General features: G+C 48.0%; 2 protein-coding genes across 2 annotated transcripts; one reads left to right on the forward strand and one right to left on the reverse strand.

The window, feature by feature from the left end:
- Positions 1-31,160: 31,160 nt before the first annotated feature.
- Positions 31,161-74,136, reverse strand: LOC144805785 (uncharacterized). The gene is made up of 2 exons (XM_078672270.1): positions 74,020-74,136; positions 31,161-34,055 (listed from the first exon to the last, which is right to left on the reverse strand). The coding sequence occupies exon 2, from the start codon at positions 33,648-33,650 to the stop codon at positions 31,989-31,991; it is 1,662 nt and encodes a 553-aa protein (XP_078528396.1). The 5' UTR covers positions 33,651-34,055; positions 74,020-74,136; the 3' UTR covers positions 31,161-31,988.
- Positions 74,137-74,671: 535 nt separating this feature from the next.
- LOC144805779 (uncharacterized) lies at positions 74,672-116,115 on the forward strand. Its single transcript, XM_078672266.1, has 5 exons — positions 74,672-74,838; positions 83,824-83,958; positions 101,202-101,256; positions 111,881-112,049; positions 112,144-116,115. The coding sequence occupies exon 5, from the start codon at positions 113,131-113,133 to the stop codon at positions 114,895-114,897; it is 1,767 nt and encodes a 588-aa protein (XP_078528392.1). The 5' UTR covers positions 74,672-74,838; positions 83,824-83,958; positions 101,202-101,256; positions 111,881-112,049; positions 112,144-113,130; the 3' UTR covers positions 114,898-116,115.
- Positions 116,116-144,179: the final 28,064 nt, after the last annotated feature.

Raw genomic sequence — 144,179 nt, forward strand, 5'->3', positions numbered from 1 at the left:
AAGGGGCTAGCTGCATACGGTGTAGTTCCCCAACTAACAATGCGCGCCATCTTAGAGTGTGCAAACCGATATCTTGTCCATACCTCGAGTCATATCTACTCCTGATTGTAGTGTTTGTCGACTATAATTCTTAAAGTTGGTAAATATATATGCGCATCGTGTAAGGAAGTAGAAAAACAGGCACCCACCGAAGATTCCCATCACCAGGTGTCACTTCCTTAATTCTCATTACTGACATTCTTGACAATACATGTTTTCACAGAATTTGTTATAAATACATATAGCGTTCCTAGTTTAAACAATGGTTATCAACCTGAGCAATTTGAGACAGAACGTGCCATGCGATCCTAGCATATGGTAATCAATATTGTCTCGGAGCTCATATTTTACCAAGTCAAGTTACTGTCATGAATATACATCGCATTCATATTTCAAAAGCCATGGTTATCAACCTTATATATAGATTTCACTGGATTATTTGCTAAAATAGCAAAACAATATAAGGACAGTATCATTTTCCATGGGTATACTTAAAAACAGTGTTACCCGATCACAACATGATGAAAATTGCAAAACATGATTGGAAACATGCTTGTCAAAAGATCGTGTACACTCTAAGATTCAACATATAGACACAATAACTGTTCTTTGGATCATTAATTCCAAATAAATCATATTCAAGTAATGTACATACATTGGCATTCAGAATCCTCCATCCGGAGTGTGTCATCAGTTAATTCCCCAAAAAGAATTGAAGCTCGTCATCAAAGTTAAGACCCCTCTCTACCGCATGAACCTGCATTATCCATCTGGCCTCGAGTTGTCTAAGTCTGAGCTCCCTATCCCCTCCCCTCACATCTTGGGGCATTGTTTCAATTCCATGAAATGACATAGCTAGATGTTCACTCTGTGATCCGCACTCCATAGCATGTGCTGTCAGGGGATGTCTCATATCTTTATTCTTTAGTGCTCTAAAGTGTTCTGCCATGCGGTCCTTAAGTCTGCGTATGGTACTGCCAATATATACTCGGTCACATTTACAAGTTATCGCATATACCACATAGGTGGTGTTGCAGTCAATGTGTGATTTTATGTGATAGATCTTAGATCCATTGTATGTAAAATGTAATGTTCCATGCCGTGACATCCTACACATACTGCAGTCAGTATTTGGTAAACCTTAGATGACCAGGGATTATAGTTAGTTATCAATCTCACCTTATCTTTGTTTCTGTTACTATCATGGGATTTGGCACTCAGGGTTTCTTGTCTATTTAGTCTGAGAACTCTATTCTTTGCTCTACGTAGGACGTCTGGTCCGTAACCTCTCCTAAGGAATCTCCCTTCAATATCTGTTACACACTCTAGAAATTCGCCATCCTCGCTACAATTGCGTCGAGCCCTATATAGTTCTCCATAGGGGATTGAGGTAACCGTAGATCTTGGGTGTGCACTGTCATTGTGTAGAACCGCATTGCAAGATGTAGATTTTCTAAAAAGCTTACTACACAGTTTGTTATCTTTTACATATAGGGTTAGGTCCAAAAAATTGATTCGCTCTTTGGAGTGTTCAATGGTGAAGGTCATGTTGTACACATTATCGTTCATGTAGGCAAAAAAGTCCAAGAGTTCAACCTCACTTCCAGTCCATATAAGTATGAGGTCGTCTATATATCTTCCATAATAATTAATATGGGAGTGCCTCCCATATTAACTAACTATAATCCCTGGTCATCTAAGGTTTACCAAATACTGAATAAGTACTGGTTCCTACTGAGTTCTGATCAAACCTTAAAAGATTATATTAACTCACGACCCTCTATATCATATCGTCGTGGTATGACGATCAAAAATATGATTAGTCCCAGTTACCCCAAACTAGCAGAGAAGACTCCGAACTGGTTACACCTACTTGCACAGGGTTCGTTCCGATGCGGTGACTGCAGTATGTGTAGGATGTCACGGCATGGAACATTACATTTTACATACAATGGATCTAAGATCTATCACATAAAATCACACATTGACTGCAACACCACCTATGTGGTATATGCGATAACTTGTAAATGTGACAGAGTATATATTGGCAGTACCATACGCAGACTTAAGGACCGCATGGCAGAACACTTTAGAGCACTAAAGAATAAAGATATGAGACATCCCCTGACAGCACATGCTATGGAGTGCGGATCACAGAGTGAACATCTAGCTATGTCATTTCATGGAATTGAAACAATGCCCCAAGATGTGAGGGGAGGGGATAGGGAGCTCAGACTTAGACAACTCGAGGCCAGATGGATAATGCAGGTTCATGCGGTAGAGAGGGGTCTTAACTTTGATGACGAGCTTCAATTCTTTTTGGGGAATTAACTGATGACACACTCCGGATGGAGGATTCTGAATGCCAATGTATGTACATTACTTGAATATGATTTATTTGGAATTAATGATCCAAAGAACAGTTATTGTGTCTATATGTTGAATCTTAGAGTGTACACGATCTTTTGACAAGCATGTTTCCAATCATGTTTTGCAATTTTCATCATGTTGTGATCGGGTAACACTGTTTTTAAGTATACCCATGGAAAATGATACTGTCCTTATATTGTTTTGCTATTTTAGCAAATAATCCAGTGAAATCTATATATAAGGTTGATAACCATGGCTTTTGAAATATGAATGCGATGTATATTCATGACAGTAACTTGACTTGGTAAAATATGAGCTCCGAGACAATATTGATTACCATATGCTAGGATCGCATGGCACGTTCTGTCTCAAATTGCTCAGGTTGATAACCATTGTTTAAACTAGGAACGCTATATGTATTTATAACAAATTCTGTGAAAACATGTATTGTCAAGAATGTCAGTAATGAGAATTAAGGAAGTGACACCTGGTGATGGGAATCTTTGGTGGGTGCCTGTTTTTCTACTTCCTTACACGATGCGCATATATATTTACCAACTTTAATAATTATAGTTGACAAACACTACAATCAGGAGTAGATATGACTCGAGGTATGGACAAGATATCGGTTTGCACACTCTAAGATGGCGCGCATTTCTAGTTGGGGAACTACACCGTATGCGGCTAGCCCCTTTTCTATGTCCGATACCGGACGCGGGGATTTGAAGAAACTCTGACATGGCGCGGGTGCTGAACGCCAGGAATTGCTTCACAGAAGACGAGATATCGTCACAGGTGAGACTTCTCACACATACAGATCCTTCTCGTGGCGGTGTTAACTTGCCAAGCATGAGTTGCTGCGCTTTATGAATGGGTATGGGTCGTGTAGCGCGCAATCATAGTGATTAGAAATTGACGTTAGCCTAGTGGGTTAACTTTTGGAACTACTATATTTTAATATGCTTTAAGTGTGGGTCATTTAAAGAGTGATCCTAGTTCGCAAATGAGTATGTCTCTAATGATGATGGAAATGACTATTTCCTAACCGGTAGGATCCCATCTGTTTCAATTTAACTATAGGAGGAAAATACCCGAATAATACAGTATGGAGAGAGACTGATTTTAACCGCTATCTACGGGCCAAAATAACGTGAAAAATAGAGTGAGTACTCAATACAATTAGATTAATGTTGGCTTTTAAACGTGCATACAAATAGACGGTATCTAAGTTCTAAATTGCGGTTTTTTATCGATAGCTAAGAGGATAATTGAACCCCAACGACGTTGTGGCAGGGGTGTTGAACAAGAAACTAGAGGTCGAATTTAATTAATCAAGGTACCCATGACCTGTTTACATTTCTGGTTTGAGCACGATATTTTGATGTGGGGCTATCTCTCTCTAGCCATAGCAACCAGTTTATATCTACATATTTTTCACTAGACTTATAAATACTGAATCTTCAACAGTGTGTTGGTGTGAACTGCACACAGGATAAAGCACATGGTGGTGGGATTCTTCTTTATTACCATTAATATACACTTTGTTTTGTTGGCGGTTACTATTCACAAAAATTCTCTTCAAAGCACCTTGGGTTGTTTTTTTGGTGATATCGCACTAGTTCCTTGATGCTGATAACTTGCAACACTCTATAAATGGGACTCTTTAGAATCTGAGTTCTTGAAAAATAGGGGGTTTTGGAAATAAACAAACATATTTAAAGGTTTTAAAACTATAAAATTACATTGTTCTAGCCTTGAAGAAGTCTGTGGATTAACACCATTTCAGACGAAACTCGTGTCGGCTAGGAGGTTTTATGAACAATCAACGCATGAAATAAAAGAAAGAAAAGAAGAAAACAAACAGCGACTTGTGATTTGTTCGTTGGTTGCAAAGTGGATTTTTTGTGTTAGCTCAGGATAAATGTTGTGTTGTGTATTAGGGCATTGACTGGTTCATGCCTGTTGTGTTTAGATTGGTGGCCTAAACCTTATCCTTGGAGCTTCTTCATTTGTTCTTATCCTTATTATTATCACTGTGACCCAGCGCAACTGTAACCCAGCCATCAATTTCTTCACTTGTGATGACTATGCACCTCTTGCACTTCTGAGGAGGTTTGCCCCCCCCCCCCCCAGTGAAGCATTTTTGCAGAGGTGGACGTTTCCTTCCCAGGCAACATCCCAGGTGCTTGCCCCTTTGCAGGAAAGTGTTGCAACACTGTCGTCCCACGTTTACAAGGGCATTGGTATACTGGGAGACAAGGGGCTGGGCCTAGTGGGGTGACCTCCCTCGGTCTACACACGCAAGACCGGCAAACGTGACTTGGGGCACCTGTAAGGTTTCAGCCGTTTGACTCAAGTCTTCAATAAGAGTGCGAACACATTTAAAGGATGCACCCTACCGGGAGGAGGAAACTCTCAGGATAATGAGTGAGGACTTCACAACGGATCTTGACCCCGAGGAGGGGTCCCCCGAGTTGGGGAGGGTGACATTGAGGACGACAAAGCCTCCTCTGATGAGGCCCAAGACTCACGCAGATTCTGGCACCCGCATTCCACAAGTTCAGAATCACTAGAGGGGGACTCTACCCATAGCGACATGTTTGACCCGAGGGAATTTACCATCCACGCTTCGCAGAATGGATCCCAGAGAAGAAAGTGTCGGACTACATGGCGAGTAAAAGCCGCCAACCCCTCTGTTGGGCTTGGCCCTTCTGGCAAGTTCACCCCTGAACTTTTTGTTACATCATTATAGTGATTTCTGGTCTTTGCGCACTTTGACAGTGTCCCAGTGTAAAGTGCGTGCGCTCTCTGAGTGCGTGTGTGAGATTGGCCTGCCCTTCCATAGGAATGCATGGGGGATATGTGTGTCCATGGTGGTTCCTGATGTGTGGGGAGTGCAGGGTCGAGTTTGGTATGTGCAAACTTGTGTGATTAAATGCTGCCCGATGATGTGCGTGGAATGATTGTGTCTAGTGTGGAAGTGCCACTTCTAGAAGTTCGCCTGTCTGTGCAGTGAATGTGAATTGGCTGTCAGGCTTGTGATTGGCTGGAGCTGGCTGGTGTGCCTGGCTCCAGGAGTCAGGATGGGTCTGCCCCGGTGGTGAATGGAGAGATCTGCATGTTGATGTGAGGGAGGGGTGCACCTGGGACCTGAATAGGGCTGGGCCTTCCCCACACAATGCTGGCTCCGCCCCCTGTGGTGTGACTGATGTCTCTAGCCTGTCCTGTGAATAGGGAGAGGGGCTGAGCACAACAAAGTGCTCCAGAACCAGCTGCAAATGGTTCTCCCTCTACCCTGCAGCCTGAGACATTTATGAAGAATTTATGTGTATAAAAAGGGGCTGTGACCCCCATGGAAAAGGTTCTCTTGTTCCTAACCAGAAAGGGGGCCTGCTGCTGCTGGGCGCCAGGAGGATACCACCACTGGGTGCTGCCTCCCTGTTGGAGGGCCCTGTGAGCTGGCCCCTGGGCCCAGCCTTTGCCCCTCTGCTTCCTAAAAAGACTTTCTTTGGAATTTTGGATTTCTGTCTGCCTGCCAGTGCCAGGGAAGCACTGGCCTTCCCCTTGATGAATAGCGCGTTGTGTCGCTGGAGCGGCGATCCGCTTTCTCGAGGGATTCCCCGGCATGGGGATCCCCCTTTTCCTCATTTTCGGCGGGGGTGCCCACCCTGCTTATCTGCCGTTTTATCCCCCGAGCGGGAACCTGCCCTGCGTACTTACACTTTTCTAACCCCTGACAGGTGCCAACCCCGCCAGGGACTTGTGCATTTTAACGGGTGCCTACCCCGTGTTGCAGGCAGCCTGCCCGGAGTACGTTGAGGGCCGCCGCGCTGCCTCCGGTGACCCGGAAGTGCAGGCGTTACAACTGGAGGCGGACGGGAGACCAACCCGCACTGCTGTGACCCGGAAGAAGATTGCCGCGTCATCCCCCTGGGCTCCTGAGAGCGAGGGAGAGCCACGGACTACCCGCTGTTGCCCCGCGAGGAGAAGAGAGCGGCTGAAGGTGCAGGCGGGGCTCCGGTGTTGGAAGAGAGCCCCGCGCTGCCCAAAGGAGGAAGAGAACCGGCAGACAAGTGACCAGACCGTAGACCAAAGAGCAGCAAGAGGAGTCCTGCAAAGCCGGTGAGTGGTGCCCCTGTGTTCAGTGTTGTGGAGGGGGGCGTCGGGGCACATCGCCGGTGCCCGCCCCTCCCCTCCTGCCGCTGCTGTGTCTAGAGCCTGAGAGGCTCCACCGGTGCGGGGGCATTTCTGGTGGTAGAGTGGCCCCGGTTTGCAGCGGGCCGCTCCCACAGCGTTTGGCAGCATTTCCAGGCGATTTAGAGCCCACGTGGCTCCCACACACTCGGGGCATTATTGAAGTTCGAGCCCACGAGGCTCCAACGTTTGCGGGGGCATTCTATATCTAGAGCCCGAGAGGTTCCAATGTTGTGTGGCCACATACTTGTTCTCGAGCCCACAAGGCTCCCACGTGTTTGGGGCACAGTTGTTTCAGAGCCCACAAGGCTCCCACGTTGTTTTGGGCCCTATTGTTTATTTGAGAGCCCCAGAGGAGAGCCAGGAGGCACGCTGGTGCCAGGCTCCGTTCCCCAGCTGCCCAGCACTTAGTGGGAAGCTGCATCGTTTAGGCCTGTGGCGCATTCTTCTTTGGCTGCCTGCGCAGCCAGCCCAGACATTCTGGACATTGGGCCTGTGAGCCCCTGAGAGGCCAAGTTGGCCTGGGGTCAGTTAATTGATTTTTGGCGCAAATGTGATTACTTGCCTAATGTGATTTATGCATAAGATACAATCCTTTTTGCCTATACCTCTAAATGTGTTTATGCTTAGGAGGGTGTTTTTCCTAGTATAGTTATGCTAGTGAGTTCCTGGTTCCCTGCGTGATATTTGCCTAAGGTGGTTAGGGTTGCGTAGAGTGTACCTACCTGTTACCAGTGGTTACTGGTTGTGTTCTACAAGTGTTATTTTGTGCTACAACTAATCTATGTTCTAAGTGCTATTTCTACAAAGTGCTGATTCGGACAGTGGCCCACGTGTCTCTGTCCTGGTGTAAATAATCCCCTGTAAATACTGCCCAGTGCCAGTTGGCACAGTGTAATTATGTGATTATGATCTAATGTGTTTGGTATAATACAAAGGCTATTTTTATATATAACCTTGTGTGGAGTTCCTTTTGTGTGGGGCCTGGGAGGTTGTTGCGGGTGGGTGCGTGAGCAAATGCTTTACACATTGCCTCCGGGATCAGCCTTACTGCTCTTGTCACGTTGCCAAGGGGGTGAGCAGTGGTTATCTTTGGAGTGTAACTTCTTTGCCCTAACTAGAGTGGTGGTTTCTGCCTGACTTTGGCGCAAGCCTCAGCCAACAAGAAATCCCATTTCTAACACCCTCAGTAAACACGATAGAGTGCGCCTACGGGTGGAATGTCCTAGACCGTCCCTTGACAATAGGGTGACAGCAACCTCAGAGATCGACCCAAAATTATGTACTTTCTTCTCAAAGTAAATGAAAGATCCAACAAAGGGAATAGACAGGTCATGGCCAGTATGTCTGGATAAGCTCCTGGACATGGTAGGCCCCCTGACTAAGATTATCAAGTGAGAGGAGCAGGCCAGAGAGTCAGGAAACTCCCTCCCCACGGACGACCTCGCAGGCTGGGTGCAAAGGGCAATCTACCTCCTTGGCAATGCCAACTGCGCCCTCTTGGAGGAATGTCCACCTCTCCTTTAGAATTAGGTAGGATGGGAGCGCTTTCCAGCACCACAAAACTGCACTGAAAGGCCTTCCATGCATAGCCCCATTTTGCAAAGTTCTAGAGTGCTAGAGCCCTTGGATGGCGCTCTGGCGAGAAACCACACAAAGGACAGGGAATTGTTCCCCCCCTGTCCAGGTCCTCACTAGAAAGGTGCCCAGGGCTCCTCCAGGTGGTCCCTTGATTCTGCCTTGTTGAATCTTGGCCCCTGGGATCCTCTGACTGGCTAGGACCGCTGAGTAGCACCCTTGACCCCCTGTGATAGGTGGATCAACAGGTAAGAGGTTCTTCCCCTTTTTATGGTTACTTATCAGCTCCCCTGAGGGGGGGTCCTTAGATGTGTCCAGACAAACATCTTTTAGATCCAACTGCCTGTTTTCTGAAGACTTTCCATAGACTCTTCTGTTAGTGGACTCTGGAACTCTGCTGTTCTTGAAGCCAGGACTTATGACACGACTGCTCAAGTGGGAAGATTCCTGCTGCATCTTTGTCCCAGTGCTTTTTCAAGTTCTGCAACTCTGTGGCCGTGCGTCCTCTGAGTCACCAAGGATGCAGCCTGCATCCAAGCTAAAAGGAATCTCCATTGAAATGAAGGAGTCGCTTCCCTGCATCTGCAGGCACCTCTTTGACAATGACCGGTTTGCTGATCCTATTGTCCCTTGGATTTTGCCCAGCTCTGTCACACAACTGGTGGCTTGTTGGCTCTCCAGAGGCCTGACCAGTTTTCCCTTCAAGTGGGGTGGCTGTCCAGCTAATGTGAACAGCCTCCCTGTGCACTGTGTCTGTCTGTCGTTGCCAAGGCTTGTTGGCTCCCTTTACGGATGATCTTCGAGCTAAAAAAAAAAGCCACAGCTCCAAGAACAATGTCCTGCCTGCATCCTCTGTATCCTGGGCCTTCATCTCCTGTGTGCTGCTGAGGCTTCCTTGCGACTCCTTGTACCTGCTGGCAGAGGGTCATCGAAGGAGCTCCGACGATTCCTGCCTACTCTCCTGCGTGCTGAGGGCAATCCCTGAATTACTCTTACTGGGTTAGTCCAACAGGCCTTGCTGGTCTAAACACAGTATCCTCTCCAATGAACCGGTGCTTACATTTGCCAAGGCTTGTTGGTGATTCTGCCGGACACTGACATTCCTTCACTTGTCAACCAGCGTGGGACAGATCGTTGATGGCTCCAATGCGGCTCTGATGCTCCAGCATCGTTGCCTGGGCTCCACAACTGCTGCGTCATCCACACCGTGCTACGTCACAACCCCCTAGAAGGGCTCATATTGTGCTCCTGATCACCTCCGGGGAGGGGGTGTTTAGACTCTGTCCCCTCTGGTTTCAGGTTCTGCTTACCTGGAACCCATGTCCTAGTTCCACCAGCCTGGTCCACGGGACTCTGTAGCTGCTGATCTTCCACGACCCTCCATTGGCATCTACGGGAGGTTCCGACACCACTTTATCCATATGCACCTGGGCTCCCTGGTGTAGTCAGCCTGGTTCCAGGGGTATCACGGGTGGGGTGGCTCTCCAACCTTCCTTGACCCAAGTGGGTCCTTCCGGGTCCTTTGGGAAGGTTCCTAGAACAGTGAAATCCCAAACGCGACTTACCCTGTGTTATCCAATGGACGCTTGACCTGGTGTAACCAGTCTGTACCCGAGCGCCTTGGGGTCCCTGGCTACTTACTGTGAGTGGTTCCGTGGTTACCCTGGGGTACTCAAACCTTGGGTACTAGTCCCGTTTTGATACTCACCTCACATTCCACTATTTTAGTACATGGTTTGGCCCCCCTTTGGTCCCTATGTGTTTTCCTATGCTATTTGATAATTCCTCTTGTATTTATTGTGTGTAATTGATACCCCCGAGTAGGAGATATACCAAGTTAGTGTCCAGTGTTTAGTAATAAATATAAAGTATTTTCATACTCACCGGTGTGGTTCTATCTTGTGTGAAAGGCTTACGACTGACTACAGTGGTAAATGTAAATGCTTTACACCCTCATGGATAAGCCTCCGCTGCTTTCCGCAGCTGCCCCTCGAGAGCTCTGGTTTTCGTGGACCTAAACACTATCGCTAAGGGTTGCCTGGAATCTGTGCACAGCCCCTCACCACAGGTGGACACCATATACTGAGCCAGCCTCCTACATTGGCGGTGCAGCGGTTGAGATAAAGACTTGCATTTGCTTTACCACGTTGTCACAAGCAAGGTTTCCACAAGAAACCACTACTACTTTGGTAATTGCAAAATACTTGTAAGGAAAGACATTTCTAAAACCTTTAGATTAGGTTCCTCCAAACTTTGTTGTTGTAAGTATAGATTGTTGTAAGTATAGATTGCTAGTGTAGGGTACACTATACTCTGCTAGCACGATGTCCACTAATGGGGAATCTAGCCAGACTCAGGAGTCTAGGTACTATACCCTTCCGGTCCAGGTGCAAAGGACTTAGAGCAGATGGTAACCGCATTAGGTCTTTTCTGTTGGGATTACTCCTCCAAGATAACGTCTAGAGAATCCTTCACGGTCACTGGAGGAGGAAGGCCTGGGTGAGGGGGATGACCTGGACGCGCAGGAGGTATGCAGTACCACTGGCTCGGTCAACGGGCATGGCCAGGAGGTACCTGAGGAGGTTCCTCTGGTGGACCCTACACCTGTAGAAGAAGGTACTGATGCTACTGAAGGAGGTCATGTCAGTATGACCCTTCTCACCCACTGTTGGTTCACAGGGTTTCTAGGAGGAGCCGCACTTCCTCATCCTCATCCTCCCTTTCCTCAGCATCGGTCGCTGGGTCCACTTACTCTAATTTAGGTGAGGCCATCCTGGATAGGGGGTACAATCTGCTCCCGCTTGAGAAGGCAAATGCACGCTGAAGAGGGAGGAGTTGGCCCTTAAAATGGAAGTCATAGAAGTGGAGAAGGAGAGGAAGAAATGTGGGACTAGACCCCCAGTGACGGCTGCAATGAAGAGTCCAGAGTCAGGGAGGAACACTTTGAGTCTAGGAATCCTAGCAGGATAATGCTCCTTTTTAAAACTGGATTAATGCTCTAGAGAGGGCTTCCTACGCCCATAAGGTCCCCCGGATGCAGTGGGCAGCTCTTCTGTGGTTCTCCTTTGCAGGTAAATGGCAGACAAACTCTTGGCAGTTATGGAAGAGGATGCAAACAACTATAAGGTTTTGAAAGAGGCACGTATTGAAGGATGAGGACTTACTTGTGAAGAGTACAGGGTTACATTTAGGGATGCCCAGACGGCCTCTTCACAAGACTGGGTTGTTTTTAGACTGCAGTGTAGGCTCTGGAGGGCTGGTTAAATGGTAGTAATGTACATGACTATAATGACCTGCATAATTTGATCATGAGAGAGCACATCCTCAAAAACTGTGTTTCTGAGAAACTGCACCAATACGTGTTGTGGTCGGATCTGTAGGAAAGAAGGCAGACAACTGGCTTCTTGCCAGGGTGAGCGATAAGTATCATGGTGGGGGTGACCAGAAAATGAAAGATAAATCTAGGACCAAGAGAAAGATGGGGAGAAATCTAAAACTAACATGAAAAAATCTTCTTCATGTCCGCAAAAATCTCCTTCTGAGAGTGGGTCACAATCCTCCTCTTTCACTAGTAATAAACCTCCTTGGTGCTTTGTTTGTAAACAAAAGGCCATATGACAGATGGTCCAATGTGTCCTAGAAAGGCACCAAGACTGCTACTACTCACCCTAGTGCCCCTAGCAGTAGCACTAGTAGTTGAAAAACTTTTGCTGTGATATCCAGAGCTCTGACATCCGGAACTCGCTTACATGATGTGAGGCATAGGACGATGGCTAGCTTAGCTGACAGCTCCTTGTGGGACAGATATTGGTTATCCTGCCAACCCAGAAGAAGTCTCAGCACTCGATTAACATCCCACAAGCCTGAATATCTATAGGCCTAGACAGTCGGAGCCTTGCATCAACTTATAAACCCAGGGATGCTCCCTGGCCGGCCCAGCCTCAACCCTCTCATTCTCTTGTGCATGCTTGGTCTGCCGATCCTTAACCCTCACATTCTCTTGGGCATGCTTGGTCTGCCCAGCCTCAACCGTCACATTCTCTTGTGCATATTGGTCTGCCCATCATCAACCCTCACATTCTCTTGTGTGTGCTTGGTCTGCCCAGCATTAACCCTCACATTCTCTTGTGCATGCTTGGTCTGCCCAGCCTTATGCCTCACATTCTCTTGTGCATGCGTGGTCTGCCCAGCCTTTACCCTCACATTCTCTTTTGCCTGCTTGGTCTGCCCAGCCTCAACCCTCACCTTCTCTTGTGCATGCTTGTTGTGCCCAGACTTAACCCTCACATTCTCTTGTGCATGCTTGGTCTGCCCAGCCTTATACCTCACATTCTCTTGTGCATGCGTGGTCTGCCCAGCCTTAACCCTCACATTATCTTTTGCCTGCTTGGTCTGCCCAGCCTCAACCCTCACCTTCTCTTGTGTATGCTTGTTGTGCCCAGACTTAACCCTCACTTTCTCTTGTGCAAGTGTAGTGTACCCAGCCTCAACCCTCACATTCTCTTATGCATGCTTGGTGTGCCCACACTTAACCCTCACATTCTCCTCTGCATGCGTAGTCTGCCCATCCTCAACCCTCACATTCTCTTGTGCATGCGTGGTCTGCCCTTCCTCAACCCTCACATCCTCTTGTGCATGCGTGGTCTGCCCAGTCTCAACCCTCACATTCTCTTGTGCATGCATGGTATGCCCATTCTTAACTCTCACATTCTCCTGTGCATGCTTGGTCTGCCCTTCCTCAACCCTCACATCCTCTTGTGCATGCGTGGTCTGCCCAGTCTCAACCCTCACATTCTCTTGTGCATGCATGGTATGCCCATTCTTAACCCTCACATTCTCCTGTGCATGCTTGGTCTGCCCATCATCAACCCTCACATTCTCTTGTGCATGCTTGTTCTGCCCGTCCTTAACCCTCACGGTCTCTTGAATGTTATGATTCTTACAGATGAAATGGCAGGAAGCAGTTCAGAATGTCGGTGCCTGAGGGGGAGGTCTGTTTACTTAGAGCAGTTCTGGTGGTAGATCAAAGGGGCAGGTGTATTGATGGAGAAATCAATGGCCAACCCACTTCATTTCTGATTGATGCAGGGCCTACCCGTTCTAGTTTGTTCTGTGGAAGTTCCAAACCTACCCCTCTCAGGCAGAGAAGTCCAAGTTGTAGGGATCAGTAATAGTAAATTGTTAATCACTTCAGGTTTCAGCAAATTTCCAATTAAAATGGGACCAATGGAAAATACAAACCAGTTTACTTTGTTTGATACAAGCCCGGTGAACTTGCTTGAAAGGGATCTTTTTTACAAGGGGACTGTGTTTTTTATTGCACACCAGATAATGTTGCAGTAGAAACACAGGATGAGGATTCAGTTTTAAAATTAGACTCCGAGGACACCAGAGTAGAAATGTACCCAGTTTTGACAAGAGAAAATGTACCTCCAGATTTGATACATTCAGTTAGAGTTGAGGTATGGGATTTCACTGGAAAATAAATTGGGTTGATCAAAACAGCAGAACCAGTCAAAATTAAAGGTAAAGCAGATGCCATTTCCCCCTACACTAGACAATAGACTAACAAAAGAGGCTGAAGAGGGAATGAAACTAGTATTCGAGAAAATTACTGAACAGGGAATCCTTATAGGAGTGCTTGGTAGGCCTTGGAATTCTCCGGAGAGGAGAATTAAAATGCTGAAGGGCAAAAGGAGGATCCTACAAGACCTCTGGAAAAGAAGTAAAATTGTGGTACCGTATCTAGCAGTAATACTGTTCTAGATTTCAACAGAGGAAGAATGGTATACAGTCAATGACTTGTGCCAAGCGTTCTTTTCAATACCATTACTTGAGGATTCTCGGATCCTTTTTGCATTTACATTTTTAATAAAGTTCTTGTGTGGTGTAGGATCCCACAAGGGTATCCAGAAAGTCCATTGATTTTCTCACAAATACTCAAAAAGGAATTGGAAAATTCTAAATTGCCATGTAACTCAACTCTAATGCAGTATATCAACAATCTCTTAATAGTTTCTAAGACAAAATAAGATTGTAAGCTTGATACCATTGCATTGTTTGAATCATTTGGACGAGAATGGAAATTAAGTCTCCCCAGCAAAAATGTAATTTTGTGAAAAAGAGGTTATTTATCTCAGACATAATATTGAAGACGGTGTGCGAAAGGTTTCAAAAGAACATGATTGTGCAGAGTAGATATCTATCCGAAGATGCAATGGTTTGAATCTGGCAACACTGCTTCTGATTTCAGACAAATGCATATAGGGATAGTGGATTTGATAATGAAATGGAGCTCGATTGTAGCGATGTGACCACATTATGCACAAAACCAAGACCAGACATAAAAGAAGTCCCATAAGAGTTGTCAAATTTGACATGCTTTTTGATGGTTCTTGTTTGAGAGACTAATATGTAGGATTGACAGCTGCTTATGCAGTATGATGTATTACAGAGACCATAGAAGAATCCTCTTTACCTGATGGGACCTCAACTAAGTAGCAGAGTTGATTTCTTTAACTAGAGCTTGCTGCTTGTCAGAAAATGTGGATGTAACGATCTATACAGATAGCCCATATGGTTTTGGTGTTGTGAGATGATTCAGGATATCCTTGGGTGCTTAAGAACAGTGTGCATATTGGTTCTGTTAAATGCAATTCAAAAACAAAAGGCAGTTGTAAAGTGTCAGGCCCATAAGGCTGGCAACGATTTGGTCACCTAAGGAAACGCACATACTGACCGAATGGTGAGGTATTGTGCGCTGCAGGAAGAGAGAGTTGCTCAAGAAAGTGGAAATGTAAAACTTTCAAGTGTACAAGGCTCTAGTAAAGTAAACTGTTTCTAACTGGATTGAAATCAGACTTCTTTGAGTGAGTTAAGAAATTTACAGGAAGATGCTTGTGAAAAAGAAATGGGAAATATTTGGTTATAAAAAGAATTATCAAGATCTGTATGTAAATGTGAAGCACAATATATATTTACCAGACTTGGTGTTGTACCCTGGGTGTCAATATTTGCAAAATTAAACTAATGCCCATTTATGAGATTGCAGGCAGACTCTCTTGAGATGCCACAATGCAGTAGCTTGAAGTACATCATGGCAGTGGTCTACTGATTCTTAAAATGGGTTTAGGCATTTCGGACTGGGAGAGCAAATAACCTTACAGTTGCCAAATTGTTGTTAATGGAATTAATTCCAAGATTTGATCTTCCAGCTTCTATTGAGATGGAGCGTGGCACTCACTTCGGAAAGGAAGTGCAATAATTTGCACAGTTTTTAAGATCAAGTGGGGGTGGTGGAGTGAACCAATTGCACTCTCAAGAATAAACTGGCAAACGGTCGTGTTTCAACAGGATTAAATGGACAGATGCATTCCCCCTTGTGCTAATGAATATGAGAAGTACTCCGAGAAAGACAGGACTGTTGCCTCATAAAGCAGAGTAATGAGACTTGCACAGCTGCATTTGTTTTAATAACTCATTACATTTTACAGTATTATTGTAATGGTTGTGCTGATGTGCCTGAAATCTGTCTCTTATCGGGTGAATGCAGTTACAGAAGACTACAAAAACGCACCCTGCCATGGTCTAAACGGCAGTGGTTGGGTGTTCATTCGCACGCATGTCAGAAGAAGTTGTCTCGGTGAACGTTGGAGTGGTCCTTTCCAGTTGACCCGACCATCAATTAAATATGCAGGGTGCCTCAGTGGATCAATGCTGGTCACACAAAGAGAGTGATAGTAGCTGAAACAGTGGATGAGGTGAGATCAGATGATGAAAATGCACAGTCTGCTAAACAAAAACACAGTCACACTCTAATTTGCAGCGCGTATCCAGAGGAAAGGGGGTGAAGATTTGTCTAACTGTAAGATCAAACAAAAGTCATGAAGATCAAGCAGAAAGTCAAAGAAAACAGTTTCAAGCGAAAGTTGAAATGAAGACCCTGAAACTTGTGAAGTCCAGTTACAGAGTGGTCAGAGTGAAGGGCTGATGTGATGCAAATGCATGAGTGGCAGCAAGAAGAGAAAGTCACTGACCAAAGCAGAATCAAGTTGGAATTGGGAATCAGAGTTGAAAAGACCTCTTCCCAGAAAAGAAAGTTTGCTGTGAGAAAAAACGAGAGAAGCTGAGTCAAGTTCAAATTTGATCAATGTCTTGAGGAAGAAAGAGGCCGAAAGACTACTGCTGCAGAATTACCCAAAAAAAAGATTGCCAAAGAAAATATTGTGAATCAGAAAAAGATCTAAAGAAACATTTGAGCTGGGAAAATGAGGGGTGAATAGCCTACTGCTAAACAACCACTTAGAGAGTTCCTAAGCGGAACTATTCTTCAGCTGAGTGGGTGTACCTAGTAACAGTGTAGGAGGAAGATACTGACGAAGATGACTTTTCAAAGGAATAAGTGCCGCCATGTTTTAGAAAAAGGTTTAACTCATGGCGGTGAAGAAGAGTCATCATAAGCAATAACGTAGCTTGACCTTTTGCCACTCGGGCGGTCCCTGTGTTTCCCGACCATTGACGGCCGGAGGAAGTAAGAGCAGATGGAGGTTTGCTGGTGATAGATTGAGAAGCAGGGGATGAGGGAGTGCTAGTGACAGATGACAATGAGCAGCTGAGTGCTGAGGACAGACAATGAGGGAGAATAATACATATAACAATTTTAAAAACAGGAAATCTTACCTTGTGCCCGTTGCCCCCAAAAACAGTGACGCCACTGACCAAGAGGGGGAAATAGACACTTTTGAAATACTGAATTTTGATGAAAATCACGATTTTGAGACAGGAGAATGGTACCTAAAGACTGAAATAACTAGAGAAAGAAAAAAACCAGATAATGATAATACAGAGACTGATGAGGCTGATTTTTAATCTTTATGTGTCCTCTTTAAAAGGACTGGGAATTGAAAACTAATTTTATTATAGTCCGAAAGAAGGAATTAATAAAGAAATTAATTGTAGGAATGATGTTCTTGATAATGATATTATTCGTAGTAGTTGGCCTGTGGGAATGCTTACCGATACCTGTGGATAATGTTTCAGATCAAATAACAAGTGAAATTGAAAGTAGGCAAGTCATAAAGAGATTAAGCAAGTAGTATCTTTATATGAAAAACATTTAGATATTTCTTTTTTAAAATGTATTTGTTTATACACAGTACCACACAATATGCTGACCACTTCAGCGTGCAGTAAGCATCCAAAATAACATAGGATAACGAGATGTACCAATGCCATTACCACAGCACCCATCTTTAGCACACCACCATCTATCCTTCTATTCGGTAAGTATCTCTCATTGGTACGGAGCTCCTCCCTTCTTTGGCTTCATGAATTCTCCCATTCGTTATTCACTTTCTGCCCTCTACCAGCAGGTTAAGCTCCGTGTGGACTCCATATACCCCACAGGCTTCTTCCCTTGGGCTGCAGCCTTAAGTATGTTTCTGAGTCCTCATTACAGGATGCCAGGTTTGTGAACCACTTATCAAAGTTAATGGTTCTAAAGAAAATGTGTATACTAAAATGATTAAAGAATATATCAAAAGTATTAAAGTTGGCAGTTGCTATGTATGCATTTTCCTTTCTACTTTAGCTAGTGAAGAGGCCACCTATTTCGAAGTGGAACTTTCTGATTCTCCTGTAGTGCTTTTCTACTGATCTTTAATTATAAGGAGTTTCTTTCCCCATAGACGGAGTATCATGAGACTTTTGAGAATGTATTCATTAGCGTAAAAAGGAACTTAAGTATGGCGAGCATTTGAAATAGATTGCACATACCAGAGTCATTACTAACATGACATGATTCAATAATGAATATAACGGAAAAGGTATAAAGGTGGTGTGAAATTTGGAAGATCAAAACATTGCATTAGATGAAATTAGGGAGGAAGAAAAATGTAGGTTCTCGGGGTTACATCCAAGGTTGAAGATGGAGCAAGATAGAAAAGGTGTTTGGTAAGGCATAGTTCCATAGGAGAGTCAGGTTTGTTGGTGAAAGTATATTTGATAAAAAGTATGTACTGGAGATTTTTTTTGATTGGAGAAGAACGTGTTATGAGAGATTTTTATTATGTTTGTGAAAAGGCTGCTCATTTCAATATATCAAAGAACTGAGGGCCCGATGTAGGTGGCCCATTACCGGTCGGTAAACCCGAAATTCGGTAAATTTCAGGTTTACCGACCGGTATTGCGCCATTTGCTATGATGGGGAGATTCGGTAAATACCGAAACATCATTTACCGATTCGGTATTTACCGAATCAGTAAATGACATGTAGGAAGCACTTTGAAGAGTGCTTCTGTGCTTTAAGGATTAGTTATTTACCACCAACTATTAGTTGGTGGTAAATAACGAATACCTCTGAAAATGCAAATCTGTGCATTTTCACCAGTGCCATGTGGCAGACATACATGCCCTTAGGGAATTTATGTGTGCCGCCAGCACTATTCAGGGGTGCAACAGGGTGTCAATGTGACACCCTGCCATGCTTGACTCGTTCCGTATTTTACAGAATCGGTATTTACCGATTCGGTAATTCACATTCATTCCTATGGGCCAATTAATGGGAAATACCGATTTGGTAAATACGGAATTGTAAATGTCCCTCACCTACATATGGTCCCGAGTGCGTTCATGTAAATGTAATGTAAATGTAAATGTGTTGGACTTGTAAAGCGCACAGCTGCCCGTGAGCGTCCCGGCGCTGAAGACCGATGGGGAACCCGTCCTGGCTTTCCCTGTGAGATGGTCCCTTCTGGGTATCTCCAAGGTGAAACCAGGCATCCCCGGCGTATGTGGGGGGCCGTTGTAGAGATGAGGCAAGCTTAATGCCCAGAGTTGCCGAGTGTGATCCCTGGTTAGAGTAGGCACCGAGGCGAGAATTGTCAAGTCCGCTGACCTTGGTCCACGACCCTGCCGCGTCGGGAATTGAAGCCTGGCCCCGGGCCGTTCTCTGTTTCCGGGTCTGCCGCCTCTAACCAGTGAGCCACACCTTTCCACTAGCCACACCTCTCCACCATGTCATCTTGGTTTAGTTTTCCCTAGAATATATCATGAAGAGGGGGTAATAAAGGAACATGTATTGAGGAGAGTGAAAAGAGAATTTGGTATGTAGTTATGGAGTTTTTAGGGGCTATTATTCCTTCTAAGGAAATACCTATGAATGATGTGAAGATTTGGAAATGAGCTAGGTTCATAGATAGATTTGCAGTAGATACTGCAGGATCCTTAAAATTTGTGAATAAAGAAATGTTGGCAATGAGATCAATAGTGATGCAGAACCGGCTCGGTTTAAATATATGCTTGGCGAAGGAAGCCGTGTCTGTAAAGTAATTAACGTGAAGAAGTGCTGCACTTACATACTGGATTATAGTGGAGTGATTGACTCTTACATTACTTACATAACAAATTTGACTCATGAGATTAGGTCATTAGAAGAACAAGGTTTGTGGGCAGTTGTAGGATCTTGGGTAAAGAAAATAGAAAGTGGATTTGGAAAGGTAGGTAAATGGCTAAGTAGTTTTGGTGGAGGAGTTTTATAAGCAGAGTTAACACCAATCACAATAATATTGATTTGTGTAATTGCTCTATCTTACTTATTAAAATTAATAGAACGTATGGTTAGATGGTATACTAAAATTAGTAGGAGTAGTGAACATAATTCTTCAAGGAAGAGATCCAAAGACTTAAAATGAGAAGATTACTGGGAGAAAGTGTTCCAACAGGTTAGGCAGATGGAGTAGAATGTCCTACTAATCAAGAAGATGAATATGTCAAGGCCAATAGCCAACTTGGAAAGTCATGAAAGGTGTTACAAGTCCCCAAATTGGAATATATGATGATACTTTGCAAACTAAAAGAACGCATACCCTACCCCCAGTCCGCTCCCTAAACTGAACTACCCTGCACGACCCCTCCCGACACTACCCTAAAACACTACACTAACACCATAACACTACCGTAAACCCTAAAACACTACCTCCAGCACAACTCTACCCCTACCCTCAACCCGTCCCCTACACCGAAACACTACCATACACGACCCCCCCAACACTACCCTACACAAACACTACAACACTACCCTGAAACACTACCCCAAGCACGACCCTGCCCCTACCCCCAGTCCGCTCCCTACACTGAAACACTACCCAAAAACACTACCCTACACTACAACACTATCCTAAACCGTAAAACACTACACCAAGCACGACCCTGCCCCTATCCGCTCCATACACTGAAACACTACCCTACACCACAACACTACCATAATCCCTAAAACACTAACCCCTGCACAACCCTCCCCAATCCCCCACTCCTGTCCCTACACACAAACACTACCCTGCACGACCCGCAACACTACCCTAAAGCCAAAAACACTACTCCTCAAACACAAACCCTTTACAAATGCTTAGCCCTCTTACCTCTCTCTCTCCTCTGTGCAAGTCCCTTGTCTGAGCACCGGCGCCTCTCCCCTACGCCGCTCAGGGCCCCACAGCTCATCAATCCATACCCTGACTTTACAAAGAGGCCTCCTCCGCCCCACTGCCATCATCGCTTCCTCCTCGGGTGAAGTCTCCACTGGCCTCCGCCCCACTGCAGTCATCCCTGCCTCCTCGGGTGAAGTCTCCACTGGCCTCCGCCCCAGCCAAACATGCATTACAACGCATGCGTTGTAACAGCGAATGCGAAGTAATAACATGCGTGGTAAAGGCTAGTCATTGTTACAGCGCATGCGTTGTTACGCTTGCGTTGTAATGGTATGCGAACTAAAAGTCACGTACTAATGGCTGTTTATCCCCAAATTCAACTAAAAGTTTCATCAAGAGGCTCACCATCCCAAGAGGATCTGCCCTCTCAAACAGCTTTCCATTTCCCCATTCATTAGGCTCAATGGCCACACTAGTGATCAGCAGCCCTAATTTCAAGCTCCCCAGGTCGTACTAGAAGTAATTTGCTCCAGAAACTTCCAAATACCCTCTAATGACACCTACCAGCTAATTTGTGAGGTTGAGGAGCTCCCCTTCCTGATGCCCACAGCCCCCTTCAGGAACCTCACCAGCTTTTCTTCTATACAGACATTAAATCGCTCTGAGGCCAACACTTGCCTCACTCTAAAGAGACCAAGCAAGTGCTTCAGCGTCCGACATAGGAGTAGTAGCCTCTACATGAATGCTGCAATACAATACAATAGCCTATTTCACATGACTCAATAATAAACTTCAATAGGCCAACAGCCCCCTGTGAAAGGCCACAACAGTCTTTGAGGAGAATAGAGCTCTCTCAAGAGCAGCGAGCTCCAACCTTTTCTGTACAGAGCTACTCATGTTCAATGAAACGCATTGAGAGAAACTAATATTATTAGTGTTGTATAACCCCAATTTTTTTTATGTACATTAATTCAACGAGGCAAAATCATTTCACTGTATTAATATGGCCTGCACACAGGTGCACTACTCAGGGGTAGCTGGAGACATACAGTAGCTCATAAGCTACTGGTTGGAGACCGTTGCTCAAGAGGCATACCATCCACAAGAGGCTCTGCCACCCCAGAGGCTTTTCAGCCCTTTCTACGACAGGTGCAACGGCCCACACTTGGTCCAACAGTCCCTCACTTAAAAACAAGCATTTGCAATGCATTAGGTCTCGCATTAGGAAAGTTTGAGCTATTGGTATTGTAAATGACACATATTTTTTTATTTATGTGTTGGTTTTGAAAATAGCCAAATTAATAGCTTTGCCATTTACAATGCCAATAGTTTTAACTTTCGCAAATGTGACACCTATACCATTTGTAATGCAATATGTGTTGTATTTACGTGACTTAGATGTATTGATATTACAAATAACAATGGCTTTAATAATTAATACTTAAATAAAAGTTATTGTAATTTATAATGGCAATAGCTTAAACTTTTGTAAATAACGTTTGTGAAGATGATGTCCATTGTATTTTATTGTGACGAAAATCAAAGAACAGAAGTGAAATATTAACATCTTTTTGTTTCATTTGTAATAAAGCTTGAAACATTGAGAGAACATATTTGAACCAGTTGTTGTTGAAAGGTTGCACAGATTGATGCTGTGGTGATGCGATAGATAGAGGGAGGGCGATAGAGTGAGGGCGAAAGAGTGAGAGTGAGGGCGATAGATCAGGATGAAACACAGAAGGAGGGACGGCATGTGGGAGGCAACACAGAGGGTGGATGGTAGGCAACACAGAGTGAGGGAGGGCGGTCAGTAGGCAACTCGGAAGAAGGGCAGAGGCAGCACAGAGGGAGGGTAGACAGGATGCAATACAGAGGGAGGGCAGTCGACGGTAACGGATGTAGGAAGAGCGTTTGGAACGAAACACATTTCGGCAACAGGGAAGGAGCGAGGGTGGATGGGAGGCAACAGGGAGGGATGATGGGTCGGAGCCAACAGTGAGAGATAGGCATCAGTGATGGAGGGTGGGTGGTTAGACAACAGGGAGGCAACACAGAGGGATGGTGGGCGGGATGCAACACGGATTGCGACACAGTGGGTGAGTGGGTGGGCTGCAACACAGAGGGTGGATGGGTGTAATGCTACACAGAGGGTGGGTATGGCAACACGGAGGGTTAGGCAACACGGGGGTTAGGCAACACGGGGGGTTAGGCAACGCGGGGGGTTAGGCAACGCGGGGGGTTAGGCAAAGCGGGGGGTTAGGCAAAGCGGGGGGTTAGGCAACGCGGGGGTTAGGCAACGTGGGGGGTTAGGCAACGCGGGGGGTTAGGCAACACGGAGGGTTAGGCAACATGTAGGATGGGTGGGCCAGCGGTGAGCCCCACGAAGGGTGGGTGGGCGATCGGCAACACGAAGGGTGGGAGGTAACACGGAGAATGGGTGGGCGGCAGGCAACACTGACGGTGGTTGGGGGTTCGCTAGGCAACACGGAGGGTAGGTCGTAGGTAACACAGAGGGTGGGTGGGTGGTAGGCAACACTGGGTGGGTGGGCAATAGGCAACACATTGAGCGAGAGGCAACACATTGGGCGAGAGGCAACACACTGGGCGAGAGGCAACACATTGGGCGAGAGGCAACACGGAGGGTGGCTGGGTGAGAGGCAGCACAGAGGGTGGCTGGGTGGGAGAGAGGCAGCACGGAGGGTGGGTGGGCGAGAGGCAGCACGGAGGGTGGGTGGGCGAGAGGCAGCACAGAGGGTGGGTGGGTGTCGGGCGGTTGTGAGGCAACACTGTTTAAGCGGGAGGCAACACAGAGGGAGGGTGGGCGGGAGGCAACACAGAGGGAGGGTGGGTGGGTCGGCAACACGGTTTAGGCAGGAGGCAACAAAGAGGGAGGGTGTGCAGGCGGGAGGCAACATGGACAGGCAACATGGAGGGAGGGTGGACATTCGTGTGAAAATAACTAAGTGTCAGTAATGTTCGCGGTGTATGTAGCAGCCTTGAGTTATTGAAATAAGATTAACAAAATAACCAACAGTATCAAGGTTATCAAAAGTTATAACAACTCAGATGTCGTATGTATAATGTAGCAACAATGCGCAGTTATTCTATTCACACTTTGTCTTGACCGCCAGTTGCTCTGCCATGAGCATAATTGTCTGCTAGTAGTTTTGGAACAGGGGTTAATTGTGCGGACCTTGGTAGATTAAAAGATCTGAACCAGCTGGAGAATCTGTTACTTTATTTGCCCGATACAAATCTTTTCTCGTCTGTTGGTATAGTGCAGTACTACTTAAAGCCTCAACCAAGTACATAAGCAAGTAGGAAGAAAACTTACTTTTACGAGTCTTCCAACGCATTGTTGCTCTGTGCACTGTGTCTTTTCCCAGCGAATAGAAGAAAGGTAACAAGAGTGCCAGATGCAGAGGTGCAAAAGGCGAATCGTGAATAACAAAAGGCACAAAGGACCAACTAACATGATACATCAACAGGGCACTGAGTCACTCTGACTTACGAGTTTTATTTTGACAGAATGCATAGAATTTTTCAAATGTTTAAGAAATGCACCATTATCAAATTATTTTGGCTTTTATTGTACTGTTATCTAGTTAAACCAAAACACTAAGGTGGAGTATTTGCAATGTGTAAACGCTTTCAAAACAAAACACTCGGAGTCTGAATGCCAGTCAGGAGAGAGAGAGAGAGAGAGAGAGACAGACAGACAGACACACAATATCTGAGAGGGTGAAAGGGGCTGGTATTTCAAAATTTAGAATCGAAAACATCAGTAATCACAAACAACACCCTTATTTGCCAACTTAATTGTGTGAACCTCCGGATGATGAAAGGCTAAGTCCGCTCAGGTAGTATGCAGAACTGTAACTTACAGATTCGTACAGATCTGTTCATGGAGTGTGCGCCCCGCTGAGATTTCTCACTAGAATCCTATTGTTAAAGGTATTCTGTGTTGAAGCTTCTCGGTGATAACAAGAAAAGCCTGGGAGTGAACTGAAACCAGTATGAATAGAAAGCGGATTTGAATCACGGCTTCCTCTGTTATTCAATGTGAGCGTCAGCAAAGAGATTTATCTCCATCACAGGACAAAATCGGAAGTGGTTAGAATAGAAACACACGGACTGACACCCGATAATAAGCCACGCTGTGGAGTCGGTTATTCTTTAAAGTCTGTGAGCACCAAGAAGCAATGCAGTTTGCAGTTTTGCGCTATATACATGTATCATCCTCATGAATTCAACAAAAGTTAAAGAGATCGGCAGACTTACATTTGGGAGTTAGGAGATGGACTCTCGTCTCTTTCTCTGTAGCGCCTCCTTGTCCAGCCTCTGAGGGGTGGGCGGAGGTCTGTGCAGCCCCAGCCGCTCCATGATGCCTCTCTTCACCGCCTCCAGCTGTATCCGCTTCTCCTGCTCCCCCAGGGGCCACAGCTCCACCGCAGTCAGGAGGACGAGGAGGGCTAGGCAGGCCTTGGAGTAGTGCCTGGTGCCCTGGGCTGAGCGCCGCATAGCGCTGCGATACAGGACTCCCCGAGCGCGGGGTACACACAGAACACGCTGTAAACAGCCCTGCTATATGAGTTATGGCCCTGAATGTGGGACAGGTGATGTGCACGGCGCCGGGCTGGGCGTGCGCACCCACGAGGTAAAATCGCCGAGGGAAAGCGCGTGCACATCCCCTGTCCACCTGTAGGAGGGGGATCAAGAAGACTTGCAGTCGGTCCTGAGGGAGGGACCTTTCAACTGATATCCCGCCATTTGGGTACTTCGCTGTGCAGGTCCCGTGTATGTCCTCCAGGCGCAAACTACAAGCTGGCCGTGATACTGCGCACCTGACTGGGCCCTCGGGCCCAATTTCCGATGACTCTGGAGGTGTTTGGCTGCCCCCCTGCGGGGCATCGGATCTAGTGGACAGCGGTGAGATGACCAGAACCGATAGGAGAACGCTCAGGCCTACGAGGCTGCAGCCACCATTTTAGCGCCCGCAGCTGAAGGAGCCCATGACCGAGTGAGCATCACGGTCAAGCCTACACTCTCCACCTTGAATCAGCAGCGACTTGCAGTGGGAGCTGTGAGGGAAGTGTGGGGCTGAGAGGCCTTGCGGTCGGACCCTGGGGAGGGAACTCTCTACTGACATCCCATTTGGCCACCATTTTGGAACTCAAAAGAGCCGGTTCTGGCCGGGGCCCAAGCCAGCGGGAACGGAGACCTGGCGAGGACATCCACAGCTGACTGGGCCCCCGAACCTTGTTGCTGATGGTCCCAGAGGTGCTGGGCTGTCCTTTGGGGGGCCCCTGACCTAGCGGGCAGCAGCGGGAGCGGCACTGGCAGGAGAGCGCGACGACACACATACACACAGCCGCCATTTTGGGGTCTCCAGCCACCGGCACCCCGGAGGGAACAGACACCGCAAAAAGCTAGTATCCTCTGCCCGGGACCCGACAGCTGCACCCAGCAAGACCTGAGGTGGAGGTACGGGGGCTGAGAGACTCCGGAGGGTCTCCTCGCGCCTTGCCACCATATTTAGACTCCCCTGTGCCTACCATGCGCTGGGTCCAGCCGGAGATATCCTCAGACCGGCCAGGATGTCCCGTGCCTGACCGGGCCTTTCAGACCACACTGCTGACGTATCCTAAGGTGTTGGAATGGCCCCTAAGAAGTCCCCGCTCAAGGAGCCCCATTCAGCCTGCTGACCGTCTTTGATCCCTGCTGCCCTGCGCCTCGGCCACCCGGCGGAGTCCTGATCTTCCTAGTTACTACTCCCTGCGGCGTGGAGCACCGTGCGGCGTCACCTGATTGGGCCTAAGTTGTGGGCTGGAAGTTCGGGTGCGTTAAGACAGTCGGCCCAGAGAAGCAGTACTGACGTGGGGCAGAAGTGGCGGCGGCCGCAAATGTGGTGAGTGGGGGGGCGTTCCCTGTGGCTCGTGCGTGAGTGGGGGGGGGGCGATGCCTGCAGCTCGGCTCGTTCACAGACCTGAGTCAGCTCGTGCCCAGGCCCGGAGCGGCTCGTGCCCAGCTCTGTCTCCCTTGGGAGAGGGCAAGGCGACAATAAGTCTCGTTGCGCTGCAACGCCAACAAGACCTAATGACAGTGGCTACCACAAGCTTCTCTGGTCTATTAAGAGGTCCACAGCACCTTCAAAAACATCAAAATCCCATTACTCACAAGCCAAGATAAGTGGTTCAGCAGCTCCACTTAAAGGGGCTGCAATACCCCTCCAGAGGCTTCCATTGGGAGGTCAACAGCATCTATAAGAAGTTCACTTGCCCTTAGGAGATGCAGCAACCTCTCTTAAGAGGAAAACAGTTCCTTCAAGAGGTGTATCTCCCCATCTCAAAAGGCCAACAGCCCCATGACACTCATTAGCTTTGCTAACTTCCTTCCAATCTGGCTCTTGAGCAGTGGAGAAGGATATATCACAGAAACAGTGATGTTTAAAAGCCTAGAGAACACTCATCGCATGCTTGATGAAGGGGGGGTCGGCCTGCGGGTCCTGTTAGACTAAGTTCATCATGATATACTTCTGAATACATTGGAAGCAAGAACTGGCTTCAGTGGTGTAGTAAACTGGTTCAGATTCTTACTTCTGGGACGCTCTCAACTGCTCAATCTGTTGACCTTTACGTCACAAGCAGAACAAGTATATTGTGGCATCCTGCCAGGCTTCACCATCCTGCTTGTACTGTTCAATGTGTACATTGAGCCTGTAGGACTCACCATAGAAGACCCAGGCCTAAAGCTCCACGGACAACACTCCACCTTCCTTAATACGGTCTTCAGCCCATGACTTACACACATTCCAGGGGGTATGACGAAATTATACAACTGCAGCCAGCAGCTAGAAATGTAATCCAGAGAAGACAGACCGTTTACTAATCTCCTGTAAGGCCAATATTAAAATTGTTCCTTATATGAGTGAATAATTAATAGAACTTGGCAACTGTCAAATCAATAAAGTTCTTGATTGACACTTTATTATCAATTCGTCAGCGCGGGAATAAATGAGCTTATTCTTCAACTATCATCTTAACAAATTTAAAAAAACTATTTTTTTGCAGCAACCAGATCAAAGCTGTATGCATGAATCATCTTAAGGATCGAGGCGGGCAATGCCACCTTGGCAAGCCTGCGGTGACCACCCTGCCCCCCTCAAAGCTATCCACATTCCACAGCCCACTTAATTACAAAAATCAATCATATGCTATTGTTCCACTTCTGAAGGATCTTCATTGGCTGCCTTCTGCAGTGCAGGTAAAGTCTGCTTCTCACATTAAAATTTCTACATGCGGTCAGGTCGAGCATATCCACATGTATTTAGATATCCCAGGTCTGATCTATCCACATGCATTTAGATCTCCCAGGAGCAAGAACCTGCTACGTTTGGAAACACCAATTTTTCCAAACCTCCTATGCCTTAAAGTAATCTTGCTCTGGTGCTGCCACGACCACCTAGAGCTCCCCACAATTACACCTGAAATTAGCCCTAAACACCCTGTCATCCAAATTAGGTCGAAAGACTCACTTTTCCTAGATGTACCCGTAAAATACACAGTGACCAGGGAAATTGTCTGAAAATAGTAACTGCAGGTTACAATTCAGTCTGGATACTTCCTTGACAGACTGATCATGGGTTCTTTCCTCTCCGTCTCTTACACCTTGCATTTTCATGTTTCAAATGTAATTTTCCGTACCTGACTCTCCATCCTCCACTACGTATCATCTAATCAACAGATTGTTCTCTTCCTAACTTTTTCCGAGATATTACCACGATCTCAGATTGCCATCAACTTGAAAAGGATTTTTTTTCCAACAATTTTATTTAGATTTTTTTAACAAATACAGTTACAAAAATTGTCGCAAATCTCTACAAAGGTAGGAAATCATATAAATAACATTAATAAATCAATAATTGTATTATTAGGCAATTAGGTAGATAAATGTGATAGAAATATCCATCATATTTTAAGCTACTAAGAAACATACAAAAGTAATTGGGTAAAAACTGAAAGAAGGAAAGAAAAAAAATATTAAAGAGGTAGGACAAGGGGAGGAGGTGATACTACTGTAAGGAAATAACATATATGTACAATATATTCAATGAACAGGTTATTGTGTCCATTATAAACTGACCATTATAAAACTTAAAGATGTTAGATGCTTATATATGAAACGGCTTGGCAACACATTCTCAGACACCACAGGGGCACATACATACACCACAGGGGCACATACATACACCCCAGGGGCACTCACATACGCCCAAGGGACACTCACATACGCCCCAACGGGCACTCACATACGTTCCAAGGGGCACTCAAATGTACCCCAAGGGGCACTCACATACACCCCATGGGCACTCACATACACCCCAAGGACAATCACATACAGATACTCAAAAATATGTTCCCCGTCCATAACTATCTTTATCTTGTCCAAAGGGTTCGGGGAGCGGACCTGTCTAGCGTACTTGTGTATGCTTAGACCTTTTACTCGTGAACAGGGGGAGGCCGAGGCCCCATAATCCTAATGTTTCTGATTCACAGCAGTTCTAGCCAGACAACTTGGAAACCCAGCATGGTCTAGTCGGAAGAGGAGAGGTTTTTTTTTTGTTTTTTTAATGTTCCTTTATCTTTGTTTTACTTGGCATGCAAAGCTTTCTAACACACTCAGCGATACTGTGCTGAAAGGCCTCTATCTCTTGTCCCCCATAGGCAGCTGGCCCAATTTGGGTTGCAGGCGACATGCTGTGTATTAACATGCCCACTTTGTGATTGCTACTTTGCTGTATTTGGCTCTGCTCCTCGGTATGCATCTGAACTTAGCGGCTGGCCTGTAATGGGTTGTAGGCGGTTTGCTGTGTATGTGATATGCCTAATTGTCTGCCAATAAAAAGATTTGATCCTAAATAACATGAACAAATGAGTGATGTGAGTTTCGCTTGACTGACAAACATCTCTTGCGCCACTTCGTGCCCAATTTAAATGTTGGCGGAGAGAGATCTCCGTCGCAATGATGACGGAATTCTCTTCTCACCAATATTATGGCCGGACCGCCTGATTTAGATTCAGGCTGATTTGACAACAGTTGGTCAAGCCTCTCCAATGGCCCTTTGCACGTTGGAGGTCTAGCCGTATGTCCGCCCACCTAATTTAGATGGATGGACATACAGCCACTTTTCAACACCCGCTACCGCCAGGGAAAACATATTGGTAAGCCGGATTGAAATGTGCGAAAGAGAGAGGGTTTTTGCATTGCAGATAACAAACACGGTTTAAACAAGAGTTGCATTTCATGGCTACATTTCATGGCAGCATTTTGGGGCTTCAGAGCATCCTGTTCTTATAAGATTACACTTTGCAATGACCACTAGCCCATTCTCAAGTGCTAACTCGCCAAGGCTCATCACCGGCACCTACACAGTTGTTACTGATGGTCATCGGTGCACCCACGGTGTTATAGATTGGAGTACACACCATCACTGCTCGTTGCTACATGCTAACTGCCCACTTTTGGATAATTTCCCGGATTAATTTCAGTTTCTCCAAGAAACTCCGTGGGACTTCAAGCTATTCTTGAAATACATTTCCATCCGGCCTAATATGCATTTATTCCCCATGCTGTCCACCTCAGCTTGTAGACATGGGAGTCAAGTGCAAGCCTCAAAAGAATCCAGCAAAAAAAATCACATGGATTTGAAGTGCATGACATAAACAGAATCCGTTATCTGGGTGTGATGTACATACCTGAACAGAATCCAACAAAAACATATTACATTTTTGCCTAAATGACAAGCAAAACTATAAAAGAAATGTGGTCCTCAGCATGAACCTTGCAGGCATCTGATCCATGTGTTCCTTGTTCTACATTGTCACCTACAGCTCATTCAAACACATATTCCAAAAAATGAAACTGTGTGGTCCAAATACCAGTTCTACAAAAAACCTTACAAGCATCAAGCCTAAGTCCTATCCCACTAAGATTGGAGCCCACATTTTTCCTCAAGTGCTACCCTCGATGTGGAACAAAACGAGGGTGCATCACCCAGCACTAAGCATGCCCCATTGCAAGCACACATCCTGCCTCAACCCATCCACAAAGCGCCTATTCCAACACAAGTTTTTCACTATGGCAGAAGTTGTAACACTAAAATAAAAATGAAACCAGCAAATGAGACACCTGTTTATGCCTGAAAGCTTGTGGTATCTTAGCCTATGAAGGTCTCACTTCAGCCCTTGTGCAAGTACATAAAGAAATATTTATACCACAACATTACTGACTTACCACTACTAAGGCCACCTACATTTTCTGGTAAAAGGCTCTTTCAGATGCCCCCAAATATCTTGTTTACTCCTTCCACAATTTTCCCATGTTTAGCTACTTTTTCCCCCCACTCGTTCTTTGTTGCCCTGCTCTAACTACATAGATTGTAGTTTTGTCACAACTGAACTTTTCTCAGACTGCTAAAGAGAGGCCAAAAATAGGGCCTATAATGGACTGGCAGCCCAGCGTGGTTTTATAATTTTAGAAAGTTGAGTACAGCATATATACAGAAAATAACTTCATTTCTTATTTCGCTCAACACCACAGTTTTATACTTTAAGTACTGTAAATAGCAGGTATAATACTTTTCAATTTCTGGGCATCTTGCCCATCACCTATATCTACAGGAAATGCTGCTTGGCGTTAGGTCCAGTTATCTGAGCTCCTAAACTCGCACAGTGCCTTGTTTTCCAAACCAGGGTTGTGTTAAGTGGTCCTGGTGACCATGCTGGTCAGGGCCGGACTGAGAACCAACATGGCCCTGGCTAAGTGCTCAGCCGCCCCCCTGGGGGTTTGGGAGTGCGACCGAGCTCTTTGCCAGGGCCCCTTTTCAGCCGATTTTGTTACAGGGCCAGCCCCCCAGGGGCCCAAAAACAGCCCCACCCTTGCAGCCCACCGGGGGGTTGCCCGGTGCCCGCAACGGCGAGTCCGGGCCTGATGCTGGTGCGAGCTGTCATTTTCTGCAGTATTCTTTCATTTGTGCACTCGTTTTGAGACTGATGTTGTTCTCATGTTCCATGAAGGTTAGTGAGTCCAAGATGAACACATGCACCCCCTGGTGGTGACTCAAACTAATGACAGATTAAACTCTTCCTACATTTACTATATGAAGATTGATTCTCGCTGATATGTATTTGCTGGTGAATGAATAACGTTTTTACCCTGGGAAATTTCTACCCACCCTCAGGACTTTTATCTGCTTCTTTTTATCCCCCTGGATGTATTCTTTCATGCGCATGCATGGATGAGGAGTCATTAGATCTCTTTCTACAGTCACTACTTGTGCCGAGTTTCTCACTGGAGTTATTGTCTCCTTTTTGGTGTATTTATTTTTTATTCAGGTAGATTTAAGTTACTGCTGACATCAGTCCCGTGCCCAGTGCGCGGATGTGGCTTATTTACTGTGTGTACCTTTTGGTGCATCTTTAAACGATCGATTCTGCCATATGATTTCCCACAATCTGTGCATGCGTATTGTTTCCCTATGTGTATGTCAAGATGCCTCTTTAGTGTTGATGAGGCAGTAAAACTCTTCTCACACTCTGTACATGGGTATCGTTTCCCACTGGGTTTTTCACGTCGTCTCTGGATGGAGGATAAGCCACTGACGCTTTTTTCACTTTCAGTGGGTTCGATGTTTGTGTCCTGGTGTGGGTCGAGGAGTGGAGATCTAGTGACATTTGTGTCATTATTGCTAGTTGGGGGTGGCTTGTCTTCTTCAACTGTCTTTTCCTGCTGATGTATTTGCAATGATTGTGGGATATTTAAAATATTTTCTTTTTCAATAGCGTGAGATAATTTCTCTTTTATTTCTATTTTCTGATCTGTGGCTGGAAATCTTTTTAAATATTTCCCCAATTCATTAAACATTGCTGAATTATCTCCAATATATGTCCGTTGGTATTTGTGTACCTTTTGGTGCATCTTTAAACTAGAGATTCTGCCATATGATTTCCCGCAATCTGTGCATGTGTATCGTTTCCCGATGTGTTTGTCAAGATGCCTCTTTAGTGTTGATGAGGCAGTGAAGCTCTTCTCACACTCCGTACATGGGTATCGTTTCCCGCTGGGTTTTTCAGGTCGTCTCTTGATGGAGGATAAGCCACTGATGCTTTTATCACTTTCAGTGGGTTCGATGTTTGTGTCCTGGTGTGGGACGAGGAGTGGACATCTAGTGACATTTGTGTCATTATTGCTAGTTGGGGGTGGCTTCTCTTCTTCAACTGTCGGTTCCTGCTGAATTATTTGCAATGATGGTTGGATATTTAAAATATTTTCTTTTTCAATAGCGGGAGATAATTTCTCTTTTATTTCTATTTTCTGATCTGTGGCGGGAAACCTTTTAAAATATTTCCCCAATTCATTAAACATTGCTGAATTATCTCCAATATATGTCCGTTGGTATTTGAGTAGCTCTGTTGGTCTGCAAAAACTTTTCCCATATTTAGCACAAATATATTCCATGGACTTCTTTTTATCTCTCGCTTTCTTCAGCTTTGGCCTAGTGTTGGCACACTGTCCACTTTCAGTTGATTTATCTTGTGTGTTTGCAGCAGATATTGGCTCGTTTTGCCTTTTGTCCAATTGTTCTGGGTCAAGAGATGGCACAGTTGTATTTTCATTGTTTTCTGAGAAAGGCACTTCTGTTTTGAGTACTTCAGGGGAGCCGCCGGGCTTCTTTGGTTTCTGTTCAGTATATTCCTCCTGTGAGTTGTGAGTTTCATCCTCTAAGCTCATCCAGTTACTGTGCCTATCCTTCTGATGTTCTTGTAAACAGACTGGTGTCTCAACATTACCATTGGCTTTAACTGTTCCCACTTGGTGCTTTAGAAAGTTTGGTAGAAGATCGTCTTTCTTAATCTTGACACACTGAGTGGTTGCATCAGAACACTCTTCAGTGGCAGGTACAGCGCTGATGCTGCTGCAGGTACAGGGGTTCCAAACAACCCCACTCTCACCTCTACGAATACGAGCTGCTAACCAGAGTCGTTTCATCCTTTTCGATCCACAGGTAACGCTCAAAGGCCAAGAGACTCAATTATTTGTCAATTCACTGTAATCTCAGGACGTATCCTTCTCAATCTTCATAATCGAATACATGGAAGAGAGTCTGTTATTGATAACCGCATTATACAAGTACCAAGTAACAGGTTGATGTTGGCCACCAGATTGTCTGTGAGTTTATTTTGTGTAGGCCAGCGACTAAAGAGCAGTCTTTCGCTCAAATTTTCACTTACAGTGGATCACACTTGTCGGCTTGTTGTGATCTTTTTTCTCCTTCTAGACTCATCTGTTTCTGAAAATGAAATGCTTTTCTCTCTTCTCATGGAAATATGAAGGTTCCAGTTTTTCAAATTCTTCTCTGCTTATCATCTTGTTGTATTTGCATGGGTCTGCGCTCTGTTGGGTATAACGACATTCGCAATTCACCATTAGTTAAGGTTTAATGCAAAACACTTTGCTAAAACAACTTCTCACATAATTCAATTATCATTCCACTTTTAAGCCTTGAAAATTGGCAGAAAAATATTTTATGCAAAACGTCTACTCCTTGTAGTGATAATTAAAAATAAACAAACAGTTCAAAGTAATCAAACAATTAAATATTACTGACACGTGAAGCATCACAATCATGTCAAACTTGCATTACGGACATCTCAAATATGTGGCCAACTGATCTTTCCTGCCACCAAAGTAATGCCCTGTATCTTATAACATGGGGATCCCCAGCCCTAGCCCTGTGTGGATATTATAATGTGCCCTGACTCATCAGGTATAACCCACACGTGTGATGTAATATACTACAGTTCTTCGATTTAAAGCCCACACTGGGTGGTATAATGTACCTTGGCTCCTCGGGTAAAGCTGACGCTGGGTGGTGCAATGCAACCCGACTCCTCGGGTAAAGCCCATGTGGGGTGGTGTAATGCACCCCGACTCCTCAGGTAAAGCCCATGCTGAGTGGTGCAATGCAACCCGACTCCTCAGGTAAAGCCGACGCTGGGTGGTGCAATCCAACCCGACTCTACTGGTAAATCCCAGGCTGGGTGGTGCCATGCACCCCGACTCATTGGGTAAAGCCCACGCTGGGTAGTGCCATGCAGCCCAACTCCTCGGGTAAAGCCCATGCTAGGTGGTGCAATGCAGCCCGACTCCTCGGGTAAAGCCCAAGCTGGGTGGTATAATGCGCCCCGACACCACTGGTAAAGACCACGCGGGGTGGTGTAATGCACCCTGACTCCTCAGGTAAAACCCACGCAGGGTGGTGTAATGCACCCCGACCCCTCAGGTAAAGCCCATGCGGTTGGTATAATGCACCCCGACTCCTCAGGTAAAGCCCATGCGGGGTGGTATAATCCACCCCGACTCCTCAGGTAAAGCCCATGCGGGGTGGTATAATGCACCCCGACTCCTCAGGTAAAGCCCATGCGGGGTGGTATAATGCACCCCGACTCCTCAGGTAAAGCCCATGCGGGGTGGTATAATGCACCCCGACTCCTCAGGTAAAGCCCATGCGGTGTGGTATAATGCACCCCGACTCCTCAGGTAAAGCCCATGCGGGTGGTATAATGCACCCCGACTCCTCAGGTAAAGCCCATGCGGTGTGGTATAATGCACCCAGACTCCTCAGGTAAAGCCCATGCGGGGTGGTATAATGCACCCCGACTCCTCAGGTAAAGCCCATGCGGTGTGGTATAATGCACCCCGACTCCTCAGGTAAAGCCCAGGTGGGGTGGTATAATGCACCCCGACTCCTCAGGTAAAGCCCATGCGGGGTGGTATAATCCACCCGACTCCTCAGGAAAACCCACGCTGGGTGGTGTAATGCACCCTGACTCCTCAGGTAAAGCCCATGCGGGGTGGTATTATGCACCTGACTCCTCAAGTAAAACCCATGCGGGGTGGTATAATGCACCCCAACTCCTCAGGTAAAACCCACGCTGGGTGGTGCCGTGCAGCCCAACTCCTCGGGTAAAGCCCATGCTGGGCGGTGCAATGCAGCCCGACTCCTTGGGTAAAGCTCATGCTGGGTGGTATAATGTGCCCCAACACCACTGGTAAAGACCACGCGGGGTGGTGTAATGCACCCTGACTCCTCAGGTAAAACCCACGCAGGGTGGTGTAATGCACCCGACTCCTCAGGTAAAGCCCATGCGGGGTGGTATAATGCACCCCGACTCCTCAGGTAAAACCCACGCAGGGTGATGTAATGCACCCTGACTCCTCAGGTAAAGCCCATGCGGGGTGGTATAATGCACCCCGACTCCTCAAGTAAAACCCACGCAGGGTGATGTAATGCACCCTGACTCCTCAGGTAAAGCCCATGCGGGGTGGTATAATGCACCCCGACTCCTCAAGTAAAACCCATGCAGGGTGGTATAATGCACCCCGACTCCTCAAGTAAAACCCACGCGGGGTGGTATAATGCACCCCGACTCCTCAGGTAAAACCCACGCAGGGTGATGTAATGCACCATGACTCCTCAGGTAAAGCCCATGCGGGGTGGTATAATGCACCCCGACTCCTCAAGTAAAACCCACGCAGGGTGATGTAATGCACCCTGACTCCTCAGGTAAAGCCCATGCGGGGTGGTATTATGCACCCGACTCCTCAAGTAAAACCCATGCGGGGTGGTATAATGCACCCCGACTCCTCAGGTAAAACCCACGCTGGGTGGTGCCGTGCACCCCGACTCCTCAGGTAAAGCCCATGCGGGGTGGTATATTGCACCCCGACTCCTCAGGTAAAACCCACGCAGGGTGATGTAATGCACCCTGACTCCTCAGGTAAAGCCCATGCGGAGTGGTATAATGCACCCCGACTACTCAAGTAAAACCCATGCGGGGTGGTATAATGCACCCGACTCCTCAAGTAAAACCCACGCGGGGTGGTATAATTAACACTGGGCATAATACTAAGCTACTCTAACGGAGCATGCAAAGATTGTGCTAATTCGCACTTCACAAATTGCATGTAGTACAGTACAAAAAAGGTGTTTAATCACGAAGCGTAGCAACTAAATCAACAACATCCTCAGATGCTTTGAAAAAGCTATTTTACATGCTTAAAAACATATAACCTATTCACAAAAGTGAACTTTAACAATGAAAACATTAGGCAATGACAGAGCGGATTAATTTTGCCCCCCCCCCCAACCTAGGGGGAGGACCAAGCGGATGCCTTGAACTCAAAGAGCATAAACAAAAAGCACATTTTGTTGAACTTCAGTGGTGATCCAATCCTCTTAGGACCACCCCAAGCGTAGTTATTGTCAAAAAACAATCCCAACCAAAGGCCCTGCAAAGCATTATGGGACGAGATTAGCAGTGGGAAGTGAATATTATAGCATCCAATATCAAAATAATTCTATAAAGAGATGCAGTTCACCTAGTCGTTACTAGATGTCCCTCACGAGTCAAATGCAAAGCATTGAAATTATTCTTACATTAAGCTGCAGTTCCACTAGTCGTTACTAGATGTCAGTCACGAGCCAAATGCAAAACCATTGAAACCCTTTCATCAAGCATTTGCCTCGTGAGGGACATCTAGTAACCACCAGTTGAACTGCAGCTCTTTGTGAAATTATTTTGATATTGGATACTATATAATATTCACTGCCCACTGCTAATCTCATCCCATAATGCTTTGCAGGGCCTGTGGTTGGGAATGTTTTTTTGCTAAATAACTGTACTTGGGGTGGTCCTAAGAGGATGGGACCACGACCAAATCGTTCAATAAGATGTGCTTTTTTGTTTTCAAGGCATCTGTTAGGTACTCCCTAGGTTAGGGAGGATCCCAAAATCATCACCTCTCTCACTGCTTGCTAATTTTTCAGTTTCCCTTTTGTGAAAGTACTATATGCACTTTAGCATACAAAGCTAGAGATTCTTGTTTTATCATAAAAGGCACTGTGCAGGATGCCATTTGCAATGCAGACAAGTACACAGTGTCATCAGCTACGCTACGCAGACTATGTGTACTACGTGAAGTTCAAAGTATACCATGTGAAGCTACATGTAGTGCTGCTACGCAAACTACGCCAACTACGCCCAGGCCTAGGTATAATCCATCCCGACTCCTCAGGTAAAACCCACACTGGGTGGTGTAATGCACCCCAACTCCTCAGGTAAATTCCATGCTGGGTGGTATAATCCCCCCTTGACTCCTCGGGTAAAGCCCACACTGGGTGGTATTATCCACCCTGACTCCTCAGGAAAAGCCTATGCGGGGTGGTATAATGCAACACGACTCCTCAGGAAAAGCCCATACGAGGTGGTATAATGCACCCTGACTCCTCAGGTAAAACCCACGCTGGGTGGTGTAATGCACCCCGACTCCTCAGGTAAAACCCACGCGGGTGGTATAATCCACCCCGACTCCTCAGGTAAAACCCATGCGGGGGGGTATAATGCACCCCGACTCCTCAGGTAAAACCCACACGGGTGGTATAATCCACCCCGACTCCTCAGGTAAAACCCACACGGGTGGTATAATCCACCCCGACTCCTCAGGTAAAACCCATGCTAGGTGGTGTAATGCACCAAGACTCCTCAGGTAAAACCCACGCTGGGTGGTGTAATGCACCAGACTCCTCAGGTAAAGCCCATGCTGGGTGGTATAATCCACCCCAATTCCTCTGGGTAGAGCCCACGCTGGGTGGTATAATCCACACCGACTCCTCGGGTAAAGCCCACGCTGATTGGTGTAATGCACCCCGACTCCTCGTGTAAAGCCTACGCTGGGTGGTGTAATGCACCCCGACTCCTCGGGTAAAGCCCAGGGTGGGTGGTGTAATGCACCCTGACTCCTCAGGTAAAACCCACGCGGGTGGTGTAATGCACCCCGACTCCTCGGGTAAAGCCCATGCTGGGTGGTGTAATGCACCCCGACTCCTCAGGTAAAGCCCACGCTGGGTGGTGTAATGCACCCCGACTCCTCAGGTAAAGCCCACGCTGGGTGGTGTAATGCACCCTGACTCCTCGGGTAAAGCGCACGCTGGGTGGTGTAATGCACCCCGACTCCTCAGGTAAAGCCCACGCTGGGTGGTGTAATGCACCCTGACTCCTCAGGTAAAGCCCACGCTGGGTTGTGTTAATATACTCCAGGTCTTCAGGCTAGGCTCACTGAATGATGATTCAGTGTCTTCCAGGGCCTCAGTCACGGGTGGTACAATGTGCAGACCTGCCAAGTATCAGGCGAGACTCTAACGCATGTCAGTGTGGTGTTCCGCATCACCGCACTGAAATGCATTGTTATGCATTTTAATTCCACTGACTCAACACTCTGTGCCAGCGCTGAAACTGGCCACACCAGGCTGCTTGCACGCTGGCGTCCGTGACACCTCTGTGCGCTTGCTCTGCTGCTCCCCGGCAGGCTCAGTAAATAGTAAATGAGCTTGTCTGCAGTGGCTGAGTGCTACAATGTTACATTTTAGCCCTGCCAGCCTGGTTGCATTGGAATTCCCACGCACAGCTGTCTGTCACGGAGTCACTGCTCAATTATCCCGAGGTAGGGCCTACCCTATGCAGTGGTTGCGTCCTGGCTGGCGCATGACCTCAGAACCTGGAAGGAAGTGAGGTCGGAGACTCAAGTGGAGTCGACTGGAGTGCTCTGAATGCTGTCCCGTCTGGAGATTAAAGAAGTATGAGTTTAAACATTCCAAAAATGAATTGCCTACTCGAAATGTTAAGACACGACTCCTATAAGCACATTAAGAGCAATTCATGCTATTAAGCCTTTCGAGGGTGTGGAGTTGTTAACTACGCAGGTCCCGGACAATGAAGCTCAAGCGACGGGTCAAATCTTAGGAGGGTTTAAGAACAGCTTGGTGCAATGCCTTGGAGTTGGAGTGAAGTAGGCACTTTACCTGGTTGAAGCCATGTCATTTGTATAGCGCATCAGGCCACCGTAAGGCCGGAATGTAGGTTGCAGTACTGTTAAGCAGCGGCTGCTCATGGCTGCGGTACACTGTGAGAGCTGTAACGCCCCTCCTGTGGGGCCAAGACAGCCTCTCCCTAAAGCGGCTAACCAGCAGCATTGACTGAGGTCAATAAATATGTGAAGAACTGGACTGATGCCTGACTTGCGGCTGGTCGACTTGTAGCTGCCCACGCTGTGCCCCAATTCACAGAGAAATAGCCTCTGCCCCTGCCTACATCATGACAGACGTCAGCACCATTTAATGGAAACAAGCAGCGGTCCAGCGCTCTGACCCCTCCAGCATGCCCCACTCTTAAGTAGGGTTGCCGCAATTTCAAAAGAAATGCCTGCCATTTGTTTATATAGTTTTAAGGCTCGAGCGTGCCATGGAAAGTTATTAAAAAGTAGTTGTTATAGAGTTTATTCCTTTTTATGATGACCTTTCTGTCTTTCTTTACTCTAATTAGCCACTTATCATTAACTTGCTAACTCCAAACCATACTACTATCTGCTTATTGTTGATTTTAACGTATGTACTGATTAGGAGGAAAAATACTGGCTTTATGTGCTTTTTACAATTTTTGTATTGACCAGATCAAGTAAAATACTGGTGACATCAGAAAAATAACAGCCAGGCAACCGTCAAGGTAAGTAGCCAGTACGAGAGGACATATCTGGGAACTGATGCAGTAAAAACAAAGACAATTATCAAAGTGGGAGGAGTGTGAATCTGCAGACTGAGCAGCATCTTGGGCAGGCCTGGCTGGAGCTTGTGTGTGTGGTGGTGGGGGAGACTGGAAGTTATAAATGAGAGGACATTGGGTTTAGAGGGCGGCTCACAGGGTCACCTCAATGACACCACGGACTGCGGTATCCAGCCCTCAGCTGCGGCCCCTTGTGAACTGTAACTGGAGCGTGTGTGTGTGGAGACTGGAGGTTATGAGTGATCGGGCATTAGTGTTAGAGGGCGGCTGTCAGTGTCGTCTTACATGACACCAGGCGGCTCACAGAGTCACCTCAATGACATCACGGACTGCAGTGTCCAGCCCTCAGCTGCGGCCCCTTGTGAACTGGAACTGGAGCTTGTGTGTGGAGACTTGAGGTTATGAGTGATCGGACATTAGTGTTCGAGGGCGGCTCACAGTCACCTCAATGACATCACGGACTGCAGTGTCCAGCCCTCAGCAGCGGCCCCTTGTGAACTGTAACTGGATTTAGCCTTTTGAACTCTAAACGAATTGCATGCTGGGAATAGTAGTTTTCTCTTTTATGCATACAACTCCCTGCATTCAAAGCTCACCCAGCTGTAGAAACAAAGCAGCCTTGTGCTCGATGTGGCCTCTCACTTGAGGGCTCTGCAGCAGCTTCAAGGTGCTTTAAAGCTCCTCGTGATCGCTCAATCGGATGTGACGCCTCACACCTCCGCCTTGGTTAGTTTAATTGGTGAGACGGTGTCACTCTGAGTGTCACTCATTGGGCGCTGAATGTCACTCGTAAGTACACTGAGGCCATGAGTGTCACGCATGAGCCATCCGTAGCTTTGGCGGCTGTGACGAGCTGCGGCCCCTCGGATGTGCACTGTCTGCTACCTCATGTATTTTGTTTGCTCACAATTGTCAGTTTTACCTCATGTAACTTAACGCTCTGCTTTTGTAATCTGTTCCCGTGTAATTGTGTTCTCTTGTATCAGTTCTGTTGGTATTGTGAAGCCTCTGAAACCTTCGGGTAAAGTCCGCGCGAGAGAAAAACGCATTAAAAAAATAAATAAATAAAAATAAACGAGGAGGATGAGTGGCCCCGCAGTTACAACCCCCCTCCCTGGTACTCGTATAAAGCACTCACACGCCGGAGGGCGGATACCGCGTCAGTCGAGGGGGGGGCAGCACCGGCGGGAATGGGGAATAACTCACAGTGCGGAGGCGCGGCTCCTTTGTCCCGTCCGTGCCGGTGTACTATCGATAGAGCCACCCCATCTGTCTTTACACCCCCCGCGTTTCCACGCATGCGCATAATTATGCGCATGCGTGGAAACCCCATGTCTTGGCTGCCTATATTTTTAAGCTCCCACTCTCCTGGCCGTTTAGTGCGCATGCGTGTGATTGCACGCATGCGCTCTTCAGATCCAGCGGCGAACACTCCTCCTGCTCGAGCAGCGTTAACCCCATCGCTGCCAGCCAAGGGCTGCAGCTGAAAACAGAGCAGAAGGAGCCAGAAAGCGGCTGCACAGCTCTCAGACACAGGAAACTAAAGACAGCTCAGAACGAATGAAGCATCCATTGTATTTATGAATGGCAGCCACAGCAGGTCAGCTGCACCGGGCTCAGGGAGAGCTCTGTCAATATCATACAATCCTGCTGACTTTCAAAGGCTCTGCTCCATTAGGACCGGAGGATCACGGGTCAACTGGTGGCAATGGAATATTGATACAGCTTCTATAGCTGCCACCCGAGCACTCAGCATGGTTTGCAGTGACTGCAAGGAGTCAGTGAGCTTACAGAGAGCCCCCTTTTCGGTCACAGGCTGCTCTGAAGACAGGCAGTATCACTAAAACACTCTACTGTGTGTCACTACACTGTCCGAACACCGTTATCTTACTGGGACATGAGGTATGGTAACAGTTATATATCACACTGGTGGCCCAAGGAGCTAATGTGCCTACTCCAAGGATCTGTGTTTGCTCTCCTATACTCACATGTTCACTTGTTTCATTCCACATGAGTTTACATAGCTTTTCATCCTTCTAAGGTCGATAAAATGAGTACCATGGCCAAAGGAGCTAATGTGCCTACTCCAAGGATCTGTGTTTGCTCTCCTATACTCACATGTTCACTTGTTTCATTCCGCATGAGTTTACATAGCTTTTCATCCTTCTAGGGTCGATAAAATGAGTACCATTGAACAGAGGATCTTTGACCATTCAATAGCACAGCTAAACTCTGGGGGTTGTACTTGCAGTCTACTAATATAGGTGCTATGTTAGTAGGTAATAGAAATGAAAACTCTCGGAAATGTCCATCTACAAACAGTGGTGCTGTGTTCTGCTAAACAGGCAGAGCACAGCAAAAGACAGGACCACAGGGACAGCACGGCTATACAAATATCCAATCCACCACTGGCCTGAAACCCCCATCGCATGGCCATGCAGTCCATAATAACTGCTGACTGGCACCACTGGCGGACTCAGCAGCTATCACCTGCCTCCTGGAAGCAGGCATGGCGACCAGCTGACAAACTGCACCCCTGCATTTAAGTTGGCCTCATTTCTAACACTGTGGAGTGGGTCAGGTATAAAAACACATTGCATCCACTTAAAAGATCCCCTCTCCCAGAAACCTCTGAAGGCAACATTGTAGATGATAGATCATTGCAGGATTCCTGTATCCCGGCACCTTTGGAGAAGGCATGTAAGGTGGCAGGGCTGTACTTTTAGAAGACCAGGTGGTGGAGTACAGAATGAGATAGATAGAGTGAGGGCGATAGAGAGATAGATAGATAGATAGAGTGAGGGCGATAGAGTGAAGGCGATTATCTATCTATCTATCTATCGCCCTCACTCTATCTATCTATCTATCTGAGTGAGGGCGATAGATAGATAGATAGATAGATAGATAGATAGATAGATAGATAGATAGATAGATAGATAGATAGATAGATAGATAGATAGATAGATAGATAGATAGATAGATAGATAGATAGAATGAGGGCGATAGATAGATAGATAGAGTGAGGGAGATAGATAGATAGATAGAGTGAGGGCGATATGACCGATAGACAGAGTGAGGGCGATAGATAGATAGAATGAGGGTGATAGATAGAGTGAGGGCGATAGATAGACAGATAGATAGATAGAGTGAGGCACATAGATAGATAGAATGAGTGCGATAGATAGATAGATAGATAGAATGAGGGCGATAGATAGATAGATAGAGTGAGGGCGATAGATAGATAGATAGAGTGAGGGCGATATGACCGATAGATAGAGTGAGGGCGATAGATAGATAGAATGAGGGTGATAGATAGAGTGAGGGCGATAGATAGACAGATAGATAGATAGAGTGAGGCACATAGATAGATAGATAGAATGAGGGCGATAGATAGATAGAATGAGGGTGATAGATAGAGTGAGGCACATAGATAGATAGATAGAATGAGGGCGATAGATAGAGTGAGGGCGATATGACCGATAGACAGAGTGAGGGCGATAGATAGATAGATAGAGTGAGGGCGATATGACCGATAGATAGAGTGAGGGCGATAGATAGATAGAATGAGGGTGATAGATAGAGTGAGGGCGATAGATAGACAGATAGATAGATAGAGTGAGGGCGATAGATAGATAGATAGAGTGAGGGCGATATGACCGATAGATAGAGTGAGGGCGATAGATAGATAGAGTGAGGGCGATATGACCGATAGATAGAGTGAGGGCGATAGATAGATAGAATGAGGGTGATAGATAGAGTGAGGGCGATAGATAGACAGAGAGACAGATAGATAGATAGATAGAGTGAGGCACATAGATAGATAGAATGAGTGCGATAGATAGATAGATAGATAGAGTGAGGGCGATAGATAGATAGATAGAGTGAGGGCGATATGACCGATAGACAGAGTGAGGGCGATAGATAGATAGAATGAGGGTGATAGATAGAGTGAGGGCGATAGATAGACAGATAGATAGATAGAGTGAGGCACATAGATAGATAGATAGAATGAGTGCGATAGATAGATAGATAGATAGAGTGAGGGCGATAGATAGATAGATAGAGTGAGGGCGATATGACCGATAGATAGAGTGAGGGCAATAGATAGATAGAATGAGGGTGATAGATAGAGTGAGGGCGATAGATAGACAGATAGATAGATAGAGTGAGGCACATAGATAGATAGATAGAATGAGTGTGATAGATAGATAGATAGATAGATAGATAGATAGAGTGAGGGCGATAGATAGATAGATAGATAGAGTGAGGGCGATATGACCGATAGATAGAGTGAGGGCGATAGATAGATAGAATGAGGGTGATAGATAGAGTGAGGGCGATAGATAGACAGATAGATAGATAGAGTGATGCAGATAGATAGATAGATTGATAGATAGAGAGTGAGGGCCATCGATAGATAGAGTGAGGGCGATAGATAGAGTGAGGGCGACAGATAGATAGAGTGAGGGCGATAGATAGATAGAGTGAGGGCGACAGATAGAGTGAGGGCGACAGACAGAGTGAGTGCGACAGATAGATAGAGTGAGGGCGACAGATAGATAGAGTTAGGGCGATAGATAGAGTGAGGGCGATTGAAAGATGTGTGTGGTTGTGTGTGTGTGTGTTGTGTGTGTGGTTGTGCGTGTGGTTGAATGTGTGTGTAGTTGTATGTGTGTGTGGTTGTATGTGTGGTTGTGTGTGTGGTTGTGTGTGTGGTTGTGTGTGGTTGTGTGTGCGATTGTGTGTGTGGTGTGGTTGTGTGTGTTCGTGCGGTTGTGTGTGTGTGTGTAGTTGTATGTATGTGCGCGCGCGTGGTTGTATGTATGTGTGTGCGCGCGCGTGGTTGTATGTATGTGTGTGCGCGGTTAGAGAAGGATGCATGTGGAAGAGAGCAGCAGATCAGCACAGCAGAAGAGAACAGGGAGTTAAAGAAGGAGGCGGGTGGAAGAGAGCAGCAGATCAGCACAGGAGAAGAGAACAGGGAGTTAGAGAAAGAGGTGGGTGAAAGAGAGCAGCAGATCAACACGGGAGAAGAAAACAGGGAGTTAGAGAAGGAGGCGGTGGAAAGGAACAGCAGATCAGCACGGGAGAAGAGACCAGGGAGGTGGAGAAGGAGGTGGGGTGGAAGAGAACAGCAGATCAGCAAGAGAGAAGAGAACAGGTAGTTAAAGAAGGAGGTGGGTGGATGAGAGCAGCAGATCAGCACATGAGAAGAGAACAGGGAGTTGAAGAAGGAGGTGGGGTGGAAGAGAGCAGCAGATTAGCAAAGGAGAAGAGAACAGGGAGTTAAAGAAGGAGGTGGGGTGGAAGAAAGCAGCAGAATAGCATGGGAGAAGAGAACAGGGAGGTAGAGAAGGAGGCGGGTTGAAGAGAGCAGCAGATCAGCTCTGGAGAAGAGAAGTGAACAGGGAGTTAGAGAAGGAGGTGGGTGGAAGAGAGGAACAGATTAGCACAGCATAAGAGAACAGGGAGTTAAAGAAGGAGGTGGGGTGGAAAAGAGCAGCAGATCAGCAGAAGTTAACAGGGATGTAGAGAAGGAGGCGGGTTGAAGAGAGTAGCAGATCAGCTCTGGAGAAGAGAAGTGAACAGGGAGTTAGAGAAGGAGGTGGGTGGAAGAGAGGAACAGATCAGCAGAAGTTAACAGGGAGTTAAAGAAGGAGGCGGGGTGGAAGAGAGCAACAGATCAGCAGAAGTTAACAGGGAGTTAAAGAAGGAGGCTGGTGGAAGAGAGCAACAGATCAGCACAGGATAAGAGAAGAGAACAGGGAGTTAGAGAAGGAAGTGAGGTGGAAGAGAGCAGTAGATTAGCACAGCAGAAGAGAACAGGGAGTTAAAGAAGGAGGTGGGATGGAAGAGAGCAGCAGAACAGCACGGGAGAAGAGTACAGGGAGGTAGAGAAGGAGGTGGGGTGGAAGAGAACAGCAGATCAGCACGAGAGAAGAGAACAGGTAGTTAAAGAAGGAGGTGGGTGGATGAGAGCTGCAGACCAGCACAGGAGAAGAGAACAGGGAGTTAAAGATGTAGGCGGGGCGGAAGAGAACAGCAGATCGTCACAGGAGAAGAGAACCGGGAGTCACTTTTCATCTCTTATCTTTATCAACCCCCTTCCCCATTTATACCCCCATTAAGCCTGATACACAGATAGTCCACACTCACGTGCGTGCGTTACCAGGAGCGCCCATAACCGGCGCATTTATCGGATATGATGTCGAAGTCCTTCATTTCTGTCTAACGGTAACCGGTCGCAGCGTCGCACGCCCAGCATAACAATGGCTTCTTGGGTGGTAGACGAGCGGCCGCGCTCCCCATGCTAAGATGGCGGCCGGGGAGGCAGGCGTCACACAAAAAGATGGCCGCTGAAAGGTTGGTCTTCTCACCGAAATAACAGGCCGCATCCCTCACAAAGATGGATGCCAAAGTAGTCTCTGCTCTTGCACACCGCGTAAGGGCTAGAGTATCGCGTCCTTCACAACAAGGCTAAAACGGTTATTGGGATCCACGTGACAGTAGCCACGCATACGTTTGTCTCACAAACGTGCCGGTTTTCCGTGGTTCCCTGCTCCCCGTCTGTATGCGCTCCCCCCTCGTGTGTGCGCATGCGCACTATCCTACGCAACCGCACAATGTACTTTTGGCTTCATACAGGTATTTTTAAGCTCCCCGGTGTTCTGCCGTTTTAGTGCGCATGCGTGTCCTTGCACGCATGCGCACTATATAATATGTTCTTTGATTTGAAACTCCCCACGGCAGCGGTTGAAGTCCCAGGAACAGCTGGGGGCCACCCCCTCCCCATCCACAGCCTGACCTCCCAAAACACAAGCCACGTGCAAACGGCAAATGCTGGTCGTGCACTAAACACAACCACACGCTGTGCAACGCCCATTGGGCTCAAAGTGCTTCAGCCCCTTCCCCCACGAGTAACTTCTACAACCAAATGTCTGACACTTGGAGCTTTTCTCTCGTTTAAGGACGCCTGGGTAGGGGATGTGATACCTGGGCAGGTGGGCGGGGAGCTGAATAGGTGGATGTATGTGATTCTATGCGTGGTGGATGGAAAGGTGGTTGTGTGGATGAAAGGATGAGTGAAATGGTGGTGGATGAATGGGTGGATGTCTATCTGGCTTGACAACTAGGAGGATCTGAATGGAGAGGCAGGCGGTGAAAGGGCGGGTTGCAGAGATCTGGCGTTCAGGGTTTTAAAATATCATTGACATCACTAATCTATAGCGTGAAATCACATCCGGTGGAGAAGAGGATAACTACACTTTCAGGGGAGAGACTGGCCCTCACCTGTGGGACTCCCACTCATACATCTCTATGGTGCCCAGGGAGGTGACCTTATATTCCTAAGTCACAGGGAAACGAGGATTTAATTTGTAAGCATTCACTTCAACAATAAATACATTCTGAGGCAAGAGTCTTGGTTTACTTCCAATAAACCGACTAAATGCCAAATACAGAAAAAACAGCACCTTCAGTGGCAATGGGTCACCTTGTTGCAAACACACAGAGGCCACAAGCCAGCGTGAATGGCGAATACGCCGCACTTCAGGCCTTGGGGCCCGTTAGGCCTCTGGCCTCACAGATTCTTCAGTTACCCATCCAGCGGTGCACAAACACGCCTCCCCACGAATTCATCCATCAATTCACGCTCCAAGCACCCACAGTCAACCATCCATCCATGCATTCATCCATCCACCCCTCACACATCTATCCGTCTCAGTCCCATCAAGCTTCATTCTCATGGGTCGCTCAGCCCCATCAAGCTTCCTTCTCTTGTGTCTCAGTCCCATCAAGCTTCCTTCTCAAGTGTCTCTCAGCCCCATCAAGCTTCCTTCTCTTGTGTCTCAGTCCCATCAAGCTTCATTCTCAAGTGTCTCAGTCCCATCAAGCTTCCTTCTCATGTGTCTCTCAGCCCCAGCAAGCTTCCTTCTCAAGTGTCTCAGCCTCATCAAGCTTCCTTCTCAAGTGTCTCTCAGTCCCATCAAGCTTCCTTCTCAAGTGTCTCTCAGCCCCATCAAGCTTCCTTCTCAAGTGTCTCAGCCCCATCAAGCTTACTTCTCAAGTGTCTCTCAGCCCCATCAAGCTTCCTTCTCTTGTGTCTCTCAGCCCCATCAAGCTTCCTTCTCAAGTGTCTCTCAGCCCCATCAAGCTTCCTTCTCCTGTGTCTCTCAGCCCCATCAAGCGTCCTTCTCTTGTGTCTCTCAGCCCCATCAAGCTTCCATCTCATGGGTCTCTCAGCCCCATCAAGCTTCCTTCTCTTGTGTCTCAGTCCCATCAAGCTTCATTCTCAAGTGTCTCTCAGCCCCATCAAGCTTCCTTCTCAAGTGTCTCCCAGCCCCATCAAGCTTCCTTCTCAAGTGTCTCAGCCCCATCAAGCTTCCTTCTCTTGTGTCTCTCAGCCCCATCAAGCTTCCTTCTCAAGTGTCTCTCAGCCCCATCAAGCTTCTTTCTCATGGGTCTCTCAGCCCCATCAAGCTTCCTTCTCATGTCTCTCAGCCCCATCAAGCTTCCTTCTCATGTGTCTCAGCCCCATCAATCTTCCTTCTAAAGTGTCTCTCAGCCCCATCAAGCTTCCTTCTCAAGTGTCTCTCAGCCCCATCAAGCTTCCTTCTCACGTGTCTCTCAGCCCCATCAAGCTTCCTTCTCAAGTGTCTCTCAGCCCCATCAAGCTTCCTTCTCAAGTGTCTCTCAGCCCCATCAAGCTTCCTTCTCAAGTGTCTCTCAACCCCATCAAGCTTCCTTCTCAAGTGTCTCAGCCCCATCAAGCTTCCTTCTCAAGTGTCTCTCAGCCCCATCAAGCTTCCTTCTCAAGTGTCTCTCAGCCCCATCAAGCTTCCTTCTCTTGCGTCTCAGTCCCATCAAGCTTCCTTCTCAAGTGTCTCTCAGCCCCATCAAGCTTCCTTCTCATGGGTCTCTCAGCCCCATCAAGCTTCCTTCTCTAGTGTCTCTCAGCCCCATCAAGCTTCCTTCTCAAGTGTCTCAGCCCCATCAAGCTTCCTTCTCAAGTGTCTCAGCCCCATCAAGCTTCCTTCTCAAGTGTCTCAGCCCCATCAAGCTTCCTTCTCGAGTGTCTCTCAGCCCCATCAAGCTTCCTTCTCTAGTGTCTCTCAGCCCCATCAAGCTTCCTTCTCAAGTGTCTCTCAGCCCCATCAAGCTTCCTTCTCATGGGTCTCTCAGCCCCATCAAGCTTCCTTCTCATGTGTCTCTCAGCCCCATCAAGCTTCCTTCTCAAGTGTCTCTCAGCCCCATCAGGCTGCCTTCTCAAGTGTCTCTCAGCCCCACCAAGCTTCCTTCTCAAGTGTCTCTCAGCCCCATCAAGCTTCATTCTCAAGTGTCTCTCAGCCCCATCAAGCTTCCTTCTCTTGTGTCTCTCAGTCCCATCAAGCTTCCTTCTCAAGTGTCTCTCAGCCCCATCAAGCTTCCTTCTCATGGGTCTCTCAGCCCCATCAAGCTTCCTTCTCATGGGTCTCTCAGCCCCATCAAGCTTCCTTCTCAAGTGTCTCTCAGCCCCATCAAGCTTCCTTCTCAAGTGTCTCTCAGCCCCATCAAGCTTCCTTCTCTTGTGTCTCAGCCCCATCAAGCTTCCTTCTCTTGTGTCTCGCAGTCCCATCAAGCTTCCTTCTCAAGTGTCTCAGCCCCATCAAGCTTCCTTCTCAAGTGTCTCTCAGCCCCATCAAGCTTCCTTCTCTTGTGTCTCAGCCCCATCAAGCTTCCTTCTCAAGTGTCTCTCAGCCCCATCAAGCTTCCTTCTCATGGGTCTCTCAGCCCCATCAAGCTTCATTCTCAAGTGTCTCTCAGCCCCATCAAGCTTCCTTCTCAAGTGTCTCTCAGCCCCATCAAGCTTCCTTCTCTTGTGTCTCAGCCCCATCAAGCTTCCTTCTCATGGGTCTCTCAGCCCCATCAAGCTTCCTTCTCATGGGTCTCTCAGCCCCATCAAGCTTCCTTCTCAAGTGTCTCAGCCCCATCAAGCTTCCTTCTCTTGTGTCTCTCAGCCCCATCAAGCTTCATTCTCAAGTGTCTCAGCCCCATCAAGCTTCCTTCTCAAGTGTCTCTCAGCCCCATCAAGCTTCATTCTCAAGTGTCTCTCAGCCCCATCAAGCTTCCTTCTCAAGTGTCTCGGCCCCATCAAGCTTCCTTCTCAAGTGTCTCTCAGCCCCATCAAGCTTCATTCTCAAGTGTCTCTCAGCCCCATCAAGCTTCCTTCTCTTGTGTCTCTCAGTCCCATCAAGCTTCCTTCTCAAGTGTCTCTCAGCCCCATCAAGCTTCCTTCTCTTGTGTCTCTCAGCCCCAGCAAGCTTCCTTCTCATGGGTCTCTCAGCCCCATCAAGCTTCCTTCTCAAGTGTCTCAGCCCCATCAAGCTTCCTTCTCAAGTGTCTCTCAGCCCCATCAAGCTTCCTTCTCTTGTGTCTCAGCCCCATCAAGCTTCCTTCTCAAGTGTCTCTCAGCCCCATCAAGCTTCCTTCTCATGGGTCTCTCAGCCCCATCAAGCTTCATTCTCAAGTGTCTCTCAGCCCCATCAACCTTCCTTCTCAAGTGTCTCTCAGCCCCATCAAGCTTCCTTCTCTTGTGTCTCAGCCCCATCAAGCTTCCTTCTCATGGGTCTCTCAGCCCCATCAAGCTTCCTTCTCATGGGTCTCTCAGCCCCATCAAGCTTCCTTCTCAAGTGTCTCAGCCCCATCAAGCTTCCTTCTCTTGTGTCTCTCAGCCCCATCAAGCTTCATTCTCAAGTGTCTCAGCCCCATCAAGCTTCCTTCTCAAGTGTCTCTCAGCCCCATCAAGCTTCATTCTCAAGTGTCTCTCAGCCCATCAAGCTTCCTTCTCAAGTGTCTCAGCCCCATCAAGCTTCCTTCTCAAGTGTCTCTCAGCCCCATCAAGCTTCATTCTCAAGTGTCTCTCAGCCCCATCAAGCTTCCTTCTCTTGTGTCTCTCAGTCCCATCAAGCTTCCTTCTCAAGTGTCTCTCAGCCCCATCAAGCTTCCTTCTCTTGTGTCTCTCAGCCCCATCAAGCTTCCTTCTCTTGTGTCTCTCAGCCCCATCAAGCTTCCTTCTCAAGTGTCTCTCAGCCCCATCAAGCTTCATTCTCAAGTGTCTCTCAGCCCCATCAAGCTTCCTTCTCATGGGTCTCTCAGCCCCATCAAGCTTCCTTCTCAAGTGTCTCTCAGCCCCATCAAGCTTCCTTCTCTTGTGTCTCTCAGTCCCATCAAGCTTCCTTCTCATGGGTCTCTCAGCCCCATCAAGCTTCCTTCTTATGGGTCTCTCAGCCCCATCAAGCTTCCTTCTCATGTGTCTCTCAGCCCCATCAAGCTTCCTTCTCATGTGTCTCTCAGCCCCATCAAGCTTCCTTCTCAAGTGTCTCTCCGCCCCATCAAGCTTCCTTCTTATGGTTCTCTCAGCCCCATCAAGCAAGGGGGTGGTGAGGAATAATAATAGGGCACTATCATGTTCCAGAATGCTGCCAGCCTCCCGCCTTCCACCTCAAGTACAGAGCCCTATTGCTAATATACGTGACTTTTATCATATACATGCCCTAGGATGCTACGCGTTCTCCGTGGTAATATACTCTAGACATGTAATTATGGGCGTTATCCGTGATAATGCACACTACCCAGTGTGAATATACACCCCCAATAATGGATATTGTTATAAATAAACACAGTCTCTATGGCGATATACGTTCTAAGTGCTAATAGGCGGTCCCAAAAGCCATATACGTACATGTCCCTGTTGGGAATATACATACTCCTTTTTTTCCTGTAGGGTACTGTTGTATCTTGAGTCTTCCTGTTGCTCAGCTAGTATACATGAGATGTGGAATGTTGATGAATGGAATGTGAATGTGTTGTGAATGTCAGTTGGGTGAGGGCTGAGCAGCAGGACAGCTGCTCCTGATGGGGTTTAATCATCATCATAATAAAGTAACCTAAATAATCTATTTGGAGTATCCATCTTCTTTTGATTACATCAGGTACCTTTTGATTGAAACCAGCTGAAAGCTCCTCTAGCAAAATGCAGGGCATCTCTGAAAGCGCGAGCATGTGCAGGGAGCTCAGCCTACCGTTTTGAAAAGTGCTTTCCACCCAAAGTATCTGTGTTGTTTTTGTCTACCTGTGAGTATTTCTTTTAATGAAGCCCTAGTGTATAACCTCAAATCCAAGTTTACCTTTTGAGAGTTCTATACCTGACATTTCTATCAATGAACATGTTGAGTGTTAAACAAAAAGTTGTATCTTCCAGGGCTGCAGCCCCCCTTCCCTCTCTCCCCCTTCGACCCCTCTGCTTCTCTTGCCTCAGTCCTACCCCTCCCTAACCGCCTGTCCAACCCCAGTCCCCGCACCGGTCACCAGCACCCTTCTCCCTCTATCTCTCTTCAGCACCTTCTCTGCAACCCGTTCCCTCACCACTGATTTCGCTTATCCTCCCTCCCTCGCCTTCTGTGCGATCTACACTGGTCCTTTCCTCTCACCAGTTCCACGTCCCTGTCTCCCGCCTGCCCTACTCTTCACCACAAGCCGTATCTTAGTCCACTTTTTCTTCCCCTATCTTCTCCAGGATACAAGAGACCATCTACCCCAGTGGTTCCCAAACTTTTTTGACCCGTGGCTCCCTTGACCTAATTGGCAGTTGGCCGTGGCTCCCCACCATGTTTTTACCCGCGCACCGGGGTGCCGCGGCGCACCCTTTGGGAACCACTGGTCTACATGAAGAATCAAGCCTAGACGTGATGAAGGATTCAGAGGGTAGCCATCACTGTCATAAAACCTTATTTGCAATCACAAAGATCTTATAAAGTACATCTCAATGCATACAACACCATCATAGAGTAGCTTAAAGCACTCCCACTAAAAGTAACCAGGCTAGAGAAAGGCTCAAGGAGCTCTGTGGCGTTACAAGAAGTTTCCGTGAGGTGAGCTCTGATCATGGGTATCCGCAGAAATGTTTACATTTTTAACTTCATCACCATCCCCCTTGCACCCTTTCCCCCTCTGCCTTACACCCTTCTCCCCTCCACCTTGCACCCTTCTCCCCCTTCCCCTTGTACCCTACTTCACTCAGCCTTGCACCCTTTTCTACCTTGCACCCTTCTCCCCTCTGCCTTGCACCCTTCTCCCCTCTGCCTTGCACCCTTCTCCCCTCCACCTTGCACCCTTCTCCCCCTTCCCCTTGTACCCTACTTCACTCTGCCTTGCACCCTTTTCTACCTTGCAACCTTCTCCCCTCTGCCTTGCACCCTTCTCCCCTCTGCCTTGCACCCTTCTCCTCTCTGGCTGGCACCCTTCTCCCCTCTGCCTTGCACCTTTCTGCCCTCTGCCTTGTCCCCTTCTCCCCTCTGCCTTGCACCGTTCTCCCCACTGCCGTGTACCCTTCTCCTCTCTGCCTTGCACCCTACTCTGCCTTGCACCCTTCTCCCCTGTCTTGCACCCTTCTCCCCTCCCCGTTGCACCCTTCTCACCTCTGCCGTGCACCCTTCTCCCCTCCTCCTTGCACCCTTCTCTACCTTGCACCCTTCTCCCCTCTGCCTTGCACCCTTCTCCCCTCTGCCTTGCACCCTTCTCCACTCACACACTCCAACATGCAGCAGTCACGAGTGACGACCCCTCAACGAGGAGTGAGGCAAAGACAGAAGCTGGCAGAGTGCGGCTGCATCAAGGCATAAGGCGCCCACCCAACGCTCTCCACCAGGCCTCTCACCCTGCACACACCCAACGCTCTCCACCAGGCCTCTCACCCTGCACACACCCAATGCTCTCCACCAGGCCCCTGAACCTGCACCCACCCAACGCTCTCCAGCAGGCCCCTGACCCCGCACCCACCCACCCACCCAATGCTCTCCACCAGGCCCCTGAACCTGCACCCACCCTACACTCTCCACCAAGCCCCCCACCCTGCACCCACCCACTGAACGCTCTCCACCAGGCCCCTGAACCTGCACCCACCCTACACTCTCCACCAAGCTCCCCACCCTGCACCCACCCTGCACCCACCCACCGAACGCTCTCCACCAGGCCCCTGACCCCGCACCCACCCACCCAACGCTCTCCACCAGGCCCCACACTCTGCACCCACCCAACGCTCTCCACCAGGCCCCCCACCCTGCACCCACCCACCCAACGCTCTCTACCTGTCCCCTGACCCCGCACCCACCCACCCAACGCTCTCCACCAACGCTCTCCACCAGGCCCCCCACCCTGCACCCACCCACCCAACGCACCCCACCAGGCCTCTCACCCTGCACCCACCCACCCAACGCCCCAACGCTCTCCACCAGGCCCCTGACTCACCCACCCAATGCTCTCCACAAGGACCTGACCCTGCACCCACACAACCAACGCTCTCCACCATGCCCCTGACCCTGCACCCACCCACCCAATGGAGGTTAAAGACAGTCATTTTATGCGTATCTGTGCTCCCAGAGAGAACACTGGGATACCGCAACAGGTTTATTCACGGCGCACCAGGGTGCCGCGGCGCACAGTTTGGGAACCACAGATGTATGACATAGATATTAAGAGTGTACTCCTGACAGGTCCTGAGCATGGGTAGAGGAGGGGAGAAGATGGAGCTTGAGGTCAGAGCTACCCACTTTGGAACTGAGGAATCAGGTTTGATTCTGGTTTTGGCTCAAAATCCTGTGATCCTGGGCAAATCACTTAATCTCTCCGTATCTAAAAAAGGAACATGTCCTTATGAAATGTCATTGGTGCTCATGTAAAGCACTCCAATATGTTTGGGTTGGGTTTGCTCTACATAAAAATTGAGGGGGAAAAAATGAAAAAATTAGTTTCATTTACTCTTTCAATGCTATTTGCATCTAAATAACCAAAGGTGCTCGTGACTCCACAAGCAGCATGACCCCCTCCTATGCTGCAACACCTTCCTTTGTGCCACTGACCATCATCTCTTTCACAGCTCATCAGCACCCGAGTTGACTGCCTTTTTAAATGGTTGCGCTGTTTGTGCACCCCCCTGCACTTTCCCCAGTTAACTCTCCCCTCCAGATGCCTCTCCTCTCTGCCCCTGCGTTGTGTCCTGCCTTTCCTCTCTGCCCCTACGTTGTCACCTGCCTCTCCTCTCAGTCCCTGCGTTGTGTCCTGCCTCTCCTCTCTGCCCCTGCGTTGTGTCTTGCCTCTCAACTATGCCTCTCCATTGTCTTTCCTCTCCTCTCTGCCCCTGCGTTGTCCTGCCTCTCCTCTCTGCCCCTGCGTTGTCCTGACTCTCCTTTCTGCCCCTGCATTGTCCTGCATCTCCTCTCTGCCCCTGCGTTGTGTCCTGCCTTTCCTCTCTGCCCCTGCGTTGTGTCTTGCCTCTTCTGTCTGCCCCTGTGTTGTGTCTTGCCTCTCCTGTCTGCCCCTGCGTTATCCTGCCTCTCCACTCTGCCTCTGCATTGTGTCCTGCCTCTCCTCTCTGCCCCTGCGTTGTCCTGCATCTCCTCTCTGCCCCTACGTTGTCCTGCATCTCCTCTCTGCCCCTGCGTTGTGTCCTGCCTCTCCTCTCTGCCCCTGCGTTGTGTCCTGCCTCTCCTGTCTGCCCCTGCGTTGTGTCCTGCTTCTCCTCTCTGCCCCTGCGTTGTGTCCTGCCTCTCCTCTCTGCCCCTGCGTTGTCACCTGCCTCTCCTCTCTGGCCCTGTGTTGTGTCCTGCCTCTCCTCTTCGCCGCTGTGTTGTGTCCTGCCTCTCCTCTCTGGCCCTGTGTTGTCACCTGCCTCTCCTCTTCGCCGCTGTGTTGTGTCCTGCCTCTCCTCTCTGCCCCTGCGTTGTCACTTGCCTCTCCTCTCTGCCCTTGCATTGTGACCTGCCTCTCCACTCTGCCCTTGCGCTGTCCTGCCTCTTCTCTCTGCCCCTGCGTTGTAGAAGACCTGGCACATGTTACTTGAGGCACACTGGTGTTGTGGTGTTAAAGACAGGGGCACTGCTTTCGGAGTCTTTGGCTCCTAAGGGGGACCCCAAACACCTGCCAGCTCTTTCACAGGAGTGCAACATTTCCATGCTCCCCCATCTGATCAAAGATTCCATTCCAGACGGCAGACCCCGGTGTCTCACAGAGGATCACACAACACCACACAGACACACACCACACAGACACACACCACACACACCCCACACAGACACAAACACACAACACACACCACCACACACATAACACTACATACATAAGACCACACACAACACACCACACACGTCACACCACACACACACACAACACACAACACCACACACACACTCATTACCACACACTCACCACCACACACTCACCAGGCACACACTCACCAGGCGCACACACACACACACACACCACCAGCCGTCGGTGCACACTTTCAACAGGCACACACAACACCAGCTGTCACTGCACACTTTCACCATGAACACACACACACCACCACCCATCACTGCACGCTTTCACCAGGAACACACACACACCACCAGCCGTCAGTGCATGCTTTCACCAAGCACATACAACACCAGCCGTCATTGCACGCTTTCACCAGGCACACACACCACCAGCCGTCAGTGAGTGAGAGTGACTGCAGAGTGAGAGTGACAGCAGAGTGAGAGTGACTGTAGAGTGAGAGTGACTGCAGAGTGAGAGTGACTGCAGAGTGAAAGGGACTCTGCAGAGTGAGAGGGACTCTGCAGAGTGAGAGGGACTCTGCAGAGTGAGTGTTCCAGAGAGAGCAGGGTATGCGTGTGCGCTTACACGGTGCACTGACACACAGGAGCTAAAACAAAGAACAGGGGAACACGTGTCTTGAGAGCTTCATAGAAGCAGCCGGCCCTCTGTGAGGGGAGCAGCAAGGAGGGCACGCCCCAACTTATAAAGCCCAACTACTCACAACCTACTGCACGATTACAACACAGGCCAAAGGGCAGAGCTAGGTCTTTTCGCATCACGTAGGGTGAGCAGTGTGTGAGTGTGTAGGGTGAGCAGTGTGTGAGTGTGCAGGGTGAGCAGTGTGTGAGTGTGCAGGGTGAGCAGTGTGTGAGTATGCAGGGTTAACAGTGTGCAAGCGTGCGGGGTGAACATTGTGTGAGTGTGTAGGGTGAGCAGTGTGTGAGTGTGTAGGTGCAGTGTTTGAGTGTGCAGGGTACAAAAACTGGAACTAAGTCGACCACACACACACATAAGAAGACACACACACACCACACACACACAGACACCACCACACACACAACCACACACACCACCAGCCGTCAGTGCACGCTTCCACCAGGCACACACACCACCAGCCATCAGTGCACAATTTCTACAGGCACACACACCACCAGCCATCAGTGCACACATCAATTGTTAACACATCCACAATTAACTATTGTAGCAATCACAATATGGTGCACTTTACTTTTACACTTTTTCATCTAAAGCGCAGCATGCCACCATTGCTACAACTCAAATCCAACCCACATAATTCCACTGCACACCACATGCATACACTCCATAACACATGGATAAAAGACAGCCATTTACAATGCCATTAGCTCTAACTCAAATAAATCCGAGACCTATTGCATTTCCAATGCTTGTTAAATGTTAGCTGTATCTGGGTCCATGTTGTAATTGTGTGTGCTGTGTGCAAAACAAGTACTGACAAAACTAACAGTAGTGGCATAATTAAAAATGCCAACCTGGTCACGCAGAAAGGGTCTTGGAAAACCTTCACAGATTACAGCCAGATTTATTGGCATTGGCTTTTTGCAATGCTGGTTTTTAAGGTGCACAAAAGGATCCATGAGGCTGGCCAGACACAGTCACATTAGGGCCTGGATACAGCTAAAGGCTTGCCTTACTAACTAAGCCAAGGTAACAACTCTATGCCACCATATGACCTCTAGGGGTTTGTAGCCATAAAAGGCGCCCCAAAAAGCTGCCTTTAAAGCTACTAAGGGTTTGTTTCCTTATCAATTTAAGAATAAAATTGGGTTGGACGCGATGGTGTTAAGAGTATGTTCAGCTGAGCAAAATAGCCGGTGTACCTCAAGTAGTAGTTACAGATTCTGGATATTCTTATATACTCCTACACTAAAAAACTCAACATGACCTCCTGTGACGAAGAACTAAATGTTTGATTCGGCATAAGATGCTCGTCATCATGGATGCTGCGTTTTTGTAATGCTGTAAATAACCGGTGTTGCCTTTACACCCCCAGTGGCACGCTATCACCTCAGACTGAGGACCACCAGATATGTGGAGCCGGTGACCTCTAAGTAGCACACAGATGTCTGCAGAGGGTTTAACCCCTATGTCGACCACCCTCCGCATTTCATCATCCCACATTAGGCTAAAACCAGTTCAATTCACCTGCAGCCACATACATGCATGCAATAGGGGCAGCTGACTGAGGTGCCAACAAACACTAGATTTCTCCTGCAACCAGAACATCGTGCACCTGACATATCTGCCAATATTTGAGAAGAGGAAAGTTTTGTAGAACATACGGGGGAATTTATTTATTCCACTGACTTCCATTGTAGTGAAGGCAATTTCAGGTGTGAAGCATCAAAAAGGCTCTTATTTCCTGCTGTAAGAATAGGGAGTCTCCCGCCTAACTCGGGAGCGTTATCACATATAAGATATTTGAGGAGAGAGAGTGGTGTCCAAATGTCACTCCACCTGTGGCGGCAAGAAGTCACAGCCTGGGACCTGTCATCACCTAGGAATCTGTACAATCGAAGGCGCGGCGGCCTCTGGGCTGGGAGGGGTCCTGTCTGATGTGGAGAGCCGCTCACTTTCCCCTTCGAAAACAGACTTCATCAGAGCCACGAGATGTAGAAATAAAATACTGCACACAAACTCGATGTGTAAGCGGTTTTAGACCAACCGCATGTGAGGATCAGACGATTCTACGGAATCCTGTCACGACCATGAATGTAAAGAGCAGAAAAGAGCCCTCCAGCTCCCCCCCACCCCAAAGTACTAGTCATCCTGGTTTACAGTTGTTGAAACAAGAGAGCACCTTTGTAGGTGCCACCTTCACACGCCATCTCTTTATGGCCCTGAATTACTTGCTTTGCACTCTCACTGCGGGTCAGCTCTGCTCAGCTTGGCCATTGTTCACTTAATGATGACAACCCCTGCTTGCAAGGCTAGGCTCTCAATTGCAGTCTTCATGTGACAACCATATTACACAGTTATTATTTCCCAACAATGCTTTTATTTCACAATACCTCAAGATCTTGGAGGAAATTAAAATGACTGTGCTTCTTGTCCTGAGTTTTGGGCAAGCGGTGACGTAATTCCCACAGGAAGATGTCCTCACAAAGTTCAATTGTTAATTATAAAAACAGAGAGAAAGTTTAGTCCTCAAGGTTGACAACCAAACGTCAGGTTTGTGATATAAAAGTATAGTTTGTGGCAGGCGCTTTTTTTCTGCAGTTTTCCACAGCCCCCCCCTGCAAGCTGTCCACGTCTCTCCCACCCTCTCACCCTGTTCCTCGCCACTTCATCCCACCCAAGCCCCAGGGCTCCTGCAGCCCTCCCCCCCCTCCTCACCCACAGGATGCAGTAACAGCACCTCTCTTCTCTGGTACAACTCCCAGGAGAAAGAGGGCCCTGTGACCGACGCCTGTGCTTCAATAACCCACCGTATCTCCCAGCCGAACTCCAAAGATGAAATGTATGAGTTAGCAGACCCCCACACTGGGGTCTGCTGGTCCAGCTCCTTCCCTGCCTCCATTCCCTATCACTACCTACCCCCCTCCCCTAGGGAAGGGGGGGCTGAACTAAGGGGCATCTTAAAGCACAGTGTGTACAGGTGCAGCCCGCGCTGCTGCAGAGGCCGGTTTCCACCTCCTCAGCAGCGGCGCTGCCTTTGCATGGTGCCCTCCTGGCTTCCAAGTGCCCGTGGGAGTAGTGGGCATGTTCACGCATGCGCAAGGAGAGGGTAAACAACCAGATGGGAGAGCGCGAATATACAGGCAGAACCTGCATGTATCCGCACCCCTCTGACGTAGGGGGTGTACAAAACGACGGGGGTGGAAATTTAGTTAGAACACCGGCGCTCCGCTGCGGGAGGCAGTGTCTGTTTTCCGCGCATGCGCAGTTACACGGCGCGTGAGACTCACTATTCTAAGCCTGGCTACAATAATCCCTGTTTCTAAACTGCATTGGTGTACTACCCTTGAGCGCATGCGCAGTTGTTAATCCCAGGCGCGTGGGGGCGGGGCCTGTGGTGTGAATGCTCCTCCTCTACCAGGGGCGGGGCCTGTGGGAGTGTGGCCTGTGGGGGCGGAGACAGTGGATGTGGGGTTGGGTGGGCGGGGTCTAGGGGGGGTGCGGGGGTCTGGAAAAGTTGGGGCGGGGTCAGTGGATGTGGGGCCTGTGGGGGTGAGGGCGGGGTCAGTGAATGTGAGGGCGGGGTCAAAACAGCAAACATGCCCAGCCTGGGGGCGGTGCATTATATAGGGAGCGGGCGCCATATGTTTCTGAGTTTGATTTCCTGCGTGCACCGACGCCTGTGCGACCAGAATTTGGATCTCGCCCCCTCCATACCTCCGCACCGCCACCTCTTTCCGCAACTTCCAAAAGGACCTTAACCCCTCCGTTGCTCATGGCGAGCGGAGCTCGTTATGCCCGTTGGAACGCTCGCACGCTGGGCTGATTCCCCTGCTGTGCTGAGCGTTCCATTAAACGGGTGCGACCGGAGCGCCGTGGCTCATGGCGAGCTGAGCTCGTCATGAGCACCAGGGGGGTTAAGGTCCTTTTGGAAGATGCGGAAAGAGGTGGCAGTGCGGAGGTATGGAGGAAGCGAGTTCCAAATTCAGGTCGCACAGGCAAAACAGCCCCGCAGTGAAGGGGTTAAAACTCTTCTCTTTCAAAGACACAGCTTCCAATAACTCTGTTTCATGTTCCACATTGGAGAACTAGTTTGTCCTTACTCTTCAACTGTGGAATATGTACTTTTGGAACCCTAATAGCTACAACTTTAGTTTTCATTGTGTAATTTTTAGCGAATTTATACTCTGTAAATATGTTACCATAATATCTAAACCTATATACTACACTCTATTGTAAAGCGCTCTGACACCTCTGGGTAAAGTATGCGCTATAAAAAAAATTCTAAATAAATGCAATGCCCTGCGACCAGGCTGTTGGAGACTCTTCGTCACCTCTGGCCTGGACTCACTGGGTCTGTAGACTAAAGACTGTTAATAATTTAATTTTAGCAGCCAGGAACTCAGAACTGTCCAATTCCTCAGGCTCTGGCAGGCTGCTTTTGGAGGCTTCATACGATACAAGACAACAATAACTCAAAATGTAACACTAGGGGAGTCAGATATACTGGTATGTAAAATGCATTACAAGGAAGGAAAAAACGGGAGACTCGCGTAAAATTTGTGTTTGGAGTATTCAGTTATGATTCTGAATGCCGCCGTGGTTGGCGTATCTGAAGTTGCACATTCTTACCTTTCTCCTGGGGCACCGCAACCACAGACTTTACCCATTGCTGCCCACATCTATAAATGATGTTTTTGACACAAGAGTGTCCACTAGAGCATCTTTTAATTTGGCTGATCTGGGACTTGCAGCAAATATTTTTTTAAAGCCATGCTCTTGTATTTACAATCAACAGAAGCTGGTGCAGTGAGGGCTGGTGCTGTTCCTGACCTCCCATTCGGTTTGTGGAAGTACCATTTGTGGATACAGATCACGCCTACTCTCTTATCGTGCTTCAGTGCATAGGCCCGATGTAGCTGACTTCACAGTTTTATCCCACACACACGCTTCTACTTGCACACCATGCAGCCCTTTACAATCACTTCTTCTCAAGCACCAAAAGACAGATATGTTTACCGTCTCTTTCGCTAACTCTTGTTTTAAAAGGAAAAATTCTGGCCTTCTCTACTTGGTGCTTCTGAATTCATACAATGCTAAAAATATAAGATCAAAATTTGAATGGTTAGGCAATTTTTGATTTTCTTTGTTTTTGGGATTGTGTGATATAGTGCGGTACCTACCTGTAACGAGGAGTGGTGGAAACCCGGAACTGACCACGTGATGCCTCCTTCATTGCAGACGGACCCCTGGGAACCAGAACAGGACGAACTTGAGGAAGAGGAACACGGCGCCTTTAATTGGACGTTCACTGAGGAGGAGAACCCTCCTTCTGTAAACGTCAGCAACGCCGGATTGGATAAACCCCAGGAAGTGTTGTTTGTGGCGTGTGACATCACCCCGGTGGAGAAGGCGAGGAGCGACATTGGAGAGCGGGTTGGAGATTGCAGTACAGGAATACGAAGGTTTCCCGAAGAACATCCAGAAGGAAATGGAGAAGAGTCCCACGGAGAGCCAGGAGGCCAACGACCCCGTGAGCCGCCGTGCCACACTCCCGGGGGAGGAGTGTGGCTTTCCCAGGTACGGCGGCGTATGGCGGCTTGGGTGGGAAGCAAGCGTGTGTGAATAGTGTAAATAGCCCCCTGATCGTTCTCCCTCGTCTTTCCCTTCCTCCCGTTTCCCGTTTCCCTTACCCCACGTTTGTTCCCTCACTGTCAGTAGTCCCGACTCACCACACCGACTTCTGCTAGATGCACGTTGTCACCGTTGATCCCCAGTCTCACTACACCCGGCCCCGAGGTGCAAACCCCCAGACGACATTGGAACTAACGGCTCCCTCTCTGTTGGTCTTCTTTTGCATGGGAAACCGGAGTCGGGGAAGTCGCCTTACAGACCAGACCTTGAAGCGCAGACCTACACCCAGAAAACCAAGCCGGAAACAAACAGAACGCCAAAAAGGATTCAAGTCAGTTTGCCAAGGAAAGACTAACATTCAGAACCAGGAGGACTTTGATGTTAAAGTCAAAACGTGTAATTCCAATAAAACCAGCATTACCTCAACAACCTGGCGTTTCTCTCATCCCTGATCCACAAGCCCGGTCCACACTACCGTATGATGCAAGTAAATAAATTACATTGCTAATATACAATAAGGATGTGGGGTGAGTGTTATTAGGGGCAAAGCCTTGCTGATTGCGCGTCGGTGCTGCGGGCACCATAAGTAGGCTTTTGCTTAACTACTAGAGCGCTGACCTGCCCCTCGCTCCCCACGAAGGCGAGTCCTCTCAGCTGTGCTCACTGGTCCTGCCCCGCCCAACTCCCGTTCTACTGTTCGACGTAAATAAGTCAGGCTTCCCCACAGTGAGTGAGCATTCAATTCAATTTCAGTTTAAAAAAAAACATTTGTTTCAAAAAGCTTTACATTTCAAATGTGATTGTCTTAGAAGCGTTCAGAGAGCTTTAAAAGCGATACATTCAATCATTCAAAATACTCTGGCTTAAAAAGACTGTGCAAACAAGCAAGTTCTCAGTTAGTACTCTCTGGTACCGTGTGTCTGACCTGTGTCAGTTTCTCTGATTCTTCCTGTTTCTCTTAAGCCATGGCAGCTTCTTGAGCTGTGCAGGGTGTGAGCATCTTGAAGGGTAGCCCCAGCTCTACCCCTCCCACTCCTTCCAATGGACGCGCTATGGCTTAGCAAGAGAAACAGGAAGAATCTGATCTGAGCCTCTTGTCACCATACATTGGGAATAAACAGACTCGCTGAATAAATGTTGCAAAAATGTAACAGACTCGCTCAGTAACCAAGAATGACTCAGCGAGCCTGTCTGCTATGACACTTCTGGAAAGTTAGGGAAGGATTGGCAGAATGAGCAGCTTTTACTCCCATGGGACCACCGAGAGCAAAGGAGATACAGCGACCCCGGCTCAACACGACCCCTTTTTGAAGAACATGGAAATACACATGTAGCTGGGGTGGTTGCCAGGAGGATCTAGATCAGTGATACTCAAAGTACGGCCTGGGGGCCGCATAAAGCCCTCCAGGTCTTTACATGCAGACACCCTGGGCAGCAGCAGCACTGGGCTGCCGATTACTTGACTAAGAACTAACATGAAAAAGCAACGGACATATACAGCAAACACTTATTTAAAGGTTAATTGCAGTTAGGAAAAGGAAGTAACTAGGCCCTTAACTTTAGGAACACCTTCATTCTTAAAGGCAGCCACTAGATATACTTGCTTTGTTTCCCTACCCCGACTTTACACCCCGCTGGCATCAGGGTGGCCCTCGGTCACACCATAGAGCAAACTTTGCGGCCCTCGAGAAAATGTTTGTGAGTACCCATGACCTAGATCAACAAAAGGCGGAAGCAGTTAGACACGAGGACGAAACAGAAGCATGCATCTCTAAAAGGCACGAACAGGAACCAATGAAAACAAGCATTGGCATAGCCAATAGGTCACGCCTTTGGGACCTTATAAGTGTTTAGCCATGCAACAGTTGATGTTGTTGCACCAAGGATATTGTGCTGGATAACTAAACACGTATAAGGTCCCAGAGGCGAGACCTACTGGCGATGCCAATGCTTGTTTACCTGATGGGCATTGGCTGCCGCTGCCTGGTCACTGAGGCCCTAGTGAGGTTGAGTCATATTTGGGGGAGTTTTAGCCTCATCAGATGATGCTGTGCAGGCCCAGGCCCAGGTACAATGAGGTGTAGTCGGTGCTGCCTGGGAGTGCGTTGCCAATGCTTGTTTACCTGATGGGCATCGGCTGACCGCTGCCTGGTCACTGAGGCCCTAGTGAGGTTGAGTCATATTTGGGGGAGTTTTAGCCTCATCAGATGATGCTGTGCAGGCCCAGGCCCAGGTACAATGAGGTGCATTCGGTGCTGCCTGGGAGTGCGTTGCCAATGCTTGTTTACCTGATGGGCATCGGCTGACCGCTGCCTGGTCACTGAGGCCCTAGTGAGGTTGAGTCATATTTGGGGGAGTTTTAGCCTCATCAGATGATGCTGTGCAGGCCCAGGTGCAATGAGGCGCAGTCGGTGCTGGCTGTGAGTGTGTTCTTTCACTTTCGATTGGCGGGGCTGCCCCCCTTCACTCTGCCAGGTGCAATGAGGCGCAGTCGGTGCTGGCTGGGAGTGCGTTCTTTCACTTTCGATTGGCGGGGCGGTCCCCCTTCACTCTCCCAGGTGCAATGAGGCTCAGTCAGTGCTGGCTGGGAGTGCGTTCTTTCACTTTCGATTGGCGGGGCGGTCCCCCTTCACTCTCCCAGGTGCAATGAGGCGCAGTCGGTGCTGGCTCGGAGTGCGTTCTTTCACTTTCGATTGATGGGGCTGCCCCCCCTTCACTCTGGTGAAAGCCACAAACGGGATTCAAGTCGATCTTCTCATCACACAGACTTGTCCCCGTTTGCTGAGGCCTTCAAAAGAGCGACCCAACTGTAAAGATGGTGTGACACCGTAACTAATGTGGAAAGTAGATTTATTGCAGCACAGCAGATAAACGCCTCTTCTCTCTTCCCTCAGCTCTCCAGCTGCTTTACACTCTTTACACTCTAGAACATTACCACAGCGGAAGTTGGAGCGAGGGCAAGAGCGAGACGAAGCACGAGACAATAAATAAATAAATACATAACACCAACTGCACCAATGATGGTCAATGAGCCTTGTTGATACAAAATAATCATGTCTAAGTATCGATGCAGACAACAACAACAACAAACATGAATCCCGGGCAGCAGGCTCGAGACCCTCCAGCTCCAGACAATCTTTGTATCTCTTGACCTCACCTGGGGTTTCATGCGGTTCCTCTGGGCCCTGCTTGGGTCGGGTTGAGCTTTCTGAGGCCTTTGTATAACCCCAGGACGATGAGCGTGGGTGAATGAGGACCGTAGATGAACAACTGCGCATGCGCGGAGCGCGAGCTAAGGAAGGCCTTGAATTAACTGCGCATGCGCTGAGGACAGACCCTGCCTCTCGTGCGAGCTAAGGAAGGCCTTCAATGAACTGCGCATGCGCTGGGGACAGACACCGCTGTTTCTACAATCCCACTCCAGAAATCGATGCAAGAAAGATTCACGGCCCAGGCTCCGGCAGCACGGAGCGCAGAAAAGGGCGACAGCTCAGGGCCAGGACATGGGGGACGGGGTCCTCTCAGGGGAAACAATGACGGTGTCCGCGCGGGGAGACAATGAATGAGAAGCAACAGCTGCCTCCCGCCGCGGAGCACGAGGCGCCTCGCGCCACAGCACCCGCGGAGATGTGTTTCAGTGCAAAGCTCCTCGGTTCGGCTCCTCTATAGGGAGGGGGGGAGTGTCTTTCCTCTGCGCAGGCGCAGTGAGGCTGAGCGTTCTCGGTCAAGGACGGTTCACAGGCTGCACTCCCAACTCGGCGATAAAAAGTAGTCTCTTCGCTCCGCACATGCGCAGCTGTGACGCGAGGTCCTGCGCCTGCGCAGCCGTGAGACGCCATGTTTCTTTTCGTGAGCGATGGTGGCTCGTGCAGCGGCGTGAGATTGCGCGTCACTGTAGGGCCAATAACACACCGGGACACACTACTCACAGGCAGCTGGCCCCCCGGCGTGCCCCCACCTCTCCCCCAGGCCGTGCAGCCTCCACTGAGTGGTGCACAAGGAGAGGTGAGACACTCTAATCTCAGTTTCCAAACTCCATTGGTACTATACTCTTTGCGCATGCGCAGTTGTTACTCTTAGACCCGCGCTCCGCTGCGGGAGGCAGTGTCTGTTTTCCGCGTATGCGTACTTACACGGCACGTGAGACTTCTAAACCTGGCTGCATACAGTAATCCCCGTCTCTAAACTGCATTGGTGTACTACCCTTGAGCGCATGCGCAGTTGTTAATCCCAGGCGCGTGGGGGCGGGGCGTGTGGTGTGAATGCTCCTCCTCTACCAGGCGCGGGGCCTGTGGGAGTGGGGCCTGTGGGGGTGGAGACTGTAGATGTTGGGTGGGCGGGGTCTGGGAAAGTTGGGGCGGGGTCAGTGGATGTGGGGCCTGTGGAGGTGAGGGCGGAGTCAGTGAATGTGAGGGCGGGGTCAAAACAGCAAACATGCCCAGACTGGGGGCCGTGCATTACATAGGGAGCGGGCGCCATATGTTTCTGAGTTTGATTTCCTGCGTGCACCGACGCATGTGCGACCAGAATTTGGAACTCGCTCCCTCTGTACCTCCGCACCGCCACCTCTTTCCGCATCTTCCAAAAGGACCATAAACCCTCATGTGCTCATGACGAGCTGAGCTCGTCATGAGCCACGGCGCTCCGTGGCTCATGACGAGCTGAGCTCGTTATGCCCGTTGGAACGCTCGCACGCTGGCCTGATTCCCCTGCTGTGCTGAGCGTTCCATTAAACGGGTGCGACCGGAGCGCCGTGGCTCATGCCGAGCTGAGCTCGTCATGAGCACAGGAGGGGTTAAGGTCTTTTTGGAAGATGCGGAAAGAGGTGGCAGTGCTGAGGTACGGAGGAAGCGAGTTCCAAATTCAGGTCGCACAGGCGAAACAGCCCCGCAGTGAAGGGGTTAAAACTCTTCTCTTTCAAAGACACGGCTCCCAATAACTCTGTTTCATGTTCCACACTGGAGAACTAGTTTGTCCTTACTCTTCAACTGTGGAATATGTACTTTTGGAACCCTAATCGCTCCAACTTTAGTTTACAGGGTGTAATTTTTAGCGAATTTATACTCTGTAAATATGTTACCATAATATCTAATCCTATATACTACACTCTATTCTAAAGCGCTCTGACACCTCTGGGTAAAGTATGCGCTATAAAAAAAATTCTAAATAAATGCAATGCCCTGCGACCAGGCTGTTGGAGACTCCTCGTCGCCGCGGGCCTGGACTCACTGGGTCTGTAGACTAAAGACTGTTAATAATTTAATTTTAGCAGCCAGGAACTCAGAACTGTTCGATTCCTCAGGCTCCGGCGGGCTGCTTTTGGAGGCTTCATATGATAAAAAACAACAATATCTCAAAATGTAACACTAGGGGAGTCAGATATACTGGTATGTAAAATGCATTACAAGGAAGGAAAAAACGGGAGACTCGCGTAAAATTTGTGTTTGGAGTATTCAGTTATGATTCTGAATGCCGTCGTAGTCGGCGTATCTCAAGTTGCACATTCTTACCTTTCTCCTGGGGCACCACAACCACAGATTTTACCCATTGCTGCCCACATCTATAAATGATGTTTTTGACACAAGAGTGTCCACTAGAGCATCTTTTAATTTGGTTGATCTGGGACTTGCAGCAAATATTTTTTTAAAGCCATGCTCTTGTATTTACAATCAACAGAAGCTGGTGCAGTGAGGGCTGGTGCTGTTCCTGACCTCCCATTCGGTTTGTGGAAGTACCATTTGTGGATACAGATCACGCCTACTCTCTTATCGTGCTTCAGTGCATAGGTCCGATGTAGCTGACTTCACAGTTTTATCCCACACACACGCTTCTACTTGCACACCATGCAGCCCTTTACAATCACTTCTTCTCAAGCACCAAAAGACAGATATGTTTACCGTCTCTTTCGCTAACTCTTGTTTTAAAAGGAAAAATTCTGACCTTCTCTACTTGGTGCTTCTGAATTCATACAATGCTAAAAATATAAGATCAAAATTTGAATGGTTAGGCAATTTTTGATTTTCTTTGTTTTTGGGATTGTGTGATATAGTGCGGTACCTACCTGTAACGAGGAGTGGTGGAAACCCGGAACTGACCACGTGATGCCTCCTTCATTGCAGACGGACCCCTGGGAACCAGAACAGGACGAACTTGAGGAAGAGGAACACGGCGCCTTTAATTGGACGTTCACTGAGGAGGAGAACCCTCCTTCTGTAAACGTCAGCAACGCCGGATTGGATAAACCCCAGGAAGTGTTGTTTGTGGCGTGTGACATCACCACGGTGGAGAAGGCGAGGAGCGACGTTGGAGAGCGGGTTGGAGATTGCAGTACAGGAATACGAAGGTTTCCCGAAGAACATCCAGAAGGAAACGGAGAAGAGTCCCACGGAGAGCCAGGAGGCCAACGACCCCGTGAGCCGCCGTGCCACACTCCCGGGGGAGGAGTGTGGCTTTCCCAGGTACGGCGGCGTATGGCGGCTTGGGTGGGAAGCAAGCGTGTGTGAATAGTGTAAATAGCCCCCTGATCGTTCTCCCTCGTCTTTCCCTTCCTCCCGTTTCCCTTACCCCACGTTTGTTCCCTCACTGTCAGTAGTCCCGACTCAATACTGAAACGTGAGGCCAGAGGGTCTCTGGTCTCATCCCTTAGTTGGCACACAAATTGTTGTCCCTCCTTGAAAACAAGAAAGTGACTTCCATTCAATGTTCATTGCAGTTCACATTTATTCCATATTAAAGTTCTTTTTTGCAAAACTCATTGATAGTTTTAAATAATCATTTGCAGCGTTAAACTCTTAAGCACTGTCTTTCAAGGCGTGTCCAATGCATTTCGGGCATTCCGTTGTTTGTTTCTTCAGGAAACAAACATCGGACCTAAGCACATTGACGCATCCGCTCAGTGTCAATTCCCTGATGAAGGGCATAGCAAAAATGCCCGAAATGCATTGGACACGCCTTGAAAGACAGTGCTTAAGAGTTTAACGCTGCAAATGATTATTTAAAACTATCAATGAGTTTTGCAAAAAAGAACTTTAATATGGAATAAATGTGAACTGCAATGAACATTGAATGGAAGTCACTTTCTTGTTTTCAAGGAGGGACAACAATTTGTGTGCCAACTAAGGGATGAGACCAGAGACCCTCTGGCCTCACGTTTCAGTATTTAGTCTGACGTCGTTGGGCCCTCGACGCCACCTTGTTGAGCACCTATAAAGCAACAAGAGACTTTTGATCCTCATTTCAACTTTCTTAACCAACATCGTTGTGCATCTATCCGCTAAATAGCTAGTAGTCCCGACTCACCACACCGACTTCTGCTAGATGCACATTGTCACCGGTGATCCCCAGTCTCACTACACCCGGTCCCGAGGTGCAAACCCCCAGACGACATTGGAACTAACGGCTCCCTCTCTGTTGGTCTTCTTTTGCATGGGAAACCGGAGTCCGGGAAGTCGCCTTACAGACCAGACCTTGAAGCGCAGACCTACACCCAGAAAACCAAGCCGGAAACAAACAGAACGCCAAAACGGATTCAAGTCAGTTTGCCAAGGAAAGACTAACATTCAGAACCAGGAGGACTTTGATGTTAAAGTCAAAACGTGTAATTCCAATAAAACCAGCATTACCTCAACAACCTGGCGTTTCTCTCATCCCTGATCCACAAGCCCGGTCCACACTACCGTATGATGTAAGTAAATAAATTACATTGCTAATATACAATAAGGATGTGGGCTGAGTGTTATTAGGGGCAAAGCCTTGCTGATTGCGCGTCGGTGCTGCGGGCACCATAAGTAGGCTTTTGCTTAACTACTAGAGCGCTGACCTGCCCCTCGCTCCCCACGAGGGCGAGTCCTCTCAGCTGTACTCACTGGTCCTGCCCCGCCCAACTCCCGTTCTACTGTTCGACGTAAATAAGTCAGGCTTCCCCACAGTGAGTGAGCATTCAATTCAATTTCAGTTTTAAAAAAACATTTGTTTCAAAAAGCTTTACATGTCTTAGAAGCGTTCAGAGAGCTTTAAAGGCAATACATTCAATCATTCAAAATAGTCTGCCTTAAAAAGACTGTGCAAACAAGCAAGTTGTCAGTTAGTACTCTCTGGTACCGTGTGTCTGACCTGTGTCAGTTTCTCTGATTCTTCCTGTTTCTCTTGTTAAGCCATGGCAGCTTCTTGAGCTGTGCAGGGTGTGAGCATCTTGAAGGACAGCCCCAGCTCTACCCCTCCCACTCCCTCCAATGGACGCGCTATGGCTTAGCAAGAGAAACAGGAAGAGTCTGATCTGAGCCTCTTGTCACCATACATTGGGAATAAACAGACTCGCTGAAGAAAGGTTGCAAAAATGTAACTGACTCGCTCAGTAACCAAGAATGACTCAGCGAGCCTGTCTGCTCTGACACTTCTGGAAAGTTAGGGAAGGATTGGCAGAATGAGCAGCTTTTACTCCCATGGGACCACCGAGAGCAAAGGAGATACAGCGACCCCGGCTCAACACGACCCCATTTTGAAGAACATGGAAATACACATGGAAATACACATGTAGCTGGGGCGGTTGCCAGGAGGATCTAGATCAGTGATACTCAAAGTACGGCCTGGGGGCCGCATAAAGCCCTCCAGGTCTTTACATGCAGACACCCTGGGCAGCAGCAGCACTGGGCTGCCGATTACTTGACTTAGAACTAACATGAAAAAGCAACGGACATATACAGCAAACACTTATTTAAAGGTTAATTGCAGTTAGGAAAAGGAAGTAACTAGGCCCTTAACTTTAGGAACACCTTCATTCTTAAAGGCAGCCACTAGATATACTTGCTTTGTTTCCCTACCCCGACTTTACACCCCGCTGGCATCAGGGCGGCCCTCGGTCACACCACAGACCAAACTTTGCGGCCCCCGGGAAAATGTTGTGAGTACCCATGACCTAGATCAACAAAAGGCGGAAGCAGTTAGACACGAGGACGAAACAGAAGCATGCATCTCTAAAAGGCACGAACAGGAACCAATGAAAACAAGCATTGGCATAGCCAATAGGTCTCGCCTTTGGGACCTTATAAGTGTTTAGTGTTATATATAAAGGGTCCCAGACCAGAACACAGTTCTTGATTTTGAACACACACTATTTAAATGAATTTTTGAAACACACACTAAATGAAGGTGACCAGTGTTTTTAATTCACTGTACCAAGTAAACAATGAATGTTGAAAAATCAGACATTAAATATACATGATTCAATGCGCCCACAAAAGGAAGGGGAGAGGGGAGGTGCAGGAAGGGGGATGTATTTCACTAGATTTTACATCACTAGTTAACATTCAAGAACAACAACATAATACATAGTTCAAAGCATAATTCCACATACATGAAAGGCATGGAACATGACATATATCATAGCAAAAAGTGCATGGGGAGATACTCCTATAATGATCAGTATATCAAACTGGGGTTAGGAGTTCCTTATTGTAAGGTGTAGATGTCTACGTTTCGACCCCGATGGTGTAGGACAGTGGATCCTTACTGCGTGGGTCTTCGTCAGGACGTGATAGGTGAAGGGGAAAGAAGGGGCGTTTAACTCTCGTTGTAAGCACCGTTGTAAGCACCACGTGTTAAATCAGGGATCAAAATGACTACCGGCCGCATCAGTGTGGGTTGTACACCGTGCCGAGCCGGCTCTTTATCCACAAATTAATTAACACACGTTGTCAAGCTTGGCTCCGCATTACTGCACCGCATTAGCGTTTGAAGGGCCAACTAGCCTTATTCCAAAAAGAGACCTTTTTTCAATTGGGGCGCGTTGTCACAAAAGCGTCTGCAGAAAACAAATCCGCAATATTGTGGAAGAAGGCAAACCGGGATATTTTATCTCCGACCAAATCAGGGAAAGCCTCGATGATATTTAAAAGCCGCGTGTCACCATCCGCGCTGCTGACGGAAAATTCCGATAGTGGTGCCTGCGCGCCGCGTCTCCTGGAAACAGTTGCTGTTTGCCTTCTTCCACAATATTGCGGATTTGTTTTCTGCAGACGCTTTTGTGACAACGCGCCCCAATTGAAAAAAGGTCTCTTTTTGGAATAAGGCTAGTTGGCCCTTCAAACGCTAATGCGGTGCAGTAATGCGGAGCCAAGCTTGACAACGTGTGTTAATTAATTTGTGGATAAAGAGCCGGCTCGGCACGGTGTACAACCCACACTGATGCGGCCGGTAGTCATTTTGATCCCTGATTTAACACGTGGTGCTTACAACGGTGCTTACAACGAGAGTTAAACGCCCCTTCTTTCCCCTTCACCTATCACGTCCTGACGAAGACCCACGCAGTAAGGATCCACTGTCCTACACCATCGGGGTCGAAACGTAGACATCTACACCTTACAATAAGGAACTCCTAACCCCAGTTTGATATACTGATCATTATAGGAGTATCTCCCCATGCACTTTTTGCTATGATATATGTCATGTTCCATGCCTTTCATGTATGTGGAATTATGCTTTGAACTATGTATTATGTTGTTGTTCTTGAATGTTAACTAGTGATGTAAAATCTAGTGAAATACATCCCCCTTCCTGCACCTCCCCTCTCCCCTTCCTTTTGTGGGCGCATTGAATCATGTATATTTAATGTCTGATTTTTCAACATTCATTGTTTACTTGGTACAGTGAATTAAAAACACTGGTCACCTTCATTTAGTGTGTGTTTCAAAAATTCATTTAAATAGTGTGTGTTCAAAATCAAGAACTGTGTTCTGGTCTGGGACCCTTTATATATAACACTATTGATCACCCAGGTCCCACTGACCACATGGGTACAACCCCCCCTTGTATAACATACTTATAAGTGTTTAGCCATGCAACAGATGATGTTGTTGCACCAAGGCTATTGTGCTGGATAACTAAACACGTATAAGGTCCCAGAGGCGAGACCCACCGGCGATGCCAATGCTCGTTTACCTGATGGGCATTGGCTGACCGCTGCCTGGTTACTGAGGGCCTAGTGAGGTTGAGACATATTTGGGGGAGTTTTAGCCTCATCAGATGATGCTGTGCAGGCCCAGGTACAATGAGGCGCATCGGTGCTGGCTGGGAGTGCGTTCTTTCACTTTCGATTGACGGGGCTGCCCCCCTTCACTCTGGGGAAAGCCACAAACGGAATTCAAGTCGATCTTCTCATCACACAGACAAAATGTCACCGTTTGCTGAGGCCTTGAAAAGAGTGACCCAACTCAGGGTCAATGAGCATTGTGGATACAAAATAATCATCGACCGATGCAACAACAACAACAACAAACATGAACCCCGGGCAGCAGGCTCGAGACCCTCCAGCTCCAGACAGTCTTTGTATCTCTTGGCCTCACCTGGGGTTTCATGTGGGGCCTGGGCTCCCTGCTGGGGTCGAGCTGAGCTTTCTGAGGCCTTTGTGTAACCCCAGGACGATGAGCGTGGGTGAAAGAGGACCATAGATGGACAACTGCGCATGCGCGGAGGGCAGACACTGCCTCCCGCTGCGGCGCGCGAGCTAAGGAAGGCCTTGAATGAACTGCGCATGCGCTGGGGACAGACACCGCTGTTTCTACAATCCCACTCCAGAAATCGATGCAAGAAAGATTCACGGCCCAGGCTCCCGCAGCACGGAGCGCAGTGAAGGGCTCCAGCTCAGGGCCAGGACACGGGGGACGGGGTCCTCGCAGGGGAAACAATGACGGTGTCCGCGCGGTGACACAATGAATAAGATACAACATCTGTCTCCCGTTACGGAACACGAGGCGCCTCGAGCCACAACACAGGGTGAGATGTGTTTCAGTGCAAAGCTCCTAGGTTCGGCTCCTCTTTCGGGAGGGGGGAAGTGTCTTTCCTCTGCGCAGGCGCAGTGAGGCTGAGCCTCCTCTGTCCAGGGCAGTTCACAGGCTTCAGTCCCAACTCGGCGTTAGGAAGTTATGTCTTCGCTCCGCACATGCGCAGCAGTGACGAGCGGTCCTGCGCGTGCGCAGCGGTGAGACGCCATGTTTTGTTCACGCGCTTGTGGCTCGGCGTGAGCGTGTGCGTCACTCCGGGGGCAATAACACACCGGGACACACTCCTTACAGGCAGCCGGGCCCCCGGTGCCGGACTCGACGGGGCTGCCCCCAGCTCTCCCCCAGGCCCTGCAGCCCCCACTGAGCGGTGCACAAGGAGAGGTGAGGCACTCTAATCCCAGTTTCCAAGCTCCATTGGTACTGTACTCTTTGCGCGTGCTGAAGACAGTGTCTGTTTTCCGCGCATGCGCAGTTGCACGGCGTGTCAGACTGTCTATTTTAAGCCTGGCTGCAGCATCCCCGTTTCTAAGGCGCATTGTTTGTAACTGGGACATTTCAACAGCCGCTGGGGCTGGGAGAAGCGTGGAGCTGCTGGCTGAGGGCTGCCAGCGCCCCCAGTGTGGTCATGGGACGGGCGGGGGGTCGGGAGCATTGAAGTGTTGAAGAAGCGGAGTCAGTCACCGGTCACTCCTTGTACAGACCCTCCCAGGGATCATAAGAGGGTCAGTCACCGGTCACTCCTTGTACAGACCCTCCCAGGGATCATAAGAGGGTCAGTCATCGGTCACTCCTTGTACAGACCCCCCGAGGGATCATAAGAGGGTCAGTCATCGGTCACTCCTTGTACACACCCTCCGAGGGATCATAAGAGGGTCAGTCACCGGTCACTGCTTGTACAGACCCTCCGAGGGATCATAAGAGGGTCAGTCATCGGTCACTCCTTGTACAGACCCCCCGAGGGATCATAAGAGGGTCAGTCATCGGTCACTCCTTGTACAGACCCTCCGAGGGATCATAAGAGGGTCAGTCACCGGTCACTCCTTGTACAGACCCTCCGAGGGATCATAAGAGGGTCAGTCACCGGTCACTCCTTGTACAGACCCTCCGAGGGATCATAAGAGGGTCAGTCATCGGTCACTCCTTGTACAGACCCCCCCGAGGGATCATAAGAGGGTCAGTCATCGGTCACTCCTTGTACAGACCCTCCGAGGGATCATAAGAGGGTCAGTCATCGGTCACTCCTTGTACAGACCCCCCGAGGGATCATAAGAGGGTCAGTCATCGGTCACTCCTTGTACAGACCCTCCGAGGGATCATAAGAGGGTCAGTCACCGGTCACTCCTTGTACAGACCCTCCGAGGGATCATAAGAGGGTCAGTCACCGGTCACTCCTTGTACAGACCCTCCGAGGGATCATAAGAGTGTCAGTCACCGGTCACTCCTTGTACAGACCCTCCGAGGGATCACAAGAGTGGCAGGAATTTGATGCTTTTGCAGATTATGTTTTCTGAGAAAACCGAAGCCCCCTGCAAGATGCCACATTTGTCAGACACCAGATGCTCCTGCAGTGCAATTAGGATGATGATAGCAAGATATGGGCTGGATCTGAGCCTACACCTGCGTAAAATGAGTGTCATTTAAGCAATACATATTCGGAGGGCACGAATGTGTGTTTGTCGACACGGCCGAACATACTATTCAGTGGACTAATATGTATTGAGTTACTCTTTCTCTTAACTATAATACACTTGTGTAGTATCCTGTTTTAGCCCTTTAAGTGTCTCGCTGTAATATCCCTTTAAGTGTCTCGCTGTAATATCCCTTTAAGTGTCTCGCTGTAATATCCCTTTAAGTGTCTCGCTCTTACATGCTTGCATCCCTCTTGTATCTTTTGAATACCGGTGCTCCATGTTCTACAGGACACTGTTATGATTCTATTATGTACCACTGTGTTCATTCCATTATATGCCACTGAAGTACTTGGATGTGCTCTTTCTTTATGGAATAAATCTTCAACTTAATTCTTCTTCTGCTTGTCATCTTTGCAAGGAAATACTACAATAAATTGGCGACGTTTGGGATATTTTAAAAGAACCAACCTTTTGAAATTTTTACTATATTTTTCTTCTTCGTGGATTTATGATACCAGCCATCAGTGGATTTCTTCACTTGCTATTCATGCTTTCTTCTTCTTCATGAACATTTTTATGGTTTAAACTACAATTGCTGCCAACCCATTTTCTTTTTTTTATTGAACTTCTTTTACTTAAAAAAAAACAACTATTGAACTATTTCTGGATTTCTGGATTAATACGTGAATACATTTAAAACATGTTTTTATCTCTCTTCTCACTTTCGTGACATTTAATAGTAAACTGGTGTTTACCTTCAATTTCATTTGGTTGCTGTTGTGAGTTGACACGTGCAGACTTAACACTCGCGCCTACTCGCATTGATGTTTGTTAATCTTCAATTTCATTCCGTTGCTGTTGACGCGCGCAAAGCCAACACTCGCGCTTCTCATTCGTGACTTCAATGCAACAAACGTGCATCGTCATACGTTTGCATCGTCATTCGTTGTTCGTCATTGCATCGTCTCCTAGCAACGCCCATAATAATCAGCAACCTAGAACATGGAGCACCGGTATTCAAAAGATACACGAGGGATGCAAGCATGTAAGAGCGAGACACTTAAAGGGATATTACAGCGAGACACTTAAAGGGATAAAACAGGATACTACAACTTGCACCGATTATATGGGGCCCCGGACTGAAAGCTGGGTATTTCTGGTTATCATACCAGATTTGGGCACACATACTCATCCAATATGGCTGAGTTTACTAAACCGTCGAATCGGGCGAAACGGTCTAGCTATTGCACGGTTGGCACTCTTTTACAGTGCTTCTGGCATCCGGCTCTGAACTCTCGACCATACTGAGTTGCCGGGTGACGAGTGAGGATCACGGAGGATGCCGCATACAGGTTACAAGTGACGCCGGTTAGAGTTAACTCGCACCACGCACCCTTTTTAGGTCTCGCCTCTCAATGCGCATGCGCATTGAGCGAGACTATAGGCGCTTAAACAAGGTTTACCCAAGGTTTGCCTAGACTGGCGATTTGGTGCTGTGCCCGTGCGCTTTTAGGTCAATGCGCAAGCGCATTGACCTAAAATGCGCGTGCACAGCATCAAATCGCCATCTGTTCCCCAGCAGCACTCCTCCCACTCCTTTGACGTGAAGCTTAGCTTCACTTCAAAGGCCCCTGCCGCTCTCCCCGCTCCGCCCCCTGCTGCGGCCGTGTCGCACTTCTCCTCCCCCCTCCCCACATTAATGCCCTCCGTCTTGTTTGTTGCAGTCTGTCTTCCTTTTGTCTCTCCCTATCCCTCTTACTTCACCTTTTTTTCTCTCCCCGTCCCTCTGCTTCGCCATCTCTTCTTTCCCTCTCGATTCCCCGTTTGTTCCCATTTCAAGTATCTGTGAGGATATAATGTTTATGAAAAAGCATCTCTCAGGCACTTTTCTCGCTCTGACAGGAGCAGCGGCAGCCATTCCTTGTCATACGCATTTTCCTAATTTGTTTTGCTTCCGTTTTATACCTCTATTAGTTTTGTTCTCTTGCCTTAATTAATTATCTTGTTTCCTTTCATGGACCATGGAAAATGCAGCTTTTGATGTCCGTGTTCGACGCAAGTTTGCGCCACTGAGTGCTAAAGCAAGAGAAAAATGTTCCGATTTTCGTAACTGTTTCAGTCATACACAAAAGCCTTTTTCATGCGTTCACATTCATAGCACGCCCAGTGCACTTATTCTGAGTGTGCGGATTGTGCTTGGATTGTAGAGCCGGGTTAATTGACTGGGCGTGCAGGAATTGTTTTGCGCCTCATCCCTAGTAAATACTTTAGTTTTGCCTTGCGCACAAAGCTTAGAGTACCATAGGCTACCCGTAAAAAAACTTTTGTAGTAATGTCAATCCCAACTTCAGCAACCACTACATCCTAGGTCTTGCTTGGCCATAAAATTCAGCTCTCCTCCTACGTCCCTGAGTATGACTCAAGCAAAGCAGGATTACCACACGCAGTTCTGCTCCGTCTTATCATAGATAAGCCTTGTTCCTGCAGCTGATGTTGGAACTCCAGACACAATTTAGCCAGGTGGTAATTCAGCCAGGTAAAATCGCATGAAGTTTTTTTTTTATTATACTGCAGCAGCTCCCATGGCTGGTCACCTGATTTGTTTGTCTTTACTGCTCCCCTCCCGTCAGACCTCATCGGCCCCTTCACGCCCCACTCCCACACCCCCTTCCTCCACCCCTACTGCACAAAGAGGCCCCCCGCAGCTCACTCTTTATTACACACCCCATTACCAGAGGCTTGTGAGGGACAGAGAAAACCGAAAAAGGCAATGACCATCCTATCACCTTCTTTTGATGAAACACAAGTGGCAAAAGAAATAAACCTAAGTATGCACACTTTACACCACTAATATCTCAAAACAATATAGAGGACGGGAACAAACACAATGATAAGTAATCATGCAGTTACACACAACCAGATACAGAGCCAACTAACCAACAGTAATGGCAAATTAATGCCAGATCAACAGCAAAGAGTTTGCACAGAGCACAAAACGAGTCATCTTTACACTGAACCTCACGAGTATTTTCAGACACATGCCTAGTAGAGTATCCAAAGAAATATGATTTTAATCCTTCTGTGTACATTGTAAACTGCACAAGAGGTAGTTGACACCCCTCGCATTTAGAGCACCCTGTCTAGTAGGTTTAGGCTGTCGTACATGTGCCTTCACTGCTAATGCTCGTATACCACTGTTACAGGGGGCATTAAGTGGGCCGGTTCCTGCTGGTGCTCAGCACCTTCACTTATAAAGCAGGTGCTAAGGTCATATCGAGCTCTCCGTTTATGCCCTCACCCTCTGGGTGGGAATAAAAATCTTAACTCTGCAGGAGTTGACGGTTTTAAATGTAACTTGTTTTTTTTAATTCTATACTGCGCAAACTTTACCAGAATATATTGGAGCGTTTACACCAGTTAAATTACACAAAGACAACAATCATGTTATTTTTAGTAGGCACTTGGATTGTCCAGAATCACAGTATTGTTAGCCAGTACCGAGACTCGAGCATGCTTTTCACGCCAGCTCCAAGGTCAGCAACTCTAGCCGTATGACACAACTTTACCCACAAGAACTAAAAATTTTTAATGGACTATACAACAAAGCCATAGCTGTTGCTTGTTTATCTTATGCAATCAACAACCAGTCACAAAGGCAATAGTCCTGATTGTTGTAGGTGTAATGTTACTTGTTGTCTTATATATCTGCATGCAATGACAGAAGCAGCAAAATACCAATCGAGTGGCACACTGCGAAGTACAGATTTTTAGTTTAGTGTTTAAGCCGTGCCCTTAATTATGTCTGTCACACCCATTTGAGAGGAACTACCCCCACCCCTGTTTTTTCATCCCACTTAAAGCCCTGCTGCTGAAGTCCTGGTGTCAATGTTGGCTAACATCATGAGGAGCACCAGTCGCAGCTTTTGTGCCAAAGAAACGCCATAGTGTGAGCACATGATCGTTGTTTTATTAATACATATAATATTTTACACACTACCAGGGTATGTCCTGCTACTAATCTGTGTGTTTATAAACTACACATTCCGTTTCAGTAACAACAAAAGTTTATGGTAGAAAGGTTCCTGCTTATTTCGCAAAAATCCATATTTAAAGATTGCCTATAAACAACTTAGTCAGCAAAGCCTGGGACAATGGGCCCGATATACAAGGGTGTTGCTATAATTTACGTGCTCCCGTTTATTCCTGGATAAAATTAAGTCATACTTCCTAACAGCAAAATCTTTCCAGATCGGGCCCTGCGCCTCTACCCGGTACAGTGGGGTAAATGGACAGCCTGTATGTGGCTGTCAAATTGTATACGCCATAAAAAAGTAACGCACCAGCCATCATTTGCTTTAAGTAAAGTTTCGGAAGACCAGTTAAATTTTCCAACAGCTTCATTGACCTTTGAGCCCACAAATATATGACCTGGTCTGGGTGCCTACGACATGTACCCTTCTTTGCTTCAGGGAGCTGTTTGTTTCACTTAAGGGCAGATTTCTGCTGTAAGTGAGCTGCATGGCTAAACACTTATAAGGTCCAAAGGCGAGACCTATTGGCTATGCCAATGCTTGTTCTTCCTAGATATGGATGTTTGCTCGGATACTAATGGTAGTCCCCGTTTGTCCTTTGTATTTGCCTTGTAGCATCCAAGCACGGACTATAATACAGTTCGCGAAGCAACACGCATACCATACCGTGCTTTTTGAAAATCGAAGGATCTTTACAGCGCACACACATATTGTGCGCTGATTTTGGGGTAAGCCTCATTTCTGCTTCTAATCAATACACACGATATAAATAGGGAAGGTGAAACCCTCTGTAGACTAGTGATTGCCGAGCACGTGATTAAAGCCACAAACCACAACACTAGAAGTTGATGTATGTCACCGGATATGAGCACTTACCATATACTCACATAATAGATGCTATATAAGCATGATGCAAGGGCTAAATTTAGACTTGTATGATAATGATAGTACCCATCATCTTTGTACAGAGAATTTAACAAGATTGACGTTCAAGATCACGTTTATTACCCAGCCGATCTTAGACTGGGTCGGACCTATAACCAGCCAGAAGGTATGTTTTTTACCTCCTGGTACTAAATAAATTCACAATCTTAGGATAATGAGCAATTACTAAATATGGTCACATCTGGCTACCCTCTTTGGGCATACAAAGAGAAGTTGTACTTTACAAGGTAGGCCTGAGCTTTTCTGCTCAGTGTGTGTTTGGGAGAGGACACAGATGAGTGTATTCTCACTGATGTATATTATTAAGTATAGTAATGCGCTTGACCCTTCCTACACTTTCCACCACGAGCACCATGGTTTTTCTTTGTGATGTTCTTGATCTGTTGCTTATACTTCAACCTTTAACCCTTTAACCCAGGATATTGGGGGCTTTTGTCTCTTCCTGTCCCTCACCCTTTTTTCCCCATCTACTACCTCCAAGTGGTGGTGGGATTTGTAATGTTGTATCACAACTTTGGAAATATCATAGCATGGATTCTGCTAAAGTGATTTTAGTGTAACAATCCCCGAGGAATTGCGGGATTACATGATGTTTTCTGTTTTTCTTTCCCAGCCCTGAGGAAGTCGTGGGCCCTACCCCATACGACGAAACACATGTTGGCTGGATTCTGAGCAAGATACTAACATTAAAAGCATCTTGTCTAACTATTGTGCTCATTCTGTAACTTGAAAGTAATTTAACTTGAAAAAATCAGTACTTTGGTGTGATAGGGCTTTACATGTACGTTTGAGATCTGCGGATCTATTTTAGGGGATTTTGGATGATTGCCCCTCCCTAAGCACCCAATAAAACAAATAATCTCCAGTAACCCAATATTCCCGAAAGACCTGGGAGTGCCATAATCCATCCAGGATAAAATCATCCCAGCTTTTCTCATAGAAAGTAGTAGTCTACTTTTGTGCGTGGAAGTGGTAGGTCATTCACCAAAGATTAAAGCCACAGGTTTGGATTCGGGTGGCGCTCTTTCAATGACGAGGCTTCTAATTTGTTACTGTGTCAAATCCATTGGGTCTGGGAACGAAACTAGAATATCTGCAAGAAATGTGAAATACATTGATTGCAACTGCTGTATGTATTCAGGAATCGCTGCTGCCCATCGGAATTGAGACACACATGTACATCAAATAATGCGGCTGGTGATACTAATGTTTCTGCGGAGAGATTGGACTTTTGTTGTCTATTGGCAGTTTTAACTGATTAACATGGCTAGTAGCTCTGATTGTAAATTATCCAGCTCCAAAGAATGCGTACCACACTTTTATCACAGAAATGACTGTATTTTATGAGGATTATAGCAATGAGTTACTGGTTTTGTCATAGAGATCCTTTTGCTATTCGTGCAATGTCTGATGCACTACAGCACCTAGCACTGAGCTGGGAGAGTGGAGGGTCAGGTGCTGTATATTCAGAAATAACATGGGTTTAAAACCACCTGCTGACGAATTCCTTGTGTGTCGAAGAGTTCTCAGGCAACAATAAAAATGTAAAGATGCCTCCTGTGAATAATGTTACTGCTGGAGAGAGAGAGGCATTTTGTCTAGTGCCTGTTTTTCCTCATCATGAAGTAGCGGAAAGGGTTAATGTGACTACTGCAAAGAACGTGTACTATGCAGACCACTTAACGGCATTTTATGTGGCTAGCTCAATGAGTTACAGCTTGTCACAGAGGTCCTTTTGTTACTTGCATTTCATTAGTTACAATCCTAAAATGGCACAGTTAGGTATGAACTCTCTTCAAGAACCTGCATTCAAACTGTGTGTATAGGTTAGAACATTCTTTTCTCCCTTAGTCTTTCATTATCCTAATGCTGCTAAAAAGGGTTAGTTTGCGTAGATGAGCATTCTTTTTACTTATGCCAATTACTGTGGTACGTTTTAAATCCTGAGTTTATGCTTCTCCAGACCATACACTCTTAAAATATACTGCATACTTGTATCTATGACGTGATTCCTACAACTTGCAATCCTCACCGTCATATGTAACATTTCCTATAGACTACATTTACACAGATATGATTCATTGTCTCTGTATAATGTGTGTGTGATGTATCGATCTCTGACACTCTACACTGTTTTGAGCAGCTCTATAAAACAAATAAAACGTATATGAGAAGGTAAGTACCCTTCCATCTTCATAACTTGATTTTTTCGAGTGAGAAAGTGTTACTCTAAGTGTCACACATTTGGTCGTTGGAAGTCATTCATGAGTACACTGAAACTATGAAAATGCCACACTTAAGCAATCTGAAACCTTGGCAGCTATGGAGATTTAGTGTGCCTCACTCACATAAATGCACTTTTTGCATCGGAGCATGATTGATACTGCCAGGATTCTGTTCCAGTGTTAGCCAGCCAGGTGTTCGCTTGGGAACATTTAAGGGATGCTACTACTATTATGATAGTAGTATACCAGGGGTGTTAGCGTCTTCCTTGTGGCTTTATGTAGCTCATACAGTCTCAATCTCCCTGATGTACGTACTGTACTATGCAAAGGGAGACCAACTTGGCCCATCAAAAGAGGTTGGAGAAGCAAAGATCATTCATGGAAATGAATTAATAATTCAAAATGTAATTTTAGATTAGGAATCTAGGAATAGGTTATCTGATTTAAAATAATCAATACTGTGTCTGTCAAACTGTTTTTTGTAAAGAGAGTACCACCAATCATTGTTCTTTTTATCTTTATTCCTTTCATAAGCACCCACGGGCAAGAGGGCACCCTCATGAACAGCTGCCACCACCACCAGCGCCGCGGAACGTTTGAAGACAACCACAACCAGGTCGACTCCCACCACCAGCTCTGCAGCCTTGGCAGATGGTTCTGGCGACCCCAGTAAGTCATGTTTATTATTATTTCTAACTTGTAACTATTCCCACTAGTAAAAGTATGGCCTTGTACATTTATACTATTTACTTTTCTTCAACTTTACTATCAAAGGTTTTTTTATCCCTTCATTTTCCAGTGTTTTTCTATCTTGTGCGGCTGACTTTCTCCTGTCTGTAACTTTTTTCTGGTCCCCTGTTAGGTTTTGCATGGACATCGATTCACCAAAATGCCTGGGGTAGCAGAAGTGACATCACACAGCCTTTGACCTTAATGAATCATAGCATTTGTATAGCGCACTACTTACTCGGGTTTATAGACGAGGGTTCCTCTGAGAGTGGTGTTGGGGTCGGTGTGGATCTGGAAGTAGAGGTGTTTGGTGGTGCTGAGGGCTTCGTCGGTGTTGGGCGATTCCTCCTCCTACTCCGTTGGTGCGGTCCCTGCTGGTGATCTTGTAGCCTTCCGGGATGGTTATGGCGATGTCGGGTGCCGAGGAAGGGTTCAGCTAGGTCTCCGTCAGGAAGGTGACGTCTGGGGTGGTTGAGTCGAGTAGGTCTCAGAGTTCAACGGCGTGTTTGCGGGCAAAGCGGGTGTTGAGAATCAGAGGAAGTTATATCATATGACCTTTAATCCTGAGTCTTTTCAGGAGGTGAAGTCATATAACCTTAATCCTTAGGACATCACAAGAATTGACATCACTAACATTCTATAATAACTGTATCATTATTATGAAAATACAAGTTAAACAAATGTCTGTTTTAATTTCCACCTGTATTATGGTGCTGATATGATCTTCGAAAGTGGTGGGAAATAATACTAGCTCTGAATTGTAGAAAGTGAAGCAAATGAGCCAAACCTCCTCTATGGAGTTTGCAGAGAGGTTCAGAAACTGAGGAAATGTTTTTAAGTATTGGGTCAAATAGTGCATTGTAAAGCACATTTTTCAAATAGATTAGCTAAAAAGGGCTCTCATTAAATATTCATGTCTTTTCCTATTATGCCAAGCCAATCGACCCCATTGTTTCAAAATGTGATCTAGGGCCCCTATATGTTAAAAAATATCTCTAGCATGTCAGGACCAGCATTTTATCATGGCTGCCCCGCTCCCATATCCCACTGTTGTGCTCCTATATGCAAAGACTTACCTCCAATGTGCAGTAATCATATCTACAAAAACATCAGCGAAGGAAAAACCCTTTAAGTGCAGCTAGTCAATCATCAGTCTTACACAGGCATCAGCAAACACACACGGGGGAAAACCATACCATTGTAATGAATGTGGAAGTAGTTTTCATGACTCTTCCGCATTAAGGATTCATCAGCAAAATCACACAGGGGAAAAGCCTTTCCAGTGCAGTGAATGTGTGAAAAGCTTTAGTCAGCTATCAATCCTGCAGAGTCATCAGAGAACACTCACGGGCAAAACCATACCATTGCAGTGAATGCGGAAGCAGTTTTAGTAACTGCTAAAACCTAAGGATGCATCAGAGGACACACATGGGGGAAAGTCATACAAGTGCACTGAATGCAGTAAAGGCTTTAGTCGCTCATCAGTTCTACACCGCCATAAGCAAAAACACACCTTCATTGAACACACATGGAAATAATCCAAGAGATGCAGAGAATCTGGCAAGACCCTAAACACATCAACAATAATACTGACCCATTTGTGGACACACACAGGAACATAAAAGTGCAGTTAGTGTGATGGAAGACTTGACTAGAAGGAAAGAAATAAAAAGGAGATATTTGTGGTATTATGAAATTGTCTATTCTCAGCAAATGTTCATTTCTCCACATGGAGGAAAAACCAAGAAGTACCAGGAAGCTTATTGGGCGACTAGCATAATGTGGAATAAAAGAAAAGAAACATATCTTTTCGAGTGAAACAGACATAAAGAAAAGCATCCAAGCACAACTGAGCACGCTACTGGTTAAAGCAACACTATGAACAATACTTGGACTCATGGGTATTTTCAGCGAAATTTAGGGATTACTGATAAAACCCGATAAGCCATCAACCCAAAACAAATGTACTCCCATGGAATGCTCATCCAAAAGTCAAAGGTAGTTCCTAATAGTGAACAGTGTAGTATACACGTCATCCAATCAGAAGGATGGTAAAGAGGCTTTACTCCAGGGGAGTGACACGCACAAGAAGAGCCAACACAGGCTGACGCACAACATGCAAAATAGGCAAGCTACTACCAACATTTATCAAACAATATCCTAGGACAAAAGCTAGATATGAGCATAGTTTTTGTTCTCTACACTAAATAATACAAACAACCACGTACATGCCGTTCACTCCTGTCTCTCTTTAATGAAGAGTGCTGTTACCATCAAATTTCCTGATACTCATTGTACAAAACATAGATGGAAGAAAGGCTGAGTCAGTCATACCGAGCTGACTGGTGTTCTGCCAGTTTATATTTCTATAAACCCTACCTTGGGAAGGCAAGAATAACACTATAACGCTATAAACTCTAAAGTAGAAAATCACTTGTGGGAGGGAGGCAGCAACTTGAGTCAGTCACACGTAATAAAAGAGGCACATATTTCCCCTATTGGAATTTATATCATAAGACAAACATATATGTTCAAAATCTGACTCAATGCCGATGAATATAAAAGATATTTGAAAACTGTAGACTGTATGAAGTGCTTTTTTAGTGTCATCACTGCCAGACGTTCATGGGCATGTGGCATTATTAAGAAATCGTTTTGGTGTAATAGTGGAGGAAGAAGGTGTTAGACAGATGACATAACATAACATATAACAAATCGAAATTGATCAGCGTGTGGGGGCCATCGGTATATGTATTACACTGAAAGCGGGACTACCTGATCAGGATTTTTAGGGCTCGCCTGCTGATGCGCTTCAGCGCATAGCTGGCGAAGCTCTATTGTGGCTTAAACAGAGGTTAACCACCACTGGCGATTTCACTGGCGATTGCATGTAGTGCATGTGCTTTTTAGGTCATTGCGCTTGCGCAAGCCCTAAAAAGCGCGTGCACAATGCCACCAGCCGCCTGCCTGCCTGCCTCGCATTACCACATCAAAGGCAGCCCTCCGAGCGCATTTCTCACCCCCTAATTATTCACGACCGGCCGGCCGGCACATCAAAGGCTGCTGCTGCCGTGACTCGCATTTCTCCTCCCTCCTCCCCTATCACTGCCCAGGCCGGCGGTACTTTCTCTTTACACGGGCGCCCATTCCTGAATCACTTGACATCTCTCCACATTATTTGCATTTTGTTAATTAAAAAAATAACGCTATCTGTTCTGAACTTTACCAAGGTGCTCGGCCCCTTCTTTCTTCATTTCTTACTGACACGTGTCAAATATATTTTAAAAATTTACGTTGCGTAGTATATTTTTGTCATTTTTGCCCAGTGTTTTATCACGGTATTGACAACATCGAGTCTGCTGTGTCCTAGAATAAAAAAGATTTGGCGTTGTGGTTATGCAAACACTTTCCTTTTTTGATAGCATAAGTCATATGCTTGTGTTTTGATGTGGACATTTTGCATTTGCAATGCCAGCTTCCATGCACGTTGTGAAGGAGGGCTGCCGCCTTGTCCACGTTGACGATGATGCTTGATGGGCGCATGCGATTTGTCCAATGCGCTATTTTCCATAAACGTGGGTTCTCCGGTTTCAGTTAAACAGTTACAAGCTGTCTCTGGAATGCGGCCATGAATCCCCCGACGTATCTGGCTCAAGGTTGCAGTAGGAATGTTTCTGTTACATTTGGCAGCAGTGCGATGACATCGTGCTGTTGTTTTGCTTCGGTAGAAAAAAACAGGTCGGGGAAGGCAGTACCAGAGGATGCTTTGCTAGGGTACTCCCAATTCAGGCATAGGACGCACGCAAGGGCTGCATGTGCAGGCATTCTCCAGGAGGAAAGATTGTATGGCTTGGAGCGAATGTTAATTACATTCTGTTTTTGCATGCCGTGTGTCTCTTGCTACATTTCATAGCATCTCGAGGTGTCGAAGGTACATCGTAACCCATGTAGAAAAATTATTTTCCATTTCCATGGTGGCCTATTGTTGAAAAATCCTTACTTCACCCTTAGAAGTTAAAACAAAACTGGAGCTTGACAATAATACATTTGATTCATGATTGATGCTACAAGAAAGCTAAGTTTTTTTCTGAAATAACTAGTATCGCTGTAGTTTAATTTGAACCCAATTATGAAAATGTTTCTTATTTGATGTTTGCATTTTGTGTTTAAGGGTTCTTCCGAGGCCTATTTAAATGAAGCGTAGCCACCACAGTTTAAAGGCCACAATCTCCAAAACAAGTCTTGATGGTTAACTCGCCACAAATGACAGTCGGGGGCATTTACATGGCATAATGTATCCTAAACCAGGGTATGCAACAGCTGCACCATTGGGTACTTCACATTATGTAATGCATTGCTGTTGAATTTTCACAGGTAGAAACGTTTTGATCATACGTACTGCAGAGACAAACTTTATCTACATTGAATGATTGTTGGCGTACATTTGATCATGCCATACGGATCTCTGTTCTGATTTGTGTAGGTTCAGTCAAAATATCTCGAATCTTCAAAATGTGTGGTATAAGAATACAAAACCATTATTAAAGCTAATGCACAACCCATAGCCGTTTGAGAGTCACAGTTTATTTTTTAGGCTCTATCTCTTACGGAATATACGGCTTGAGAGGATTTTAGGTCTGATTTATAACACACCCTTGATTTGCACTGACAGTCTTTGTCGTTCAAAGTCCGTCCTGATAAATTTCGGTAAATGCACCACTTGTCTCACATTTCAAAGAGGGGAGATTTAAGCACAAAAGGAAGCAACTCTTCTCCGGAACTCGTGCAGGACCAGTTCGCAGCAGTCATCAAAAAAACAATATAAGTGACACAGATACCGTGTTTCTACGTTGCACTTAATCTTCCCATGGAAAGTACCCACAAAAAGCTAACTTTGATACCTTTGTTCCTCATCGACGTCAGTTTTCCATGACGGTAGGTGCTGTCAATTAGGTCATTCCGTACCATCCGACTGCGGCAAAACTGTAGTCCTAATTTTATGTCTGTTATGGCCTGATTTTTTGCTTTTAAAAAATCTGACCACCATATATCTTAAGTGATCAGAAACCAACATATATCATTCAAAATGGAATGGAGAACTGGAAAGGGATGCTTCCCCACAGGTGTCCGACACATCTCGAATCTGTCGCCCAATTTATCTTCCCAGGCGACAATGTATCAATCTGACATCATCCCACAAATGGATATTGGCAGATATCATCCTGTCTTCCTCTACATTTTTCAGTTTTATTGCTGAATTAATTCAACAGCATTTTCAAACCGAGACATTTGAGAATGACATATTAGCTTTTGCTGGAAACTCATCAACGGCATATTGTAATTTATGTCTGTGTTCACTGTGCCAAAGGTACCATTTAGCGTTGATAGGTGGAAGTACAGGTGTAAAGACAAACGTGTTAAACTTTTTTTTCTTTTTAAGAAAGAGGCCTCCTCCAGTTCCTGAAAATAAATATTGTGCATCAGAACCTAAATGGTTCGAAGAAAAATGTGCATTTCAGAAACTTTTCGTGCCCAACATCACAATTTCTCTGGCCCAAGATGATGTAAAGTGTCTATATTCTCCGCCGGTAAATAATTTCCCCTCTTGACGAAATTTTGTGACTCCCTACCAAAAGACAAGTGTTGGAAACTCGCCGACAAGCACACAACGAGGTACGGTCACGTTTACAGGTGAATGTCCACATGCATGAAGAAATTGAATGAACGCCACGAAACAGATTTATTTGTACCGTGTTGCACAATTGGAACGAAACTAGTCGTTCCATGGTCAGCAGTTTAACCACTCTGATGCTGAGTGAGTAAGCACTCAGATTCTAATATTGCTAAACAACTTTCTTGAAGTTGATTTGAAATACATCTCCAGATAATGTACTATCCGTTGTTTTAGTACAACCTGAGTGTTCTGACACCAGGGCCTCCTCGTAATAAGACAATTGAATCCATCTCCACCGAGGCACCCACCATACAGCTCCACCGATGCACCCACCACACAGCTCCACCGATGCACCCACCACACAGCTCCACCGATGCACCCACCACACAGCTCCACCGAGGCACCCACCACACAGCTCCACCGAGGCACCCACCACACAGCTCCACCAATGCACCCACCACACATCTCCACCGATGCACCCACCACACAGCTCCACCGATGCACCCACCACACAGCTCCACCTACACAGCTCCACCGATGCACCCACCACACAGCTCCACCGATGCACCCACCACACAGCTCCACCGATGCACCCACCACACAGCTCCACCGAGGCACCCACCACACAGCTCCACCGAACGACCCACCACACAGCTTCACCGATGCACCCACCACACAGCTCCACCGATGCAGCCACCACACAGCTCCACCGACACAGCTCCACCGATGCACCCACCACCCAGCTCCACCGATGCACCCACCACCCAGCTCCACCGATGCACCCACCACCCAGCTCCACCGATGCACCCACCGCCCAGCTCCACCGATGCACCCACCGCCCAGCTCCACCGATGCACCCACCGCCCAGCTCTACCGAGGCACCCACCACACAGCTCCACCGAGGCACCCACCATGCAGCTCCACCGAGCCACCCACCATGCAGCTCCACCGAGGCACCCACCACACAGCTCCACCGATGCACCCACCACCCAGCTCCACCGAGGCACCCACCACCCAGCTCCACCGATGCACCCACCACCCAGCTCCACCGACACAGCTCCACCGATGCAACCACCACACATCTCCACCAATGCACCCACCACACAGCTCCACCGAGGCACCCACCATACAGCTCCACCAAGGCACCCACCACACAGCTCCACAGATGCACCCACCACACAGCTCCATCGAAGCACCCACCACACAGCTCCACAGATGCACCCACCACCCAGCTCCACCAATGCACCCACCACACAGCTCCACCAATGCACCCACTAAGCTCCACCGATGCACACACCACTCAGGGCAACGACAGCATCACTCGGCGCAACCACAGCATCACTCGGCGCAACCACAGCATCACTCGGCGCAACCACAGCATCACTCGGCGCAACCACAGCATCACTCAGCGCAACCACAGCATCACTCAGCGCAACCACAGCATCACTCAGCGCAACCACAGCATCACTGGTTCAAATATGTTCTTTCAATGTTTCAAGCTGTTTTCAAGCTTTCTTGCTTTATTACAAATCACAAAAAGATGTTAATATTTCACTTCTGTTCTTGGATTTTTGTCACAATAAAAAACACTGAACATAATCTTCACAAAAGTTATTTACAAAAGTTTAAGCTATTGCCATTACAAATTAAATAAATTATTTAAGTATCAATTATTTAAAAAAATTAAAAGCCATTGTTATTTGTAATATCAATACATCTAAGTCACGTAAATACAAAACATGTTGCATTACAAATGCTATAGGTGTTTGCGAAAGTTAGAACTATTGGCATTGTAAATGACAAAGCTATTAATTTAGCTATTTTTAAAAATAACACATAAATAAAAAAAAAATTTATTTATAAGACCAATAGCTCAAACTTTCCTAATGCGAGCCCTATTGCATTTCCAATGCTTGTTTACTATAGTCATTGCATTAGCCTTCAGAAAAGCTTCCTTTGAATTATAAGGACATTCAAAGACAGAGACGGTATCGGATTTAAATGAAAACTGCATCGCCTCCCAGTAAGCATCTGCTTCTGCTGTGACCGTGTCCTCTGCCCTAAAGGCGTTTGCAGAGATATATCCTGGGTTAAAATCTCTGCTCGCCACCACTCAGAAAAAGAGAGTGGGCAAACTAAGGATAAAAACAAAGAGTCTTTTAAAGGCCCCCAATAACCTGTACAGGAGGGTGGACCCAGAGACAATAGACAAGACCAGGGTAAGAACTGGTACCCCAAGAAGGTATGGTGCTTTAATTGCAAAGCCAAAGGGCACCAAACTGGAGACCCTGTCTGTCCCAAAAAGGCTTCATCTAGTGCAACCCCAGTTAACACTGGGGTGGTGAGTCTCCCGATGGGATCATTGGTGTGCCCCGATCAGGTCAGAGAGCACACTGTGAAGCCACTTTAGTTTCAGAGGATGGGGTGGATGTAGCTGCCTTGGCTGTCTGGCCCAGTAATCTGGAGGAGCACTGACAACAGCCTCCTATTAATGGTATTGGAGTGGGAGCTTTCAGAGATACATATGCAAGTGTCACCATAGTGACTGCAAAACTGGTATGTCCTGAACAGTACCTGACTGGATAAACCTATCCCATCACCAATGCTGATAATGTGACCTAGGCTCATCCCATGGCTGTGGTGTCCTTGGAGTGGGGAGGGGTTACTGGCCAAAAGAAGGTGGTTGTGCTCTCTGCAATTCTAGGGTGAAAAAGAGTAGTTGGAGTCTGAGTGTCTCAACCCTCTAAGTGAAAATGTAGGAAGTCTGGGAAGCCAGCTACTGAACAGTCCTCTCTCCTCAGTGAGAAAACATGTCCGCCCCAGAGGGAACTGAGCCCCAGGAACTTGGGCCTCACATTTCAAAGCTCCTAGGCTCAGGCGGACCCTCTAGTGAAGAGCTGTGCCAAGGACAGAGGACTTGTTATACTCTTAAAAGCCTGAGACCGCAAGATGCTGTACAGGGAAAAATAGATGCCAGTGGCTCTCAAAGGACCTGTTGGGAGGAGAGAGTCATGTACTCTGAGGCCAGAGACCCCAAACCTGGTGCTACTAGGAGAGTGGTAGTGCCTCAGCAGTCCATAGGGTTTTAAGGTTTTTACCCTCATTGGCCAGTGACATCCCCCTACCTGGGCATCTTGGCCAGAGCAAGACTTGGAGTAGGTTAGTCACCCACTTCTACTGACTGGCCAAACATGTCCCAGGAGGTGAAAGAGTTCTGTAACTCCTCTGTTAACTTTCAAGCCCATGGCAAACAGGTAACCAGTTAAAGGCCCCCTTAATTCCACTTCCAGTGGTTGGGGGTCCCCTTGAAATGGTAGGGGTTGACGTTGGCCCCATGGAACCTCCAACAGCATCAGGTAACATATTCATACTGGGGGCAGTGGATTAAGCAACCAGGTACCCATAGGCTATTTCCCTTAGGATTGTCACCGCTTCTGCTGTTGCTTTGGCCCTCTTGAGTATTTTTTGTTTTAACTGGGTTGGTTTCCCCAAGGAGATGATGTCAAACAGACAGAGAACTGTATGACTCACTACCTTGAGACAATGTGGAATGAGTGTAGTGTGACTTACAAGTTCACTACCTTTTAACTTCTACAGATCAGTAGTTTAAAAAGAAATGGGGTTTAGTCACTTAGAACTTACAAGATATTGTGGACTGCGTGCTTTGTCTACGTTCAAGTATGGCTGAGTACATGGATAAAGCATCCAAAAACCCTGATGCCAGTCAAGAGCTTCAGAAGCATTATTATGACCAAAAGGCTGCACTGATGGAGTTCTAGTCAGGGAAGAGGGTATGGGTTTTGGAGCCTGTGGTACCTAGTACCCTCCAGGACCCTTGAGAGGAAAGGTGAGGTCACCTATCTGGTTAACGTAGGCACTTGCAAGAGCCCTCACAGGGCCATCCAGATCACCCGCCTGAATATTTTCGATGACAGGGCTGATCTGACCATGCCTATGGTTACTGATGAGGAAGCAGAGAGTGAACCTCTCCCGCCCTCCTCACCTACAGCCCAAAAGATAGGTCAGTGGGTGGAGTTGTCTTTTCAGACACCCTCTCTGCCCAAAAGCAAGCAGACTACACGCAAGTCCTGGAGCAGTATGCCAAGCTCTTCTCCCTAACCGCTGGTCAGACAACCTGGTGTACCCGTGAAGTGGACACTGAGGACTATGCATCTGTCAAAAACAAAATATCGAGACAGACTTACCAAGTTAAGGAGAGCATCAGAGCTGAAGTTAGCAAGATGCTGGAACTGGAAGTCAATGAAACCTTCTGAAAGCTTCTGGGCCAGCCCAAGTGCGTTGTTCCCAAAACCACAATCCAATTGTTAAAAACCAGAGCGGAGGTTTTGTGTGGACTATAGGGGCCTCAGTGCAGTGACCGAGACAGATGCTGATTAGTTAATTGACAGGATGTGGTACACCAAATTTCTCAGTACTTTTGATTTGACATCAGTGCGCTGGCAGGTTGGTCTGACTGCAGGAATAAAAGAGAAGGCTGCATTCTGGGCACCAGGTGGGCATCATCAGTTTAGTGTTATCCCCTTTGAGTTAACGGATGCCCATGCCACCTTCCAATGGTTAGTGAATAAAGTCCTTGCTGGGTTGGAGACTTTTAGTGCAGCATATCTTGGATGATATTGCTGTCAATAGTTCTACTTGGCAGGATCTCCTGATCCACCTTGAGAAGGTCCTGAAAGCTCTGCAAGCTACAGGTCTGTGAGTAAGTGGCTCTATATATATATATATATATACTGGACCAGAATAAGGTACAGTGTGTATAGAGTCCACAAACCCCAGAGGTGGAACAGTGGTTAAAGCCAGGTGTGACCTTACTCTCTAAAGTGGTAGCTTGGTCGAGAAGTAAGGCAGTACCAGAGGACAGTGTAAAGCATTTGTTGCACAAACTCAGTCAGCAAATGGTTTCACACACTCAAAGACTGAACTCCAGGTCAATTGTTTTTATATCCAAGATATAGTGGTTTTATTTTTTAGAACCAACAGGTATCAAAATATACTGTTCTCAATATGAGAGGTCTCAGATGAGTACTTTGCAGAAAGGCAATAAACTTTGTAAACACAATAGGTACAGGTGTTGCAGTAGGCAACACCTTTCTACACACAATTTAGCATTGAGCTCAATGTTTTTTTTCTATATAAACACAATCGATTACTTGGCAGATTACTTTGATAGTTCCAGGACTGGATCCTAGATGCAGTCCTGGGGTCTAAGCGGAAAACAATTTAGTAAAAAACGTTTTAGTTATTGCAGTGATTTTTCAGGAATATAAAGCTATTTTAAAAGTTCACACTTAAAAACTTAGCAGCAGTAATCTGGCAAGGTTATCCAATGGTAGAAAATTCAGGTTGCAGGTAAAGTACGATCTCGTTAATTTTGTAATCCAGTACTGGGCTCCTAGGTCCAGCACTGGGGTCTCAACTTTAAACAGGTAAGTAATTACGTTTCAGTATTTCGTATGATTTTTAAAGCATATTTCAAGTTTTCAAAAGTAGACACTTGGAAGTAATTTCATAGAAAAGCAGACAATGGATTCCTATAGAGAAAATACAGGTTACTAGTAAACCTGGTGAGGATTACTTTTGCGGTTCAGTACTGGGCTACAAGGTACAGTACTGGCTTCTCTCCTGATCACAGGGGAGTACTTCGGAATTCGCTTGATTTTATATGAATATTTTAAGTTTCCAAAACTTCACACTTAAAAGATTTTTTGAGTCAAGCCAGTCACTGTTATCCAATGGCAGGTAAGTGAGTTACCGGTTTCCAGGTGAGTACTCGACTGGTGAAGTTAAGGTTCTGGGCATAGACTCAGGGGTGCCCCAGGGTCAGGTAGGTACAGTTGGTTCACCCTCAGCGGCACAGGGGCGGCTGGGTGCAGAGGTAGTTAGGCCCAATGTTATCCAATGAGTGGCAGAGGGCCTCCGGTTGGTGGCTGCTGGCTAGCAGGCCACGCGGCTGTGGGAGCTAGGCTCCTGGTCACTTGCTCAGGGCAGATGGGGAAGTAGGATAGGGCACAGGTTGCGCTGCCAGGGGCACTCGGGCGGCTTGGTGCAAGGTGCCTTTGAGCCGTCGGGCGCTCAATGTTATTCAATGGGAAAGGTAAAAAGGTAACAAAGGCTGCAAACTCTGGGTACGGTGATTCTTCAGGTGCGACTACCACTTCAAGAGTTAAGTTGGGATCCTGGAGAAGAAGTAGGTACCCCAAAGGGAGGCACAGGGTTCGCAGGGCGCCGGGGTGTCTTTGGGTATCAGGAAATCTTACCCTTGGCTGGTCGCGGTTGGAGGGGTCCCTGGTTCTGAGGCTGCGGGCGTCGTCTGGTTCGTTGAAGAGGGTCTTTGGGCACTGGACTTCAGGTCCCAGTCGCTGGGGTGGCGTCCTTGTGGTCTGTGATCACTCGGGCCGGGCTCGGCGGGTGCAGAGTGGGCAGGTCTTGAGCATTCTGGCTGGCACCAGGGGTTGCTTGTTGAAGCAGAGCCTCTGCTTATGGGAGTCCCAGTCTTTAAGAGGGTCAAGGCAGGCGGGTCCTCCGGGTGTCCCAAGGTTGCTGTCCGCAGGAGTCGCCGGCATTAAGCAGGAGCAGGTTCCAGGGTCGACAGGCCGGTAGAGCTGGGGCCAAGTCAGTGGGTGTCGTCATGTTAGCAGCTGCATGGCGGGTCTTCTTCTTGATCTTCTTTCTTTCTTCTTTTCTTATCTGGATCTGAGGAAGAAAGGTTAAGGGTGCCCCTAAATACCAAATTTAGGGGCATTACAGGTAGGGCAAGGGCAGGGACCAAAAGGTCCCTGTCCTGGGGTGGGTACACCCCCTAGCCTGCTCCTCTTCTGTGGGAGGGGGGCAAGAGCCTGGCTGTGATTGGGCAGGGCTCCCCATCTTCAAGATGGCTGGAGCCCTGGGTCGTGCTTCACCTCGCCTTTCCCACCTTAGGGGTGGGGTTGGCACAGGCTGTCGCACCCCCTTTCCTGACGTAGGGTTTCCCGCCAGTCTTCCCCCCAGAGTGGGGGTTAGAACCGGTGGGGGCCAGTTGCTGAGTACAGCAAATGGTTTGGAGAAGCTCACAGAGGCGGCATGCCTTTGAAGCTTCCCCCCTGCCAACCACCACACATCTCCACCAATGCACCCACCACACAGCTCCACCGAGGCACCCACCATACAGCTCCACCAAGGCACCCACCACACAGCTCCACAGATGCACCCACCACACAGCTCCATCGAAGCACCCACCACACAGCTCCACAGATGCACCCACCACCCAGCTCCACCGATGCACCCACCACACAGCTCTGCCTAGGCACCCACCACACAGCTCCACCGATGCACCCACCACACAGCTCCACCGATGCTCTAAGCTCCACCAATGCACCCACCACACAGCTCCACCAATGCACCCACTAAGCTCCACCGATGCACACACCACTCAGGGCAACGACAGCATCACTCGGCGCAACGACAGCATCACTCGGCGCAACCACAGCATCACTCGGTGCAACCACAGCATCACTCGGTGCAACCACAGCATCACTCGGTGCAACCACAGCATCACTCGGTGCAACCACAGCATCACTCAGCGCAACCACAGCATCACTCAGCGCAACCACAGTATCACTGGTTCAAATATGTTCTTTCAATGTTTCAAGCTGTTTTCAAGCTTTCTTGCTTTATTACAAATCACAAAAAGATGTTAATATTTCACTTCTGTTCTTGGATTTTTGTCACAATAAAAAACACTGAACATAATCTTCACAAAAGTTATTTACAAAAGTTTAAGCTATTGCCATTACAAATTAAATAAATTATTTAAGTATTAATTATTTAAAAAAATTAAAAGCCATTGTTATTTGTAATATCAATACATCTAAGTCACGTAAATACAAAACATGTTGCATTACAAATGCTATAGGTGTTTGCGAAAGTTAGAACTATTGGCATTGTAAATGACAAAGCTATTAATTTAGCTATTTTAAAAAATAACACATAAATAAAAAAAAAATTCATTTATAAGACCAATAGCTCAAACTTTCCTAATGCGAGCCCTATTGCATTTCCAATGCTTGTTGTTTTTTTGTCCTCATCTTGCCAACTTTCTTGCTAGGGTTGATCTTACCCCACAAATGTCCGGGAGGGGACGGAGTACATCTCTGCAGAAGAATACTGCTGGTTCCACTTCCAACTCCTTTACGAAAAGGGGACCACAACACAGGAGAGGCCAGGACCCACATCATGTTTGGCTTAATCATTGGACCCACTGATGTTTTCTCTCCAATTTACCAACATTGTCCAGATCTTATCCTGACTCCTTGGGTCACAGGCCATATCAGACTGGCTCGTATAGATGAGAATTTTGAGGCACTCGGAAAAAGATGGGGGACTTTCAGACTTCCAAAGCCTACATATCTCCCGCCTCGCCACCAAAACCACATAGAAAATAAACTTGGGAACAGCAGAATGTATTCGTACATCTTCCTCTTGGTTGAGTCCAAAGAAAACAAGACGAGGGCTTACCTTAATCTGTTTACCTATTACTTCCCCAAGAAAATCCCACACCGAGGTCCAGTAAGAAGCGATCTTCGGACACAACATAAACATGCAGATCATCTGCTGATGGAAGCATACACTTTGGGAAGTTGTAGATATTACCTGTGACCTTTGCTAGCTTCGCTGGGGATCAATAAACTCTATGGGTGGAAAACAGATGATTACGTTTAAGCGAGGCGGGTTTTACCAGAGTCCAGCGACATTTGCTTCAAATGTCCATCCCCAAGCTCCTTTGCACATAAATTTGAGATTTCAATCTCGATCTTTTCATCCGCCTCCATCAAGGTCCAATACCAGAATGAGACTTCCTTTTCCCATCGGTCGACTCTCATGACCTGATCGAACTTAGAGTGGTAGAGTGAGGGCGGTAGAGTGAGGGCGGTATAGTGGTAGAGTGAGGGCGGTAGAGGGGTAGAGTGAGGGCGGTAGAGTGGTAGAGTGAGGGCAGTAGAGTGGTAAAGTGAGGGCGGTAGAGTGGTAGAGAGGGCGGTAGAGTGAGGGTGGTAGAGTGGTAGAGTGAGGGCGGTAGAGTGGTAGAGTGAGGGCGGTAAAGTGAGGGTGGTAGAGTGGTAGAGTGAGGGCGGTAGAGTGGTAGAGTGAGGGTGGTAGAGTGAGGGCGGTAGAGTGAGGGCGGTAGAGTGGTAGAGTGAGGGCAGTAGAGTGGTAGAGTGAGGGCGGTAGCGTGAGGGCGGTAGAGTGGTAGAGGGAGGGCGGTAGAGTGAGGGCGGTAGAGTGGTTGGATGAGGGCGGTAGAGTGGTAGAGTGAGGGCGGTAGAGTGGTAGATTGAGGGCGGTAGAGTAGTAGAGAGAGGGCGGTAGAGTGGTAGAGAGGGCGGTAGTGTGGTAGAGAGGGCGGTAGAGTGAGGGCAGTAGAGTGAGGGTAGTAGAGTGAGGGCTGTAGAGTGAGGGCGGTAGAGTGGTAAGGGGAGGGCGGTAGAGTGAGTGTGGTAGAGTGGTAGAGTGAGGGCGGTAGAGTGGTAGAGTGAGGGCGGTAGAGTGAGGGTGTGAGGGCTGTAGAGTGAGGGCGGTAGAGTGGGGGCGGTAGAGTGGGGGTAGAAGAGTGGTAGAGTGAGGGCTGTAGAGTGAGGGCGGTAGAGTGAGGGCGGTAGAGTGAGGGCAGTAGAGTGAGGGCAGTAGAGTGGTAGAGTGAGGGCGGTAGAGTGGTAGAGTGAGGGTGTGAGGGGAGTAGAGTGAGGGCGGTAGAGTGAGGGCGGTAGAGTGGTAGAGTGAGGACGGTAGAGTGAGGACAGTAGCGTGAGGGCGGTAGAGTTGTAGAGTGAGGGCGAGATGGTGGTAGAGTGAGGGCGGTAGAGTGAGGGCGGTAGCGTGGTAGAGTAGTGAGGGTGTGTGTGTGAGGGTGAGGGAGTGTGTGAGGGTGAGGGGGTGTGTGAGGGTGAGTGGGTGTGGTGCTGTGAGGGGGTGGGGGTGTGAGTGTGAGGGGGTGTGAGGGTGAGGGTGTGGGTGAACGGCCACTATCAGCGGAGCAGAAGGCAAGAAAAACAAGTGCAATCAGGGGAGCCGTAGGCAAGAGAACAGGCACAATCAGGGGAGCAGAAGGCAAGAAAAAAGAGTGCAATCAGGGGAGCCGTAGGCAAGAGAACAGGCACAATCAGGGTAGCAGAAGGCAAGAAAACGAGTGCAATCAGGGGAGCAGAAGGCAAGAGAACGGGCACAATCAGGGTAGCAGAAGGCAAGAAAAAGGAGTGCAATCAGGGGAGCAGAAGGCAAGAGAACGGGCACAATCAGGGGAGCAGAAGGCAAGAAAAACTAGTGCAATCAGGGGAGCAGAAGGCAAGAGAACGAGTACAATCAGGGGAGCAGAAGGCAAGAGAACGGGCACAATCAGGGTAGCAGAAGGCAAGAAAAACGAGTGCAATCAGGGGAGCAGAAGGCAAGAGAACGGGCACAATCAGGGGAGCAGAAGGCAAGAAAAACGAGTGCAATCAGGGGAGCAGAAGGCATGAGAACAGGCACAATCAGGGGAGCAGAAGGCAAGAAAACAAGTGCAATCAGGGGAGCATAAGGCAAGAGAACGGGCACAATCAGGGGAGCAGAAGGCAAGAAAAACTAGTGCAATCAGGGGAGCAGAAGGCAAGAAGAAGGAGTGCAATCAGGGGAGCAGAGGCAAGAAGAACGAGTGCAATCAGGGGAGCAGAAGGCAAGAGAACGGGCACAATCAGGGGAGCAGAAGGCAAGAAAAACAAGTGCAATCAGGGGAGCTGAAGGCAAGAAGAAGGAGTGCAATCAGGGGAGCAGAGGCAAGAAGAACGAGTGTAATCAGGGGAGCAGAAGGCAAGAGAACGGGCACAATCAGGGGGGGCAGAGGCAAGAAAAACGAGTACAATCAGGGGAGCAGAAGGCAAGAAAAAGAAACTGTCTCACACCACTGCGGTTTTGTGTTCTAAACACAACTAGTACATAGATTGCACGACCAGAGTTTTCCTAATGCAGACTCCATAAATGAAACCAGCGGCACAGTTCGCTTTTGTAAAACAAGCTCTTGGCATTACTGTGGGGGTGCGGGGCGGGAGCGCATTGCTTTGAAGTCTGATAGCGGGGAGCAGCTTGGGAGGCAGCATTCCATTGCGGTGCGAGGCTGATGGGTTTGACGTGCACGCGTGTCTCACACGACTGGTTCACATGAACTGGACGTAATCCTGTTTCGCCTACTATATACTCTCGTTATTAATCCCTGCAGGATATAATAGCGAGACCTAACAATGTACATATGCAAGCATATAAAAACTGTATATAGCGTTTTCCTACTATGCTTTCCCGTATGTGTGTGTCTGTTGGTCTCTGTGTTTCTGTCTCCCATTCCCTGTAGGGAAAGTATGTAGCTCCCCGTTGTAGAAGAGTCGGTCAAGAAGGAGCACACTGCATTGAATAATTTCTTGGTATGCAGTTTTTATTAGTATTACAGGAAATCACAATGATTGATTGTATCTGTTATATTCTTCAGTCCCTTAGGTGTGCCTTGGCCGCCGCCGTCCCTCGGACAGAAGGAAAAGGCTCAGGTAAGTGTTTTTGCTTTATGGTTTAGTCAAGGGAAGATTGAGGGATAAATAATAACTATGCATAAATGTGAAGGGAGGTTGTAGAGCACAGCTTTCCAAATTTTTCTTGTTGGTGACACACCCTTTTGTGAAAATATTTTCAGGGACACGGTAACACGAGAAAGCGCAGCGACCGAGCCCGAGCGCCCCACACACACACACCCCCACACACACAACCCCACACACCCAACACCAACCCCACACACACAACCCCACACACCCAACACCAACCCCACACACCCAACACCAACCCCACACACACCCCCCCCACACACACACCCCCACACACACACCCCCACACACACACCCACACACACCCCCCCCCCCCCCCACACACACACACACACACACCCACACAGAGAGACTTGAGGGGCACTGTTAAAGGGTACTAGTGATGGAATCAGTGGCAGAGGTGGCCTTTCCCTCCATCTGTCTCCCTCCATCGGTCTCCCTCCCTCCCTCTCTGTATCAATCCCTGTCTGTCTCACTCCTTCTCTGTCTCCCTCCCTCTCTGTCTTCCTCCCTCTGTCTCACTCCCTCTCCCTCAGACTGTCTCCCTCCCTCTGTCTCTCTCCCTCCCTGTCTCCCTGTCTCACTCCCTCCCTGTCTCACTCCCTCCCTGTCTCACTCCCTCCCTGTCTCACTCCCTCTCTGTCTCACTCCCTCCCTGTCTCACTCCCTCCCTGTCTCACTCCCTCTCTGTCTCACTCCCTCCCTGTCTCACTCCCTCCCTGTCTCACTCCCTCCCTGTCTCACTCCCTCCCTGTCTCACTCCCTCTCTGTCTCACTCCCTCTCTGTCTCACTCCCTCTCTGTCTCACTCCCTCTCTGTCTCACTCCCTCTCTGTCTCACTCCCTCTCTGTCTCACTCCCTCTCTGTCTCACTCCCTCTCTCTCACTCCCTCTCTGTCTCACTCCCTCTCTGTCTCACTCCCACTCCCTCTGACTGTCTCCCTCCCTCTCTGTCTCCCTCCCTCTCTGTATCACTCCCTCTCCGTCTCACTCCCTCTCTGTCTCACTCCCTCTCCCGCCGACCGTCTCCATCCCTCTGTCTCACTCCCTCTCTGTCTCCCTCCCTCTCTATCTCCCTCCCTCTCTGTCTCCCTCCCTCTCTGTCTCCCTTCCTCTCTGTCTCCCTTCCTCTCTGTCTCCCTCCCTCTCTCTCTCTATCTCTCCCTCCGTCTCCCTCTGTCTCTCCCTCCATCTCCCTCTGTCTCACTCTCTCTGTTTCACTCTCTGTCTCCCTCCCTGTCTATCTCACTCCCTCCCTGTCTATCACACTCTCTCTCTCTCTGTCTCACTCTATCCCTCTCCCCCGACCAACATATTCTGTGGGTTCCATAAGGGTCTGTGACAAAGAGGAAAAAATGTTACTTTCATTCTTAAATCTTTTTTATATTTTCTTGTATTGGTGGTGCCCAGGTGCGCAGCGCCCCTACTCACTCCCTCCCCCGCACTCCTCCATGTCCACACGGGCATTCTCCATTGAACAGAATTGTTTATGTTTTTGTTTTCGTACGGTTACAAGCCGCAGCGTGCAGTATGATGTAAATGTGAAAGCTTCTATAGGGCTTCTTGGCAGCTTTTCTTCCCAATGCACCGCGATCCCGGGGCTGCCCCAAACCCCAGGCCAACCCCCTGGACCCAATAACCCACTGTATTCACTCATTGAAGGGCCCTTTGCCAAATGGACTATCCACAAATTAAGACCATTTAACGTGCTAATAAGGCTTTGTTGTCATTCATAGAAGAGCCCCTGCAGCGCCACTCTGCCTGTTGCTGGAAGGCCCGCGGGGGTGATCTAAACAGCATACTAAAACCAGGACATTTGGATGTTTTACCCGGACGCTGTTGTAAAACCCGGACATTTCTCTACTTTGGAGAAAAGTGTCGGGACACTGGGACACTCCGCCAAAAACGGTGGTCACCCTACTTCAGCACCCCCTCCCCCCGCCCCGTCGTGTGTGGCAGCCTGGGACCGCTCACAGCCGCACCCGAGCACTTCACAGGTCTTTGATACCTTGTGCATGTTAATAGGGCTTTGTTGTTGCTTCGCCCCTTCTAAGAGCCCCTGCAGCTCGACTCTGCCGATGCGACACACCTGCATATGGGTCGCGCCACATAGTTTGGAAAGCTGTGGTGTAGAGGTTGGAGCAACCAAAAGAAAAAGAGTAGCCGATGATTTCTGCTCTTGTCTCTGTTTCCGTCTCACTTATTTCCTTTTCCCTTGGTCCCTTTCACCCCTCAGCCTCCCTCCCGTCCCTCTCTTACTCAGCCCCTTTCCAAAAGCCCTGTAGACGCCCACACACCTGGAAGAGCCACATCACTCCGGGGCCGTGGCGTGGTGACTCTGCGTCCTTCAGTGAGGTCTGGTCTTCTGCTTCGGCTTTCCCTCCTCCGCCAGGTTCAGGTGTTCTGCCCGCCGACAAGCTGTTACATATACAAGGGGGTCCCAGGACAGATAACAGACAAACAATTGAATACTAAATGAAAATACAACTAAACTGAAGTCTTATCACACTTGTTTTTACTCACAGTGTGATAACATAGCAAAGGATTACACAAATTACAAAACCAATAAAGGCATTTCATAATCATCATAGAAAAATGTGTGCCCCAACGGAAGAGGGGAGAAGGGGAGGCAGTGCAGGGTGAAGGTAAAATATAGCAGATCTTAATTCCTATCTAAAGAGTAAACATTTCTTCATAGTTTATAAAACAGTCCGTAATAGCCCTGGCTTCAAATGTGAGCCAGTTATGAAGAACGACATCAACTGTTCATGACCATTTAGTTAGACAACATGCTCAAAAAGCTCCTGCATGTATCAGGTTAACTGTTAGCATAAGGCGTTGTTGAGGTGAAAAGTCGACGTTTCGACCCCAATATGAAGGTAGGCGGCAGTTACAGCCTTAAAGCGCAGACAAGCTGTGACCTCCCCTGGGCTCCGGTTCGCTCTCTCGTAAGGCTGTTAGTCCTTCTCTGTCTTTCCGGTCTTCCCCCGCTTGTTTCTCCCCCTTGCTTTTCCATGCCGCGTGTAGCTGGACCAACTACTGACCAACCTGACGCGCTCTCCGCCCCCGTCTTCTTCAAGTGTGTATCCTCTGATGTCCGTCCTGAGCTCCGGCTTAAAAGGGCCGCCTGCCGATTCCCCTCTCTCCACTTCTTGATGACAGCAAAGCGGACAACTGGTAAAAGGGGACTGTGAATATAGGAGGGGAGAAATATATGAAGGGATGGCATGGCACTCCTTATCCTCTATCCAATCGTCTACTACAGGGGCTACCTGACACACCCCACCCCCAGACGTTTCCCGTTCGGGGAAATGAGGGATGCGTGAAAAAAAATCAGCAACTTGGTATGCAGAGTATAAAAGATGACAATGTTAAAACTAGTGCCCATCCTGGAATAAAAGAAGTCACACCTAAAAATAGCTTATCCTAAAAACCCACTTTCTAAAAACAAGATAGCAAACAAAAGGAGAATCTTAGGAGCTTCAGGTGATGTCCCTAGTGTCTGATTACCGGTGTTTGTTTAGGTTTACAGGAGTCCAGAGGTTACATAGCAAACCTTGTCTATGCATGCCGTGTATTTTTCATTCATTATTGTCGTGTTTATGTAATCCACTCATCGCGTGCCAGAAGGAAATGTATTTGGCTACAGTTGTTTATATAGCGCCAGACTAGATCAGGTCTGTGACTCCTTCTCCACAGCTTGTACCCGTAAAAGTGCATCAATGTCTCCTTCCCTTGGGAGCAAATCCACTTGTATTCCAGTTTAAGCATATTTATTCTCATAGAATCACTTTCAAAATCCACTGTTCCCCAAGTAAAAATTCTAATTCAGTCTGCCCCAATTCATTTTGGGGGTTCTCCCTTCATCAGGGTATGCACGTGAGGAATCTATGTTGTATGTTGTGTGCGGAAAATAGTGACATAAGAATTAACTTGCAATGCGATCTAATCCTACAGATACATAAATTAATAGTTTACTACATGTCGTGGTAGAGCCTAACCGCATGTCTGCATTTGTGTTATACCAGGGTCTTCACCTTTTTAATAGTGAGAGCTACTTCTGATCGTGGAGAATCATCCTGATCTACTGCCTTTATCATGTGGCTTAGCTAAGGGTAGATAAATGTCAAGCAACTTAATTGCTGCCCCTAGAGCGCCCAGTCCTGCTGCACTGAGGACATAGCATTTGTAGCACTGGGTTAGGAAAGGTTTACCTGTAGGGCCCCTAAGCCTTTGTAGCACTGTTAGGTTTACCTGCGGGACCCCAAGCATTTATGGTACTGGTGGGAACGTGTATCTGTGGGGTCCCCAGGGACCTGTTATGTTCATTTTATTCTTATTAACGAATCACATCTGAGAGGTGAGTGTTTCACTGAGGGTTGTGGCCTCTTTCTCATGCAATACATGGGAAGGCATTGTTCTCTCTAAGTGAGTGTGAAGACAGAAGACTTCTATTATCTGGTGAGTTGCCCTACTGTTCATTGGCTCCTGTCCAGATTCCGGCCCTGCTTTACCAATTCAAGATTAATGTTCAGTAGTGGCAGTCACAGTATAAGGACTGTGAGCAAGACCTGCTGTAGAGTTTTCGCTGTCCTAGGAAATATACGTGCATTGATTGCAGTGTCCGATTTATAAAAAATTGCACACAGAGTGCCCCTTAGAGGGGTCCCGTAAAATCTACCACTCCTTAGTGTGGTCACCGACTGGCCTGAGCCAACCTGCTACCACCAGACAGTATCCTGTCCTCATGGGGAGAGTGCCTGTACACTTCTAGGTCAATAACAATGCCTTTCCTGGGTGGAGGTGCTCACTCCTCCCCCTGGTCAGGAAGAGCCATCTGTGGCAGGGATTTTCAAAGGCCTTGCTGCCTTTGTAATGCGACCCCAGCCTCTCCTGTTAGAGGGAGCAAGCGATCATCCTGGCCTCACCCCCTTTTAGGCGCAAGGACAGGTGGGAAACCTTATATAGAACAGGAGGTGTGCCCCCCGCCCCCTCTGTTAACTCCATCCCTCAGGTGCTGGAGGCGAGGTGAAGTACACTTTGTAGTGCCCACCATCTTGAAGATGATGGGACTTATCCAATCAGGGCTAGGACTATGTCCCCTTCCCACAGGAGGTGGGCATGATAGAGGGTGTAGACACCCCAGGAAAGGGGCCAATTAGCCTCTACCTGTCACTCCCTTGTAACACCCTTAAATCAAGATTTTAGGTGGCATCCCCAGACCCTGAATTTCAGTTCTTGGCGACCTAAGGGCACTGCAGCCTTCTCTGCTGGTGAGGATCTGTAGAGAACTATTTTCTTGGTCCCAGTCCTACTGGCCTGTCTGCATCCCTGGATGATCCAGAACCAAAATTCAAGTCGTCTTGCAGCCCAGCGACCTCCAGAACCTTGGGAGGACTACCTGCCTTCGATAAAGGGCAATATACTTTTATGTAGTGGGATTTGGCCAGGGAGTGTCAGGACAAGCCAAGCTATGTCACTCACTCTATATTTGCAGACTTTGTGTTTTTGGTCTAATCACTCTCACTAATGTGCCCCGTATTTTCAGTGTCAACACTATCGATTGAGCACTAGTTCAATAAAAAGAGATTTACAAAGTACCTGTGTCTTGGCAAGATAAGCAGTGTGCTGGTCATTTATTCAATCGAGTCTGTTGTTGAGCTCTGAGTTCAAGCTGCCCTTTAATGTAAACAGGGTAATTGATTTGGCAGTATCAGTATCTGTAGTTAAATTAGACAAAAATGAGTTCTAAATGCCACCTCCCTGGCATCCTGAATGGCCTCCACCCAATCGCCATCGCAAAGCTTGCCTAGATCCCTCTCCCGCACAGCTCTCTGCATCCCCAAGGCATCCAGAGAATTGTAGATCAACTTCCTATAGATGGTTGAGATTGCTTTTTCGGTCACGGGATTAGTTAGCAGCAGGTCCTCCAGTAGGGATGCATCAGGCAACTGCCCCACTTCCCAGATGTGACTTTGCAGAGCGTGGCCACCTGCAAATGTCAGAACCGTTTTTAGTCACCTAATTTATACTTTTGGTGTAGGATCGTGAAGGACACAAGTGCCTGTCCCCTCCACACATCGCCCGGCCGCTCTAAGCTAATCAATCCCCATTTTATGAAGCCCTGCAATCCTCCCACTGCACTCAAGAGATCACCATCATACAGTGGAGTAATTTCAGTCAGCTTACCTTCCCAGCCTAAATACTTGGTAGCCTCTTTTCACACCCTTACCAATGTTTGGGTAGGAGTAGGTAGGGTGCACTCATACTTTCTTCGATACAGCAGCACCGGGGTGGGGTAACCTCTCTTGCCCATGGCCAATCTATCTACCCGGTAAGCAGGATCCTCACAGTCCGAAATAAACCCAGTTGTTGACTGCCACCAGCTGCGAGGCCCAGTAATACTTGTGAATACTCCGGACCGCCAGTCCATCTTAATAAACTCCCCTCTGCAACTTACTCACAGCGTGACGTGCCGCCATCCCACAACAGGAGCCGAAGTTCTCTGACTACCTTTTGAAAAAAAAATGTCTGGTGGGATCTTAAAGGACATTTTTTGCACAATGTACAGGAGACCCTGGAGGGTCATCACTTTAAATAGTGCCATCTGGCCCAGTAAGGAAAGCGGGAGTGCCCGCAAGTGTGGGGGATCCCAGCGAAGACTGTCTAATTTCGGGAGTATGTTCCTGCCTGTGCTCTCTTGTAATGAACACAACCAAACATTTAAAGCTATGTAGTGCCACCCTAACTGTGCACCTAGAGTGCAGCCGCAGGGTCCCTGCCACCAGCAGGAATATTAAGGACTTCTTCCAGTTGATATTATCTTCTGAATAATCTCCAAGTATGTGAAAAATGTGTAGGATTCGTTCACTCGAGAAGGCTGGCTATGTGTCATATAACAAAACGTCTGAGTAGACGGAGATTCTCACATCCCACTCCTGATCAACTGGAATACCCCATATGAGAGGTCCTGGTGAACCCAAACATGTGTGAAGAGCATAGGAGACAAGGAACATCCCTGTCGGACGGCAAAGACTCGATAGACTGTATTATTGAGGCGCATGCTCGCTAGAGGGGCCACATACAAGAGCTTAACAGCAGCGCACCTGGTTCAGCAAAGGAATCCCCTATTGCATATGGTACTCCATTAAGGTGTCGGAGATTTAAGCGCATTCCCTGGTGTGGCATAAAGCCCGATTGATCAGGATGAACCACTGTTGCAATTACTGTCCGCAGGCAGATCGCCAGTGCGTTCGCAAGGACCTTAGTCTCAATATTAAGCAGGGAGAAACTTCTATAAGACCCACACTCAGTTGCTGGTTCGTCCTTTTTGGGATGACCACCACCTCAGACGTTCTTTGGTCCTCCGGGAGACACCCTTATTTTCAGGCAGTCTGAAACCTCCTCTGGAGCCATTCCCTGATTTTATCCATCATGCTTTAATATAATTCTAACAGGAGCTCATCAGGCCCCGTCGCTTGCCCTGTTTGCAAGGCTCCTATTGTCTTATTTATTTAGTCTACTGTCAGGTCTTGGTCTGGTGCGTCTCGGTCCTCATTCATTAGCATTGGCAGGGTCAGGTCTTTCAGGAAGTCTCTCCCAGTATTTCCGTCCCCTTGTTGTCAGTGTCCTCAAGGATCCAGTTCCGTCCTTTGTCTTGTCTCTCTAACCATGTAAGCAACTCATTGGCTTTATCACCAACAACATAGAGACAATGCTGGGAAGCCAGCGCAAGACTGCACGCTATTTTCCATTAGTGCTCTTAATCTGTGCTGCTTCAGTTGATGGTGTAATGGGAGAGAAATTGATTCCCCACTTGCCAAGCGAACCTCCAGGAAAGCACATTCCTTGTCCTGAGCCTCGCACTTCAATTTACGTTCCTTCGACATTCCCCCAATCAAGGTTTGTGTCTGGCCGCGAATCACTGCCTTAAATTCACCCTATGGCATGCAAGCTGATTCAACAGGCCGCCCGTTCTCCTTAAAATAGAATTCTGCTCTATCTCTCATACGAGCTTTATACGTCTTGTCTTTTAAATATCACGGATCAACCCTAGGGGGTAGGATGAAGTCCACAACCGGACCATCGAGTTGCACCTCCACCAGCGAATGGTCTGAGATTCCCCCTGCTATGTGCGTATTGGCTCTAAAATCAACTTTATGGACAGTCTGGGTGAAAGGATGGTGCAGGCATGCCAGACTACCATGTGCTGTAGACAGGTGCGTCCGGTTCTGATACCCTCTTCCCCTCTAGGGTTCATTTAAGAGTATCATGAATATAGTATAGGTGCAGTTCTGTCACTCCAGTCACCCCAATGCGTATATGCTCTGTCGTAAGCGTCTTGTCCTTCCACAGGATGAGTCAGTCTTGTCTGGGTCTCTTTCCTGTTTCCCGGCACTTGAATGGCACGCCCGAACACTCGAGAGAGCAGTGACCCACCAGCAGGCTTTTGTGGAGCGCTTTTATCCTGGATGTAAGGCTGCATTCAGTAGGGCACCCACTCTGTCTTTTCTTTGCCTTTGCCTGAAGATCAGCAGTCCCAAGGTAGCAGTCACACTAGGCCTGTCGGTAAGTGCAGCCCCCTCTGGAGGCCCGACCATCAGCAATTGAGCCCACACTGTGGCCGGCTGGACCACAGGCGTAAGCTCAGACAGGGTGTTCGACACTTGGATAGTTGTAGTCCCTCATGGGCCTCTGACAAAGAGTAGTCAGAAATTCAGCAGCTAAAAGCCCAACACATGCTCTCCAGGAAGCTTGTAGATTCAGACCCTGTTGTGTTAGGAATTTGGCAAATGCAACCTTGAACACGCCGTTGGCAGCACACAATCGTCCTACTGGGCCTCAACAATCTCGTTGTCGTAGAGTTTTATTTTCTTCCTTGAACTGTTGGGAGAGTCTTGGCGGGGCGGGAAGTCCCTCAGACTAGCTGGTCTTGCTGGATGGCTTTCCGGCCCGTCCTTAACGAGGATGTGTCGGACCTTGCTTCTTCCAGGACAGCCTTGTCCTCCTGCTGGATAGTCAAACTCCCTTCCCTTTCTTAACAGGCAGGCAGGCTTCTAGGCAGACTTCTAGGCTCTGCAGGACAGGTACACAGCTTCTCCATTAAGTAATTCAGCCTGCAGGTGCAGGTGCAGGCGCAGGTGATGTCCCCTCAACTTAGATAGGCTGACACCATCCCTGCTGTCCCAGCAGGCACCTGAGTATTTTGTAGAGCACTTTATTCCTTGGTATCAGAGGACTTTGAACTAGGGTATAAAAAGGGATATATGGTCCCACTTGCATACACAACTGGCAGGCAGGAGATGCTGTTTACTCTGTCGCACTCTCACATTGCATTTATGCTACGCACACCAACACCCTAAACATGCACTTGATGTTATCGCAAAGTCTGGGCGCAGGCATAGAAATGGAGCATTACATGGGTGTGTCAGTAGGAAGCCACTCCACTGACCATGATGCAAAGATCTCATCAGGCTATTGCTCCTTACAACAGGGTGCATTGCCATCACCGCTCTATCTGGTAACAGGTCACAGGACCGGTCCAAGATCTCTCATAGTCCCTTGTTAAAAGTTGCACAATACTGGGGTGGCAGCAAAATCTCATGTAATTGTTTTGTGGTAGATTTAGCCCAGTAATGTGCAATTACCAGTTTGACGCCATTGACTGGGGAGTTGCCACAAGGAACAGATACTTCTGCCTGTTAAACCGCATGCCATTCACTATTTCATAATGTTTTTGGGCTTTTATTTACCACTTGTTTTAAGCAGGTGGTAGATATATGCATCTGGTTGGTTGGGGGGCGATGGGTGAAGCAGGGGAGGGAAGGGTAAAGAAATGTCTAACAAGGGGAAGAATTGTGAATTTCCCCCAGTTAGTAAAAAAACAGCATAAGTCTTGGCTGCTTCTGCTGCACCCAGAGTCTTGTGCGTCTTTTCAGTCTAATTTTCCTGTCTGGACAAAAATGGTGTCCTGTTTTTCTGCACCCGGTACATCCGTTGCAGAAAAACCTACCAACTGATAATCAAGTGGAATAAAATGAGCATAAGAAAGTACGTCTTAATTTCATTGCCCTTGATTCATACTCTGGACCATAGTTGAGGGATATGTCTAGGCATAGTCCTCGCAATACACAACAGATTTGTGTGCGGCATAGGCCAAACTCAAAAGTCAGGATACCAGATACAAGTAGGTGGTAACTCAGGGCAGGGGAAAAATGCCTGTTGTCCATGGAAGGGATATTCCCGTCCCAGAAATCTAGATTAAAAATTAATTAATAGTATCCATTTTTAAATATCTGTTTTGGTGCCTGTGCATATGACTTTAATTTCTGCCTTTGGGATTCAATGTTACAAGTCCGTAGGGTGCATGTATCCTTTGTGAGCTTAATAAAATGTTGAAAATTCTACAAATCCTCACTCCTACATCCAAGCACTCTCAGGCTACCATTCTACACTCGGCTCTGTCTGAAAAACAGCTCAACATTTTCAAAATTCTGCAACTCTGCATTGATTTGGCTTGTAAATTATATTTTTGGAAATTGTCATGTATTAACTATTTAATTTTAATACTATAGGTGATTGAAATTACTGACAAAGAAAGCAAGATTTAGCACCAGGCAACTGAAGTCAGTGCCATAAGAAGGATTATTTTGAAAAACTGAAGGACATCCAGCCTTCTACGTTTAAACAATTTCCCAAATCTAGGTGTGGCGAGGAAGTGGGAGCTGAGGAAAGTACTATACTGTAAGTGAAGTCTCTAATTTAGTTTTCATTAACCCAGAGCAAAGCCATTTCTGTGCACAGAATAACGTTCATCTAAAACATCATGTCATTCCAGAGAGGAAGCACACACTGCATAAAAGAAAGTTATAACAAAAGGTTTCTTCTGCAGACCATCAAAGAAAAGACCCTGAGAGAAGACTCCGAAGCGGACACGTTAACAACCGAAAGATTGTAAAATCACCTTGTACAACAACCGTTTTTAACCAATTACACAAGTTTGAGACTATCTGCCTCTGGATAGAAAACCACGACCCACTCTGCTCACTCTTGCGAAAACCTTACAAATTCACCACTTTATTGTGTTCATAACCATCTCAGATTGTTTCATTTTCATTGTGTACTGTTCTGTAATTCTATGTAAATCGCCTCAACATTATCTGCTGTGCGTGAATGATATGTAAAACTGTTAAAGATAAAAATGGATTAAATAAGCACAGTTGCGCTATAGGTAATGTAAATACATCCTCGTCTTCAGAACTACAAATCTTAACCTTACACCAAACAAAGAAAGGGTAAAAGGAACCGATGTTCTGCAACTGGTGATCCACAATAGTACTGTGCACGTTCTAACGCCCTCAGTTACTGCCATTACGTCAGTGCAAAACGGTACTTATCATTTTATTTATTAAATATCAGACTAACACCTTATCACTGCATTGTTAAGAACCTATACAAATAGATTTGAGAAAATCTTCAGTCACAAAATAAGTTGCTGCCGGATAGGCTATAACCTAAAGACTATTATCTGCTAGAAACATTTCGACAGGTGTTACAGGGCTGCTTCCAGACATAGTTTTCTCAATTCAAGTGTTAAGAAGATTACACGCAATTTCTTTTAGAGATAAATGCTGAACATTATCTAAACAAGCCTGACTCTAAAATCGGGTTCCCTCTTACCGTGGCACATAAGCAAGAGAAAACTAATCGCAGAGATATTAACTCTAGGTATACACCTTATAAAAATACGGACTGTGAGACCAAATTCAGTGTTCAAAACCACCTAGATGAAGGCAAAATAACCTAATTTGGGGGAAAAAGTTACATGTGCCAAAAAAGACACAGCCATAAATCTTATCTCACAGAATTTGACAGAATGCATACTGGGGGAATCCACTCTCAGTGCAAAGTATGCCAAAAAAGTTTCAGGCGTAAATCTTATCTCACTGAGCATATGAGAATCCACACTGGGGAAAAACACTCTCCGTGCAAAGTATGTCAAAAAAGTTTTAGGCGTAAATCTTATCTCACTGAGCATATGAGAATCCACACTGGGGAAAAACCTTATCAGTGCTCTGAATGCCAGAAAAGTTTTAGTTTCAAAGCGACTCTATATGAACATGCATTAACCCACTCTGGGGAAAAACCTTACCAGTGCGCTGAATGCCAAAAAAGTTTCTGCCGTAAATCTAAACTCACTAAACATATGAGATTCCACTCTGGCGAAAAACCTTATCATTGCGCTGAATGCCAGAAATGTTTCAGTGACAAAGGAGGACTCACTCTACATACAAGGACCCACACTGGGGAAAAACCTTATCAGTGCTCTGAATGCCAGGAAAGGTTTTGTAACAAATCGAGTCTATCTCGACATGCATTAACCCACACTGGGGAAAAACCTTATCAGTGCTCTGAATGCCAGAAATGTTACAGTGACCAAAGCAGTCTCACTCGGCATATAAGAACCCACATTGGGGAAAAATCTTTTCAGTGCTCTGAATGCCAGAAATGTTTTAGTGACCAAAGCAGTCTCACTCGGCATATCAGAACCCACACTGGGTATAAACCTTTTCAGTGCTCTGAATGCCAGAAATGTTTCAGTTACAAAATCAGACTCACTGAACATATAAGAACCCACACTGGGGAAAACCCTTATCAGTGCTCTGAATGCCCAAAACATTTCAAACTTAAATCACTTCTAACTGCACATTTGAGATTCCACACTGGGGAAAAACCTTATCAGTGCTCTGAATGCCCAAAAAATTTCAACCGTAAATCAATTCTAACTGCACATTTGAGATTCCACACTGGGGAAAAACCTTATCAGTGCTCTGAATGCCAGAAAAGGTTTAGTTTCAAAGCGACTCTATATAAACATGCATTTACCCACTCTGTGGGAAAACCTTATCAGTGCTCTGAATGCCAGAAATGTTATAGTACAAAAAGTAGTCTCACACAGCACATAAGAATCCACACAGGCGAACAACCTTATCAGTGCTCTGAATGTCAGAAATGTTTCATAAACAAATTCAGTCTCACTAAGCATATAATAACCCACACTGGGGAAAGACCTTATCAGTGCTCTGAATGCCCAAAAGATTTCAGACGTAAATCACATCTCACTGCACATGTGAGATTCCACACTGGGGAAAAACCTTATCAGTGCTCTGAATGCCAGAAATGTTTCAGTGACAAAATAATACTCACTCAACATACAAGAACCCACACTGGGGAAAAACCTTATCAGTGCTCTGAATGCCACAAATGTTTCAGTGTAAAAAGCAATCTTACTCAGCATATAAGAACCCACACTGGGGAAAAACCTTATCAGTGCTCTGAATGCCACAAATGTTTCAGTGAAAAAATCAGTCTCACTCAGCATATAAGAAGCCATACTGGGGAAAAACCTTTTCAGTGCTCTGAATGCCAGAAATGTTTCAGTGAAAAAGGCAGTCTCACTTACCATATAAGAATCCACACTGGAGAAAAACCTTATCAGTGCTCCGAATGCCTAAAATGTTTTAGCCAAAAATCTCGTCTCACTCAACATGTGAGAATCCACACTAGAGAAAAAAAATTATCAGTGCTCTAAATGTCAGAAAATATTCAGAGGTAGTGATGGTTACAAGCGCCATAAGAAAACACACTATCAAAATATTTTAGTGCTCCAAGTGCCAGAAAAGCATCAATTTTAAACGCAATCTCACTCTACATGAGCAGACGCACACAGGGAAAAAACATTACCTATGCTGTGAATGCCAGAAATTTCTATTTGATTGGCACAGCCTCACTAACCATAAGCGACTCCATACTGATGAAAAACCTTACGAGTGCTCCGAATGCCAGAAAAGCTGCAGAGAAAAATGCTATCTCACCATGAGAAACTCCACACTGGAGAAAATCCTTATGCCTTAAAAGCTTGTATCTAAAAGGCTGTTCTGCTTCATGAGAGATCCCACTCTGGGGAAAAACCTTAGGAGTGCTCGAAATGCAAGCAACGTTTTGGTTACAAATTACTTCTCACTTGACATGAGCGGGGAAAAAGCCTTATGTGTGTTCTGAATGTCAGATAAGGTTTAGTCTCAAATACAATGTCACTTCACAAGAGAGAATTCCCACTGGACTAAAGCCTAATACAGGAGGGTTAAAGCCAGAAACGTTTTACTCAGAAAGGAGATCTCACTAAACATGAGAAATGCATCCACACCACGTGAAAAGTAAGGCGTATCTTGAGTTGCAGAAAAGCTTCTAACAACCTGCCTTTACATGAGAGAGCACATATTGTAGTTTCAATATAATTCATCAAGAAACTCTTGCAGGATAACTTAGGCTGCCCGCTTGCAACCTTCAAAGAAATTTCAGGCCTGGAATTTTTTTTAATTGCAACCGAATCCACAATTTGAGTATCTGAAAGTTACAAAACTCTTAAGGTCTTTACTTGACACAGAGAAGTGTTAGTGCTTGCAAAAATCAACTAATTGCCAAACAAATCACAATATTAATGTCTTAAATTTTACTCCACCCAAAAGGTTTCTACTCACCCTTGTTTCTTAACATATGACTGATATCTATATTTTCATGGTAAGATTAAGCCTATGCGGAGTTCCTCAATGAAGAACTCCGCAAAGTGACAAAAAAACTCTGGCGGTCTACGCAGATTTCCGCAAGCATCAGAGTGCGTAAGGGTCATGCCGTTCGTGGTGATTTTGATCTCCTGGTGTTTGTCCCGTCCTATAAAAATAATTGCGAAAGGCACCATCTGCAGCACAAGAGGATGCAGCTGCTTCTACTCAAGCGGCAGCTTTGTCAATGCGAAGGAAGGTTTCTCAATGCGAGTGGTGTGACCGGCCACAACCACTTGCATTGAGAAATCCGACGACCCGCTTTGAGAAATCTCGCCAGGAGGTTGATTTTGCTCGCCAACTAGACCATGGCGAGCGCGAGCAAGGAAAAATCTCATCAGGAGGTGGATTTTCCTGGCTCCAGCACATAACGTTGAAGAGTGTGAGCGTTGAAAAAACCTTGCTATGCTCCATGGAGCGGAGTTTTTAGGAACTACGTGAGCTCGGCGGAGTACGGAAAACTCCGCCTGCGGAGTTCACCACCCAAAATGAGATAATATACAACAGCAGGTAAACATAACACACCAGTTACTTGCCTTTGGTAATACTTTTTCTGGTCGCTACTCCTTTACTGCAGATTTCTCACCTTGTGAATATTCCACACACACCAGACTGGGTCCTCCAACTTTAAAGCAGAGTAGGAGACAACATGCAGCTCAGTGTCGACGTCATTCTGCTACAGAAGTGACAAGCGGAGACTCAAAGAAGCACTTCCCAAGCGCACTGTGAATAACTACAGAGGTCTATGAGTTCATTATCTCACAGGTCTGTATCACATATGCAGGCCCTGGCCAGATATTAATTCACAATTTTTACCATGATTAGAATTCAGATGAGGCCTTTTCATTTCCCAAAATTCTAATTGTGCTCTCAGCAGCAAGTGTATATATAAATCGTTGAGTGATGACTGCGCAGTGCTCAAGATGAAAGTGATATGATGATAAAACAGTCTGATCTGCATTTTGTACACAGAAACAGGGCTGTAAATACTTTTGTACAATACAAGTTAAGCAAAGGCGATTCTTAGAAGACATAATTTATATGAAATAGTCCCTGTATAGTTAATGTTTCGACCGTTCCAGTTAATTACCATGGTCTCATTAGGACGGTAGATCGCCCCTCTCCAATATGCTCTTCAACTATATTCAATACAACACAGTAAGGATTCTTCTGTATCTCGAGGCACCGTACCTGGGAGGAAGTCAAATTCAACTAAGCGGTTCCAGCGCCTGTTCGTCGGACGAAACAACTGCAGCCAGTGATTCCTCGGCTCGCTGTCAAACAAGTTCAAGTGTGACTCTTCCTGATGAGACCATCATCATTGACTGTCTTGTCTGTTAGAAGCTGCACCAGCCCCCCTGTGATGGTGGGCCGGAAGACCTTGACCGCTGATGGTGATGAAGTAGCAGCCTAATTTCCAGAAAGGCATGTTGGCCATCAGTTGTTGGATGGCCAACAATTGCCTTAAACTTAACTCTGAAAAAACAGAGGTTATGATATTCGGCAAATTACTGCCAAATTGGTCTTCTTCATGGTGGCCATCTTCTTTGGTGCCCCTTCCACTGCCAGTCACCAAAGTCAGAAATGTGGGCGTCATATTTGACGACAGACTGTCCTTTGTCCCTCATTTTTTAATTTTTTTTTATTTATTTGTTATTTTCAAACACCCACAACAAATAAGAGGATGGGCAATTGCCTTTACATGGAGCCCGACCATTAGGAAGAGGAGATAGTGTCATCGTTACACAATCAAGGTTAATCAACGATCCCAAGTCAACCCAGACACAGATACACCTCAATACCAGTATTGCCACAGTTTCAAAGTTCCTATAATTCTTCATGCTGCTATGGTTAATGTCTTCTGCATCAAAGCCTCATCCTAGTCTTCCTCAGATGCCCGCCCCAAAATCGCCCTACCCCTCACCCCCCTGCCGGCGCTACTGTCTTAAGGCTAAGTGGGATCAAATGGTGAGTCATATTGTACGGGTTCCCCAGGTGACCTCATTTTAACAACATTATTAAGCATCCTGACTACTATGGAAGCCGGGAATCGCCTCACGCTCTGCGCCTCAATATCAAGATACCTAGTCTACTGGTCTCCCTCAGCCATTAATGCGCTCGCCTCTGAGTCAGTTTCTAGATCTGTCGCTTTCAGCTCTCACAAGGGCCTCCCAGGCTTGCGCCGCCTCTAATGCCTTGTCATTAAGGGATCTATGGGCTTGCTGTAATCGAACTGAGCTCTTGCTGTTTGCCCACTTAAGGAATGCAGATTTCCACCTTATATAGCTAGGAGCCGCCGCTGCTTTCCAGTGGGATGTAATTTCTCGTTTAGCAAGCACCAATCCTAAGTCTATGAATTTGCTAGTTAACTTCATTTTGCCAGTATGTGGAAACCAATGTAGCAGGCAAGTCCCCCCATTCGGTGCCATCTGTCGCCCCGTTATATTACAGAGTAAAGCTGTTATCTCTTCCCAATATGTCCAATCTACAGCGGGGGCAAAGAGCCGTATTAACATGGAAATATTGGTTGATTTTAGCCGGCGTAAGATATGCCCTGTGCAATATAAAAAATTGAATCAGCTGGAATCTAGCATTCCTGGTGCACTTCCATGCCCATTTAAGTATCTGCGACCAGGCCGCGTCAGGTATCTCTTTAGCTAAATCCACCGCCCACTGCTCACGTAGCCTCTGCTGCGGTGCCAATCCCTCTCCCAGCATACGTTTATGTAAACAAGTGACCGCCTTATACGTGCCCGCCGCCATCACTACACATTGACACGTCTCGCTCGCTGGCGTTTCCGAAAGGCCAGTGCCCCAGTGCTTCTGGAATGCGGCAACCAGGGCAGCATGCAATAAGAAGTGACCCTGCAGGAGTCCAAAGTTTTCCTGTAATGCGCCATAAGGTAATAGTACACCATCTCCAAATAAATCACCCACCATCTGGAGTCCCAGTGTTTCCCACTCCGCGAGGGCAGACCAATCTCCGCCATGTGGCAGGGCCGTGCACATGCCCATCGGTATTTCCGAGGCGTAAGGTCGCTGTACCCCAACTCTGCTGTAGTAGCGTTTCCAGCAATGTCTCAGGACACATTCTGCAGATGACAAATCGGTAGCCCGTAACCCTTGCTGCAGTACCACAAACGATAGAACATGCCGCGGAACATCCGGCTCAGTCTCTCGCTCCGGCCCTTGAAACTCCTGCGCCACCGCCTGGGTGAGGTGTTGGAACTGTGCAGCTAAATAATATAATTCAAAATCAGGGACAGCTAGGCCTCAGCTCTTGGGCAGATCACATTATCGAACGCCACTCGGCACCTCCCTATTCCCCAAATAAAGCCCCACACCATAGAGCAGAGTTGCCGGAATAGTGCGACGGGTATACGTATAGGCAAGGTCCGGAAGAAATCTAAAAGCCGAGGGAGCGCCACCATTTTCAACAATGCTACTCGGCCTGCTACAGACAGTGGCAGAGTCCCCCAGAAATGCATGCTGCCCTTAAGCCCCCGTAACGCTCTACCTATGTAACCTTCAAGCAGATCTTCCTGCCTATGAAAAACGTGCGTCCCCAAATATTGAAGGAACCTAGGTTCCCATACCAAATCAGGCGGTAGGTCAGGTTGGACACACGCTCCGGCCGCCGGAAACACACATGTCTTCGCCCAATTACTCGCAGGCCAGAGATACCCCCAAATTGGCTGAGCAAGGAGCGCGGTCCCTCCAATGCGCCTCCCGCATCTCTCAAAAACAGCAGCAGATCGTCTGCATATAATGAGATATAATGTGACTGACCACGGAGCCTCAAGCCCCTGAACGCCCTACCCATCCTGGCCCTCGCCGCTAACGGTTTCATCGCTAGGGCTAAGAGCAGCAGGGAGAGTGGGCAACCATGGGGTAGTACCACGCCCTACTGGGTACGAAGAGGATACATTTCTGCCAACCCTCACTCTGGCGCTTGCCGACGAATATAATATTTCAGTCCAGCATGTATATCCCTCGCCAAGCCAGAAGGCTTTCATGACTGAGAATAGGTAGGGCCAGTCCAAGCTGTCAAATGCCTTTGCAATGTCCACTGAGAGGACAACTGCGTGCCCCTCCGCTCCATGGTCCCCATCTAGTATCTGTATCAGTCTGTGTATGTTGCCAGCAGTATTGCGAGTCGGGATGAAGCCGGCTTGGTCAGAGTGTACCAGCCGCGTCATTAAGGGAAGGATTCTCGTAGTCAATACACGACTCAGTATTTTATAGTCAGTGGTGAGCATAGATAGAGGTAGGTATGCGGACGGGTCGGTCGGGGTCTTCCCTGGTTTAAGGAGGGGAATGATGATGGCCTCCCTGGTGTAGGTCGGTGTAGGAAGGTGGCTACCTGACTATGGTTACCCCAGATTTTTTGCCTGTGTTTAGCTGGTTTTTTGACTTAGTTGACCTGGTTCCCTGCTAATCAGGGCCCCAGGCCATCTGCTCTCTCTGTAAAATGGATTCCATGTACCCTAGGTACATACCAATTGGAAATGGACTCCTTGTCAGCCCCTGTAGAATGCACTATAGGTGCACAGGGCACAGGAGCCACTAAGGCCTACCAGGGGCTGCAGCATATCTTTTGCCACCCCTGGCTGGTTCTTAAATTGACACAACTGGCTGATCACTCAGCTGGGGTAAGGTGGTGTACCCACCCCTTGCTTAGATATAGTATACCTATGTCTAAACCTATATCTGGACACATGTAAACCTGTGAGCCACTCCTATAGACAGGCCTCACCAATCCTGGAGGCTGGGTGCATGGTTTTTATGTGAGATGGAGCTCTAGCATGAGCTGAGCCTGTCTGCAGCCGTCGGGAACAAATCCCTAAGCTGTTTCAGGATAATGCCATACCATATACTATTAAGTGCCTTATAATCCTCGCGGTTATTTAGCAACTCTGGTTTGGCTTTATCAAAACATGTCGTGTAAGGTGTCATACGCTTTGGAATACCATCCCCTCGCCAGTTCTGGCGACGGGGATGGCATTCCACCCCTCTAGAGGGGTAAGACATGTTACTTCACTTCAATGCGGTTGATTTCTCCAAAGGCCTTAAGATCCACAAAATGGATACCTCTGCCACAGACAAATGTCTGGACCCCTGGAGCTGACCGAAACCCAGTCAAGGGGGTCCTGGACAAAGGGTTTCCTGTCACAGGAGGGTGTCACCGCCCTCCAGACAGGAGATAGTGTATTGTAGCAGGGAGGTTTGAAAGAAACCAGACACTGCCTGGGGCGCACAAGGCTGCCCCTTGCATAATCCGGCCAAACCGGTTCTGGGGCACTCCAGCCCTCGTGCCAGGGCGGCCTGGATCAAAGGAAGGGGGTGTATCCACCCACTTCCTGGGTCCCACCCATAGGAGGGGACCTAGCAGGTAATCACGCCCACCAGATTCGAATAAGAGTGGGAGCAGTGCCAATGCACATCAGATTTCCTGGAAGAAACATTTGAAACGATATTCTGGACCCTTCGCCCTCCACCTCAACGTGGAAGCCCGAAGAATCTCCCTTGTGGTCAAGGAGTGACCACCCTGCAGCAGCAGGCACCATCCAGCCCTCGACGTCTACTTGGTTGCAGTTCCCGCCGGAACTCGAGCGACTGAGATCGACGAGATCAAGCCTGCCCAGCTTCTAACAGCCCGATCCACAGTCCCTGCAAAGCTGAGACCCGTGGAGGCGACCGGAAGCGTGGGGCACGCCATCTTGAAGTGACCACGAGACGCTGACCGTGCAGCCCACGAGTGACCCTCGAAGCTGTACACCGGGGTTTGAGAAGCCCCCACCCTGAGCTACTCCTGAGCCGAAGTTCAGCCCTCCACACTCGACGAGTGCTGCGTGGGGCCCTTTGGCACGATTTGGCTCAACGCGTTGGCCCGGTCACTTGCCAGCTGGCTTGTGGTCCCTGTGCCGACGAACTACAAAAGAAGACTCGTGATTCTGGTTGCTCCAGATCCACACCAGCTCCCCTGAAAGGGAGCCCCGACTCTGACCTTCCTGGTCCGAGTGAGACGCCATCTTCCAATCCCGCGTGGATTGCTCTTACCAAGGCTTGTTTGCTCCAAACCGGAAGCCGACTGCACCGACGGTGAGAGCCTGCGTGGGACAGATCGTGACCTGCTCCTGGACGTCGCAGATGCCCCAGAGCCCACGTGACAGCGGAGAGAAGCGCCTCGACGACCACCTGATTGCGCCCGACATTGCCTGGTTCCGTCCTGGTTCCACCCTGGTCACTGCTGAGTGACCCAGACTCTGTCCCCTCTGCTTTCAGGTACTCTACAACTTGAGTCCACCCTTGGACTCCACCGGACACTTCGTCTTCACCCTGCCTGCAGCCCTTTCAGCTTCAAGCACCAAGAGCCTGCGTGTCAAAACCCGACGCCACTTCGACCCTGTGCACCCACTTCCTGTGGGTGAGGTAACTTTGCTCCGCCGGTGTTCCCACACTGGTGCACACCTCTAGGGTCTGTGTGTTAAGTTTTGTTCCTCTAGGTTCAGCGGAAGTGTCCTTAAACTTTAACTATTTGACTTTTACGCACCATTGGTTAACATTGGTGCATGCGTGCGCTTTCCGCACATCTCCCGAATCCCGAGGGCCATTCCCGACTTCAGCATTGCTTGTCCTGACTGCTCCCAGCGATTCCCTAGGCCCTAGGCCTAACCACTGTTCGAGTGGCCTCTCTTATACCACTTGTTTAGTATATGGTTTGAGTGGCCCCCCGCCCTCATCCATAATTGTGCAACTTTGTATGTTTAAACAGTGCTTTTGATTTAACGCTTGTGCCCCTTTATTCATAAAGAATACTGGGGATTGTTTTTAGTAATAAACACATATATTTTTATAATATATACTTGTGTGGTGTCCTTTCATTTGGTATTACAGGATTGTATGTGGTAAAACAGCTCGCTTAACACGACCTCTTAAGTTAAGCCTTTAGGCTGCTTAGTCCATGCTACCACTAGGATAGCTTGTCTAATAAGGTTGACTTACAACCAGACACCATAAGGGGATTGTTTGGTCAGGTAGTAGGTGGTTCCAGAATTGGAAACATCCCCTACCAGGCCAACTTCTCACATTGGTGAGCAGCGGTGCGGATTTGAGCTTGCTGTTGTTTTACCATTGCAATCTTTATATCAAATTGAAAGATCACATCAAGTACCTCTAGGTACATATAAAATCAAAAGCTTAGCATATTAAGTTCTACTGAACTTAGTAGTTGTAGGTTGAAGGGAGTAGCACACCCCTGACTACAACTCACTAGCAAGGTCCAGTAGGAAAACACTTAGTGTAGGTAAGTGCACCACTTACACCTCACTAGTAACCATGTCCGACACAGGAAAGGCCTCAGGGTCTAGTCCTGTGACAGTTGACCCTACCCAGGCAACTTCTGGATATGACAAACTAACCCGCAGAGACTTGATTGTCTTGTGCAAAGCAAGAGGGTTAAAAAGGGGCAGAAGCCCCACCTGCCTAATCCTGATAGGACTCCTAGAACAGGATGACTTAGAGAGGGCAAAAGCAGCTTCCCTAGATACAGGAACTGGAGGGAACCCCCCTGCAGTTGATCCCCCTGAAGAGGAGGATGATGATGACTTGGATGAGGACTCAGATGCTGGGGACTTAGAAGTACAGGATCAGGGTAGCCAGGTTCCAGTTGGTAGGCTTAGCCAGGCCAACTTGGACCTACTGGGAAATGGAGAGGGCCAGCACCTCCCCAGATCCCAACAAATGATTCTCCCAGGCAACAGAAGAGTGAGATCTCCCTCAGGGGACTCTCATCTTTCTAGTGCCTCCAGAGAATCACAGAGAGGCATGAATGCTTCTCAAAAGTTAGAGCATAGGGCCAGAATGAGGGCTGTCAAACTCCAGATAGAGAGGGAGGAGGTAGCCTTGGCTCAAGCTAAACTTGCCTTGGCAAGAGAGCAGAAATTGTGTGGCTTAGATGCCACTGGTGGCAGCAATATTCCTAAAGAGAAACCCAGGTCCTATGATAGTAGAAACCTGACAAAGATTGTGCCCCCCTTCAAAGAAGGGGATGACATCCACAAATGGATGACTGCTCTTGAGAGAGCCTGCATGGTACAGCAGGTTCCTGAGGAACAGTGGGCAGCAATCTTATGGTACTCCTTTTCAGAGAAAGGGAGGGACAAGCTCCTCACTGTCAGACATGAGGATGCAAACAATTACAAAGTCCTGAAGAGTGTTCTGATAGATGGGTTTGGCTTAACCACTGAACAGTACAGGTTCAAGTTCAGAGACACCCAGAAGACACAGACTCAGGACTGGACTGATTTTGTAGATTGTGCTACTAAGGCTCTGGAGGGTTGGCTACATGGCAGCAAAGTACATGACTTTACAGGATTGTATAATTTGATTATGAGGGAGCAGATCCTAAGTAATTGTCAGAACCAGCTCTTACACCAGCACCTGGTAGACTCTGATCTGACCTCTCCCCAAGAATTGGGAAAGAAGGCAGACAAATGGGTCAGAACCAGGATTAGGCCTAAGAATCAGGACAGTAACCAGAAGAAGGAGTCTACCAAGCCTCAAGATAAGGGTGGGGATAAAAATAAAGAAAAGACTTCCCCAGGGCCCCAAAACTCCAAGGATGGGGGTGGGTCCCAAGACACTTCTTCAACTGAGAAAAAACCCTATTGTTATCCCTGTAAACAGGTGGGGCATTACAAAACAGACAGCTGTTGTCCCAAGAATCACAATAAAGAAAATATACCTCCAAAGCCAGCTTCAACACCTCCTGTTACTGTCAGCAGTAATCCCCCAGGAAGTGGAAGCACACCCAGGAATCTGGGTGGGTTTACTTTTGGAAATCAGGTGGACCCTGGCCTATCCAGGTCCCCATCACCCAATGATCTTGTTTATGAGGCTGGCATGGGGTTTGCCAACTTCTCTGCTTGCCCAAATACTTTGAGCAAGTATAGACAAGAACCCATCATCAATGGTTTAAGAGTTGAAGCTTTTAGAGACACAGGGGCTAGCATCACCATGGTGGCTGATGGCATAGTCCCCTCTAAGCAACTTTTACCTGGTGCCACATACCAGGTAATAAACATTGATGGCATCCAAACAAATCATCCCATGGCAGTAGTAAGTCTCAGCTGGGGAGGTGTCACTGGCCCAAAGAGAGTGGCAGTGTCCCCAAACTTGCCTGTAGACTGTCTACTGGGTAATGATTTAGAAATCTCAGCATGGGCTGGGGTTGAACAGGAAATCCATTCTAGAATGGTAAATTCCAATGGAAAGGTTAGTGGGGCTGTAATGGCTACAGCCCCAATTCAAGATGTCCTTCCTGAAAAGGTTGGTAGGGCGGAGATACTCCCTGCCCCATCTTTAGCAAAAGCTCTTCCTGAACAGAATAGCAAAGCTGTTATGATAACAGCAGAAACCCAAACTGAGTCTCCTCCTGAAAAGGTTGGTGGGGCTGTGATGGCCACAGCCCAAACTCAAACTGACACGTGTGTTGTGAAACCTGAAATGATGGATAACTCCACACAAACTGAGAGCATGGAGGAGGAAGAGAAATCTCCCCCTCACCAGACTTTAGGACAGGATCAGCCTCCTCAGGGAACTGATCTTACCCCTGATGAAGGAACTGCCCCAGAGGTGGTTGGGCCTAGCCTGACAGAACCTCTGATGTCAGTGGACCCTTCTCAGGTGGGACCCAGTCTGGAGCAGGTAACCTGCCCCTCTCTCCCTTGCCTTAGCCAGCCCAGGGCTGCAGAGGACAAGAAGGACAGTGAGACCCAGAGGGCCCCCTGTCAAATAAAGCACCCCCATCAAAAGATTAGGTGCACCAAAACTAGTAGCCCTAGTAAGGTGAAAACTTTAAAAACTCCTGAGGGAGCCCCCTTAAAAACAGTTAGGGACCTCCCCCAGATGGATTCTGTTGGGCACAGCCAAACCTGGGACCCAAAGGGCCCAAACCTGAACTGTCCCTCCAGCAAGCCAAACAGAGGGACCCAGCCTCCAGCTTTAGGTAGCCAGAGGTTGACCCTGAGAGCACAGTGCAACTCAGTTAAAGAAAGAAAGGCACACATGGTGGAAGATAATTGGAGGAAGCTAAGCCCTAAATTAGTAGAGCCTCACTTCAATACTCCATATCCAAACCAGCCTTTAACTTTGCATAAACACACCCAAGGTAGTGATTCCCTATGGTGGAGACCCTCTAATACCCAAAGGGTGAGGGACTGCTTAGTGGACCATGAGACAGGGGGTACCCATGCTAGTGCAGGTACTTCCTTATATGGCCACTCAGGCAATATAGGCTTACCTGGCCAAGGATAGCCTTATCTCCTTTCGTTTGGGGGGGGGTTATGTAGGAAGGTGGCTACCTGACTATGGTTACCCCAGATTTTTTGCCTGTGTTTAGCTGGTTTTTTGACTTAGTTGACCTGGTTCCCTGCTAATCAGGGCCCCAGGCCATCTGCTCTCTCTGTAAAATGGATTCCATGTACCCTAGGTACATACCAATTGGAAATGGACTCCTTGTCAGCCCCTGTAGAATGCACTATAGGTGCACAGGGCACAGGAGCCACTAAGGCCTACCAGGGGCTGCAGCATATCTTTTGCCACCCCTGGCTGGTTCTTAAATTGACACAACTGGCTGATCACTCAGCTGGGGTAAGGTGGTGTACCCACCCCTTGCTTAGATATAGTATACCTATGTCTAAACCTATATCTGGACACATGTAAACCTGTGAGCCACTCCTATAGACAGGCCTCACCAATCCTGGAGGCTGGGTGCATGGTTTTTATGTGAGATGGAGCTCTAGCATGAGCTGAGCCTGTCTGCAGCCGTCGGGAACAAATCCCTAAGCTGTTTCAGGATAATGCCATACCATATACTATTAAGTGCCTTATAATCCTCGCGGTTATTTAGCAACTCTGGTTTGGCTTTATCAAAACATGTCGTGTAAGGTGTCATACGCTTTGGAATACCATCCCCTCGCCAGTTCTGGCGACGGGGATGGCATTCCACCCCTCTAGAGGGGTAAGACATGTTACTTCACTTCAATGCGGTTGATTTCTCCAAAGGCCTTAAGATCCACAAAATGGATACCTCTGCCACAGACAAATGTCTGGACCCCTGGAGCTGACCGAAACCCAGTCAAGGGGGTCCTGGACAAAGGGTTTCCTGTCACAGGAGGGTGTCACCGCCCTCCAGACAGGAGATAGTGTATTGTAGCAGGGAGGTTTGAAAGAAACCAGACACTGCCTGGGGCGCACAAGGCTGCCCCTTGCATAATCCGGCCAAACCGGTTCTGGGGCACTCCAGCCCTCGTGCCAGGGCGGCCTGGATCAAAGGAAGGGGGTGTATCCACCCACTTCCTGGGTCCCACCCATAGGAGGGGACCTAGCAGGTAATCACGCCCACCAGATTCGAATAAGAGTGGGAGCAGTGCCAATGCACATCAGATTTCCTGGAAGAAACATTTGAAACGATATTCTGGACCCTTCGCCCTCCACCTCAACGTGGAAGCCCGAAGAATCTCCCTTGTGGTCAAGGAGTGACCACCCTGCAGCAGCAGGCACCATCCAGCCCTCGACGTCTACTTGGTTGCAGTTCCCGCCGGAACTCGAGCGACTGAGATCGACGAGATCAAGCCTGCCCAGCTTCTAACAGCCCGATCCACAGTCCCTGCAAAGCTGAGACCCGTGGAGGCGACCGGAAGCGTGGGGCACGCCATCTTGAAGTGACCACGAGACGCTGACCGTGCAGCCCACGAGTGACCCTCGAAGCTGTACACCGGGGTTTGAGAAGCCCCCACCCTGAGCTACTCCTGAGCCGAAGTTCAGCCCTCCACACTCGACGAGTGCTGCGTGGGGCCCTTTGGCACGATTTGGCTCAACGCGTTGGCCCGGTCACTTGCCAGCTGGCTTGTGGTCCCTGTGCCGACGAACTACAAAAGAAGACTCGTGATTCTGGTTGCTCCAGATCCACACCAGCTCCCCTGAAAGGGAGCCCCGACTCTGACCTTCCTGGTCCGAGTGAGACGCCATCTTCCAATCCCGCGTGGATTGCTCTTACCAAGGCTTGTTTGCTCCAAACCGGAAGCCGACTGCACCGACGGTGAGAGCCTGCGTGGGACAGATCGTGACCTGCTCCTGGACGTCGCAGATGCCCCAGAGCCCACGTGACAGCGGAGAGAAGCGCCTCGACGACCACCTGATTGCGCCCGACATTGCCTGGTTCCGTCCTGGTTCCACCCTGGTCACTGCTGAGTGACCCAGACTCTGTCCCCTCTGCTTTCAGGTACTCTACAACTTGAGTCCACCCTTGGACTCCACCGGACACTTCGTCTTCACCCTGCCTGCAGCCCTTTCAGCTTCAAGCACCAAGAGCCTGCGTGTCAAAACCCGACGCCACTTCGACCCTGTGCACCCACTTCCTGTGGGTGAGGTAACTTTGCTCCGCCGGTGTTCCCACACTGGTGCACACCTCTAGGGTCTGTGTGTTAAGTTTTGTTCCTCTAGGTTCAGCGGAAGTGTCCTTAAACTTTAACTATTTGACTTTTACGCACCATTGGTTAACATTGGTGCATGCGTGCGCTTTCCGCACATCTCCCGAATCCCGAGGGCCATTCCCGACTTCAGCATTGCTTGTCCTGACTGCTCCCAGCGATTCCCTAGGCCCTAGGCCTAACCACTGTTCGAGTGGCCTCTCTTATACCACTTGTTTAGTATATGGTTTGAGTGGCCCCCCGCCCTCATCCATAATTGTGCAACTTTGTATGTTTAAACAGTGCTTTTGATTTAACGCTTGTGCCCCTTTATTCATAAAGAATACTGGGGATTGTTTTTAGTAATAAACACATATATTTTTATAATATATACTTGTGTGGTGTCCTTTCATTTGGTATTACAGGATTGTATGTGGTAAAACAGCTCGCTTAACACGACCTCTTAAGTTAAGCCTTTAGGCTGCTTAGTCCATGCTACCACTAGGATAGCTTGTCTAATAAGGTTGACTTACAACCAGACACCATAAGGGGATTGTTTGGTCAGGTAGTAGGTGGTTCCAGAATTGGAAACATCCCCTACCAGGCCAACTTCTCACAGTCGGCAACACACCCCACTGTCTGGCCTCTTTACATACCGTCAACAGTCTGGGGGCCAGGAGGTCGACATATGCTGAATAGAATTCTATGGGCAACCCATCGCTGCCCGGAGTTTTGTTGCGCGCCAATTGTTTAATGGCACAACGAATTTCAGTGAGTCTGATGTCCCGACCAAGGGACTCCGCCTCTTCCGCCTCGACGGTCCTCCAAAAATGCCTGCACATCCATCTCCCCTGTTTGTAAGCAACTCGTATATAAGTCCGCGTAGAAGGACCTAAACCGATCATTTATTTGATGTTGCGTATATTCCAGTCGTCCTGAGGATGAAGTCAATGCCAATATGGGCACACACCTAGGGGTGGGATCGGCCAACCATGCCAATAGCTTACCCACCTTATCCCGTTCAGCATGTGCGCGGGCTAAGTAAGCTCTGTGGTCGAAGCACCGTAAGCGCTCCACGACCACTGCTACTGTTTCTCTCCGGGCCTGGACTGTGTCCCGGTCCTCGGTGCCACCAGAGTGGGCACTTTCAGCCTCCCTAAGAGCCTGTTCCTCAGTTTAAATTTCTTGCAGCAATAGCTTCCGCACACCACCCATTTATTAATACGAATCCAGTGAATCACTACTTTAAAAGCGTCCCATTCCAGGGCAGTCGTTGAGGCCGAGCCTTCATTTTCCGCAAAATATCGCTCAACACCAACACCCAGTTCAGTATGGAAGGCTGGGTCTTCCAGCAACTCCGGGTGCAGCTTCCAGGTTGGAACTATAGGGCGCTCCGCAACTCAATAGAAGCTCACCAATAATGGATTATGGTCTGAGATGGTGCGCGATAAATATTCGCTACCAAGCGCCATGGTCGCCAATCCTGGGCTGCATTAGACCGCGTCAAGCCGAACATGCAAGTCATGCAAAGCTGAGAAATACGAATAATCCCTATCTTCCGGGTGCTGCACTCGCCACACATCCACAAAGCCCCAGTGATTCTACCACTGAACCCTGCTTTTCCCCAATTTATGAATCGCGGCGGTGGGTAGCGGAGGGTCCGATCTGTCCATAGCCACATCCACAATAGAGTTAAAATCCCCACCCATCAGAACCGGGTTCGTAAAATAGTCAGCTAGGGTGACAGATAAGCTCTCCAAGAAGGGTGCCTGCTCCACATTGGGGGCATAAATACTGCAAAGTGTCACCTCCCGCCCATAGAGGCTTCCGAGGACCACATCATAGCGGCCCTCGGGATCTACCAGGTGGTCAATCATTTGGAAGGGAACCCTAGCCCTAATCCAAATCAGCACCCCTCGCGCAAAAGCTGAGTAAGTAGTGTAATAAAGTTGCCCTCGCCATCTGCGCTGCAGAGCCAGCCCTTCTGCTCTAGTCAGGTGTGTTTCTTGCAGGAAGGCTATCTGCGCGCCTCCAAGCACTAAGTAGGAGTGGACTTATACCTGCGCTGCATGGAGTGCAATCGCTGCACATTCCAAGTCACACATTTCCCATCAGGTAACCCATAGTATCGACACAGAAACCTCACATTACATCTTAACCGCGCTGGCGGACTCCCTCCCCCATACAAATCATTCCTTTCCCCCAACAATCCCACCCCACCCTCAACACCGCCCTCCCCCCCAAGAACAGGCACTAACGTAGTGAATCCCATCCAAACTAGCCCAACGTATGCCTCAACCGGTATCAAGGCCATCTAACTGGGAACCATCCGGTGGGGGCTGGAAGGAGCCTCGCACACAATCAGTCATTAGTCAGCCGACACCCAGCCTCCGCCCCTAGAATCCCCCACTAATCCCTCCCACCCAGCTCCCCCCAAGCATAGTTCCACACACCGCATTAACCTAAGCTACAGTCCGTACTGTCCACCCTGAGTGAAGCCCGGGTTCTCCTTCAGTTCAGTGCCAGTAAGACCCTTAAGGGGCGCACCGCATTTGCTATATCCCCCTCGCTTTCACTCCAAACCAGACCATAGCAGGCCCCCTCACCGCACAATATACAGAGTCTACTCATCCATCAGGCCGTCCGCCGTTCCCGGTGTAACCAGTGGTAAGTGCACACTGTCTGATGCTGAAGTGTCCGCCTCCGATGCATCCTTATCGTTCTCCAGGTCTGAACCTCTCAGAGATGTCAGCAACAGTTCGCCAGAGATCACTGATACCGCCGCCAACGCCCCTTTGTGCTCCAGCCCAGTTTGTGAGGTCGATGGTTTCCACAGACCTCGCCGCCGGCGTCTTATACTCTGTGATCTTCGGGGTAGCAAATCCTCAGCCATAGCCCTTGTCCCGCGTTCCGGTCCATTCCTCCCAGCACGATAGGATTCTAGCCAAGTCCACGCGTCCTCCGGCGTTTCATGAAAACTCGTTTTCCCATCCAGTATTATGCGAAGCTTGGCTGGGAATAACAGGGAATATTCTATTCCCTCTGTGCGCAGTTCTTTTTTCACGGCTTGGAAGGTCGCGCGGCGCCGTAGAGTCTCAAATGAATAATACGTGAATAGGGTGACCTTGCTATTGCCGACCTGATAGGGTCCATCCTTGCGTGCCTTTTGAAGAAGCAAGTCTCTGTCTCTAAAATGTAGCAGGCGTGCCACCACCGGTCTAGGAGGGCGTCCCTGCTGTGGGGTCTAGCAGGGACACAGTGCGCACGTTCAAGCGTGTAGAAGGCAGATAAGCCCTCAGGTGCCACCTCCGTTCACAGCCAATCCTCCAGATATCTCACCATGTCTGACCCCTTCGTTTTCCCAGGCAGATCCACCACCCGAATGTTGTTGCGCCTATTTCTTCCTTCTGCATCCTCCGCACGCATCTCCAGCACTGCTATCCGGTCTAAGGCGCTCGTCATCGTTGCAGCCAGTACAGTCTGTGCAGGTGCTACCTCTTGGATCACATCTTCCACATGTTTCGAGTGGTCCGCCCGCAGTAGGCCCAGCCCCATCGCCACTTGTGCAATATCCTGCTGCAGGGCAGTTTGCGAGTCCGCGATGGCGGATAGTATCTTATCCAGATGTTGCTGCAGTCCAGGCTCCTGTGCCAGGTCCTGCGCATCTTGTTCAGCTTGAGATGGGGACTCCGCGTCGGAGGTCTGGGAATCTTCATCTCTCCTCCCTCTGGGCTTTTCCATGGTGTCAGCAGGCCTAGTTCAGAGGAAGGGCCCGTGGACCCCAAACGCACCGCGCTCGTCAGGCAGGTACAGGGGCCAAGCCTCAGTCCGGCCGGTTCTCCAGGGCTCTGAGCAGGTGTTCAGTTCATCTTCCGCTGAGTCGCCTCTATCAGCACTTCAATCCAGTGCCTACCGTGCGTCGCGCCAAATGCTTAGGCCCAGACATGGCAGCCAGGTCAGGATTGTGTGGCCCAACACACTCGCGAGCCAGTTGGTCACCCAGCAGCTCAATGCAGGGTAGTGCCCGGGCCCACGCCAGCTCTCATGTGCCTCAGCGTCTCAGCGTCCCCGCAGTACTGTGCAGGTAGTGCCCTTCTTCCCAGCTCCCGGTAGGGCTGCTCCTTCGTTAGGCCCGCCGCGACCTCAAGCCCACGCCGCTCAGTGCCAGCCAGTATCCCCGGGCAATGGGCCTCCCATCTATCCACTACGCGGTTCCATCCACGTGCAGGCAGCCCCCCTTGGGTCCCGGGCAGGGCAACCCGAGCGCTCCGCGATAGTCAGCCAGTGTTTCAAGGCACCAGACTCAGCCCTCGCGTTTCCAGACCGCTAACCGCACCTCAGGGCCAAATGCGTGTGCCTCCGCGGTCCAGAGCTCCAGCGGCCGCCTCACCTCGCTCTCCGGTTCAGCCCCTTGAACCCCGCAGGCCTCAGCGAGCCCCAGATCCCAGTCTCTCCTCCTCCAACGGCCTCCGGTCCGCGATGCAGGACAAGGGCGGGTCAAGGCCCCACCCTCCGCGAGCTCCGGATCACGGCCTCCTTTCCAATGGCCTCCGGTCCGCAGTGCAGGGCAAGGGTGGATCAGGGCCCCACTCTCCCGCCTCACGCTTCCGGCCCGCTCGACGCAATCACCAGTGCTCCGGCCGCAGCCTCCAGTCAGCGCGGGTCGCCCTCCGCAGCGGCTCCACCAAAGAGAAGCCCCCACCAGTAGTACTCCTCTTCCAGGAGCGCTCCGATCCTTTGGCACCGGGCTCAGCGAGTCACTCCCGATTTAGCCTCGGGGCCCCAGCCGATGTAGTGGCCCCTCAGTCCGTCCGCCGCAAAGGGCAGCATGCTCCGCAGTGCAGTCTCAGCGGCCGCCCACAACACTCACGGCGCTTTGCAGCTCCTCTCAACATCGAGGAGCCGCCATTTTGAGTGAGCTGATCGTGGCCAGCGCCGTTCCGGAATCCCGTCACAGGTATCGGGCTGCGCCGTCGGGTGAGTCCAGATCGCCCAGGGCCTGCTCTTCTCCGTCGTGTCGCCCCCTGGTGGTGCCTGGGGGGATCCTAGGGGGTCATTTAACAGGATTACAGCGGGGTTCGCGGGCGGAGCTCCGCGCTTACACCGCTGCCTGCATCGGCGTCCAAGCCACCCCCCCCGTCCTTTGTCCCTCATGCCAACGCTGTGGTTTCATCATCATTCCATGAATTGCGAATGATAAAAAAGCTCTTACCTTTCCTACCTCTTGGGGCTTGAAAGACACCAGTAAGCACCTTAGTTATGTCCACCATTGACTATTGCAATGGGCTCCTTAATAATGCTCAAAGCAAAGTCCTCCATAAATTCCAAGTGGTTCAAAACTCAGCAGCCAGAATGCTATCAGGTACCCCCAAATACAAAACCATCTCACATATACTTCACCAGTATCATTGGCTCCCCGTGAAAAATCGAATTAAGTTTAAAGCCCTCTGTATTGCATACAAAGCTTCACGCAACTCTGGACCTCTGTTTATGAATGAGGCCCTGATGCTTACATTCCAAATTGGGCCTTACGCTCTTCCACAGCAATCTTGCTAAAGGTACCTCGTACTAAGACAGCATCATGGGGTGACAAGCGATTCACTGTTGCTGCAGCGAAACTTTGGAAGTCCCTCCCAATTCATATCTGTGCCAGCCAGTCCTCACTGGCTTTCAGAAAAATGACAAAAACATGGCTGTTTACTCAATAAGCTACTCTGTAGTCTGGTTCATGCTCGTTGTCCCCAACGCCGAGACACCTTCAGTTATTTGCACGCTTTACAAATCAAATAAATAAATAAATAAGATAAGTAACTTGTTCGTTTTGTGCCATCCATGGATGGTGCATCAATTGAGAAAGAGGGCAGATAATGAACAACATTAAGAAATAAAGAAAACTGGGTGGGTGCCAGTGCACAGCTTGGCGAACACCTTAATTGATAGGAAATCGTTCAGTCACCTGGCCCTAGGTTCTCCAGCAAACCTGGGCGTAATTACCCACATGTAGACGGATCAATAGGCTCAAGAGCCTCCTGGGATGGCCCATATCACCCAAAACCTGCCATAGCCTACTTCGTGGAACCAGGTCAAAAGCAGATTTAATGTCAATGAAGGCAACATACACTTTGCCCTGCCGACCACAACGATCTTCCAATAGAATAAAAGGAAGCGGAAAACCTGATAAAATGTGGATATCTTCTTCCGAAAGCCTGTCTGAAAGGGGGATACAATATGATGGCTTTAGCAGCAGTCCATTCCTCAATCCTGCTCAAGACCAATTGGGCAGAAATTTTCTCCGCACAGTTGATCAAGCTGATCAGCCTGTAATTGGCTGGATAGAATCTATCTCTGTTCTTATATATCGGGACGACGTCCGCTCCCTTCCAAGAGTCAGGTACTGGGGCACCACTGATAATGGCATTAGTTAAGAAAAGGTTATACCAAGACAATTTATCTCTTTCTAGCAGAAGTGTATAAGCTGGAATGCTGTCTAATACTGGAGTTCTACCTCTCATTATTACATCCAGAGCAAAGGGTGTCGGCCAGGTCAAGGAAAGGGCCAGGTACAGCTATAGAGTTGTCTGTTTACACAGTCCCCAGCACAGTGTCCTGCTCATTAAAAGGAGTTACTGAATAAAGATTGGAGAAATGAACAACTCAGGTCTGGGGAGAAATGTTATGAAGCAGAGACTTCTCTCCCCTCCACTTTACAAGTGCCCAAAACCTGGGGAAGTTCTTAAGAGAGAAAACCAATTTGAGTTCCTGCCATCTTTCTTCCTGCCATCTTTCTTCCTCCCATTCTTTCTTAGCCCGAGACTGGGCCCTTTTGTACCTCTCTCCACCCAGACTGATTTCTGAGATGTCCTTTGTGCAAAGTGCCTTACCCTGATATCGACGTGATATTCTGATTTCCTTATTAAACCAATTGTTTCTTAAGGAGAATTCCGTTTGTGGCCGTTAATAGGGCCTATAAGGTAGGACAGTATTTTTTTTAAGTTGTTGTGGAAGCACTCATTGGCTTGCCACACTCTTAGTACTTGCAAATTGATTTTGTGAAGGTAGTGATAGATTGATCTTCACCTCGCCAGATGACCAAAATATCGTTGATACACACATATAACTGAAATCCCAATTGGCACAGACAAACCATGGGAACAAAAGCAGTGATTGGGATCGAATGGGGCCTGAACACCATTTTCCCTTGTCCATGTAGGCTAGGCCCAAATCTCCATTGGTTGCTATAGGAACAAGGGAGTTGTCCCTTTTCTGACAGAGGGGGCGCCATTAGACTTGACCTTTTCCACGTGAGCGATTTTTCAGGGTGTGTGGTGAAGTGCCACCAGTCACCTACCATACAAGAGAATACATATGGCTAACCATTTAGAATGATGGCTCCTGATAACCAGGTGCCTTTGAATATGTGTGAGGAACACTGCCTGTTCTTCTCTATATTTTCATGTATATCTCTTTTTTTATTGCCCTCTCATAAGCTCAGAAGAAGATTAGTACCACCAGATACCTGTAACAGACTGTCCATTGGACATGGTCCAACCATCCTACACTTATCCATACAAGATTGGGCACTCTGATTCGTGTGCACTGACATATCTATACCCTTAGACGTATGGGGCCGACCGCTTGCAACAGGATACATGTGTAGTGCAAGGGACATGGTTTACACACCCATCACTCATTTCTACTATAGGCAATCTGGTTTTCGGGGGGGGGGTGCTTATTTTCCTAATGGGTCTTCTGCCCTTCGGTATACGCCTCTTACCCTTTAAAAACACATGCCAGTACATTGTGGTGTTTGCATTTAACTTGGATGGAGGCCCGGCTTTAGTGATTCTATTCCACGTGAAGAAGCGGCTGTGTGTGACAGAAGCACGAAAGCCTTCCGCATTTAGTGAACGTTCATTCAGATTCATGCTGCCGGCATGGGACTACATTTCTCAAGTACTCATGGTCTTGTGACTGCATCAGAGTGATGCGATTATACAACCTGAGTGAGTAGACACACACCAAATTTGGCTTTAGCGAGCCCCGGATCCTCTATTCAAACAACAGCAATTACTCTGGTCACCGTCCTCCATCTGCTGTGGTATAACAGATTGCTGGCTCCCTGTATACAGGTACGGGTCTCGGACCCTACGTTTGTTATATCTGTAATTGTTTTGAGGAAGCGTGTTCCTTGTATACAGGAATGGGTCCCTGAACCTACCTTTTTGTTTCACTTGAATCTTTTGTGCACTAAGCCCGTCTTTTCTTTTGTTATGAAAACGGAAAGAATGTTGCATTTGTGTTAAAGATATGGAAGTTTCAAAGCACACTCTCTCATGTCGTAGGAAAGATCTCAGTGCAATGTGTCAGGTGTTGTGTTTTGAAAACAAAGCACGATGCACCCATGCTGAGGTCAACTATTTTAAGCGCATTTCCTCCATTGCATTGCAGCCTTGTTATTTTCAGTGCATATCAAACACGTCCACTGTTTTACATTTGAAGAATGCTGCATGTATGTTAAAACTAGGCAGTGTTATCATGGGCCTTACCGCTGCATATTTTGATGGGGCAGTTTCTTCTGAAATCTAAGCACACTGTACTTGTGTGTTAGGCCAACTAGCTCTAAGAGTCTTTTTTTCCCCATAACACCACGTTTGCTATGGAAGTTACTGCCCTAGGTTCTGCCTTTGTTCACCCTGTACTGCCTTAACACACACTTGTTGTGAGGCACGAGCCATCAAAAGCATTGATACACAAACTTCAAGGCAGACACACGACTGCCTCCACATTCTTGGCGTGTCTCCCCCTAGTGTTAAACACCATTACGCTGCCCGCTTGTCTCGATAGACCTTAGTGACATCTGAATACATGCCTGGGGAAACTTTAAGGGACTTTACAGCCATACGAAAATACCTCAATCACTATTGCAGACACCGCCAATGAGTATTTAGATGGTTTTTAATCTACATGGGCACACTTTTTCTTTACACTTCTTTGTGAAATGCCTAGAATTACAACCTTCCAGAAGACTTATTTTCTTACCATGCTCCCCTTCCAATAATTCTTTTATAGGGCGGATAGCCGCATGCCACAGTAGTTCAGGCACATTTCCCGACGTCAGCGGATTAACCCTTCTACAGTATATTGTTATTGTAGTGAACCTTGTTGTCTAAAAATTATTTTATTTTTCACCTATACTAAGAATAACAGACATTTACTATACAGTATATGGTTGTGTCCCGTTCGGATGGCTTTGTATGTCCTGGATTGAATAGCTTTGAAATGTAACGCTAGCATAGTTGTTCAAATGTCTGACCTAGATTTTTTCAAACCAGTCTTATATTTCCTATGTATGTGTTCTTTTAGGTACCACCAGTGAATTCACCACTCTATATGAAGATTAATATGATCACTGGATGGTTTTGTATATTAAAATCCTTCTTTATACTCATATCGGTTCGTACACCCTTTTGTAGGTCCCACCTGCGAGGCTTTTAATAAGGGCCTAATTTAGGACGGCCCCGCGCCGCACGGCCACCAGCTGCTGCGAGTGCCTCCCCGCCTGCCTCTCTGCTCGGCCGTCCGCCGCGCTCACCTCGTGGTCGCCTCTGGCTCTGTTCGTCATTATTGCTGTAAATTTATTGTAGTTGCATTTTTCTTTCGTGCCTGTATTTAGTAGTTGCATTGTTCCTTTGTTTGCTGTATTTTGTCCCTGTTTCCCCTCTTTTCTGACTGTTTGTTTTACCCCGTCTCTCCCCACCCCGCTCCCCGCTTCCCGCCACCGCCGCTAAACCCCGCCCCTTTTGCATTCTGTACCCTCCCCGCTCCCGCCTCCCAGCTGCTCCGCCCTCCCTCGCACTTCGCCATATATGGCGACCGTGCGCACGCGCAGCGGGCGCGCCCCAAGCGCGTCGAAGGTGCGCCAAAGGTAAGCCCGTCTGCGCCTGGACCGCGCCCAGGGCCAAGACCCCTGGCCCCCACCGACGGAAGCCGACCCGACGAACCTACAACGCCGCCGAACTCATCGCACTCAACACCGGTGCCATCCCGGGATGCCACTGAGCCACCCCCAAGCACACCCACGGACCCTTCAGCTGCCACGCCTGCAAGTTCACCTGCATCCGGACCTACCCTGCACCAGCACCCGCCAAGCCGAACACCAGTAGCAACCACCTCAAGTGCATCCTGCTCAACACCCGCTCCGTCCACAGACACGCCATCGAACTCTGGAACCTCCTCGACACCACAGCCCCTGACATCGCCTTCCTCACGGAGACCTGGATGAACGCCTCCTCCGCGCCCGACATCGCCATCGCCATCCCGGATGGCTACAAGATCACCCGGAGGGACCGCACCGCCAACCAGATAGGAGGAGGCATCGCCATCATCCACAGAGACACCATCCGCATCACGACCAACACCGACGACACCCTTACCACCGCCGAACACCTGCACTTCCAGATCCACACCGACCCGAAGACGACCCTCAGAGGCACCCTGATCTACCGACCCCTGGGACCACGCACACGATTCAGCGAGGACATCGCCGACTTCATCAGCCCGCACGCCCTCCCCTCCGCCGACTACATCCTCCTGGGGGACCTCAACTTCCACCTGGAGAACAACAGCGACCGTAACACCATCACCCTGCTCGACAACCTCGCCAACCTCGGACTCAAACAGCTGGTGTCCACCCCCACCCACCTCGCCGGACACACACTCGACGCCGTCTTCTCATCCAGCAAAGACATCGCCTTCAGCCACGCAACAAGACTCCACTGGACGGACCACAGCTGTGTCCACTTCACCTTCAAAAGAACGACGATCCACCACCACCAGCAACAGGTTGCCCGAAGAAGCTGGAACAAGATCACAGCCGACCAGCTCACCGCCTCCCTGAGCCAGCACCCTCCCGCAGGCTCAACGAACCCCAGCCAGGCCGCCGACAACCTCACTAAGTGGATCAGCAACTGCGCGGACGAACTCGGCCCTCTGAGGACCCCGCCCAGCAGACCCGGCAGCAGGAAAACCCCATGGTTCACCGACTAACTCAAGAGCTCCAAGAAGAACTGCCGAGCCCTCGAGAAAGCATGGAGAAGGGAACCAACAATGAACAACATGTCCACCCTCAAGCTCGCCACCCGGAAACACCACCAACTGATCCGCGCCACCAAGAAAACTGCATACAAGGACCGTCTGGACAACAACGCACACAACTGCAAGGAACTCTTCAACATCGTGAAAGAGCTCTCCAACCCCAACGCCGGAAACAACGACATCACCCCATCGCAAGACCTCTGCAACTCCCTCGCCTCTTACTTCCACAACAAGATCGCGGACATACACAACAGCTTCAGCATCCAACCATCGAACGCCACAACCGCAGCGACGCCACCCACCATCACCCTCCGCGCCTGGACCCCGATCAGCACCGAAGACACCATCTGCACGATGAACTCGATCCACTCCGGATCTCCAACCGACTCCTGCCCTTACCACGTCTTCAACAAAGCCGACGTTGTCATCGCACCCCACCTGCGGGACATTATCAACACCTCCTTCGACAACGCCACCTTCCCTGAGAGCTGGAAGCACGCCGAACTCAGCGCCCTACTCAAGAAACCTACAGCGGACCCCACCGAACTCAAGAACTACCGTCCCATCTCGCTCCTCCCGTTCCCGGCCAAAGTCATCGTAAAGACCGTCAACAAACAGCTGGCCGCCTTCCTCGAGACAAATGGATCCCTCGACCCCTCACAGTCCGGCTTCCGAGCCAACCACAGCACCGAGACCGCCCTCCTCGCGGCCACCGATGACATCCGAACCCTGATGGACAACGGAGAAACAGCGGCCCTCATCCTCCTGGACCTCTCCGCGGCATTCGACACTGTCTGCCACCGCACCCTAGTACAGCGCCTTGGCAACATCGGAATCCAGGAGAAGGCACTGGAATGGATCGCCTCCTTCCTCGACGGAAGAACACAGAGAGTCCGCCTACCACCGTACAAGTCAGAGGCCACCGAAGTCATCTGCGGCGTCCCTCAAGGATCCTCGTTGAGTCCTACCCTCTTCAACGTCTACATGAGCCCCCTCGCGTCCATCGCACGCCAACACAACCTCAACATAATCTCCTACGCCGACGACACCCAACTGATCCTCTCCCTGACCAACGACCCCGCCGCCGCCAGAGCCAACCTGCACGAAGGGATGAGAGATGTAGCCGAGTGGATGACGACCAGCCGCCTGAAACTGAACTCAGACAAGACGGAGGTCCTCATCCTGGGCTCCTCGCCCTCCGCCTGGGACGACTCCTGGTGGCCCCCCGCCCTTGGCACCGCACCCAAACCGACGGACCACACACGCAACCTGGGCTTCATCCTGGACTCCTCCCTCTCCATGACCAGACAAGTCAACGCCGTCTCCTCGTCATGCTTCAACATCCTGCGCATGCTACGGAAGATCTTCTGGTGGATCCCCACCGAGACCAGGAAGACTGTCACCCAGGCCCTCGTCACCAGCCGACTGGACTACGGCAACGCCCTCTACGCCGGAACCACTGCCAAGCTCCAGAAGAGACTCCAGCGGATCCAGAACGCCTCAGCCAGACTCATCCTCGACATCCCACGAAACAGCCACATCTCCGGGCACCTAAGAGACCTGCACTGGCTCCCCGTCAACAAAAGAATCACCTTCCGCCTCCTCACCCACGCTCACAAAGCCCTACACGACCAAGGCCCGAGCTACCTCAACAACCGAATCAACTTCTACGCTCCCAAGCGCCACCTCAGATCAACCAGCCACGCCCTCGCCGCCGTCCCCCGCATCCGAAGAGCGACAACAGGAGGAAGGTCCTTCTCCTACCTGGCCGCCAAGACCTGGAACTCCCTCCCGACCAACCTGCGCCTGACCCAGGACCACCTCTCCTTCAGGAATAAGCTTAAGACCTGGCTGTTCGAGCAGTAAAGGCACCCCCCCCTCCTAGCGCCTTGAGACCCTACGGGTGAGTAGTGCGCTCTATAAATGTACTGATTGATTGATTGATTGATTTGAACTCTGAACGCACGCTCGTTCGTGTGCTTTTTTATTTCATCACTCGCTATTGGCCTTTGCATGCGTTCTTTCTAGTAAAGCCAGCATGCTATTGGCCAAAGGCGGGTGCATGTCCCGCCTTCGCTCTCCCCTGGCTTATGGAGCTCTGGAATCGAGCAGCAGCGCTATCTGTTTTCAATTATCGCGTCCGCGTCTCGCTGTTGCATTAATTGGAAACAGATGGCGGTCGTGCTGGCCCTGGTGCACTTTTGCTCCAAACGCGGCGCTTTAACTTTCGCCGCCAACCTGGCGCGTGCGGCAGCGCTTGTTCATCCTTGCTGTCTCTCTTTATCACCTTCCCCTTTTCTACTTTTCCCTCTCTTGCTTTGGGACCTTTTCAATGTTTAACAAAAAGCTGTAAAACCTGCTGACCAATCGTTGTTCTTTTAATAAGGCGTTTTTATTAATCACCCCGTGCCTGGAAGCTATGGCAGATTTGAGTACGAAAAAACCCATGAAAACTGGATCTCGTCTGCCGGTTTCTGAGCATTGACCAAGGAGAAATAAATTGCGTAATAGCTTGGAGAGATGAACTGACTGTCAGAGATCCTGCAGCAGCTCTGTGGAGACTCAAATTCTCGAGCTCCTTCTTGCAAGGAGTTCTGGGAACCAAATTATGCACACTCCGGAGCACTCCTTTCTCTCTGACCTTTTGCAGGCGACGTAGTTAATTTTAAATCCCTCCTTGTACAAACATTTCAGAATGCCTAAGAATCCATTCTTTTGAGGTCCGGAGCGTTGGGTCTGTCTTCTATATCTATGAGTTTTAATACCAAGTAATGAAAACGCCTAGATTTTTGCACCATATAAGTCAAGGTAGTTTACGAGAATGCTGCGTGCCCCTTGCATCTGTTCCCTGCGGCGTGTGCATCATTCCAGGAATCTGACCCAGAGCTGGAGGCTCCCGCCGCATTCCTGTGCTTTGGTAGCCTGGTTCATCGAATTGTTGCCTTCTGAAACATTTAACCCCGGTTCGTCCAAAATGCTTTCAGTATTGATACAGTGCATATTTATTCCTTTACATTTACTTTCCAGTTTGCCCAGTAACATTTTCTTTTTGAGAGGAGGTATTTTTTTGATAATTCAAATATAACTCCTGTAGAGGCGCACATGTCCACAGAGGATATTGCATTCACAGTGTAACCTTCCTGCTACGTGGGAGTTGGATGTGGGCCGAAGCGTTTTTCAAAATCATCCAATTCTCTTTTGTATATTTAGAAAGCTTTTTTCCTGTCCTTGTGCTTGCGAACATGAATTGTATTAAAAATACAAGCCTTGACTGAGCCAATAGACTCTTCGATAGATATTGTATGCTGTGTTTTTCTCTGCCAGGCCCATAACATATAGACTGTTCACAGACTTTCTGTAGTATGCTTCGTTCTGGGCAGATCAGCTCTAACCCCCACTCTACTTCTATCCTCGTGTTAGTGCAGCCCGATGTAAACTGTAATTGTAATGTATTTGCATTTATATAACGTTTACTACCCCTGACGAACATTGAAGCGCTTTTTCGGCGAGTAGCACGCTACTCCAGGATCCAAAAATGCTCAGTGGTGAGTTAGTATTGGGAAATATAAAATGTATTTGAGAGCTGGACATGTTGGTCTGTTAGTTGGGTTAAAATAGATAGTGGGTGGATAGAAGAGGGAAGGTTTCGCATTTATATAGTGCTTGCTACCCCTAATGAAGTGTTGAAGCGCTTTTCGGCGAGTAGCATGCTACTCCAGATCCCAAATAGATGAATAGACAGATCAATTATGGTGGGTAGGTTGTTTTATTGTATACACACAACTGTACAAAAATTAATACAATTCTGTTGTAAAGTTGTATCCAAGAGGCAAGTATAGTCTCTGATAATAATGTATACAATACTGATAAGTTTTAAGTTGGCTTGCCAGCAAGACTAATGCCCTGTAATGTTGATGCAAAGTCAGTTGTGCTGAAGTATCTTAGACTCTTATTGAATTGTACCAACCACCTTGTAGGTACTGCTATTTGTATCAGGTCCACGTTGTAGGCAGACACAAACGCCTAAATTGTGCACTATTTATATTAAGCATAATGTAAGTGAGCAGATGACAGTAACCACTGTACAAGCTGTATTAGGTGCTTAGAAGTAGAGTGACATAGAGGGCAATAAACACTCCACTAAATCTTTTTTATTATTAACAGTCCTCATAAGACCATACAATTCAATACCATGTACAAATAGCACATTGGGGAACAGTTCAGGCATCATCTGGGGATTACACATCCGAGAAACACAAGTGTCTTTCATGAATACAAATTGACTACTCCTCCAAGGACTGCACTGTATTTTTGACATGGGCGAAAAGGCAAACAAGCAGTCAGGAGGCGCATTGATTGTAAACCCCCACCTGACAGGATGGTGACAGACCCCAACCGCCTGCAGGGAAAACGTGCCACCTCACTTAATAGCTGCCTGACGCTTTACTATGTAAGCAGGCTGGTGGTTTACAACTGCGCCTACGTTGGGGCACCACATGTTTTTTCCAGCATAATCTGGTGTACTCCCCCTGTGTGGGATGATAGCACCCACTGAAAACTGCACCGTTGTGTAGTCTGGGACAGTGCACCTTCCATGTAATTCGGAACTGGGCCTTTAAATACGGTACTATTTTGTGTGCCTATTTAATTCAGGTATACAAAGAATGTGGTACTATTGTATACTA

The sequence above is a fragment of the Lissotriton helveticus genome (assembly GCF_964261635.1).
Source record: "Lissotriton helveticus chromosome 1_1 unlocalized genomic scaffold, aLisHel1.1 SUPER_1_unloc_24, whole genome shotgun sequence".
NCBI lineage: Eukaryota > Metazoa > Chordata > Amphibia > Caudata > Salamandridae > Lissotriton > Lissotriton helveticus.

Excerpts from the sequence above, each read along its gene's own strand:
- LOC144805779 (XM_078672266.1), top strand. The coding sequence starts at position 113,131 with ATGTGCCAAAAAAGACACAGCCATAAATCTTATCTCACAGAATTTGAC.
- LOC144805785 (XM_078672270.1), bottom strand. The coding sequence starts at position 33,650 with ATGAAACGACTCTGGTTAGCAGCTCGTATTCGTAGAGGTGAGAGTGGG.